At 47.9% G+C, this 143,763-nt stretch overlaps 2 protein-coding genes, 1 long non-coding RNA gene, 1 other non-coding gene and 1 pseudogene across 4 annotated transcripts; 3 read left to right on the top strand and 2 right to left on the bottom strand.

Moving 5' to 3' along the window:
- Positions 1-19,032: 19,032 nt before the first annotated feature.
- On the top strand, positions 19,033-25,600 carry LOC116898780. The gene is made up of 2 exons (XR_004387663.1): positions 19,033-19,158; positions 24,753-25,600. It is a non-coding gene; the product is annotated as an uncharacterized LOC116898780 (long non-coding RNA).
- Positions 25,601-27,933: 2,333 nt separating this feature from the next.
- On the bottom strand, positions 27,934-48,020 carry Tnk2 (tyrosine kinase non receptor 2). Its single transcript, XM_032900117.1, is given in 20 exon segments — positions 27,934-28,065; positions 28,219-28,308; positions 28,405-28,569; positions 28,571-28,703; positions 28,705-28,921; positions 28,924-28,978; positions 28,980-29,065; positions 29,068-29,083; positions 29,086-29,729; positions 31,056-31,147; positions 33,268-33,462; positions 37,282-37,376; positions 37,473-37,619; positions 38,023-38,149; positions 38,625-38,902; positions 39,348-39,500; positions 40,476-40,697; positions 43,057-43,127; positions 45,189-45,369; positions 47,657-48,020. Coding segments are annotated over 20 exon segments (3,177 nt in total). The 5' UTR covers positions 47,735-48,020.
- A 26,119-nt stretch (positions 48,021-74,139) lies between these two features.
- Positions 74,140-94,842, bottom strand: Tfrc (transferrin receptor). Its single transcript, XM_032900116.1, has 19 exons — positions 94,727-94,842; positions 90,425-90,482; positions 89,288-89,489; positions 88,677-88,878; positions 87,391-87,540; positions 87,101-87,200; positions 86,184-86,297; positions 85,771-85,869; positions 85,376-85,515; positions 84,107-84,264; positions 83,237-83,356; positions 82,156-82,241; positions 81,881-81,944; positions 80,999-81,066; positions 80,216-80,274; positions 79,985-80,066; positions 79,024-79,245; positions 77,742-77,882; positions 74,140-76,134 (listed from the first exon to the last, which is right to left on the bottom strand). Exons 2-19 carry the CDS (start codon positions 90,458-90,460, stop codon positions 75,892-75,894), a joined length of 2,286 nt encoding a protein of 761 aa, XP_032756007.1. The 5' UTR covers positions 90,461-90,482; positions 94,727-94,842; the 3' UTR covers positions 74,140-75,891.
- An 8,151-nt stretch (positions 94,843-102,993) lies between these two features.
- On the top strand, positions 102,994-104,099 carry LOC116897909 (annotated as a pseudogene).
- Positions 104,100-109,488: 5,389 nt separating this feature from the next.
- LOC116899740 lies at positions 109,489-109,595 on the top strand. Its single transcript, XR_004387756.1, has one exon. It is a non-coding gene; the product is annotated as a U6 spliceosomal RNA (small nuclear RNA).
- Positions 109,596-143,763: the final 34,168 nt, after the last annotated feature.

Genomic DNA, 143,763 nt, shown 5'->3' with positions numbered 1-143,763 from the left:
TTTTCAGTAAGCCTTCTCAGCCACAGGAAGGGGAACCTTGTCTGGCTGTAAGGCCAGATGGGTAGAAGGAGCCAGGAGCGGGTGACAATGCTACTCTGTGACAGGCAGCTGCTTGCTGTGCAGCGTGGCCGTGGCTGGGAGCCTGTCGTCAATGTCCCACCACGGCTGAGTGCTCTGTGGATGGGGTGCAGAGACCGAGGCCCAGAAGACAAAGGACAGGTCTCATATTTAGCTTGACACAGGGCCTTGGGGCAGAGCAGGGCCTGCGTAGTGTGGAACCTAAGAAGCTCTGAGGCAGGATGCTGGCCCGACCACCAGAGCGGCAGCGTCTGTTGTGTTGAGGAGATGGGACCTAATCAGTCTTTTCACTAGACCTCCAGGAAATGGCTCCAAGTGACTTTACTTCTCGTTTGTGTCTGTACCCACACATGCATGGGTCTGCCCAACATCTCCTCCTCATAGGTTGCTTTTCCTTAGAGGCACCATTGTTCCCTTTGTAGCTAGCATAAGGGGACATCTTTAGGTCACCAGTGGCGGACACCTTTAATCTCAGTGTTTGGGAGGCAGAAGCAGGTGGAACTCTGGGAGTCTGAGGACAGCCTGGTCCACAGAGCTAGTTCTAGACCAACCAGAGCTACACAGAGAAACTCCGTCTCCAAAAAAAAAAAAGGTATTATTCTGAGGCCTCATTATTGAAGTGGTAAAACTGTGGTCCAGGGGACTGAAGAAGGCTCCTCACAGTCACATCTAGAACCTTCTATGGTGAGCGCAACACACCCTACACTCAGGTTTCACCGTCTCTGTGTTTGGCTTCCCATATATGAAACGCAGTATAGGATTAACTGAAAGGCCAGTGACTGCAGTGTCTTCTTACCTGGCCGTTCTGTAATATTAGCAGGGATTATTATTATTATTATTATTATTATTATTATGCGTGTGCATATGTGTGTGTGAGTGTGAGTGTACAGGTCACGGTGAATGGGTGGGGATCAAAGAGTAACGCACAGGATGGTTGTCTCTCCCACCATGTACTTGAGGGACTGAACTCAAATCTTCAGGCTTTCGTGGAAAGTGTTTTACCCACCGAGCCATCTCTGGCCCAGGATCTGCTTTTGTTTGTTTGGTTTTGTTTGTTTGAGACAGGGTTTCCCTGTGTAGCCCTGGCTGTCCTGAAATTCACTCTGTAGACCAGGCTGGCCTCAAGCTCACAGAGATCCCCCTGCCTCTGACTCCCAAACTCTGGGATTAAAGGTGTGCACCACCACTGCCGGGCGCAGGATTGGGTGATTTTATGTTTGCTTCTAATCGTGTCAGTTCAATGGAAAGAAGTCGCCACCATGACAGGACCAAGTTTGCCAAAGATTGGTTGGAGGGAATAATGCTAAAAGGAGGAGAAGAATGATAGATTAGCACGACAGTAACTCCTAGAGTCAGGCAGGGACTTGGAGATGAGCAGGGGGCTGTGGCTTGGGACGTTTCATGAGCTTGGAGTAGGTGTTGGCAAGAACTACAGCCAGCTATGGGCTCCCAGGTTTACTGGGGTCTTAGCTGAAGGCACGATCCTCCGTCACATGATCCTGACAACATAGCAGCTGTGGAGGAAGGGGGGAGGGAGGAGAGGAGAGGAGAGAGGGGGAGAGAGAGAGAGAGGGACAGGGGGACAGGGACAGGGGGGGGACGGGGGGGAAGGAGGAGGGGGAAGGAGAGGAGAGGGAGAGGGACAGAGGACAGGGAGAGGACAGAGGACAGAGGAGAGAGAATATCAAGGCAGAGGCTTGATATACCCTAATCCTGAAGTGCCATTCTTCCATTCTGACAGCCACAGAGACCTTGTTCCCTATAGGGCTCTTCTGAGCCTCCCACAGACTGGGAGACAGAGACTGTGGGACGATCTTCATCCCGTGACCCATCTGTGAGGGAAGGGGAAAAACGGGGACTGTGGGACAGCCAGACCCTAACTCTAGCTCAGTTCTAAGGACATCTCCATCAGTACAGTATCTGAACACTTGTCCGCAGATGCTGCTGGAGGTGTCATGTAGACAGGTGCCTACATTGTATACTCGCTGTGCCCAGGCCTGGCTTAGAGTGGCCACAGGAGGCACTGTATTGGGAAAGAGGTGGTAATCAGCATTATTCCCTCCAACCAATCTTTGGCAAACTTGGTCCTGTCATGGTGGCAACTTCTTTCCATTGAACTGACACGATAAGAAGCAAACATAAAATTACCTAATCCTGTGCCCAGCAGTGGTGGTGCACACCTTTAATCCCAGAGTTTGGGAGTCAGAGGCAGGTGAATCTCTGTGAGTCCCAGGTCAGCCTGGTCTACAGAGTGAGTTCCAGGGCAGCCAGCGCTACACAGAAAAACCGTCTCAAACAAACAAAACCTGGGGTGCCGTGCTCCTGCTATGGGAACTGTTAAACGGACACTTTCATGATGGCTACTATACCAAAGTGCCTTACCCAGCCACGTGGCTCATAAATCAAGCAAAGATATTGCTTATCAAAAGGCAGCACATGAGGGCTAGAGAGACAGCTCAGAGGCTAAGAGCACTGACCACCCTTCCAGAGGACCCATGTTCAAGTCCCAGAAACCACATAGCAGTCACGACCATCTGTAATTCCAGCCCCAGGGGATGCCACACGGGCACTGCACACAGACATGCATACAAGCAAAACACTCATACACATAAAATAATTAAAAATGTAAGATAACACAGCTGAGGACTAAACGTGGTGACTTATACCTGTAATCTCCACTCTCTAAAGGCTGATCCAACAGGGGGATCATGAGTTTGAAGTGAGCTCATAAGATCCTGCCTCAAAAGATACCAACAACATAAGACAGAAGACATTTGTATTGTGGAGAAGATTGAAGTCAGGAGTCCTGCGAATCACAGGCCCATGCTTAGCTGCTCCAGCCACACGTTTTCTAGGGATCAGCTCTGCATAAACCTGGGGGCACCCGCCAGGTCTTCCCAGCATCCCCAGCCTGAGTAACCCAGAGGGCAGGAAGGTTTCTTTAGCAAATGGGACTCTTCAGCTGCTCTTCAAAACCAGCTTAGCCAAGCAAAGAATGGGGCATGCTCTCTGGCAAAGGGTACTGCTTAGCAAATATGCCGGTCTCCTGCCTCCCCACCCTTGAGAGGTGAGGCAGGGGCATCCATGTAGCCCAAGGAGGCAAGTTGTTGGTCACCCCCAGTTACCCACTCTGGAAGCTCTCTGGACCCAGCGTTGCCCCTCCACTGTGCTGGATTCCCATCTGGAGGGCACTGGGGAGAGAAGTTGGGTAGTCTGTCAGCATGATCAGGTCTGGAACAGGTGGAAGAAGAATCCAGTGGCAGGAAGAAGGATGGACGGCAAGGGAAGCCTAGGCCACAACTCTCGCTTCCCATCTTAGTCTGGTTTCTGTTACTATAGAAAACACCTGAGACCAGGTAATTTATAAAGAACAGAAAGTTACTTGGCTCACAGCTCTAGAGACTGGGAAACTCAAGACCCCAGTGTCCAACATCTGCTTGGCATCTGGTAAGGTCTGTCTGTCTGTGCAACATGAGGTTGTTCTCAATATGAGAACTTTGCAGGGAACACATTCAAAATAGCACTTCCTCTCTTTTTCTTGCTGTTTCAAAAGCTTTATTTTTACTTGATCCAAGACTTGGGAGAGGCCCCAGGGCGGTTCCAAAGCTGCATGGTAGCTTGAGAGGTTCACTCAGGTGGAAGTCCTGAGGCAGCCGGCCGGCCGGTGCGTAGCAGAGGAGGGGCGGCCGGCCGGCCGGTGCAGAGCAGAGGAGGGAGCCCCTTGGAAGGCTCAGAGGCCTCATAGCTGTGCTTGAGACTGAGGCACTCAACGAGGCACTCGCCCAGAGATGCCTAGGCCACGCCAGTCTGTGTTGACAACCCACTTTTCTACAAATAACTTTAATATATTTCTGCTTCTGGTTTTTACTGTTCTTGTGTATGTTATCAGCCCGTTCTATCGGTGAGCTAGGTGCCATTTATATTCTGTTGTTTTATTTACTGTATTAAGCATGTATTAGCACATGTCTTTAAAATTAAAGATGTACGTGGGTGTGAGTGTGTGTGTTTTGAGAGTGTGAGTGTGTGTGTCTTTGTGTGTGAATGTGAGTGTGTGAGTGTGTGTTTGAGAGTGTGAGTGTGTGTGTGAGTGCGTGAGTGTGTGAGTGTGTATGTGTGAGTCTCTGTGTGTGTGAGTGTGAGTGTATGAGTGTATGTGTGTGAGTGTGTATGTGTGAGTCTCTGTGTGTGTGAGTGTGAGTGTATGAGTGTGTGTGTTTGAGAGTGTGAGTGTGTATTGTGAGTTTCTGCGTGTGTGAATGTGAGTGTGTGTGTTTGAGAGTGTGTGAGTTAAGTGTGAGTGTGTGTGAGTGTGTGTGTGTGAGAGTGTGTGTGTGAGTGTGTGTGTGAGTGTGTGTGTGTGTGTGTGTGTGTGTGTGTGTGTGTGCGTGTGTGTGTGTGTGTGTGTGTGTGTGTGAGTGTGTGAGTGTATGTGAGGGTGTGTGTGTGAGTGTGAGAATCTCTGTGTGTGAGTGTGTGTGTGTGTTTGAGAGTATGAGTGTGTGTGTTTCTGTGTGTGTGAATGTGAGTGTGTGTTTGAGAGAGAGAGTGTGTATGTGTGTGTGAATGTGTGTGTGAATGTGAGTGTGTGTTTGAGAGAGAGAGAGAGAGAGAGAGAGAGAGAGAGAGAGAGAGTGAGTGATATGCATGTGAGGTCCACAGAAACCAGCAGAGGGCGTCAGATCCCCCTGGAGTTGGAGTTGTGGGTAGTTATGAGCTACAATAGCTTGATCAAACCTTGTTTGATCTCAGAAGGGAAGCAGGGCCAAGCTCAGTAATATTTGAATGAGAGAATAAGTTCACCTTCCTAAACAAACAAACAAAACAAAGAAAAAAAATCAAAATCCACACCTGCTTAACTCCCGTTCTCTGCCTCCTTCTTGCAGCCACAATACCTTTTTTGCTACTATGAGAAATTTGTCTTCTGAAGAAGATGTATGTTTTATAAAATATTAATCTTTGCTGGATTAAAAACAAAACTTGGCTGGGCACGATGGCAAATGTGGGTGGGGGGAGGGGAAGGGGCTGGAGAATCAAGGTCACCTTCAGCTACACCTGCTGTTGGAGGCCAGCTTGGACTATAATAGAGCCTTTCTCAAACAAACAACAAACAAACAAAACAGGAAAGAAGTGGGGTGTCTGGGTGAATGCCTTTAATCTCAGCAGCCCGCAGTGGAGGATCTCACAGCCAGGTCTCTAGAGAAAGTTCCAGGCCGGCAGGGGCTGTATAGTGAGCCCCTGTCTCAAGACAAAAGCAAAAATGAGGAAAGCCCAAGCCCACCCTGGCTGGGGACCTGCACACAGGACACAGAGGACACTGGCCCTGCACAGTGCCTGGCCTGCCAGGCGGTGATCAATATACTGCCTGATAAATTATAACACAGAACATCAATATTTGTTCTTTTAAGATGATTGAGGGTAAGGTTCGCAGGAGGAAATGACCCACTGGATTTCTTACCCACTCAACCGAAAAAAGATCAAATGTTTGCGCTGGTGCTTTCTAAGGCAGGGTGATTAATTTAATGGTCGCATAAACCTTTCATCCTGTGTGATAAAGGGATGAATTGTTTTCCTTTCTTCTGTGGTACTGGGTACTAAGCCCGGGACTTACGTGTACTAAACACTCTGCTACTGAACTACACCCCAACAGGGGAATTCTAAATGGAGATGTGAAATGGGGGACAGGTGACTCTGTCCATAACTATCAAAGAAATAAAATTATATTGTTTTCTCTGAAGTTTTTTTTTTTTCTTTTTTTCGGAGCTGGGGACCGAACCCAGGGCCTCGTGCTCACTAGGCAAGCGCTCTACTGCTGAGCTAAATCCCCAACCCTTCTCTGAAGTTTTAATGGAAGCTGTGGACTGCAATCTTCGAAAAAGAGTTTTAATGTTTTCTGGAGTTTTTAACTTTATGTGTGAGTTGTTCCCCTGCATGTATGTAAGTGCCCAAGGAAGCCAGAAGGATGCCAAGTCACCTGAAGCTAACGTAAATTGTAAGCGGCATTGTCGGTGCTGGGAACTAAACCTGGGTCCCCTGCAAGAGAAGCCAGGATGATTAACCACTGAGCTATCCCTCCCATCCTGTGTTTGGTTTTTGATTGACTGATTGGTTGGGTTTGGATTTTTTTGTTTTGTTGGTTGGTTTGTTTGAGACAAGGTTTTGTTATATATTCCAAGCTGGCCTTGAGCTTGCAACAAATCCTCCTGCCTCTGCCTTTGGAGTGTTGAGATTAAAGTATGTGCCACTACAACCAGCTAAAAACAGTCTTTAAAAAAAAGGTAAATTTTTAATATTTTTTATTTGCCTGCCTGCCTGTGTGTGTGTGTGTGTTTACAAATATAACCTGTGAGTCTATATGTTACTTGTATGTCAGGCATGACCATTTGGCATTGGATAACCAATTGGCATGCTCTTCCCAGGTGGGCAGTTTCCTCTCCTGCCCCCTCCAACCCAGCTCATGTCGGGGAGTCATGTTGGGGAGTCATGTTGGTGAGACTTTATGGGTTTAGTTTCTGATATTACTAGCAGACACCATCTCACAGCAAAGATTTATTAATATTTATTTATTGTATGTATGTGAGTACACTGTCGCTGCCTTCAGACACATGTCAGATCCCATTACAGATGGTTGTGAGCCACCATGTGCTTGCTGGGAATTGAACTCAGGACCTCTGGAAGAGCAGTCAGTGCTCTTAACCACTGAGCCATCTCTTAAGCCCTGCAAAGATACTTTTTTTTTTTTTTTTGGTTGTTCTTTTTTTCAGAGCTGGGGACCGAACCCAGGGCCTTGCGCTTCCTAGGTAAGGGCTCTGAGCTAAATCCCCAGCCCCGCAAAGATACTTCTTAACAGCCATATTCACTATGAGGCTCCCTTATCTCCTTCAGCATCCTAGACATGGAGCATATATTTTGCTCGGCTAGGTAATAAGGTAACACACAAGATACCAAACACCAGCTCCATATCCAAGCAGACTCTGTCACTGGTCCTACGTTGCCAAAGCTGTAGCCATGACCCCTAGGGTAGGGCAAGGATAGAGCATAGCAGGGAACTCAGAGCTATAGTTTCCCACAGGCTTCTAGGCTCTTGGGAGGATAAAAAGGCTTTTCAATGTAGCTGCTTCAGCAGAAACATTCTTGCAGTGAGTGAGAGAGGGTCTATTTGCTTTCACTTTCCTGTCCTGCGCTCGTCCACAGTTCTATAGAAAAGAGAGCTCAAACAGCAACAGTAACAGCAGCAAAATCCACCCTGGAGACTATTTGACTTCCTTGAAGAATCACTGTCTTCCCCTGCCAGCTGACGTCAGTTAAATGACTCCACAGTCAGGACTACCCTGACCCTGTGTAGCCTGAGACACTACGGTAAAAAAATGAAATGAAATGAAATGAAATGAAATGAAATAAAATAAAATGAACAGCTCAAACCTTGCCTAACATTCAAACCCTTTAACCTAGCCACTTCCCCTTATTCTAATGTCCATTCTTCTGCCCGATGGGTTAGTTCACCTGGTCGACACCAATACCACCCAGCCCCTGAGATGTACCAATGGTTTGACTAAATGCTCCTAGGTAGATTAGAATCTAGGGGTATTAAGACAACAATTCAATTCCTCTGCAGAACTGGTTCTACAGAATTGGAGAGGCTTAGATTTACTTCTTGTGAGATAAAGGAAACTATGTCTGGCTTTGGGGAAAAAAAAACTGTCATTTCTACACTAATTGATCAGGAGTAACTAGAAAATAATCTTATCTTGGTTTAAAAAAAAAACTCAAAAAGAGAAAAGGAGACAAAGACATTAATCAGATAATTAGTCCCAGCCTCTGTCCTCTTGGTCCCCTGGCTAACTCCCCTGCTATCAACTCTGCCTGGGTCTCTAATTCACGTTCTGATTGAATTACTGCATCTTAAGCTATATGGTCAATTGTGTATCAATTCAGTAAAACTAATGGTCCTTAGGACCAACCACACCGCTTTAGAATGTGATGAGTCCACAATTAGACTCACTCACTAGGACTGCAGGAGAATGTAACAGGCCACACGCTTTAGCATGTCCCCAGACCTTAGCACAACTAACTCCATAAAACGCATCTGCCAAAACAGAAACAAAGGCCCAATCCATCAAATCCCATAGCTCTGAAAAGTCTCTAGATTTACTAACCTTGCTTGTGGCTTCTGTAGTTCCACTTCTGGCTAACTGTTCTTGTTTACCGAAGTATGTCAACCCAGGACGTGGGTTTTGTGCTTAAAAGCTTGCCCTGAGAAAGGTTCATGCTACACAGGGAGACCAAACACCCGTGGTAGTCGCCAGCTGGCTGTTAAAACTTCTACTCGCTTAACCCACGTCCAAGCAGTCTTCTCTCATGGATACCCCACAACAAACCATCAGGAGAAGCTTCCAGGAGCATCTCCACACCGATCTACCCCAGGCCGAAGAGAGGGAGGAGGCATGATTCAAGTCATACTTTTTACATTGATTTCTTCATTCAAACATAAAATTAAGCATTTTAAGCTTACAATAGCAAGATTTGAGTAGGACTGAGATATCCAATGCCATTACTACTAATTCCACAATGTTTTTTTTATCCACACCACCACCCCAGCATCCTGTACCCATCTGTTGGTCGCCCTACCCCTTGGCAGCTACTAGTTTGCAAATGTCTCTTGTCTACTCTGGACATTTCTCTAAATGGAAGCATGCAGAATTTGGTCTTTCAGATCTGATTTCACTCCCTTGGTTGAATATACCCAAAGTTTATCCATGCTGTGATCCCTTGACCGAATATGGCCAAGGTCGTCCATGCTGTAGCCAACTTAAGTACCCTGTCTTTGTTAGGGTTTCCATTGCTGTGAACAGATACTGCTGTGACCAAGGCAACTCTTAAGAAGGACAGCATTTAATTGGGGCTGGCTTACAGGTTCAGAGGTTCAGTCCGTTATCATCATGGTGGGAACATAGCAGCATCTGTGCAAGCATGGTGCAGTAGGGGTTGAGACTTCTACGACTTGACCAGAAGGCAGTCAGGAGAAGACTAGCTTCCTGGCAGCTAGGAGGAGGGTCTCCAAGTCGACCCCCACTGTGACACACTTCCTCCAACAAGGCCACACCTATTCCAACAAGGCCCCACCTCCTAGTAGTGCCTCTCCCTGGGCCAAGCACATTCAAACCACCAGATATGCCAACCCTTTTTTTTTTTTTTTTTTTTTTTTTCTTGGGATCTGGGGACCAGACCCAGGACCTGCGCTTCCCTAGGTTGAAATACTACCACTGAGCTAAATCCCCAACCCCATGCCAACCCTTTTTATGGCAAAGACCTCTTTATGTGGGTTTATCACAGCTGGTTCAAACCTGTTCTCACGGCCTCCTTCTGCATCCACAGAGCATCAAGCACCTTACCTGGTGATCTAAACCCGCCCTTTGGATGTCTTCCTTGATGTTTTTTTTTCCTCCCGCTAGCCATCAGAACCCTCAGACAATGCAGAAGTCTGACCTCTACCCCATGTTCTGTCCTTTCTGTCCTTCCTTCTGTCGGCCATTATCTTGAACCCCACCCTACTTCAGAATGCCCTTCTTTCTCACCTGGATGACTTTGCCAGTCCCCTGAAATGTGGCCCTGGCTCTTCTGTCTACTCAGTACATAGTGGTAGAAGTGGCCTTCATTTTCATAGCTAATGGAGTTTCTATCTTATTTAAATCCCTTCAGTGATCCACGGCCTTCAGGATAATGTACACATTTGTCATCGAGGCTCCTAGGTCCGTGTAGGGACATGTGGCCTCTTTACTCTCAGCCTCACTTTACATGGTCCCTCATCCAGTCCACGGAGTCACCAGGCTCCGGCCCTGACCAAGATCTCACCTCAGAGATCATCTCATTCTGCAAGGCTTCCCCTATCACTTCCTATCCACCTAGCCAGACTGGACCCCACATAGCATAGCTGCTATCCCAAGTCACTCCTCTCAGTGGTGGCTTCTTCGTGTTCAAATCTCCACTCTGATGTTAATGCTACTCCCAGAGAAGGGATGGATGGCACTGCCCAGCCCAGACACTGTCACACTTCATTCTTGGCATTCACAGTCACCTTAAAAATCTCACTGGTTTATTTGCTTGTTTATGATATGTTCATCTGCACAGTAAGGCTCCTGGGATTGGAACTATTGCCTCTTACCCAAGGCAGGACTCGGCAGTGGCCAAATGAACAATACAGGCTAATGTGGAATGGCTCACCTTTTCAGTAATCAGGGCCCCCGGTTGAAGGTCTCCTCCTGGTCTAAGTCCTCTTCACCTCTTGACCTCACCAGGCTGAGCCACTCTGGCTCTGAAATCACTCTCTGACTAGTCTGTTCACTTCCTGTTTCCTCTCCCGCTTCCTTCTCCTCCCAGATGAGGGTTTTCCTCAACATCCAAGTCTAGGCTCTCTCTGTCAATACACAGTGAGTCCCCTGCCTCTGCGGCATCTGGGCCACTCTATGTGACTAAAGTATCCCGATCTCTGACTACATGGAAGGTGACCCTTGGAGCTCCCTTGTGCCTTGAGTCTGAGGACCCGGAGTTCTTAGGGCAGGATTCCTGAGGATCCTGTAGTCCCAGCAAGCTTGCCAAGGGTGAGATCTCAGTGGGGCAACTTCATGTGACAGCTTCCATGTGGTCACTGAGGACCAACTGCTCCATACAGGCAGAGCGGCCACAACATTTCCCACCACAGATCCTGTGGGAAAAGGAAGCACGAACTCCAGTGCAGGGCAGTGCTGTGCAGCAGAAATAGAATGGAAATATAATTTTAAACGTCCTATTCACCACATTAGATGTAAAAAAAAATAGATAAAATCAATCTGAATAATTCTTTTTTTTTTTTCTTCTCTTTTCTTTTTTTTTTTTGATAAAATCAATCTTAATAATTCTTACTTAACACAGTCTATTTAAAATATTATTATCTTAACGCAGTGGCATAAAAATTATTGAGACAGCTCACACTTTTCTCACAGGGTGACTTTGAAATCCATGTGCCTTTTAGGACACTACTCTGGCCTAACCATATCCAAGTGACAAAGGCAGTTGTCAGGCAGGGGGACTGCAGGAGACCTTAGCGGTGACGGAAGAGCAGACCCACAGCTGGAAACACCTGGACATGGTGCCCCGAGACTTGCGTGGCCTCGGTTCCCTGGATATCCTCCCCCCAGCTGCCCTGGATCAGCTGGAGGCTCCTCCCTGAGAGGCTCGGTATAGTCCCCTCCCTTAGTCCTGCTGGGACTTCTCAAAGAGAGGGACAAAAGTTCTGGAGCACAAAGAGGCTCTGCTGCTTTTACCCAGTGCCTGTGTCCCCTGCGGAGTAAACTCCTCTCAGTCCCAGGCCATTCGCACTGTCTTCATCCCACGTGGATTTGTTCAGAGTAAATTGTTCAACCAAGTGCTTCCTTTCAGAGTTTACTGTACGGGAGACGCTTGCAAGGCCCTAGGTATAGGGAAGTATGGTTCCTGTCCCTGTGACCCTCTGGTCTCAAGGGAGCTCCTCCCCACACCTGCCCCTTCACCCTGTCTTTTTATTTGTCCTGACTGCTTTGGGATTAGTTCCTATTTTCAGAGTTGGCCTGGTCCTGCCTCATCCTGGGGAGGTTTCTGTGAACGCATCACTGGCCTCAAAGAGCACCGAGTGTCAGGGATGATAGGGTGACCATGAGGATACAGAGGAAGTCTGGACAGCACAGCAAGGTCCAGGGCCCTGTAGCCTCTAGATCATTCTGGAAGGACTCACGCCGAGCTTGTTCCAGGATGATACTCACCTTGGAGAAGGGCAGGCGTGTCTGAGGAAAGCAGAAACACGTACACACCCCATCTCCCATCAGCCTTCTGACCGAGATCCAGGGTCCTGAGCTTATATCAGTTCAACATCTAAGTACTGTGCCCAAGGGTGGGGTAGCCGATGGAGGATGGAGCAGGGGCAAGAAGCAAGGGCCCACTCCAGGCACTTTATCTACAGTGCTGTGATGCCTCCAGATGCCCCAGTGCTTCCAGCCCAGAGCAGGGGTGAGGACTCCCCATGAGCCAGTGGGCAATGACGGCCTCCACAGCTGTCTGCTGCTTTATAAGGAGAGGGCCCTTCTGAATTAGTCTGAATCTTTACACTTCCCCAAGTGCTTGGCATGGCCAATGGTTAAAAGGACATCAGCTGAAGATGTTGGAGGAGGGAGTGGGGACCTGAACCAGGGCCTGGCACACCGCAAGCCCAGGCCAATGTCCTGAGTCTTCTCTGCATGGTAAGCACTCGTCTTAAGAGACTTCACTGAGCAAACTATCTTGCTGAGTCTATGATGTATATGTGAAGGAGGGCTGGGGGGCTGGGGGGTGGGTGTGCCAGCAGTCACAGCTCAAAGACCTAATGTTCCTGGCCGTGACTCTGGTGAGATGGCTGTGGGAAAGGAGTTTAGATTATCAGGCCCTCTGCAACACCATGAACCCCATTGCATGTTTGTAAAGTGGGGTCCACCTAGTGCCTCCCAGGCAGTTACAGGGAGGAGAAGCAAGCACAGTCATCCTTAAATGACAGAGCCAGCAGACACTCCTCTCTGCCTTCTCTTCCTCAGTCCCTCAGGTTCAGACTCTCGTGGTGTCTCAAACCTCTCTCCTCTTCCTCCTTGTTTTCTCTCAAGCACTCACTTCCCCTGGGGCATTGAATTCCAACTTTATGACTGCTTCCTGAAGCCTCTGGGCCCACGGGACAGGGCCATGCACTGTCACACACACTCAGGCCAGGCCAGACAAACCTAAAGCCTGGAGGAAGCATGTGATTCTGCAGCAGGAAACAGAGCCCACTGGGCACCTCAGCCAGAAAGCAGGGCACCCCCAGGCAAGGCCTCCCCAGCAGGGCACCCTCAGCAGGGCACCCCCAGGCAAGGCCTCCCCAGCAGGGCACCCTCAGCAGGGCACCCCCAGGCAAGGCCTCCCCAGCAGGGCACCCTCAGCAGGGCACCCTCAGCAGGGCACCCCCAACCCAGCCAGGCCTCCCCAGCAGGGCACCCTCAGCAGGGCACCAGTTCCTCAGGCATAGGCTCCAGCTCTCTGGCTCAGTCTGGGAGACCCTGCAGCGGGGAATGTGCTTCCTTAGCCTCCCTTCTCCACCTCATCCATGTCTTGATGGTTCTCGTAGTCACCTGACAAACATCTGGTTCAAGATCAGGCTAATTCAAAGCCCCAGCCCTGGTCTAATCCTGGCTGCTGTCAGAACAGCATGGACTGCTTTTGGAAAAGGTCTCACCAAGACCCTCACTGTGGTCACCAAGCCCTGACAGGAGTTCAGTCCCTGACAGGAGAGAACAGACTCCCACAAAAATCTGACCTTTACACACACACACACACACACACACACACACACACACACACACACACACACACACACACACACACTATCAAACTTAATATAGGGCTGGAGAGATGGCTTGGTGGTTAAGAGCCACTCTCGCTCTTGCATAGGACAGTTTCAAGTCCCAGAAACTCCAACAGCTAACTCCAATCTCTAGAGCTCTGGCACCTTCTTCTGGCCACCAAAGGTACTGCATGCATTTGGTGTCGAGACATGCAAGCATGCAGGCAAAACACCATGCATATTAAAATAAATACATCTTTAAAAACAACCTTAAAAAATAGAATAGATCTGACTGTCTCCAAACAGAGCAGCATCTCTGAGATGTGAGGACCAGGCAGTGGACTGTTGATCCTCAGGGTCAGGAACCACACTGAAGCATTCGGGGCAAGCAGGATAAATCCCATTGCTGCCAGTGCGATATCTGTAAAGGCATCTTCAGAGAGGATACACGGAACAGGGAAGACACCCCCCAAAATACGGGTAGCACCACCCTGTGGGTTGGGATTCTGGATTGAATCCAAAGGAAAAGGTGAGCTGAGGTCTAGTATCCATCTCTTTCAGATCCGCCTGCCCCTGCCTCCCGAGTGCTGCGATCAAAGGCGTGCACCAGCGCTGCCTGGCCTCTCTTTCTGTTTCTTGGCTGCAGATGCTGTGTGACCAGGCACCTCGTGCTCTGTACACCATAATCTCTCCATCATGAGCCAATGAAGATCCTCGCTTAAGTTGCTTTTGCTAGGCATTTGTGGCAGCACCCCTCAGGCTGCCCGCGGCTCAGCAGCTCTCAGCCTCAAGGGGGCCAGGCTCCCTTATGCACACAGGAGTGAATGAGCCCAGCACATAGCTACTCTTTACTGTTATCCGTAACCTGGAGGGGCTGGAGAGATGGCTCAGCGGTTAAGAGCACTGACTGCTCTTCCGGAGTTCCTGAGTTAAATTCTCAGCAACCACATGGTGGCTCACAACCATCTGTTATGGGATCTGATGCCCTCTTCTGGTGTGTCTGAAGACAGCTAGTAGTGTACTCATATACATAAAATCTTTTTTTCAAAAAAGCACAAAGTAACCTGGAGCGGAAAATAGGGGTTTGGATGTAGGTCATCCCGGATCGAGACCCATGCTTACCAGCTGTGTGACCTCCCTGGCTGTCCTGGAACTCGCTCTATAGACCAGGCTGGACTCAAAATCAGAGATTTGCCTGCCTCTGCCTCTCCAGTGCTGGGATTAAGGGCGCCACCACCGCCTCGCTGAATTTTCATTTTCTTAACCAAGGCAAGAGAAGAGCACTGACATCTAAAGTTGAGCGCAGACGGTCATCAGAAAGAACACGCGTCCTAAGGGAGGACAGTAGCTCCCCCTAGGGGACAAGTTGAGAAGTTCCAGAGGCTACAAGGGCAGAGATGCCTGAGAAATGTCCTGTGGTAAACGGGACAGAAGAAGGTTTGTACAGCGTTTAGACAAACCGAATTTTCCAGGAACTCAACCACTGTGCAATACCGAGGGAGTTGCGTGTTTTGTCTGGCACCTCGCCAAGAGCTGTTAGCTTCTTGGAAACTCTCACCGCCCTCTGCCCCTGTGGTGCCAGAGAGGTGGTGCCAGTCCCAGGCGTCCTCACTGAACAGAGACATCGAACCTTCTAGCTGTTTTTGACCTGTGTTTCTCACACTCTAAGGTGCATACAACTCTCCAGGGCCTGTGCGTGCGTGCGTGCGTGTGTGTGTGTATGCATGAGCCTGTGCCCACACAGAGGCCAGAGGAGCGTTAGGGGCCTCTCTCCTCTCTCACACTCCTCTCTTTACTCCCTGAAGACAGAGCCTCTCCAACCTGGAGCTGGACCCTGGCCAGCTCCCCATCCCATAGCTGGGGTTACAAGCACATGTGTGAACATACCCATCTTATTATGTGGGTGCTGGGCCCCACATTTTCACGAGCACAGCACGCGCCCTTACCTACTGAGGATCCTTACCCATCCCCACTCTGCCTCCCTTCAGCCTCAGCTGCGTGCTGTCCACAGGGAGCGCTTGGGAAACTGAGGGAAAGTGGGTCAGGTGAGAGCTGGGAGCGGGAGGGGCACACCTGGCAGTCACACGTGGGGACAGATTACATCATCTATGATATCCCATTACAGCATAGTAAAGATCATCCCAAACATGGGACAGGAACCATGTGAAGCTTAAAAACTGAGGGTCTCTGGGCAACCCTGGCAGTGGTTTGTAGTAACAGAAGTGGGAGTTCACTAAACTCAGTATGAGTCACATCCGGGCACTGGGTTAGACATCTGAACAGTCGAGCGTCCGCAGGGGTGTTTGGGCCCTGACCTCAGTTCTTGATTTTTAGGTCTGCATCTCCCTGTGGATGATCCACAGCACCTACCCATGCTGGTCTATGTTTCAGAGCACGGGGATCCCCTCTGGCTTTTTCTCTCTATCTTCCCTTTGCTTGGCCCCAGATGCAGACACTGACAAAGAAGAGTGCGACAGAGCAGAGGCAGAAGCCACCACTTCCTAGCCAGACCAGTGGGAGTGCGAGCTGGGACTAGCGCAAGAAATGTGGAAGAGCTGCCCACACGCACACACACTGCACGCGCACGCACGCACGACGGACCTAAGCTGTGCTTGTCCTGGGCCATGGCTCTAACCTGTTCATCAGCAGGCCTGAGAAGGGAACCATCGTCCCTACTGGCCACTGGGTGGCGCACGTGTGAGACAGCTCCAGAGAGACTAAACAGAACCTGGAATAAAGTGACTTTGGAACCACAGTTCACAGACAAAAACATTTGTCCAGGAGCTATGGTGCTCGTCATCCGGTAAAGACCGGAGAATGGACTCCAGGTCTCACGTAAGACGCTGAGTGTGGGTCTTAGAGATGCTCTGAGGTAACTCAACTGCATTTGCTTCATGCCATGACCTAAGCAAGCTCCATTCTGGGGACACACATGGTACAGCAAGACAGCTGACTTCCATCCTCCACACTCGTGCCACAGCGTGTACACACACACACACACACACACACACACACACACACACACACACACACACACACAAACACAGATACATATAAATATAAAAAACGATAAACGCAATAGGAGAGTCCCTGGAATTGAGTCACACACAACCTAACCTAGCCAAATGGGTGAGCTCTGCTCTAGGCTCAGTGAAAGACCCTGGTTTTTGTTGTCCTTTTGTTTAATTTTTTTGTTCGTTTGTTTCAAAAGCGGAGAGCCACTGAAGAAGGTGGTGAACATTGACCTTTGACATCCACCCACACATGCACGCATACACACCTGTACACACACACACACACACACACACACACACACGAACACATTCCTACACAGAAATGTGTGCCCTAAGTTACAATCACCTACTAAAACCAATGAACACACAAACACTTCTCTTTTGGTGTTAGGCATGACCGTGTTTACAACAGGTACAGTGTCTGTGTCCCAACCCAAAACTACCCTGTGCACATTAATCCGGAGAAATCTGGCTTCTCACAAGGAAAACATTTGACAGGTAACTACTGTGTGTGAGTCAGTTACCCAACAGCCATAATGACCATGAGAAACACTCTTGAAGTGAACTTAAAGAGAAAATCGTAGCAGATAAATAAATATTAAAAGAAGTAAAATTAAATGGGAAGTGACTCATTGCTGTGGGGCAGCTGTGAACTGGAACTTCCCAGAAAACAGCCATACCTGTGTTGACAATTCTAAATAGTGAGTGTGAGAGTTGGGATATTGCAGATCTGGAGCTGAATTATCTTGGGCTGTCTTTAGCTCCTTCCTAGGCAGTCATTGGCTGGCTAACATCTGTGCAACTGTGTGGCCATCATGTGAACTTATGGTGATGTAGTAATAGACCGCTATCCTCCACCCACCCAAAAGCTAAGCACGAACGACAGCTGATAGCATCTGAAGTCTTCAGAGGCCTCCTCACTTTGCAGTAAGCCGCCTACCTGACGTTCCTGCTAATGAGCCTGGAAAGTGCCTTGATTTATCACTCTTTATATTCTGTGACTATTTAAAAAAATGTGTGTGTGTGTATGTGTGTTTGTGTGTGTGTGTGTGTGTGTGTGTGTGTGTATGTGTGTGTGTGTGTGTGTGTGTGTGTGTGTGGGTGTGCGTGTGTGTGTGTGTGCCGGTGTGTGTGTTGTGTGTGTGTGTGTGGTGTGTGTGTGTGTGGTGTGTGGTTTGGGTATGTGTGTGTGTGTGTGTGTGTGTGGTGTGTGTGTGTGGTGTATGTGTGTGTGTTGTGGTGTTTGTGTGTGTATGTTGTGGTGTGTGTGTGTGTGGTGTGTGTGGTGTGTGTGTGTGTGGTGTGTGTGGTGTGTGGTGTGTGGTGTGGTGTGTGTGTGTGTGTGGTGTGTGTGTGTGTGTGTGTGTGTGTGGTGTGTGTGTGTGTGTGTGTGTGTGTGTGTGTGGTGTGTGTGTGTGTGTGTGTGTGTGTGTGTGTGTGTGTGTGTGTGTGTGTGTGTGTGTGTGTGTGGTTTCTGTTCTTCTAGTGGGCAGCTCACAAGCATGTATAATTCTAGTTCCAAGGGAGCTGAATTCCTCTCCTGGCCTCCCCAGGCACACATAGGATACCCATGCTGCACAAAAACCAGCAAAACACTCACTCAGGCACATAAAATAAAATAGATAAATCTTAAAATGCTAACAGTAATAAGGCAAACCCTGACTTTCAATGTCTTCACTGTCCTTCCTCAGTAGATAGGGATCCTTTGCTGTGTCTTTACTGGGTCTGATTTTTGGCACTGATGTTCAAATTATTCGCTTGCGTTTCATTTTATTAAAAATTGTTCAGGTTAGGCTGGAGAGCTGGTCCAGTGGTTAAAAAATTGTTCAGGGCTGGAGAGATGGCTTAGCAGTTAAGAGCACTGACTGCTGTTCTAAAGGTCCTGAGTTCAATTCCCAGCAACCACATGGTGGCTCACAACCATCTGTAATGGGATCCAATGCCCTCTTCTGGTGTGTCTGAAGACAGCTACTTATATACATAAAGTAAATCTTTAAAAAGATTATTCAATTAATCATGTCTGTGGATTAGGACGGAAGTCCCAAAACCTTCTGAAACAGCCTTAAACACACCTGTTTCTTTGTGCTACACGCTTATGAGGAACAGCGCTCACCGCACGGACGATTACAAACTCCAAGCAGCCGATGATCACTGAGAAACAGCGAAGACGCTGCGTTCTGTGGTCTCAAAGTAGCGGAGTGTGTGTGGCTGGTGCAATGTCTGATACTGCCTGAAAAACAGACCAGAGCATCCATCCCAGTGGAAAATTAACAACTACTGGGTGGTGGCACACGCCTTTAATCCCAGCGCTTGGGAGGCAGAGTGAGTTCCAGGATAGCCAAAACTACCCAGAGAAACCCTGTATCCAAACAAAAACAAAACCCACAAATGGACAATTTAGAAGTGGAAAAAAAATAAAACAGTCAAAATGACGATTTCACTGGCAAGGGGTGTGTAGGTTTGAAGGCCTGGGTGGGGGCTTTGTCCTGGCACTACAGTCTCTGAGCCTGGCTCTCCCTCTCTTACATCATACCCTCTGCTTGTAGAGCAGCACAAAAGGCCTCTGACTGGGAGAGGGAGAAACAGAAGTTAGCCACTGGCAGCACACCAGCCCTTCTTACCACCCCACCCCTTCAGGCTGAGGGATTAATGGTCCCATGACTTTAAAGACCAGAAGAGCTAGCACCCAAGGAGCAAAGATGGGACCCTGGCTCTGTAAGTCATCTATCTGTAAGTCAAGGCCTTTAGTGGGGGAAAGGGACGTGGGGCAACATGACAAGAGATGGGGAGCTGCCCCGAGAGCCTTCTCCCACCAGTTGATTTTAGACATGCACGCCAGATAACATACTAACCTCGGAGAGATGCTGGTTAAAGAGCAGCTGATTTAACACAGTTATGTTTGGCACTGAAAATAAAACAAGGAAAACAAGAACTATCTACAAATGACCAATAGCACAGGCTGTTTATGAGCACACGAGTGTACGCACACACACACACACACACACACACACACACAAAGATAGAAACAGCAGTTCAATAAACAATGGTTTGTATTCAAGGGTCAGAACTAGCAATAAGCTGAAGAACCTATTTTTCTGTTCTAGAAGCTTCTTAACGAAGGAAATGTTTTATTTGGGGAAGGAGCCATCTTTTATTTCGGGGGAGTGGGGGTGGGCAGTAATCATCTTACTTTAATCCACCTTGGTGTCTGGTCGCCGCCCCAACTCCTAGCACAGTGCCAAGTGACAGCCGGAGCAGGGAGCTCACTTGGTGGGGTTCATTTTTAGTGAGTTTATCAATGAATGCGTGGATAATAACATATTTGCATTTTAAAACTTCTAATAGAGGAAGGAAGTAGAAATGAGAAGTGTTCCAAACGGGAGCGATGTGCTTGAGACAAGAAAAATAGACGCACACTCTCTGCTATAGGCTGTGGTTAGACCGAACCTAATTATCAGACCGCCCACTCTGGGAGATCCAGGACCGCCCAGCTCTAACTTTCCCAAAGCTCAGGTTCGCCCCGTTCTGCCTGACAATGCTTTTCTACCTCCTCTAGGGGGCGCACCTCGGCAGTCCTCTGGCACTCCCCCACCGGCTTGGCCAGATTGAAGTTTGAGGTTCGCTGAGGTGAGGGAGGTGTGCAGTGGAGTCAGGAGGCCTGGACCCCCCTGGTGAGGGGATGCTCAGTGCTCCTAGATTTGCCACCATAGGCTGTATCCCTTACATATGATGACTTATTCTAGGCCATAGAGGAAAGAGGAAGAAAGTTACAGCGGAGGACATGGGGACTGAGGAGGGATGAAATCAAATAGAGAAAATCTCCAGTCTACACCCTTCACAGCACCTAGGATTAAGATCCAGATCTTCTCTCTAGAACTGCAAGGGTGCTTCTGCATGTCCCCGTGTCCCCGTGTCTCGGCTGGCTGTTCTCCTAACACCCTCATCTCTGAGGATCCGTTCATTCCGAGATTATGGTGTCCATTTCTGTTCTTACAGACCTCATCGGAGCTCTCAACTAGGCATAACTCAAGATTCGCGTGCATGGAGATTTCCCCTCATTTGCCATGAGCCGGGAAGAGCTGGGTAACCCCCACCACCCCGGAGGAAGGTCACAGCTAGACAAGACCACCACGAAGGGAATGGTGCCTGTGTGGGACAGGCAGCGGAAGCTTAGAGGAGCAGTGAGGAAGACGACAGGGAAGGTAGCATTTTTAGAGAACGAAAAGCAGACACTGCCAAAGCCCTGCTGGAGGGCGAGGAGGAGGGGCAGACAATGGGTAGGTTGGTAACACGCCACTCGGAAGGGAAAATGTGGACAGAAAGTGCTGGTGTGGGAGAGAGCTGGGCCCGCCACTCACACTGGACAGAAGGAGAGAGATGAGAGTCCTGGCCAGAAGGTCCACAAGGCTTACAAGGACAGCAAACGGTCTGAGGAAAAGAACAGGCGGCCCTGGGTTCGGTCCCCAGCTCCGAAAAAAAAAAAAAAAAAAAAAAAAAAAAAAAAAAAGAACAGGCAAAGAGTTTAGTCAATGTTTCTGTGGGGATATGACTAATAGCTGCTTCCTGGGGAGCCAGAGCCACAGTGTGATGCCACTCACCTGCAGACAGTAATCCGCCTGGCAGGGGGGGAGGAGGAGGAGGAGGAGGAGGAGGGATGCTTGTGTACTGCAGGCACGTGTGTGAAATTATCCTGTGGCCCAGCAATCCTGCGACTAGGCACATACCCCATGGAGTTGAAAGAAGAAGCCTTGAAACTAGTACCCTCGTGCCCACGGCAGCATTGCACTCGCCAGCCACAGAGATATGGCAGAGAAATATAGCATATACGTTTGTGGGGGGGGTATAATTCAGCCTTTAAAGGAAGGGAATTCTGACCCAAGCTATTACGTAGGTTTTTGCTTCCTTGGGGCGGAGTGGGGAGGAGCAGGGGGAGGAGTCGTTGAGAAGGGTGGTCTCACTGTGCAGCCCTGGCTGTCCCGGTACTCTCTATGTAGACCAGGCTGGCCTCAAACTCAAGAGTTCGAACTCACCTGCCTCTGCCTTCTGAGTGCTGGGATTAAAGGCATGCCAGCCCGCCTGGCTTGTGCTAGCTAGTTTTTTATGACAATTTGACACATCTTAGAGTCATTTGGGAAGAGAGAGCCTCAGTTGAGAAAATGCCCCTACGCAATTGGCTGGTAGGCAAGCCTGTCTGGCCTTTTCTTTACTAATGAATGACATAAGTGGGCCCAGTTCACTGTGAGTGCTGCCTCCCCCGGGCTGCTGAGCCTGGGGTGTGTAAAAAAGCAGCTGGGCAAGTCAGGAAATAGTGTCTCTCCATGGCTTCTGCATCTTCCCTTCATGGGGTACTGGGATTGGAACTGTAAACTGAGATTAACCCTTTCCTCCACAGATCCCTTTTAGTGCTGGTGTTTTATAGTAGCAATAGAAACACTAAGACAGCCTTTAAGGAGACACTAACCCAAAGGAGGATGGATACGCCATGACTCTACTTATAACAACGTGCTTAATAGAAAAAAAATCCTAGGTACAGAAAGCAAATCAGGGTCCATCAGGGCCTGAGGACATTGGGAGCTAATGGTAGAGCTGGAGTTTTGCATTGAACTGAACAAATTCAAATGATAACAATGGTAAGTCCTTACCTACATGTCCCTAATCTCGGCCCTTGGGAGGCTGATGCAGGAGGATAGAGTCATCAGGGATACACATAGGACATTTAAACAACTCTCCTTGCCTCAGCAACCTGAGTCAGTGGGGCTGCAGGCTTTATTTATTTATTATCTATGAGTAAGTACACTGTAGCTGTTCTCAGACACACCAGAAGAGGGCACCAGATCCCATTACAGATTATTGTGAGCCACCATGTGGCTGCTGGGATTTGAACTCATGACCTCTGAGGGAGCAGTCAGTGCTCTCAACCATTGAGCCAACTCTCCAGCCTGGGTTTAGATTCTTAAATGGTTTGCAGGAAATGACTTCATACTTAGCCCTCCTCCGCTCTCAAATTTAACTCAAATGTGTAGTGTCTCAATTTACCGATAGGTGGCGCTGTTGACACAAAAGTGCAAGTGCTCGGGTTCTGAAGGTCGGCTTCAAGTATCATTCAAGTAATCCTTGATGTATCCAAATATAAGGCCCTGGGAGCAAAGACACTACCTAATACTACCACTACTTACGAAAGCAGGCAGACCTGCTTCAGAGACGTTTTAGAAGCGGAATACATTTAAGGAAAAACCTCACCATTTGAGCCTGCGGCAGCTAGCAACCCCCGGACAGCTTTTGAGAATTGCTGTATCCAGGAGCCAGAGGAGCCTTTCTCCAAGCTCAAAGTTCCGTAAAAGCTAAACTGCTTCAGATTAAAAACACCCTTTGCGGGGTTGGGGATTTAGCTCAGTGGTAGAGCGCTTGCCTAGCAAGCGCAAGGCCCTGGGTTTGGTCCCCAGCTCCGAAAAAAAAAAAAAAAAAACAAAACAAAAAAAAAAACCACCCTTTGCGGGGTTGGGGATTTAGCTCAGTGGTAGAGCGCCTGCCTAGCAAGCGCAAGGCCCAGGGTTCGGTCCCCAGCTCCGAAAAAAAGAAAAGAACAAAAACAAAAACACCCTTTGCCTCCAAAGTGCAAGGGAAGGAGAGCTTCCTCCACCTCCATCTACAGAACGAAAGGAACCCAGCATTCAGAATGCAGGCCTGTTAGTCACTTTCCTGGCATTTTTCTTATCTAGCAAGGCAGCAGAGTCCTTCTGGGGAGCCACCGCCCTGGGTACACAGTGACACAGAGCATTTGCCATTTTGCCATGATGGTGATGTCACTCTTTCCCAGGGGCACAGACTGTCTCTTCAGCTTGTGTTCTGTCAACAGGGCTGACAGATTGCCCAACAAATCCTGAGTTTATTCCCAGCTTGGTAAACCCGAATCAGCTTCTGCTATGCACAGTGACATCGCAAGAGCTGGCAGGCTGAGCCGGCAAAAACCAGCAGGAAGGCCTGGAGTCTAGGAAACACAAGCAAGAACAGTGCACTGCATTCCTGATTCCAACACACACACACACAAACACACACACACACACACACAACAGACACACACACCACACAACAGACACACACACATACACACCACACACACACCACACACACACACACAACAGACACACACACACACACACACACACACACACACTCACACACACACACACACACACACACACACACACACACACCCACACACACACACACACACTCTCACACACACACACATACACACCCCATCATATACAGACACACTCATGCATACACACACCACACATGTACACTGTATACACAGACAATCACACACAGACACACTCACACATCCCCCCACCCCCGTGCACGGGCACTGTCCACTTGCCACCATTTCCTCTCTTCAGAGGGTGAAGAACAGTCAGTCAGCCTGGGAAGACATCCGCCCGAAGTGTGCAGCTGCTGTTTCAGGACTGTGCAGGACCATGCCGGCTGGGCACAGGCCTCCAGAACCTTTAACTGCAGCTTGGTTGGCTCTGAAGGCTTCATCCCTCAGAGCTTCTGTGCTTCTAGCCCACTGGAGCACCTGAGTGACCCAGCACGCCCTGGGTGTTTCTGCGGGGTTGTTTTTAAATAGTGTCTAGTCGTGTAAGCGGTCCTTGAATTCGGCCTTCACTGGCGGCACCACGCCTCCCTCCAACAGCTTTAAGGATCCCAGCTGTCTGCGTTCCGTGATTTATCTCTCTTTCTAAAGCTTATAACATCTGTGGGATTCAAAAGGGCTTCCTGAGGGGTTGGGGATTTAGCTCAGCTGGTAGAGCTTGCCTAGGAAGCGCAAGGCCCTGGGTTCGTCCCCAGCTCCGGGAGGCTTCCTGGATCTAGAAGCTTCCTAAAACTTCCAAGAAACTGATTAATAATCTTACATTTAAAAAGAACCAAGGGGGTTGGGGATTTAGCTCAGTGGTAGAGCGCTTACCTAGCAAGCACAAGGCCCTGGGGCCTGGGTTCGGTCCCCAGCTCCAAAAAAGAGAAAAGAAAAAATAAAAAAAAAGAACCAAGGATATTAATAAGTAATTCATACAGAAAGGGAACATGAGTGACTTGACTGGTTTTCTGGTGTGTGTGTGTGTGTGTGTGTGTGTGTGTGTGTGTGTGTGTGTGTGTGTCTAGGCACATGTGAAGTCAGAGGACAATTTTGGGAGTCAGTTCTCTCCTTCCACTGTGGATTCCAGGACTCGAACTCAGGTTATCAGGCCTGCACAGTAAACGCTGTAACTACTGAGTCATCTAACTGGCCCCTTTTGTTTGTCTTTCAGACAGGCTGTCATGATGAAGCCCAGCCCAGGCTGATGTGGGACCTCCTGCCTCCGCTCCCTGAGTGCTGAGATTAGACAGGCATGGGCACCTCTGCCTTTAGCCTGCTTCTTATTCACTTACTTTACACTGGTGCCGAGGGTTCGAATCCAGGTTCCATGCTTGTGCAGAGGGCATTGCTACCACTGCAATGTCTCATCCAGCTCAAATTACTTAAAAAAAAAAATACGATTATGCGTATGGATATTTTGCTTGCACATATGTATGGGCACTGCATGTGTGTGGCGGTCACAGAAGTCAGGTGTCAGAACAAATGGAATTACAGATGGTCGTGAGCTGCTACGTAGGTGTCAAGAGCAGTAAATAGTTTCAACCACTGAGCCCCACAACTTTCCCTTTGGCAGTCTACGTACTCACGAGAGACATGCAAACGAAAAACTCCCACCATGAGTTGCCACCAGGAAAGTCTGGGAGGGGCCAGGGCACTGCTTACCACATGCTGACCAACTCTCACAGTCTCCATTACGGCCCCGGAGCTCAATACCCACAATGCCTCACCAGTCTTGCCAGGGAGAACAGCCACACCCAGATTACTGCCACAGTGGCTGTAACTGCTAAGGACGGCAAAGAGCCAAACCAAAATTCTATGAAAGTTTCCAAAAATGCTTTAGTTTTTTTTTTTTTTTTTTTTTAAAAGGGGACACACAGGAACAAAAGGCAGAGAGGATGAGGGAGGGGGCAGGCAGCTGAGGTGGATGCCATGCTGTGTACTCTCCTGTACCTTCTGAATTCACAACCATGTAAATACATTATTCAGAGAAACAAAATACAAATGACTGTAGCTACTGAAGTCTTGGGTGAGATCTGCTTCTGGTCTAGCTCCAACTGACTGAGCTACTAGGCGGTCTCCTGAAGTGTGTCCTACTCTACAGAAGCTGGCAGAGACTGTGACAGTCCCAGACCAGATGAAGCAAGTTGAGCCAGCTCTGTAAGGGTACAGGCATAGGCTGTCCCGGTCTGCACTTCCTTACTCTGCATATAGGTGGTGACAGACGGCTGCTCTCTCTGAGCGGTGGTACCCTGAGAGTGGAGGGCACAGCCAAGGATCAGGCAGGCACAGGAAGTGACGTAAAATAGAAACAGACTTTATTTCTCTGGAAGAAGCAGATATCCATGGCTGGGACAGCAGCTTTGGCAACAGAGGCGATGGGAACACATCAAATAGACACAGGGGAAGAACAGGCATCAAACAGGAAAAGTACTGGTGCCACTGGGGTCTCCCTCCACACCCGGGGCCTGGGGCCCTGGTCCCTGCCAGAGAAGATCCTGGCGCCTCTTCTGTTTCTGAACCACTTCAGGCTGTTTACAGCTACAAGATCTAAGACCAGCCAAGCCCGAGTTCACAGTGATGCCACAGGTCACATTCTGTCCAACACTCCACATTCCTACAGGGGTTCCCTGGAAAGGGGCCTGGTCCTGAGGAGGGCCTGTTGGGTGCTGGCCCACCCTTCTGTGTGGCCAACACATCCTTCTTGTCCAAGTCAAGCCTGGCTTCCTCTCAGTCTAATCCCCCAGGGAAAGCCTGGGGCACACTCTAGCCACCAGCCCAGCCTTGGTCTGGGGCCAAGGGCAGGTCACACACAGGGCCTGCCAGGCAGCTTCCTGTCTTGCCTTCACAAGGCTTGGAACTTCCCACCTCTTGGTTGGGGCACTGAGGGCTGAACCAAGGTGTGCAGAACAGCGCTGGGTGGGTGAGCGAGGTGGGCAAGGTGAGGCTCCCAGCCTCCTGCTGCCTGGGTCTCACTGTCCACTGGGAGCCGCAGGCAGTTGTGGGTCCTCCAGGCCTGAGGCAGGGCATCTCCCCACCCTTGTCCCACAGACAGGTTCAAGAGGTTCTCTTAGGGCAGACCATTGCTCTCCAGTCAACCATCAGCGTCTGAAAGACAGGAAATAACCAAAAAGTTCATCCATCAACATCCATCAACAGTCGCCAATGGGAAATCCAAGGTCACCATAGGGAGGTACTGCCTTTAGGCACCATGCGATGTATTAAAAAAAAGTTTTAGGCAATAATTTTAGAACCTATTCTAAAGTATCTTTTTTGATTAACTATGACTTAATAGTACTACCGTGTGCTGGAGTATCTAAGGTCAACAGGAAGCTTCTCAGGATACAGATTAGGGACAGCCACCAGCAGACACTAGAGCTAAGTCAGCGTGTGAAGGCCACGGCCCTCTCCCACTGTGTCTCTCATTGCTGCTGACCAGTGCACAAGTGTGTACCACAAGAGCAGCACAGACTGGCAGACCCTGGGGTGCCCACCACCCAGCGCCCAGTCACACTGCTTCCTGAGAGGATACTGACCTCACCCCTAACCTGATTCGCCACCTTTGGGCTTGGTAAATGTTTCAATTAATATTAATCTGTATGCTTTATTTTGTAAGTGTGTACATACATAAACCTTTAGTAAAAATGTAATGAGATTTTCTTCTTCGGCTGTTTACTCCTTTGAAAAGCATGAGAACTAACACGTAAGCAAAGGTGTGGGGTGAGCGTGAGCATCTGTGTTAGATGCAGGCATGCATGTGCCACACAAGTGTGTAGGAATCAGGGGGACCTCGCCTTTCTTCTTGAGACCAGGTCTGTTTTTTTCTCAACCGGACGCCAGGCTAGCTGCCCTAAACCCGTCCTGCCTCGCACCTCGCCCGTGAGGGCAGTGGATTACAAAGGTGCAAGCCACATGCATCCAGCTTCTACGTGGGTTCCGGGGACTCAAACTCAGGCTCCATGCTCACATCCCATTGGCTGAGCCACCACCCTCCTCCCCAGCACCAACTGGCACTTTAAACGGAAATGTGACAACAGAGGTATATATATTTTTTTGTGTAAATGGCTGCTCCGTGACCACCACCTGGGCAGCTGGAGAGGAGCTAAGGATGCTGGCCTCCTTTACCCAAGGGCCCCAGTTGCCTCTTTGGTTCATCAATTCCTGAGAAAAACCAAGTGTCTACAGGAGGGTTCTTTTCCAGCCGAACCACCTGCCTCTGGGGCCCTGTACCTGCCCTCTCTCCTCCCAGCTGGGGACTCCCTGGCTACATGTGGCCTTTCAGAGATAAGTAGGCGTTTCCCACAGTGGTGACAGCTCTCCTGGGAGAGGGAGGTGGGCCACAGTGTGTAACTTGCTCACTTGTGGTGGGCAGGGCCACAGGACCCCAGAAGGTGACAGCCGGCTTGCTCTAGGTTCCAGTCGAACATCTCTAGTACTTTGTGGCACTCCACCCGTGGCCGAAGACCCAGCCCAAAGAGCTGCTCCACCTGAGGGGCAGAGGGTGATGTTGCCATGAGACACACTGGAGCCAAGGGTATCAGAATAGATGGGGACAGGGTCCAGAGCCAGAGGAGAGGGTCGGGGACAGCAGAACCAGTTTTCAGGCCCCGAATGCCAGGGCAGGCAGGAAGTGGTGGTACCTTCAGATACTGGGCAGCCCTCTGAATACTCCAGCTGTGGCTCCTCAGGGCCGCCTGGCACTCCTCTGTGGTCACCCCATGCACCATGGCCTGCAGCTGGGCACACCCACCCATCAGCACCACTGGGGCCCATTCCTCTGGGTCCCTCAGAACCTGCCCTCACCTCGAGGAGGGTCTGGCACTCACCATCTGGACTTTGTCTGCTGGCCGGGCAGCCTCTTGCCCATCCCCTGGGCAGCCCCTCTGCGGCAGCCGTGCACTGGCCCTCAGGGATGGTGGCTGCGCTCCTGGGTTGCACAGGTGGAGAAAGTTGGCCTTTGCCTGTGCAGCCCTGAGGAAGGGCATAGGTCGAGACGGTGGCAGTGCAGCAGGGCGCTGGAGTGCTAAGCCGCAGCAGTGAGCAGGCAGGGGCGGCAGGCTCCTCCTAGCTCCTGGGCCTCTTCAAGAAGCGCCAGTGGCCTTCGAGGTAGGGAGGGTCATCAGCAGGCTGGGGTGCTACTGACCTTCCTGCCATCGCGGACAATGGGCAGGATGCAGGGGCCAGCCCGTGGGCCAGGAGCCTGGATCACTTGTGGAGTGGCGTACTTAGGGTCTGAGGCAAAGCTCTGGGTGGTGGGCATGGTCTTTCCAGGTGAGCTCGAGAGCCGATGCGGTAGTGGGGAGCTGCCAGGTGGTACTAGGGGGCTTGGGGGTCCTCGACCCTTGGAGATAGGGGTTCCCCGGGAGGCACTCGGGGGAGGGGAGGCGGTCCAGGCCACCCCACTTGCCTCTTCCCTCACCTAAGGAGTTGGAGATAGTCCCACACGTGGGCGTGGGGAAATAGGCACCGGGGGTGGCACCTGGGGCTGTCATCACCTCCTGGGAGTAGGGGGACGGGGTCAGCTGGCCAGTGGGGACCTGTAGCTGCCGCATACACTCCTGCTGCAGTGCCTGGAAAATCTCTGCAGTCTGGGCTGAGCTGGGTGGCTGGCCTCCACCCTGCGGTGGCAGGAACAGGTTATCCTCCAGGGCAGGGGGCAGCTGGGCCTGCTCAGGTACAAAGGCATAATTGGTCTCGCCTTGGCTAGGCCCGGTAGGGAGGCCTGCACTCACTAGGGTGCTGTTGATAGAGCACACCTCGAAGTCATCCTCATCTTGGGCCACATCATCGTAGGCAGGGGGCGGGGGCAGCGGGCGAGCGTCCCAGTCCACCACAGGTGTAGGATGTAAAGGTCGTGGTAGTGCCCGTGTGGGGCTCTGTGGTGGTGTCTTGTCCAGCAGGGAGCAGGCATCCATGGCCAACTGTGCCAAGGAAGGTGCACAGGGCCGTGGGGTTGGGGCTACAGGGTCCTCGCCGAAGTCGATGAGTGTGACCTCACCCCCACTGCTGCGGCCTGCCTTGGTGCCTGGCACCCGGGCTGAGGGCTTTGCCAGCCAGAGCCCTCGGGGCAGGGCTGGCTTCCTCAGGCCAAGTCTCTTGAAGTCGCTGGACAGGGGGTCTGGGTCCTCACTCACGGGGTCGTATGTTGGCTCTGTGGTAAAAAGGGAGATCCCAACAGAGAGATGGCGTCAGATATGAATGGGGAACAGGGAGGTAAATGTGTGAGAGAAAGAAAGCCAAGTGTCCCCACCAACTATGCCCTGCCAAGTCCCCTCTAGGTGAGCCTGCTGCCAAGAGCATGTACCTGACCTTACTTAAATAGGACAGAACCTCTTGCCTTCAGACCCTTTAATGGGCCGGAGAGATCTCCAATCCTGCCTCTGGGCTAGTTAAGAGCACCCACTTGCTAACTCCGTCTGTGAGGTCCATTCCAACAACAAGAGCCCTGCCTCTGCTCCTGGTTAGCTCACCTCCCTCCCTCTACTGTGGGCACACCTCCACACAGGACACGGGCAACAGTAGTGCCTCAGAGGACAGAGCCCTGATAGCTGCCAACAGCATCCCCAGACACGACCTCTCCAGTGAGGCTGGCCCAGGCACAGCAGAGCAAGGTCAAGCCAGGCCTGAGGGGGAGAGCTGAGGAGAGGTGCCAGCTGGGTTACAGAAGAGCAAGCCCACAGCACACCCGCTTCCCCCTTCCACACAGCCAGCCTCCGGGGGCCTGTACCTTCCCAGGAGAGGAGAGAGGAGAGAGAGGCGGGGGCCACAGCATCCTGGGAGCAGCCCCACTCTACCAGGAGAGAAGATGGCAGGTTGAGGTGGGCGAGGCTCCCTCCCCCAAGAAAGGGCTGCGCGGACAGGGGGAGGTGAGAAGGACGGTTGCTGCTACAGGGCGAGGTGGGAGGTAAGAGCAGACAGAAGGAAGGGGTCTCCCCCATGGAGAAAGGAGGGAGGAAGAGGGAGAAGGGAGAGGGAAGGAGAGAGATGAACAGGAGTGAGCAAATGCACAACCCAACGGAAGATGGGAGGAACGGGGAGGCGGGACGGAACAACTGTGTTCCAAAATGACAGTACAGGATCTGGGGTGGGGACCTGTGGCACTACTGGCTGAGATGGAGCTCCAACGTGGGGGTACGAGGTGTTGGCTTGGGGAGAGAGAAGAGGCATGACTGGGGGGAAGTAAAGGGAAGCCAGGATCTGAAGAGCCTGGTGAAGAGGGGGGAGGGGAGGAGGAGGAGGGGAGGGAGGGAGGAGGGAGGGGGGGGAGGGGAAGCTGAGGCTTCTGGGCCAGGGCAAGACCAACCCAAGGATCCCTCCTGGTGGATACAGCCGCCTCTCTCTGTTTCCTAAGCCTAGCCAGGAGCCAGGACTCAGCTGTCCCACCTGCTGCCCTGACCCGGGACTGTCCCCAGAGCAAACAGCAGGCCTAAAATTTGGCCAGTGTGTTGGAAACACCGAGGAACAGAGGGGCTCTTACTTTTCATCCGTCCTAAATGCTGGGTGGGTCGGGAGGTGCTCAGTTCCACACTCAGCAGGTCAGGGGGGTCCATGGGGTTTCCCAGGTACAGTCTGTGAGAGAGAACCAGGAGAGAACCAGGTCAGGAGGTGAAGCAGAGAGAGAGGACGTCTATCGCAGACACACACACACACACACACACACACACACACACACACACACACACACACACCCCTACAATGAAAAGACCTACGATGTTTCACTCAGAGGGAGGCTGGAGTGGCAACCTGGAGTCAAAGGCTCCCCCAGATCCCTGGGTCTACATGAATCAGATCCCTACCATGGGGAAAGTGTCCGACAAACAGAAGCCCTCTGCCTTCCCGGAGCTCTAGTACACATACAAGGACAAGCTGGTCGCCCGATGACAGCACCCAATGCCGAGACAGGCGCCTGCCTGTGGCATACTCTTCTGCCAGACCCTCCTGGAGACTGGACATCTGCTGTTAGCCCCTAGAAGGGTAGGCAGGAGGCGGCTTCACGCTGAGGCACAGGAATGGAGGGCGATGAGCTGTGCAGCACGCCCCCTGACCCACCCCAGCTCCTGTGCTGTCAGGGTACCTGGGATCTGGGACGTAAGTCACCAAGGCTGATTAAAGCCTGGAAGAATGAGGTTGGGCTGGCTCAGGCACAGCAGAGGTGGGATAGAGGGTGCAGGCCTAGCTGCAAGGGCCTCCCCTGCCCTCCACCTACTTTCACAGGCCCTTACCTGGTTCCTGGGAGGCAGAGGCCTGATGTTCTGGATGTGGGGCATAGGAGAACAAAGGCCTGTTCTACTATAGTCTCAGGAGGAGGCAGCTGGAGAAGGGGCCACCGAGTATGGAGGGCTAGCAGGAGAGCTGACAGGCTAACTAGGATGGACAGAGTGCCGAGAAGAGGCCTGGCTCTAGCCCAGATCCTCAGTGGTCTGTCTTCACCAAAGGAGGCCAGGAATCCCTCCCCAGACAGCATGCACTGGTGGGGCACAGGCAGGGGCAGCTGCTCTCTAGTTCTCTCCAGGTCTGCCCCAGTAAGCTCACCCTGCCTGGACCTGCTCACAAGATGAGAGCTGACCTCATGCTCAGGGCTCTAAACTCTGGAACCCCCTGAAGAAGATGCAGCTGTCCAGAGAGAGCTGCTACCCAAGTGTCTCCTCTGGAGGGCGGGAAGGGGGGCACTTTTTAGCAAGCAAGAGTGAGTTGTTCATCCTTGGGTTTCCTCAGCAAGGTTTTACTTCAGTGGAAACTGCATAGATGTGCAGGGCTGTACTGGGGAGAAGACAATGCCGTGGGCCCAGCACGGACTGCCCTGGCCTCCCCACGCCCAGGGCATCCTCAGCAATTAAGACAGTTAGGGCCTTTCTCTGGCACCTACACTCTGTCCCAAGCCACATCCATGCCCTGCTCTTGTTTAGTATGTGAGTTTCTGGAACAAAAGCAGCTGAGAGAGACAAGGCTCAGGCGTAGGCACAGGAGCCTGGTGAGACCAGAGAAGGCCGGGGAGGCGACAGAGGGAGAGAGAGAGACCAGATCTCCTGCACCCACACCTCCCAGACACCCCGTGTCTATGCTAAAGGTGAAAGCTGCCACACACTGTAGGGAGGCAGAGGCGTACACAGTGAAAAGAGTAAGAATATCGTCTGTGGCTTGGGTGCCACACCAAGGAAGGATCCTGAGGACAAATGAGAAGCCCAGGGATGGGAAAAGTTCGTATCTATGTCTGTTACTGGCACCCTGACTCTAGAGAGAAGCAGCTATGGCAGGAAGAACCGTGTGCATGTGCAGGGACGGAGGACTGGCATCTGCAGAGGCGAGGGTTAGGAGACCGGAGTTTGTGTAAGCTTTAAGATGCGGTATGGTGACTGCAGGTGTCCCCAGCCAAGGGACAAAGGTTACCTCACTGCCCAACAGCTTCCCACTTTAGGAAAACTGAGACCCAAAGCTTCCATGATGGACCCACTCGATGGAAAAGCCAGTAAGACAAGGCCTTAACTGTTCCTGGCACCCCAGCTTGGGAAGTGACTTGGGGGTGGCTTTTGGCAGCTGCTCCTGGTGCTGCCTGCTTTGAGAGCACTTTAAATCAGAGTACGCTTACAGCCTTGACCCCATCAGTAACAGACAGCCCCATCTTTGCAGCCTATGAGAGCTTGTGTGCAGTGTGCAGAGCGGCTATCAGTCCCAGGACTCTAGATACTCACTCATCGATCCTGTCAGGGAACCCCCAGCAGTGGCGGGGGTCACTGTCGCCATGCCCTGTGTGAATGAAGCTATTCTGTAGAGGCTGGCTGATGTCCTGGGCTGACAGGCCAGCCACAGAGGTCACCACATTTCGAGGGAAGGGTCCCACACACAGCGTCCGTGTGTTCTGACCACGCCACCAGTAGTTCTCAGCCCTGTGTGACAGAGATATCATGGTGAATACCAGGTGTGGGGAATGGAAGTGACCCCAGAACCTTCTCATACTAAGGTCCCTGCTCATGGCACCTGACTACCTTGGCAGGTGAAGCACTGGAGATAAGATCTCAAGACCAGTCTATTCCCCCAACAGCAGCACCATAACCTGCCACTCCCTGAAGAGGGCCGGGCTGTTTGCTCAGCCTAAGCTCCTCTGGGTAAGTCAGCAGCTTTCCCTACAGTCTACAAATAAGGAAACAAGGGGCCAGAACGATCTCAGCCGGCCCAGTACTCAGATCAACTAAGCCTGCAAAACCAGGGCTCTCACAAAGCACCTGTTTCCTTCCAGCCACTAGATTTACTCCTCAGCAGGATTCTAGGAATTTTAAGGGATACAGTAGCAGCCAAAGGGAGTCCTGAGGTTAGGACCAGGCCTCCAGTTACTACCCAGCCCTCGGATGAAGATCTTCAACATGTAGGAACACACAGAAACCTTTTCTTCTGTGGGGCTTTGCACCACCTGAGGGCAGAGCTGTGGTGATGCAGGCCCACCATCCTCCCCATCTTCTCAGGAGGAGGCCAATTCTTGCCTTACGGTAAGGGGTCCAGAGGGAAACTCAGAATTCCCAGCAGGGTGGACCATGAAGACCTCAGTCTGCACTCTGCAGGCCTGGACCTGACCCAGAGTAAGCCCGAGCTGAAGCAAGTGGGAAAGAATACAGCTCTCTGGACACTCCGCACGCCCCTGCATCTGCTGCTCATACCTGACGACGTGGGCAGACTCTAGGACAGCCATGATGCTGGGAACACAGCCACGCACCCCACACTGCCTGTCTCCTCCTCACCTTCACACCGTCTGTCCCAGAGACAGAGACCTCCTGGGAAACACAGCCACACCAGAGGAGCTGGGGAGGTGCTGTGTACTGCCACAGCTGCCTTCTGGTCCCCAGGGCTGCCTGCCGGTCCACCACAGACATAGCCACCCTGTGATTACTCCCTGCCTTAGGGTAGGAAGGGCAGGGAAGGAAGGAAGGAGAAAGGACAACACCCTGAGAAGGGAAAGTCTCATCTGAAAATAGCTGATCCACTCCAAGGAGAGACAGAGGGACCTCAGCACACAGACAGAGCTGTCCATGAAAAGCACAGGGCAGTAACGCCTGCCCCACGCCCCAGGCTGTCCTCCCAGCACCAGCAGCTCCTCAGCAAGGCAGCCTCACCTCCCTGGGCGATGGCCTGGACTCTACTCTGCCCACCTCCTGAGGTACTCATTTACTCCAAGATGCAGAGAGGTTACCCAAACATTCTGCTCACCACACATAACCCTACCTTGTCCCTTCGAGGGCACTGACTCAATGCCTTCCACCCCTCCTACCACAGGAAGTGCAGGCGCCAGGCCAGGCCAAGAACCTGCCAATGGATTTCAAAACCTCTGCCCCCACTCAATACCACTCTGGAAAACCACACGAAGGGGCTGTCGGTCACCTTGCCCTCCACATAAGGCCCTCAGGAGGCCAGTCATCCTTGGATCTTCAAGTTTTTTTTTTTAGGTTTTGTTTTTCTGTGGACAGGGTCTCTCTATGTAATCCTAGCTGTCCTGGAATTCATTTTGTTTATCAGGCTGGCTTCAAACTCACAGAAGTCTTGCTGTTTCTGCCTTCCAAGGGCTGGAATTAAAGGCATTGTGCCACCTATGTCTTGGCATACCTCCCAATCTAGACAGAGCCCCTTAGACCCAGTTCATGGAAAACCTAGGGGTCCTCTATCTGCCCTTAACCCTAGGACTGAGCTTGTAGACTAAGCCTTCAGAGTCCGGGACTACCGAGCCATAGAGTTGGGACCAGGGAATATACTAAAGACAGTTTCGAAAAGAGAAACACAAGGCCCTGAGATGAGAGATAAGGAAGCCAAGAGCCAGAGAAGAGAGTCCCACACAAACCCAGTCCAACAAGACGCTCACTGCCTTTGCACCTGGAGACATGGAGACAGGCAGGCAAACAAACATAGCAATCCGGGGTGAGAAGGCGGAGGAAGCTCCAGGAACCGCAGACACACAGGCCCACTCCCAAGGGCTCAGAGGCCGCTGGGGCTCGTGTCTCTCACCTCCCACCTCCTGAGCAGCTCTAGGGACCAAGTAAGAGCTGGCACCTCAGAGGAAGGCGTTCTAGAAGCTGAACCATCCGCTGTGGCAGTATTAGCTGCTGAAGCCAACAGGAGCCTGGGCGGAAGGGCAGGACAGGGTGCACCCGGACAACCTCCCAGGAAGAGCCACTCCCCTGGCTCCTCCTGCAGCTGGCTTTGCACTCAGTGACCCAGGGCACCACTTCTAGAGACACACAGGAAGTCTCTGAGTTGCCCCCAGGGAACATAGGCTCCAAGTGGAGCAGGAAATGGGACTGGTAAAGACTTGGGGCCAGAGGAGCACAGGACGGAATTGGATCCAGGGCTTTCTGGCTCCTGTATGTAGGAATGGCTACAGGTCAGCTTCTGGCTTTAAGTCTCTGCTAGGAACCTCCAAGGAGGTCTCCCACCCACCCCACTCTTCTATCTCAGGCTGTTTCCAGAGTATGGTGTCTGTGTCCCACACCCCTTCCTCCCCGCTCAGGTCCAGACCCACATGTCGCTCCTTCCTGCTCCCATGTCTTACCTAACAATTCTCTTCTTTCTCCTATCTCCTCCAACTCCCATTCTCTGTGACCTGCTAGAACATCACTCTTGTTCCAAGAATGGAAGTGAGCCCAACAGGAGAGCAAGCCCTGGCCTGCGGCAATGGGACAGGAGCCACCATGGGTACAGGTAAATCCAAGACTCCCAGGGCCCATTCCACTGACTCAGGCAGAGACTCGCCCCACTCCCCAACCTCAGCAACGCACGGATATACTGAGGGCCCCTGTGGGCTTCCTGACCCTGTTCTGAGTCAGAGGAGGGGAGTACAGGGAATCCCCCTCTGCCTAACTTTTCTTCCTGGTCCACTCGTCCACCGTCCCAAAGCAGAGATGCCCTGGCCTGAGCCAGTTCCTCAGACACTCTGGGGATCGGAAGACTGAAGGGAAGGACAGCAGAGGGTGAGGCCAGGGCAAGTGCTGGGTCTAGAAATGGGGGATGCAGGTAGGAAACTGATTCAAGGGATGCTGCTGGGAAGCTAAGAGTTTCAGGCTGGCCACGCACACAGCAGTCCTTACCAGAAAAGGCTGGGAAAGGAGTGGGGTGGGAGGTCTGGGAGTGGGTGGAGGGGGTCCCATGACTAGGAAGCCCTGGGAGGTTCAACAGGAGGGATGGAAAGTTGCTGGAAGGATGAAGCAGAGCAGGGTGAGGGTGGCAGGGGTCTGAACGGCACCAAGGGACGCGGTCAGACTCCTTCCTACGCATGGGGCGAGGCAGCTCACACTCGCAGCCCCAGTACTTGAGAGATAAAGGCAGGAGGTAAGGAGTTTAAGCCTCCTGAGCCAGAAGAACTCTCAAGAACTTGGGGTGAGTGGTGCTGGGGAATCCTACAGGGACTCAGAGGATGAGAATCGGAAAACACTGAGCAATTCTCGCTGGTCTCCAATTCTGAGCCAAGCTGGGCCAGCCTCATCTTCAGCTTTGGGCTGGGAGCCCCAATATGCCACAGGCGGGCCAGAGCCCAGGAGCAAGGGCAGTGAGGCTGAGGCTGAGCAAGGGCTATCCACCAAAAGCAGCCTCAACAGTGTGAGGCCTGTCGCCTCCGACACTGCCCACTCCTGCCTGCATGCTGCCATGGGACTCCTGGAGGCAGAAGAGGTCTGCGTACCTCTCCGATCCCTGTCCTTGACAGGATCCCAGTGTAGCCCACAGCCTACCTTCCCTCAATGACAGTAATGACGTCGTTCATCTGGATGTGCAGCTTGTCCGGCTCCTCAAAGTCCTGAAGGGCCCGCATGTCAGTAGGCTGGGCCTGGGGGCAGAAACAGATCATGCTCAGCCAGGACTAAGCCTCGGGCTGCCCCACCTGCTGCACTCCCCCACCACTGTGGGCAGATCTGCCCCTCACCTCCAGCAGGAAGTCCCGAAGGGCCACAAATGTGGGTCTGTCCTCTGGCTTGTGGGCCCAGCACTGGACCATGACATTGTAGATGTCCTGGGGGCAGTCCTCAGGCCGGGGCAGGCGCTCCCCTTCCTTGTCAATCTTATGCAGGATCTGCCAGCCAGGGCGGTGCAGAGGTTAGGGGGGCAGAGCATCTGCCTCTCACTCCTTACTTTCCCTCTGACCTGTCCTGCAGCTAAAGACGCTGCCTGCCATGCCTGCCCACCATGAAGAAGTGCTGCTCCTACAAAAGGCTCCGGCCCCAGAGCCCCAGACCTTTACTCCAGCCCTAGCCCTGCCCGGGACTCGTCTCTCACCCATATGCTCCACCCCCATGCTGTCCTGGGACATCCTGGGTTTCCCTTCTCTTTTGTTAAGCTCTCAGAGATCCCATGTCAACATGCGAGATGGGAGTCTACCAGAAAAGAACCAGTACCAACAGGGTCAGTTTGGGAACCAGGAACGGATTACTCCCGCCCACCCTATGGGGAAGAACCTACCCCTTAGACCCTCTTACCTGGCTGCCATTGAGGCCAATCCAGGGCTCCTGGCCATACGTAAACATCTCCCACAGTGTGACCCCAAACATCCAGGTGTCACTGGCATGGGAGAAAGTCCGTGTCTTCAGGCTCTCAGGGGCACACCTGGCAGAAGATGAGGGTCAAAGGGAAGGCTTCTTTGGGGCCTCTCCTCGTTAACCCTTTAGCTACCTCTAGCACTAGGAGACTCCATGATCTCAGCAAAGGATCAGCCCAACCAGGACCCAAGGCAGGCCAGGTACCACCATGGATATCACCAGTCACTGCCTACAAGATATGGCACAATCTATTCCAGCCTGCCACCATCTCTACACAGAAGAGCCTACTGACCATTCTTGCCTGGCTACTTGCCATACATTTTAAACTTAACAGCAGGTCTTCTAGGAAGCCTTTTAATGCCCCACCACATACATGCCCTTTGGATTCCTGTGCCTTCCAGTAACCCTAGAGAATTCCTTGGGTGGATGTGCAAACATGTAAGTCCTTATGAAAGGCACCCAGGCCCAGAAATGGTAAGGACAGGCCGAGGCAGACAGTCCTGTGGTGGGTAACAGAGCCCCAAGCAACACTTGCCCCTCACCAGGCAAAGGGCACCTTGCGATGTTCTTGCATGACATAGTGGTCATCATTCTGGGGCAGAGCTCGCATCAGTCCAAAGTCCCCAATCTTGACCAGGTCACGGGTGGCCAAAAGCAGATTTCGAGCAGCCAGGTCTCGGTGAATAAAGCGCTTGGACTCCAGGTAGCCCATGCCCTCAGCCACCTGCACGGCATAGCGACTCAGCGTCCCCAAGAGGAAATGACCTTGGTGTTTGCGTAGCCGGTCCAACAAGGATCCCAGAGGGGCCAGCTCTGTCACCTGAGGCAAACAGAAGGCAGAGAGGATAAATCGGGTAGATCTCTGCCATTCTCGGAGATGCGAAGTTTCCAGTGTCTTCCTGCAGGTTTGCCATAGCTATATTCAATGCTCGTCTCTGGCCTTCCTGTTGAGCGCTACCATGAACATTCAAGGCCTATCCTGTCCCTTCAGCCACCTCACAAACCTAAGCCTCAGAATAAAGCTCTCCAAAGGGGCCCAGGCAAGGAACTCCAAAGATCAACTCAAGTCAAGGGCCAGCCACTCCTGGGCACATCTCCTTGCCAACGAGCAGTAGAAAATCTAGAGATGACAGTACCAGGCAGCACCCTAGTAACAAACCCCTCTGTCACATGTGGCAGGAGACTAGAGCAGGCAGGAGGAAGAGCGTCTGGGGGCCCAGCCCTGCAGGGTGCTCTCTGACCCTCCCTCTTACCCAGGCACTCACCATCTTCATGGGTGGTGTGAGCACCACACCGTACAAGCGAATGAGGTTTCGGTGGTCTAGCGAATGCATGGCATTGACCTCCCGGATGAAGTCGTCCATGGCCTCGGGCTGGCTCAGCACATCAGGTTTCAGGCACTTCACGGCCACACTCACCTGCCCAGCGCAGTATTTTCAGGGAGTTAGACCTTTCATGGTCCCCAACACTGAGCTAACTGCTCCTTCCAACTCTGCAAAGACCCTTGTCTCAGACCTGTCCCTCTGAGTGGGTAAGCAGTCATCAGTTTACATACTGCGCCCCTTGCCCTGCGTATGGATGGCAACTGACTGACTAAAGGTGGGTGCCTCCTCTTCCTGGGAAAATTCCTGAATTAGCAGTGGCAATAAGTTAAGAGAGGAGCAATATAAAGACAGAACAGTAATACAGTTTCACTCTAAGGCCATAACCTATGGAACTGCAGGTTCCAACAGCAGCCCCCCTTGGAGAAGGGGGTGCTGAGTGGTCAGGGCTTGACAAATGCTTTTGAGTACTAGCATCATTAATGTAATGTCTGGGAAGAGCTTCTGGCCCATAAATGTAGTTAAGATAATCTGTATCCCCCACCTCTGACCTGTGTGTTTGTGTGTGGCTATCCACTAGGGAATTATAATATAATTAAGAGAAAAAAGGCTATGACTTAAAATGTAAATCAAATTTATATCTTTAGCAATGGAGACACACAGCTCAGTGGTACAGCACCTGCTTCAAGGCTAATCCAATACCACAGAGGAAGGAAAGGACAAAGGAACAGAAAATACTTTGTCATTGCAGGTTCAAAGCCACTCTGGTCTACCCAGTAAGATGCTGTCCCAGCACAAAATTATATCTCAACAAAACACCTGCAGGGCTGGGGTGGAGGGGAGGCAACTGCAGCTCTCCCTACCTCAGCCAGGCAGCAGGAACTGCAGGCCTTGGCTTTTCCTTCTTTCACGGTAAGCAAACTATTTTTAGACTTGAAAAAAAAAAAAAAAAAAAAAACCACTGTGCTCAGTTAAACCTGAACATGGCTCAAAAGGTGAGTGCTTTTTACAACCTGCCCCTAGTCACTTGTCTACTGACAAAAGGGGAGAGGTGCCCACCCCAGAGCTCACCGTCTTCCCTGCAGGGGCATCCCATTCACCCCTGCGCACCACGCCAAAGGAGCCATCTCCCAGCTTCTCCAGCAGGCGCAGGTCTTTCTCCCCAATGAGGCAGGTGAGGCTCTGCAGGGTCCCCTCCCCTGCCAGGCCCCCTGGGGTGGGGGAGGGCTTCCGGAAGGTGCTCTGAGAGTGATGGGAAGGGAACTCAGCCTCCTGCCGCTTTCCACTGAACACCTGTTTGAAAGCAGCCAGGAGCCAGATGGAACCCAGGGCCCCAGAGTCACTCAGTCCCACCCTCTGGTAAGCCTCAGACAGCTCCTGGCTTTGCTGAGCTGCCTGTTAAAGGAACACACTTTCAGAATATACCCTAACTGGGAACCCACTGCCGAAGCCTCAGGGTAGGCGGCAAAAACAGATGAATATGCAGCCTGTGGCTGAAGCTGAAGTTAGCCCAAAATGGTCTGTGAAGACAGAGATAGCCCAAAGCCCTCCAGGTACACCCCAAGCCCCAGCCCTGGTCTTCAGCTCCTCCCCATCCTACCCTTCCCTTCCTGAACCTTCTAAACAGCACACTCTCTTGCCCCTAGCATACAAAGAGAGGGTAGGAGCCTGAGGGGCCCTCCAAACACCTCCCTGTCCATTTTTAGCCCTGGCCCCTTCTCTGGGTTAACCATTTGGCGCTGTCTGTCTCTATCCTCCCTGGGGAGTCGGCTGCCCTTCATCCTGCCCAGGGGAGAAGATAATTTTAGTCTGAGGTTGAACCATGAGTATGTGTTGTGTGTGTGTGTGTGTGTGTGTGTGTGTGTGTGTGTGTGTGTGTGTGTTGCAGATAAAGCCAGTCTTCGCTGGAGAAGGGCCTGGGGAAGACAGCTGGATTATTTGGGGGGGGCGCTAGAGCTAAAGGCTGGGAAGAAAGGAAGGAAGGAAGGAAGGAAGGAAGGAAGGAAGGAAGGAAGGAAGGAAGGAAGGGAGGAAGGAAGGAAGGCAGGCAGGCTAAAGGGGTCTCCAAGGTCGACTTCGGAGAAAGAAGGGCCAAAGGTCAAGAGACAGGAAGAGAAGGACTATGAGTGAATACACCTGGCCATGCAATCGGACTTGGCCCCTCCACTGGGGCATCCAAAGCTCTAAGAGCTACAGGCTCTTCTCAGCCCCCTAAGAGTTGGCCAGCCTTACCTGCCCGGCATGTGCTAAGTGTAGGTTACTTCTCCCAGCTTGTGAAATGAGCCACCTTAAACCAGATCAGATTACACTAAAGGCAGGTTTATTGGGACGCTGCTTCGGGTGGGCGAGTTCACTGGCCCCGAGGATTGAGGGCAGAGGAGGGAAAGAGGAAGAGAGAAAGGGTGTGCAGAGAGAAGGAAGGAGAAAGGACGGGAGGGAGAGAGACCGAGGTGTTTGGATTACATAGGGAAGAGCTTCTGAGCTTCTGAGGGGAACAGCAGTCCCTGGGCTGGAACGTTCTGAGTTGGGGGCAGGGTATGCCAGTTAGGGACTGAGGGATGCTGGGAGAACCTAGAGGCCAGGTCTGCTTTGGTTTGTAAAATATGCACCTCTGTCCCTAAGGGGCAGCTCAAATCTGAGGACCTTTTTGGATTCTGCTCCCTCCTCCCAGAAATAGAATTCCTAATATTTGCCAGTAACATCCAACTTACAAAATCTGCCCCAGTCACGGCGGCAGAGGGGCCTTCCCACAGCCCTGCACGGTAAGCTGGGTAATGGAGCCACTGCTGCTTTACTGGAGTCATGACAACTTCAGAGAGGGCCACTGATCACCCAGAGACCTACTATGAGCTGGGGCAAGATCCAAAATCCCACACTGCTTCTCTCTTCTACTGTCAATAGGTCTCAACGCATTCATCCTCTGCTAAAACCTGGGCAATGGACCAGGACTGTGTCCCCAGAAAAGGCCACAGGCTCTCAAGAGACAGCCCCTTTGCCAGACTGCAGCCAGAAAATCTCTACTGCCCAATCCCTGTCCAGCTGTTCTGCCCTGCTCACCCCTCACCCCAGTTCTGAGGCCAGAAGTAGGGAGGGGGGCCCTGGCTGGCTCACTTCCTCTCTCATTGTCTTCTAGACAATGGGCAAAGTTCCACTGAGTCAGATCAGGGACTCACAACACCACAGACCCAAATTAGGATGGGTGAGGGGAACTGTGGGGAAGGAAACTGTCAGCGGAGCCAGATGACCAAGGAGCCTGAAGACCTGAAGATGGGAGAGCATGGGGGAAGTGTGTGGGGGGCAGGCAGACCAGGCAAAGATGTCCAGACAGCACCCCGCCCCCACGCTACCCCTTTCTGGACACCAGCCGACACTCAAAGGAAGCAGCACTTGTCAACAAGTCCTGCACATAGAGAGGCGGTGAAACCCTTACTGCACACAGGCCATTCACGTGTCTGTCTGTGGCAGAGACAGACACTTAGCCAGGCAGCACCACAAGTGCCCTGCCAGATAAGAGCCCAGAGGGAGGAGGTTTGTACAAAGTGTGAGGGAAATCGGTGAGATTATACCTCTGGGCAACAGGAGAAGGCTCCTAGGCTGCCAGTCGTGTGAGGCCCTTGGGGTGCCCTCCACCCCTCACAGCCTACCCACATACCTTGCTCATCCATGACTTGCGTTTGCACATGGCCTTCCTCCTCTTCACAGCCTCCCATAGCCGCCTCTGGCCTGCAAGGAGGCAAAATGAACCGAGGTCTGTCAGACAGCTCACACACCCTCCCAAAGAGGCTGCTGTCAGCCGACCGGCTGCCTCAGTTCCTGGGATAGGCCCACCACTAGATACCTACTGCTCGACTCAATGCCTCCAACCGAATCAGTGGCCAGCCAGGAATTTCATTCACCCAATCTCTACCTTCTACCTCGGATGAGTCTCAAACTGGCTGAAGGCGTTTACGCATCAAAACTGAACAGTTGTAGTTTGGCCAATTACCTTGCCAACTCTCCAGACAACTCAGGCAAGAAAATACACAGTTTTCTCCACTCTAAGGTTTACATCCCATAAAATTCTCTTGTGCTACTGACATCAGACACTGTGCTGACGGTTTTATGTCAATATGACGTAAGCTAGAGTAATCAAAGGAGTCTCAATTGAGAAAATGCCTCCATAAGGCTGGGCTATACACAAACCTGTAGGGGATTTTCTTAGTGATTGATGGGGAGGGCCCAGCCCACTGTGGGAGGTGCCATCCCTGGGCTGGTGATCCTGGGTTCTATCAGAAAGCAGGCTGAACAAATCATGAGCAAGCCAGTAAGCCGCACCCCTCCATGGCTTCTGCATCGGCTCCTGCCTCTAGGTTCCTGTCCTACTGACAGCTCCTGTCCTGACTTCCTTCAAGAACAGTGATGTGAAAATTAAATAAACCCTTTCCTCAACAGGCTGCTTTCTCATGGTGTTTCACACAGCAATGGTGTCCCTACCTAGGACAGACATCAACTATCTAAGCCAAAAGCAGAGTATGTTATTGTCTTTTTTCTTTTTAGCTTGTAAAACATTTGGCTATTTTGAGTTGGACACAGTAAAGTTTCTGATTGTGGTTTTTCTTGAAACAGCCTATTGTAGCCTGGGTTAGATGAATTTGCCATGTAGCTGATGACTTTGAATTTACTGATCCTTTGGCCTCCACCTCTTAAGAGGAATTAAACCCAGAACTTCTCGGATGTTAAGCAAGCAACTCTTAACAAGAGAGCTCTACCCACAGTCCCTGATAAAGTTCTCAATAGTAACTGCTAGTTTTAGTTTAGAAAGAAGCAAAAGATTTAAGTATCAGTGTGTTAGCAGACCAAGAGGTGTTCTTTAAAAGATTTTTTTATTTTTATGTATTGTGTGTGTGTGTGTCAGTGTATGTATACGCCTTATGTGTGAGGGTGCCCATGGAGACCAGAAGAGGTGTCAGACCCCTGGAGCTACAGGCAGTCACAAGCTACCTGACTTAGATGCAGGAAGCAAACCGGGGTCCTCTATAAGTGAACAGCATACACTTTTAACCACTGAGCCATCTCTCTAGTCCCACCTGAGTTTTTTGTCTTCTCTTCTCCTTGTAGATCGCTTGGCATTAACCCCACTGGTGTTCAGAATCAAACGAATGAGACACAGGAAATACATCCCACAAAGATCTGATCAAACACCAAGGGGGAAGACTAGAGAGAGATCTGGTAGCACAGGCCTGCAACCCCAGCTATCAGGGAGGCCAAGACAGGAGGAGGTTGCGGCCATGGTCTGCCAGAGCAATAGTTGAAGGTTCAAGGCTACCCTGGATAACTTGCTGACATTCTGTCTCAAAACCAAAGTGCAGAACTGACGGGCCAGGGCTAAAGTCATGGGGCCCGTTGCTTAGCGCATGAAAGGTCCTAGGTTCAGTATCTCTTGAAAAGGGGGTGGGGGCAGGGAGGCTGGGGTGTGCTCACTGGCAGAGCACCCAGGCAGCACTGGTAAAGCCTAAATTCAATACCCAGCACCTGGAGAGAAGGCCAAAAAAGTTGTATGCAATTAGCTCTGAGTGGCCACAGCTCTACAACTCCATCTCCTCAAAGTCCAACTCACATTTACAACCAAACCATTCCCTGGGCACCCTGTGAACAGCACTCTCCTCAGGCCCCCCACTCATCTCAGGTCAGGGGAAGGCTGGCAAAGCTCTCAGCTGCCACGATGAAGATTCCTCTTGTGCTGGGCCACGCTGAATACAAACGAGGGGAATGGTAGAAAAGAAGCAAGGCCTGTGGGCTACCTACCAGGCCGGCCCATGCCAATCTTTTCCAGGTCTTCATTTTTGACATACTCAAAATGAGACAGGCGGGTAATGTTGAGGTCATCTCGGAGCCTCAGGAAATACTGTTGTAGCTGCACCTCAGACAGCAGCTCCAGCAGCCAGCCTGTTCCCTCCTCCGGCTGCATGCTGCTGCTCCCCAGCCTCTGTAGAAATGAAAGAATAGCTGAGGGCCGAAGGATGTGAGCAGATGGCAGACTTGCCCATCGTGCCCTTGGCTCGCCCACATCCTACAGAACTCAAAGCACTCTCTTGCTACCTAAAACAGCTGAGTTGGAGCAGCTCAGAGGAGCCCCAGACCAGTTGTGTGGTTAGGGCCCAGGAGACCCTCTCCTGAACACAGTGCGCTCTCAACACAGATGCAGTAAGAACACGCACACGCCACCGCAGGCCCAGCATCAGCCTCCTGCTCCCACAATTCCCAACGCAGTGCCAGGAGCTCAGACTTTCCCGGCAGCATAGAGTGACAAATGAGAATGGCAAACCCTTGGTTCAAACCCTGGCTCTTCAACCAAGGACTGAGGGAGGCAGCTGGGCTGGTCGGTGGCTTCCAAACAGTAAGCTGTAGCCCTTTGTTTGAATGGCTCTCCTAAGGACTGTGCAACCGTCCAGAGAGAGGGTCATCGTGCATGTGTAAGGGGGAGGCTTAGCAACATTTAGCAGGTGGTAGGGGGATAAGAACATTAGTTATTCTGGAGCGCACAGGACAGAACTGAACATACAAATTCCACACAACTTAGTTCACGCACATAAAAACTTTTAGAATGATCAGAAACCAAGGACTTAGATTCCATTTCACATTTAAACATGAAAATACTTTTGTAGTTTCAGCGGGACCCGATTTCCCTTGAAATGTTAAACTGTCTGCCATGTAAACTGAGGGAAATTCTACTTTATTTGGGACATGGCAGAGTTCACTATCTGGATGAGAAACAGAGAAGAATGTGCCATTATTATCTTGACACTTCCATTGTCAGTGGCTCTACTGAGGTCTGAGCATCCCTGCTCTCCTACTTCAGCAGTAAATGACAAAACACACAAATGCTACAACTACTTCCCTTTATCTCTCCAAATATTATTAGTTGAGACCATGTTTATTGACTCTACAGAAACTTAGTATGTAGCACTCTTAGTAATTTTGTGAAGGGCAGCAAACATATTAATACTTCACAACTATAGTTATGGGGCTAGAGAGATGGCTCAGCGGTTAAGAACACTCTTCCAGAAGACCCAGATTCAATTCCCAGCACCTACATGGCAGCTCAAAGTCACCTGGAGTTACAGGTGACCTGATTCCCTCTTCTGGCTTCTTCAGGTACTGTACACAATGCGCAAAGACATACTTGCAGGCAACACCCATACGCATTAAGTAGTAAAGTAAGATAAAATTGAAAGAACTATAGTTACCATGCCGGTTCTAAGCACTAGCTGTACTCACTCTCTCCCCTCAATACCACTGTCTGTCTGCAAACCAAGTTGTGTCAGGTACCACTGGCTCCGGAGTAAAGCCCACAGATGATAGTGAGGAATCACCAGGCCAGGCTCCACCATTCACTGTCTTGGCCCTGGAGCAAAGTGGTCTGCTGGCTATGTGTGTGTGTGTGGGGGGGGGTTCCAGATAAGGGGCTACTGACCCCTGTCAGGACAAGCCACCAGGTTTCCCTCTCCCCACCTCCTCAAGCTCTAGGTTCCAGGCTCCCCATTCCCATCTTCTGACTCCAGGTAACAGCTCAGAGTCCTTTCCTGGACAGGCAGGGAGAGCTCAATGAGACCCAGAGGCCCCTCTCCTGAAGCTGCTTAGAAAGCATAGTGCAGCCTGTTTCCTTTCCCTGACTGACCAGCTAAGAAACCTCTCTGCTTGGCTCCCCTCCCTGCTCCCCAACCCAGAAACAGGGCTGATGAGGAAAGGAGAGATATGAAGCCTAGGAGGAACTCTGGGGTCCAGCAATGAAAAAGGGGTGGGGTGGGGTCTCGTCCCGTTCCTACTGCTAAGGCTGGAGTGACCTCCCTATGTTTCCCTCTGGCCCGAGCGTCTTTGTCTGTGAAGCACAGGGCACTAGAGCAGTGACCTCTAGCTCAGGCCGTCTCCAGTTCTGTGTGTGGCCCATATCCTGCTGTGGAATCTACACCAGCTGTGTGTGACACACACGGCTCAATGGCCTGCATGCGAGCACACCCTAGACCGATCACCCAGACCCCGCCCTGACACACACACACACACACACACACACACACACACACACACACACACACACACACACACACACACACGATGAATGCAGGGGACAGAAAGGAAAAGCACCCCAACCCACACACCTCAGGAAGGTGTCCCTCACGCCTACTCCCTGCTCCTCTGTACACAGCCGCTACTGGTTACCGAGGGCCAACCCTGTCCAGAGCCAGTCCGTGTCCCGCCCTGAGGCCCCCACTCACTGTATACAGTCGTCGCCGCAGTCTGGCCAGGAGAGGGAAGGAGAGCTCAAGGCCAGGAAATCGACGGGCTGCTGGCATCTCCACGAGCTGAAGCCCCTAAGTCCCAGGAGCTATGGCCTCGTTCTAAAGTGGGCAGGCAAGGACCCCAGCTTCTGAGTTCTATGGTCTGCCCAGAGAGTAGGGGGAACAGGTCCTAGAAATCCCTCAGATCCCACACAGGAGTAGGAAACAGGGAAGAATGGAGTGGTGGCTTGGCTCCCCTGCAAGCCTGGCTGGGTTTCCACAGCTGGTCACAGGCTGGGTCCTCTGTCCTGTCTCCAGTGCAGTGCTCACAGCTCTGGTCCTACTCCCGGGCTTCCCCCACCGCCTGCTTGCCCGCCTGTCCTCCTTCCCTCCCTCCCTCCGCCTGTCCCTCCCTCCCCAGCTGAGCGGCTCTGACACTGGCTGAAAAAAAGACCTTTCTGAATCTCAGCCAAGAGGACAGCAGGAATGGGGGGGCACTCTTCTTCCCAGCACTGGCCCCGCTGACTCCCTCCACACAAGGCTCCCTGTCTCTAGCTTCCACTGCAGCCCTCACGGGTGCAGAGGACTCCTGGGATTTCAGTGGGGGCTGTGAATCAAACAGCACGTAGAAAAAGGGGCTCCAAGCCCCTTAAGGATCTGTGGGAGTCTTCCAGGATTCTATAGACAGATCCCTCAGAGACCCTCCCCCCACACACGTCCCAACCTTGGCTGGGTGTCTCCTGGCTCAGACGACGTTAATGTGTCCCTGTTACCCTGGTGCCCGACGGAAATAGGAGGCAGGCAGCCTGCCAGAGTGGGACAGTCCAGCCAAGAACTGGGGTGGGGGGAGAATCTCCACCCCTCCCCTGGGATTGCCTTGTGTACTGCCCACAACAACCAGGGTGCTTACTCCCCAGATTAGCTGGCAAAGATCCAACAATCCATCTAAATACGCAAACATGTCCTAAGCCCTCTGGTGAGATGCTGCTAGCGCAAGGCTATAGGAGCTCAGGCTGTTGGATGTGTGCTTGTACAGCACCGACACATGTAACAGCCTCAGCTTACGGGGTCTGCAGACACTCCATGGAGCTCCTTTGTGCCCCATGTTCTTACAGCTGACAAACGGTCCCTCTGCCCCTCAAAAGTGCCAGCTGCTCGACACCCCCTGGTTATAGCCCGCAGATACACCTGACAGCTGCAGGAAGTCTTCTGCTCCCCAGATCCCAGCTCCCCACCCCCAGCCATGCCTAAGGAGCCCCTGTTTCTTGTATACTGCTCTCTTGTCTCTCTATCCAGCTGTCCGCCAGCTCAGGGAGCCACAGCTGGCTCCTGAGGGAGGCAGCTGAGGTCAAGAGTTTGGGGACTCAGCATCCCAGACTCTCTCTCCAGGATCTCTTCAGAGTTTGAACTCCCTACAGCCATTTCCCATTTTGACTGGGGGTGGGAGAGGGGGGGTCCCAGCCCATCCCCACTGACATTATTCATACAAAGATTGTGGACTGTCACGTTACAGACTCTCTTCACATCTCAGCAAACAATCAGTGTGAGGACTGAGGTCAAAGCTAAGGTCAGACTCAGGATTCATGGACACTGCCTTTCTCCACAGGTTAGCTGACCACACCCTCAAACTGGAGAAGGTTACAGCCTATTCTTCAGACCTAGGAGCCTGGGGTTACTGGTAAGTTAATAAGTTTACTACCTCTACTGCAAGCTGAGGCTGATTTGGTTGGCCAATTTAAAAACTCTAGGCACCCCAAATCCACCAGAACCCCATGTCTGATCCTTCGTGTGTCTAAATAAGACAACCTGGCAGCTTACCCCAACTCAGGCAACACCTGCTGCAGCAGGGTTGGAAGCCAGGTCAGCTCCTGGACCTCGTGCTCCCCAGGGAAAACAGCCTTGACCTTTCTGCCTGTCAACTCCCAGGCACATTCCCCCTTCTCCTTCCAGCTACTGCCCTCTCGAGGCTAGGAGAGAAAGTGCTAGGTCTCCAAGGGGAAGGAAGCAGCCCCGTAAATACTGTGCCTTTTTCAAAAGCCCACGGAGATCTTTAGATTGATACACATACTCAACAGGCTAATAAGTGGGCCTCCCCAAGACACAGCTTCTTCCCACGACAGAGTGAGCCTGAATACCAGTTGGGTGTCCTAGGCTCCTAACCTGCTGCCCAAAGCCTAAAGGGCAGCTTATTTGCACCCCTAGGGACCCATGCTTACTGAGCCAGACACCAGCATCAATAATTCACCACCACCATCACCTCAGACATACCCAGCACACACACACACACACACACACACACACACACACACACACACACACACACACACACACACACACCTCCTCGATCAGGGGTGGAACGGGGAGGGGAAAAAAAGCACAGGCACCCTGGACTCTTAAGCTCCTGCTGCAGAGGGCAGAGCTGGGCCCACAGAGCACCAGCAGATGACGAGGCCTGAGCCCCACGTATCTCGCTATCCCCATTACCTGCTGTCCCTCCTCGCCCCTAGCCAGGCGCTGGTAAGCAGATCTCTCCCCCATTGGGCCCGAAGTCCCACCACTGGGGCAGGGAGGAAAGCAGTGCTGCCCGCAGCCCCCGCCCCTCCACCCGCACCGGCAGCAGCAGCAGCACTCGCCGCGTCACTGCCCTGCGTCCAGGGGGGGCGGGCCTCGAGCATCCTTCAGGAGGGGAGGGGCTGCTAATGCGCCTAGGCTGGAAAGGCTCCAGTCCTGGCACCTGCCTGGACTCTAAGGGCTCAGGTCCACTACCAGCAGATTATCAGTCTCTCCTCTGGTTGAGCTTACGGCTACCCACTCCCCACCCTCAGCACCCTCCCTAGCTTCTATTCACTTCCATGTAGAGGTGTCCTTCAGGCAGTGCCAGACCAACCCTTAGGGAGACAGAGCAGAGGCTCCGCCCACTCCGACTTCAGAACCACTGCTTCTCCGAACCTCAGGTGGCCTCCAGAACTGAAGCTCCAGGGTCACCAAACAGGACCACTGGGGTCCAAACACTCTGATGCTCACTAATACAATATGGGGTCAACTAGCCACAGAAGCGTGTCTCCTACTTCACGGAGCCCCTTCTAGAAATCTTGGGGACTCAAGCATCGTCTTCCATTAGCCTCAGCATCCACCCCTCAACTCCAAGAACACTTGGCCCAAACCTGCTGGGCATGCCTACAAGTTCTTTCTTTTTTTTTTAAAGATTTATTTTATTTATGTGAGTACACTGTCGCTGTCTTCAGACACACCAGAAAAGGGCATCCGATCCCATTAAGGATGGTTGTGAGCTACCAAGTGGTTTCTGGGAAATTGAACTCAAGACCTCTGGAAGAGCAGTCAGTGCTCTTAACTGCTGAGCCATCTCTCCAGCCCACACCTACAAGTTCTAACTGGCAGCTCCCTAACCCACTCCTTATGAAAGTCACACCACCTCTCCCACCCATCCTACCCTCAAAGGTAGGCTGACAGACCCAGCCCAGCCCACTGCCCTCATCTATCCAGACCTGGACCTCTCCTTCCTCTCAAGACAGCACTGGGCCTGGGACTGAGAGAGGCAGGCAGACCAGTGTACTGGGGCCAGACCGTGACTTCAGAATTGGAGAAGTCACTTCAACACATGCTGGGAAAGGTGCATCTCTGAGCCCTGGGGTGAGGTTATGGCCAGCCAACGAGAGCCACCACTGCAGAGGCTTTTCTCTCCCTCCAATCCCCAGGGCCCTAAGGTAACACACACTCACATACACACACCCCGCAGAGCCCTAAGGTCACACACACACACACACACACACACACACACACACACACACACACATCCCTCAGAGCTCTAAGTCTCAAACACACACACACACACACACACACACACACACACACACACACCCTACCTCAGAGCTCTAAGGTCTCACACACACACACACACACACACACACACACACACACACACACACACACACACACACACACACCACCTCCTCAGGGCCCCTAAGCTAACACACAACCCCACGCACCAGGCACCCTCTCATTCCTATGGCATCTGAGGCATCCTCTGACTCCTTCCAACCAGTATTTAGAGCTCAGCTGAGCTCTGAGCACCCCTCCTTCCTGGGCCAGGGCAGAGAAAGATGTCTACAAACTCCTGCCATTATCCAAGGCAAAGAAAAGGGCACTGAGGGGCCTTTGAGTTCCCAGCAGGCTTCCTCTTCACACAGCCCATCTTGGAGCAGCTATGGCAGGGAGAGGGCTCTGCCAGGTCCAGGGTTCTAGTATGTACGGAAGCCTTGGCATCTTACCACAGAGACGACTGAAACTAGTAGTCTCAGGAACAGCTACAAGGATCCAAAGCCCGCAGGTTGATGAGGAGCAGGCTGGGTGTGACCTGCCCGTCCCGTTTTGCCCTGGCAGGCTGAATGAAGGTCCAAAACCATTCCCCACTCCTGCTTTCTCCAGCTCGCCTCCACACCATACTGCCACGACATCCAAGAACCAAACCTCCTTTGAGACGGGGACCCAGTCCATATAAACACCCGCACTGCGAGGCACAGTCCCCCTTTATCTCTCCATACCACGTAACTAACAGGTGCCAGCCCACCTGCCCTCTCCAACAGCAACAATGAAGTCACAAATTCCCACAGAAAAGTAGATGTGACAAGCAACTTCCGGCCAAAAGATTTCCCCTCCAAAACAATCTACCATACCCTTGGGGACACACTGCAACCTAACGAGCAAGCTTCCCTTCTCTGGTAAGCAGAGGGAATGACATCCTGGCAAAGTGGCGGTCACAGCTCCTCCCCAAACCACAGCCACAGGATCATCTTACCTCTCACGAACCCCACCAAGTCGGGCCTGCTCGACTCACCTCTATGTATCCCGGGCCCAAGATTCTGAACCAAGGCCAGGCTAGGTCCCCTCCAGACCTCGTCCCACAGGGAACTGTACCAAGCAGCCCCACACCTTCAGGTCAGCGTGGTATGACATCACTGGTCTGAGGAGGCACCTGGCCAGAGGCCAAGGACGAGAATGCAATGATTCAGACGCACACCATGGCTGCCCACACCCTCTCCCTCTTCAGGACAAGGGGCCCACTCACTCGAAAGGAGCTGGCTAGCCGAGGTCTTGCGGTTGGGCCAGGCTGAGCTGTTTTCCCTAGGGACACTGGGCCCACAGACCAAGGTTAGCCTGAAACCTCGTCATCATCATTCTTGTGCTTAAAAAAAGTTTTACTGAAATCATGCCTAGAGGACTAGAGACTATTTTAAAGCATACACAGTATTCGAATGTAAACAGCACTCCTAGCTTTAGGCTGGTCTGTCATAATTCTGACATCCTTTCTTGAGTGCCATTCATTCTCAGAGCTGCTGTATTGCTTTTATTTCTGAAATTTACTTTTTTAATAGCCTACTGAATTCAACGCTGCTCATGTGTTCATGGGTCTGAGGCCATCCACTGGGACACTCGGGCCACCTACCAGTGGCCACACCCCAAAGGAAAATGGCACTCCCTTCCCTATCCACTGTTACTTCTAAAGACTTCAGACCTCACCCTTCCTTCTATTCTATTCTATTCTATTCTATTCTATTCTATTCTATTCTATTCTATTCTATTCTCAAAGAATGATGAACTCCCTGGGGGTCTGCTTGCTCATTCTTAAGTCTCCTACTACCACCCTATGTAGTCTCCACTCCTGGGTCAGAATTTGCAGGCAGTTCCAGCAGGACGCTGCACTGGAACCGTAATCTGTACGCCCCAACATAGTGCAGCACCCTCTGTTAGCTCCTGCTGTGGATGGCTACTCCTGATTGGTAGCTACTCCAGTACCTGCCCAGCATACTGGGGCAAATAGCACAGACCAGCCAGAGCCACACCCTCAACAGCAGCCATGACTCCTCCTTCCCCCAGGCCACCACCCAATCACCAGTCAAGGTCTTCAGCACTCCTCCCACCTACACTGAACAGTCTTTGTGATACTTGTTTCCTGACCTTCAAGATGAATTCCTATATATCTTTAAGACTCCAATCAAATGCTATCATTTCTCTAAGCTCCCATTTTCTATACTCAAACAGTTACTTCTACCAATGCCCTTGGGTTGTTAAAAAATGCATATAAATAAAAGAAGAAAAACTTGGAACTCTCATGGAAGAGCCAAAAATATTTTTAAAAATTATCCGTCGGGGTTGGGGATTTAGCTCAGTGGTAGAGCGCTTGCCTAGGAAGCGCAAGGCCCTGGGTTCGGTCCCCAGCTCCAGGAAAAAAAAAAAATTATCCGTCATGGGGTAGGAAAGATGGCTCAGTGGTTAAGTACTGGCTGTTCTTCCAAAACCAAGGTTCAATTCCCAGTGCCTATACGGCAGCTTACAGCATTGCCTGTTACCCCAGTTCAGGGGTTATGACTCCCTCTTCTGGTCTCTGTGGGCACTGCACTCATGCGGTACACTGCATAGAAACACAATCCGGTAAAATTGCTCACAACATCAAAAACTTTTTTTTTTTTTAAAGATTTATTCCTTTATTATATATAAGTACACTGTAGCTGTCTTCAGATGCACCAGAAGAGGGCATCGGATCTCTTTACAGATGGTTGTGAGCCACCATGTGGTTGCTGGGAATTGAACTCAGGACCTCTGGAAGAGTAGTCGGGTGCTCTTAACTGCTGAGTCATCTCTCTAGCCCCATCAAAAACTAATAAATTCCAGTTGTTAAGGAGTTATTATTTGTGTAACTCTTTGGGTAAGTTCGTAATTCTACTGTGCTAACCATTAGCACAGGCTTCCAGTGTGGTTAGTGCCTTGTAAAACAGCCAAAATCCGGCACGAGACATAATCAAGAGAGCTAAGAAGGACTTGAGCTTTTGTGACAGACAATGGAGAAAGGTAGCCTCTTTCCCCATGAGCTGCTGCCACTTGGCTGCCCAGTGGACACCAGGAACAAGTCAGATCACCCTGTCCCTGCCTTGGCTTTCCCTACCTTCCCCCTACCACGATTCAGCCCTGGCTGGCCTCGAACTCTGGCCTGTCTTGATCTTCCAACTCCTGGGATTAAAAGTGTGTCCCACCAGGCCCTACCGCTCCTCACTGTTTTCAATCCAGAGAAGACGGATCCTTCATGGAAAGAGGGGCTGCCAATCATTTCAATTACTTTTGCCCCAGACCCATTAAACTACCCAAGGACAACTCAGGTAGAGGAGAATGTGAACCAGCCTTCATAGACAAACCTTCTTACTGGACTACAGGGATGCCACACAGGTCGACCAGATGGATGTCTGTATCTATAAGGCATCCCAGACTTATTAGGGAACTGGGGTGCCAGGTGGGGAAGTGGGGTATAGAAGCAGGAACAGAAGCATCATGAGAATGGAAGCCGCCTCATGGTAAACCAACTTCAACTTCAGAAAGAGTGGAGGCGGGGGTTGGGGATTTAGCTCAGTGGTAGAGCGCTTGCCTAGGAAGCGCAAGGCCCTGGGTTTGGTCCCCAGCTCCGAAAAAAAGAAACCAAAAAAAAAAAAAAAAGAAAGAGTGGAGGCTCAGCCTTCCCTAAGCACCCACATGACGGTCTCGATGGGACCGTGGGTTGTTTTGTGCACCACCAGCTAACGAGAAGCACACTGATATCCACAGCATCCTATCACGCTCCTGGATCTCTGCCTTTCTCCTGTCAATTCCCCAGCAACGTGTGACCAAGGACAAATGCCTGTAGCTGTCCAGGTTTCCCACCCATGTGTGACACACACTTCTGCACCAGGGTTTGGACACCAACTTGCACGTCTCTCACCCACTGCCCTGCCCAGGGCACCCTCATAGCACCAAACCCACCTCTGGCTCCAGAGGAAAGGGCAGGGAGGGAGGATGAGGATAATGCAGTCGATCGCTGCCAGAGCTCTTCCAGGGCAGGGTAGAGCCACCCAGCTGGCCACCCTGCCTACTCCTGACTCCAGCTTTGCCCACCCCCACTGCTTCAGCAAGAGCCCCGGGCTGAAGTGGCCATTGTTGAGCCCTGGCAGAGGGGTGAGGAAAGCAGCAGCAGCAAAGCAGCAGCAGAGCTGTAACTGTAGAGCATTCCCCGTGCAGCGTGCACTGCCACGCCCTTCACGCCAAAGCCCAGCAACTGGAACACAGGCACCGCTGCAGGCTTGAGGTCCCAGGAGAGTCTGGGGACAGTAAAAGTGTCAGTGGACTTCAAATCCCTCTGCATCCTGCCTGTTTGATCACAGGCAAACTTTAGATTCTGAACGAGTAAGAGATGTGCCTGGCCCAAAAGCATGAAAGGAGGAGTCACCAAGATACCAAGAGTTGAGGAAGAACAGCAGCTACGGTTTGGGCCAGAAGAGGCAGTGCCAAAAAGAGGTGAGGTGTTAGAAGAGAAAGCTAAAATGCTCAAATACAAGAGCGGGACTAGTTAACTCTTTAAGAACTAATGATACCTCTTGTCTACCTTCCCAGCACAAACCCCAAGTGACTGGCGCTCCACCACCCTGCAGAGGTTGTTCTGTCTGCAGAGAGAAACACCAGGTCTCTGCGCAGTATCCCAGGAGGCATTGCTGACAACAGGGAGAGCCACACCTCAAACAAGGAGAACACACGATAGATGCCAAGATCACAGCTCCCTTCTCTACCTGCTCCAGAAGTCTGGGGGCTTCCTGCTATCAAGACAAGGGATGTCTCCTGGACTCCGACCAAGCCAAGAAGGATATAAAGACATTCAAACTAGAGGCTTCCAATAAGTGGCCTGTTCCAGTCTTCACATAAAATGGTCAACGAGCCACCCAGCACCACAGCCTCACAAGATTCTTACTTGGTTAGAGGTAGACAACAAAAATGTATCAAGTACCAAATAAAGCCTCTACCTTGGGAGAGAACAAAACACATACAAAAAAGCAACTGAGGAGGGGCAAAGAACAGGCTCTGGAGAAGAAAATTTCAGACAGAAAATTCTCAGCAATACGCTCAGACTGATAAAATGTATCCACAAAATAAGAACAGGGCCCGTTTTTGTTTTTAAACCAGGGAAACAAAGTATCAGAAACAACACCGTGTAGAGATGGTTCAGCCCTAAAGGAGCATGCCTGCCTCCACGCCTGCCACCTAAGTCTGATCCACAGGAAACACAGAGGAAGAAGAGTACCAACTTCCACAAGCTATCCTGACGGCCACACATGGGCCATCACAGCATGTGTGCAGTGTTTTAAGATCACACATAAGAAAGCAGACCACAGGCTAAGGAGATGGATGCAAAAGTGCAAGGACCTGAATCTAAAGAGAAGAGTATGAACCTACACAACCCCTCTTTAAGGCCAGGCAAGGTAGCACTGGCTCAAAATGGAGCAGAAGACTAGGTGTGCATATCCACACTCTCACACACACATCATATACACTACACCACACACACACACACACACACAGAGAGAGAGAGAGAGAGAGAGAGAGAGAGAGAGAGAAAGAGAAAGAGAAAGAGAGAGATACAGCAGACAGAGTGAACACCTATTCTCATCCCAACTAGCAGGCAGGATCACAGCACGCATTTCTAAGTATAGGCTACAATTTTGTTGTTTTTCGAGATAGGGTTTCTCTGTATAGCCCTGGCTGTCCTGGAACTCACTTTGTAGACCAGGTTGTTCTCGAACTCAGAGATTGCCTCTGCCTCTGCCTCCCAAGGACTGGGATTAAAGGCATGTACCAACATGCCCTGATGGCCACTGTCTTTTAGACCAAATGTACACACTAGCAACAAATGCAGGTTCTGAATTCAAAGATAAAGGTTAAGTCTAAGAGTTTGAATTTCTAACAAGCTCTTGAGAGATGCTGTCATCACCAGTCCATGAAATACCATCTGAAAGCAAGGATCTCTTAGCTCTGAGGGCTCTTAGTTCTCTGTCCAGCTGTGCACTGAAATCACCTGGGCGTTTCGAAAATGTCGACGCTGGGACTCCATTCCGTATGATTCTAATCAAATGGGTCCAAGAGGTTTTGAAGTCTCTTTAGATGGAACTGAACCGAGGCTGAGAACCACAGCTCAAGACAAACTAGAATTGTGCTAATCATTTGTCCTGGCCTAGCCCACCCATTTTCAAATACTGCATCCATTGTTGACATGGTAGCTTTTAAGAATACATACTCTCCACAGCATGAAAATCAACATAAGGTTACACAGCTACCCACTATTCAGATAGTTCTAAACACCAAGTCTCATTAACATCAGTGGAGAAGGAATCATAACAATATCCAGAGAAAGTTATCCTGAGAATTTTCACGTATTAGATTCCCATACTCATCCTGACCTTTCAGAAAGTATATATTTTTTTTAACCGTAGACCCAAGTTCTATCGAGTGGAGGTTTTCTGGGAAGAAGACATCTTTTAGGGATCTACGGACTATCTCATGGGACAGTGTGGTTTCAGCAGCTCTTCATGCACCAAAGGACTGGGATGACTTTAAATTCCAACACTCTTATTGTTTGGATAGAAGTGCTCTCAGAGGGCTGTGGAGATGGCGTAGTGGTTAAGAGCACTGACTGCTCTTCCAGAGGTCCTGAGTTCAATGCCCAGCAATCACACAGTGGCTCACAACCATCTGTAATGGGATCCGATGCCCTCTTCTGGTGTGTCTGAAGACAGCTACAGTGTACTCATAGATAATAAATAAATTTCTCAGAGTCTTTCTCTCAGAAAGGCTCATGGTCAAGGCTTGGTCACCAGCTTGTGGTACTACTGAGAGGCATCTGACCTAGTCAATGAATTAATCATTTGATTGAGTCATGACCTGAAGCCATTAGCAAAACATAGATCTGGTTAAAGGAAACAGGTCACTGAGGACACGCCCCTTCCTGTCTACCTTCCCACCTCCAGGAAGTTCGAAGCACTGCTCTGCCATTCCCTTCTGCCATGACAGACCGCCTCACCACAGGCCTAAAAGCCACAGAGCTATCCAAGCCCAGACCGAAGCCAACTCTCCAATCCCTTCCGCTGATTTCTTACATATTTATCACGATGATAAAATAAACTAATGTAAGTGCAAATTATGAATCCGGAAACACAATGGCTCGTACCCTCAAGTCTTGGAAGGGAAGCAGTTCTGACCTAGATCTCTATATTCACAGAACCACCGACCAAGCATAGGCTGCTGTGGCGCTATCAAGGGCTCCCTCTTCAGGACACGACACAGGATGTGTGCTACCAAAACCATCAAGGGGAGGAAGTATGGTTTGAACAGGAAATGGCCCCACAGGCTCAAGTGTTCTGGTACAGGGTCCCCAGCTACTGACACTGTTTTGGTTGGCTGTGGGACCTTTAGATGGGGCTGGAATGAGGGATGTACAGCCCAGACTCCAACCCGGGTGCTCTCTGCCTCCTGGCCTGAAATGAGTGAGCCATCCATACAGTCTTGCCTGTGCCATGCCTTCCCCAGCCCCATGATGAGCTGTATCTCCTGACCACTGCAATGTAGTGAGACCCCAGTCAAGAAAGAAAAGGGTCTGGCAGTAATGGTGCACACCCTTAATCCCAGCAGAGGCAGGCAGATCTCCAAGTTTGAGGCCAGCCTGGTCAACACAATGAGTTCCAGGACAGCCAGGGCTACACAAAGAAACCCTGATACAAAGAGTGGGGAGAGAGGGGAGAGGGGAGGGGGGAGAGGGAGATATGGGGAGGGGGAGGGGGAGAGGAGAGAGAGAGAGAGAGAGAGAGAGAGAGAGAGAGAGAGAGAGAGAAACAGAGGAATAAAGTCTGTTTAATAATGATCTGGTTTGGTTAGGAGCCTGAAACCTTTCTGTACAGGGTATTTTTGCATTGAATCCTAGAGCCCGCTCTACACTTCTCAGTTTTTAAGCCACTGCTGTGTGCTTAGTAATATGAGAGTGTAATGTTGTATACATTTTTCTTTGCATAACTGGCTGTGTCAAATGAGTTTTTTAATAAAAAAACAAGCTAAACGTCACTAATGATGCTGCACACCTTTAATCCCAGCACTTGGGAAGCAGGGTCAGGCGGATCTCTGTGAATTCAAGGCTAGCCTGGTCTACACAGTTAATATCAGGCCAACCAGGTATACATAGTAAGGCCCTATCTCAAAAATAAATTTAAAGAAAAATTAAATCCTCTTATAAAAGGGGGTGGGGTTAAAAAAAGAAAAAGGCTTAGTACTTAAGAGCACTGGCTGCTCTTCCGGAGGACCTAGGTCAGGTTCCCTCCGTCCACAGGGCAGCTCACAACTGTCTGTAATACCAGTTCCGGGGGACCAGGTGCCTCCTTCTGACCCGTGTTGGGCACCAGGCACATATGTGGCACATGTACATCCATGCAATGCACATAAGAATAGGTGAAATCTCGGAAGGGAGAAAACAGTGGGCAGCCAGCTTTATCAGGACGAAAGAGAAACCAATGCTGGGAAGATGGCGCTGAAACCCCAGGGGAGGAATGGTGCTTACTATTCAGAGGGCCAGAAGGGGGCAGCCCCAGAGATCTCTGCCAGGTCCCCTCAAACTCTGCAGGACATGGTTCTTATGCATGGGAAGAGGCTGGCAAGACCAGGCGACAGAATCAGGCAGAGATAAGAAGGCTGAGCATTCATGACTATTTAGAATAGCTTTATCATTATTCAAGGTAGCTTCAAAGTTAAGGTGCTGGTTTAAACAAGCCAGGATCAGTGTGGTATGGGTTTTTACAACGTAACTGTTTCATAAGAGGGGGAAAATGAAAGCATATCATTTAGGGTTCTTATACTGATATCACTTGACAGTAAACTATAGAAAGTAAAAGACATATGCTATGAATGCTGCAGTCATACAAAAAAGCTGTCTGAAACAAGGACACACGAGTTCTGCTTGTGTAGGTACTGCTCCACTCACAGCCAGGGCTGGCCCAGTCCTCTGGCCTCCATCCTGAGTGCTAGGGCTACCAGCATGCAGCACTGTACCTGACTCCACAAGAGAGCTTAGCAACCTAGGCCCGGAGTACACACCGACAATCCCAGCACTAAGGAAGCCGAGGCTGAGGCAGGAGAGCAATACAGATTTCAAGACCACCCTAAGCTAGTTAGCAAGTTCAAGGCCAGATGTCCAACCCAAAAAAAAAAAAAAAAAAAACCAAAAAAAAAACACTTACAAGTAGTACATATATATGCTACTGTGTAATGCATGTGAACGAATCAAAACAGAAATCCCACTGACTGACACAAAGCATCCGGCCTAAAGTCCAACCGTTCTAATTAACCCCAGCACTCAGGAGGGAGAGGTAGGTGATCTCTGCGTTGAGGCCAGCCTGCTCTACAAATCAACTTCCAGGACAGCAGGGCTACACAGAGAAACCCTGTCTCAAAACAAACGAACAAACGACTCTCACTAACAGGCACAGAAGGAGAGTTTTCAAGTCGATGCATTTGTGCATGAAAAGCCTGAAACCTCCAGCAGGTTAGATGGTGAAAGACTTAATGTTCTCCCCAGGATCAGCACTGAGGTATCCATTCTTCCATACCAGATAACATAGCTATGATGAACAGGTAAGAAAAGGAAACAGATCACAGGCACAGAGGTAAGAAAGGAAAAATAAAACTGTTTTTGCTAGTCAGTGACCAGGAGACTATCAAGAAGGTGGACCCTCTAAAAAAGCTAAAAGCTGCTGGAAAGTCAGTTTCAAGAGGTTTCAGGACTCAAGAACCAACTCCAAAGTCACTGTATGTGGAACGTCTGTAGTTTCAGCACCCAGGCAGGCCTGAGAACTGAGAGCCATCTGAGTTCAATTTCTAGATCCCACAGGTGGCCACTACCACAGACGCCTCTGACTGGTTCAAGGCCACTCTCAGCTACCTACATAGGGAGTTTGAAGTCAGTCTGGGATACGTAAGATCCTGTCTAAAACTATTAAAAAAAAAAAAAAAAAGTCTAGCAAGATGGCTCCCTCGTTACCATACCTGACCGCTTGAGTGTAGCGCACATGCACATGCACACACACACACACACACACACACACACACATATAAATAAATAAATATAAATAAAACTAAGTCAAAACAACAGCAGAGTACAATGAAGGGAGAAACTGAGAGAAAGAGAATGGCTAAAATGCAAGCCGCAAACTACGAAGAAACACACGCACACCATGCATTTGATAAGATTTATATTCTGAATATACTTTACAAATCATTTAAAATGATGTGGAAAAACATGCACAATGGGTAAACACTGTGAACAGATACCCCACCAAAAATTCCCATGAAAAAGCCAAAGTTAGTCACCCAGGGAATGTTAATTAAAGCCATAATCACACACTGTAGACCTCCTAGAATGTCTAGAGTTAAGAGGTACCACAAAACAATGCATGGTGGGTGTATAAAAGTGTTCAACCGTTTAGAAAAACAGCCTGTCTGGTAGGTTTGGGGAGGGGGTTAGGCTTTTAGGATGTGCTGTTTATTTGCTGAGCTGGGCTCCTGCCCCCAGACTCCAAGGAGCTGGGCCTACACCAAAGCCAGTTACTTATTTTTAATTATTTTCTCATTTAAAAAAAATCACTTTTACTTAAATGTATTTTTAGCTGGCTTATGAAAATGTAAGTAGGGGTTATGCGGTAAGTCTAGAAGTTCCTCAAAGGTTAAATTTGCTCACCTACAATATAATCGATCCACTCGAGCCCTAAGGATTTACCTGGGAGAAATAAAAGTCTATATCCGCACAAAGACAAACACAATCACTCAATGAAGCTGTACTTGTAATACCGAATCAGAAGCCTACCCATGACCAGGGAAATGGACAAAAAGACAAAGACACACGTGTAAGAGCCTACGGATACTGACGAAGACTGGGAATGAACCAATGATACACACGCAACCACACGGGTGTGATGTGAAACAGGGATGCTACTCCAAAGAAGCCAGACTCTAAAAGGCCACTAACTGATTTCCGTTTACACAAAACCCATAAGCACAGCAAGCTCAGGGAGTTCTGAAGAGCTAACCAGCCGCTCTCCTGTTCATCCAAAAGTTCAGGAAAGGCAACCTACAGTAAGTGCGAAGGTGTATGCTTACATATGTGCTGACAGCAGAATTCTCTCCACTGAAACCAGTGAGGCAGAACCACTCTGGTCATTCCAGGAGAGCTTGGCACCCTGGACACAGCAGCTTCCGGTGTCTGAATGTTTGAGAGACAATGTGACTGGCACGGGATGAAGCTGACAGACGGGTTGGGTTTGCCAGAGTAGGCAAACCGGCTCCTCCAGCCACCACTACCCCTTCTTCTGCCCCCACACGAGAACCCTATCTCCACCCAGGCCAGTTCAGAACCAGGGTATGCGAGTCATACTAGGCACAGTAATGGTGGACTAGGACAGAGATATTCCCAGTGAAGGCGCTAGACAGAAACTCTGGATCCATCACACTAGTGGGCTAGAGGTGCAAGAACTCTTGACAGGGCTAGGGAAACAGAGACGGAGGCTGTAAGCCATCAACCGAGCCCACCTGGACCAGGAAAGGGGCGGGGGGGGGGGTATGTCATGTGTCAACAAGAAATCAAATCTAGCCATTGGTCTGAAGGCTCCACCTCCAGGCGGCGCCAAGAACAAGCCACGCATCTGGGGTAAGGGTGTGAGGAGGTCTTAACAGAATATCACAGGCTTCTAGCTGCCAGCATCCAGAGTGAGGTCGAGGAAGGCCTTGCAGCAGCCGCTGGTAAATCCTTTCTCATTCCACTCAGAAACGAAGACCTCAACACTCGCTCTCTGCTCTTCTACCCATCCTTGGCTTTGGGCCCACAGCATAATCAACCATGACAAAAACCGTGTGGCAAGGCGCAGGCCGGGCTCGTGCCCAAGTTACTACTGGCTGCCACACTCATGTGACCAACAGGACAAGATAAGGCTCGACTAATGCAACACTACCCATTTCCCCTTTCCGGAGGACCTGAGGCTAGCGATGCAGGTTGCACAACTGCTTGCACAGAGGCACACCTACCTTCACCAGCAGACAGGTGGAGGGGATGACTGTGTCCCCGCAACCATAGCCCTGGGGCTATCCTACCTTCCCTTCCCTCAGCCTAAACCAGGCAGGCACTCAAATGGTTTCACATCCAGTCTAGACTTGAAAGAGGGAGTTGCTAGATACAATTGTATGTGCTGGGGGGAGGGGGGCGGGGGGCGGGGCGGGGAGGGTGCTCCCCAGGTTGGTCAACCTGAGAGGAAAAGGGATATTTGGAACCCATACTCCGGTGCTTCGAATCACATCAACTCCAGCTAATAACAAAATCGGCCTTCCTTACCTGAGTTTTCAGCTCTCCCCAGGCAGACACTGCTTCGAGGATGCTCAGACTTGAGGTAGCAGAGAGGATCTTGCAGGCCACTGCCTACCCTCCAGCAATGGCTTCCAAAGGTCAGGTTCACAGCGCTCTTCTGCTCCCCAAGCCCCTACATCTTCCTGCATTCCTCTTGGCACTAGAGCAACCCCGATGCCAGTAAGGCAGCTTGCAGATTTACCACCTCCTTCGTCGTCTGCGCCTGCGGGTTCTGTGTCCCTCTTGGAATCCTTCTCCCGCTGGGGACCCTTTACCGTTCAGATACGTTTCCTGAACAGCCCACACTACCTGGCCCTCTTGCACCCCAGGCAGCCAATTTGCTTCTTGCACCCCCAGGCGCCCCTCTCCTTCAGGCCCCCGGGGCCCTACAGGCCTGGCCCTCCCTAGCAGCTCGTGTCTGTCCCCACTCGGCAGGGATGCTCCTAGGACCACTGCCTCCCCGCCCGGGTGCCTGCAGCTCTCCCAGCTACGCTCTTCCGAACTTTCGAGCTCCTCCGTGTGCGGGCAGGAGCCGTCCAACTCCGGCAGCTCCTCCGGCTGCCGCAGAAGCCTGCGTGGGCTGCCCTCCCCGCGCTCCTGCACCCCGGTACGGGCCTCGCCGCGCTCCTGCACTGCGGGGCCGCCTCCCCCCTTCTCCTGCTGCTGCCTGCGGGGCCCCAGGCCCTCCTCCTGCGCCACCGGCCCGCCGGCCGAGCCCGTCCACGGCGCCGGGCGCCTCCAGTCCGCGGCGTCGGGCGGCCCCCACACCACCCCCAGGCTGGGCTCGTGGCCGCGGCCGCCCCGCTCCTGCACCCCCAGCCCCACGCCGCCCTCCTCCTGCACGGCCGGACCCACCCCGCCCTGCTCCTCCACGCCGAGCTTCAGCCCGCGAAGAAGCTGCGGGCCCCAGCTGAGCCGCCCGACGCGCGCCGGCTGTTGCTCCGGCAGCGCAGGGCTCAGCCCGCCACGCTCCTCCTGCGCCCCCCGCCGGCGACCCCCAGCGCCCGCCGCGCCGCGCGCACGCGCCTGCCCCCCAGAGGCCGCGCGCTCCCGCCCCTCCAGATGGTGCTGTCCTGCGCGCCCTCGCCCCGCGGCTTCCGCCTCGGCCCCGAGCGGGCCCGGCGTCCCGCCCTCGCCGCCCACAATCGACCTCGGCCACCCCGGCGCCGCGCCGCAGGTGCTGCGGCCCCGCGAGCCGGCGGCCCTCCAGCCGGGTTCTCAGAGCCCGCGCGCGCCTGCGCCGCCCCAGGGGGTGGGGCCCACTGGGGTCGCTCCGCCCTCTTAAAGGGTCCTGGCACTTTGAAATAAGAGTCTGAATTTAGGGGAAGGGATGTCGGTGGAGAGGGTGGGTAAGGGGTGGTGTGACACATTGAGACAGGAAGGGTCTCACTAGCAGCCCAAGCCAGCTTCGAACTTGAGACACTCCTTGCTGCTGTCTCCTGAATGTTTGAAACTCAAAGAGGCATTTCAGCTGCACAGGTTTACCCTGTGGGAGTGAAAACTCACTTCTACCGGTTCTCAATTGCTTCTGGTTCCATTTAGCCACCGGGCAGAAGAAACTGGACCTTCATGCTCTCCCTGGGACCAACTGAGGCTCTTCCAGAACAGGGGAGTTTGTCTCCAGCCAGTTCTCTTCTGATGGGAGTTTTGGTTAGAAACTGTCCCCAGGCAGAGCCGTCATCCTCCCTCCCTGCTCTCCCCACCCCACCCCACTCCCGTGCCCTCTCTATTCTAGCAGCCACCGGAGAGACCCATGAGCACCTCCACTTCATCTATAAAGTGGGCAGAATAAACTAAGGATGAGGGATCGGCCATCAGGGTAGGAGTAAGTGGCCATCTGTTTGTGTGTGGGTTGATCCTGGACTTGCCATACTTTTACAGCATTCTAAATTCTCAAGAAAAGCTGACCCTAAATAACTGAGGTGTTGACAAATACTCATACTTTAGATTTTCAAACTCCACATTTGCTAACCCTCAGGTAACGTCAGAATGTGTAAGGCCATTCCTTATTCTAGTCCTGTGTTTCACCTAACAAAAAAACATGCGGAACACTGTGAGTTTGCAGAAAAGTAGTATGTATGTCTGCAGAGTTAAAGGAACTCACCCCAAGCAGTCAAGGTCAACTGTAACATAGCTTAGCTAGAGAAAGGAAAGGAAGGAAGGAAGGAAGGAAGGAAGGAAGGAAGGAAGGAAGGAAGGAAGGGAAGGAAGGAAAAGAGTCAGGCTCTGAATGAGGAAGACTTCTTTCTGCTCATTACTAGACCAGGACCGTCCCTTTTTTCTTCACTTATAAAAGCTCATTTTTGTCAGGTGGAGGCACACATCTTTAATCCCAGCACTCAGGAGGCAGAGGAAGGCAGATCTCTGAGTTCAAGGCCAGCCTGATCTACAGAGTGAGTTTCAGGACAGACAGGGCTACACAGAGAAACCCGGTCTCTAATTAATTAATTAAGAGTGCTTTTGTGTTTTGTGTACTCAATCATCTTGGAGAGGGGGACAGAAGCTCCACTCATCTCCTGGGGGGTAAATATTTTAATAAGCTTGATTTTCCTCCCCTTCAACCCTTGACCTCTGAGTGTCCTTGGCTTTTAAGCAGTGGGCAAGCCGTCTCTGGACTGCTCTGGATTGATTTGTCCAGTATTGGGATCAAAGGCTGTGGCCAAGGGGGTGAGAGGATAGGACAGCCATGTAAGCCACACAGAGCCTAATCTGGGTGGATTTGGGTCACCGTGGCTTGCTCTGCGAGGTGAGCAGAGAAACCGGCTGAATCATTTCATACAGCCCATCCTCTTGCCTGGGAGCCAAGAAATGCGTGTTCTTATCTCAGCCCGGGTCTTTTTTCCCCGTGTGAGGAGCACAGGGGGACAAAAGAGTTCAATGCACCAACCTCTCTTGTACTGTTTGCCTCAGCAGTGACAGTGGCTAAGATTTACAGAGCCATGAGCTATATTCTCCTTGTTCCCCTGTCACCCGCAGCAATGAGTGCATATGAGCAGCCTCCGTGTGCAGCGATAGGGCTGAAGCCTTGTGCGACTAAACGGCTTTTTTCAGAATCTGGAAGTTGACGGTGATGAAGCCAGAAATCACATCCAATTGTCTAACTGTATAATCTGTCCTCGGAACCACTCGAGCAATAAAACAGTGCCAACGCAGGAGCTGGGCTGCAGGAAAACATCAGTACTAATGAGATTTTAGCGGCCAGTAGACGCAAACAACAGATTTGGCCAAGATGGCTCTACCAGTAAATCAAGCTCCAAATCAAACAGAACAAGGGGTCAAAGCAAGTCCATTCCGAAGGTCTTGGTAGGTGATTCTCTTAGAGAAGCTTTTCCTCCCCTCCTTCCGTCTCTCATCCAATTGCCCTCAAGAGCAAGATCTGTGGCCCTCAGCCATTCCTAGCGCGCAGCTATCTGGAGGGAGCCGGAAGTCTGTGTTCCATCATGCCTTGCTCTCCACAGGGGCATTTAGTGCAGGAACGGCAGTGGGAGATTTCTCTAAGGCCGTCTTTGTCTCCATATCATCCAAGGATGGCAGTTCGAGTGGCTAGAGACTGCTCTGCCACCCAGGAGCTGATAGCATATGGAAGAAAGGAGCTTTAGATTAGAAACTGAAGGTTCGGGGATTCACAAGGAGCCTGAGGCAGACTCTTTCCAGACCTGGAACTTTAAGAGCGCTGCCTACGTCGGAGTGACTCTGCAGGAAGAAGGGCCTGTCGGGTCTCGTTGGAAACGGAGTGTGCCAACCTGCTCGAGGGTGGTGCTGGTGGCTCCCTGAAGAATCTCCACTGTGAGACAGTTGCCCTGCGGGGTGAGCAAGAAGCCAAAGCAGGGGTGTCGGGCACCCTGCTTCACGCCTGCAGACAGATGTTCAGCCCGGACTAGGAGGATGCTATGGAATCATTGCAACAGGATTTGAGCGTTTTGTCCCTCCCCAACCCCCCACCACCACCATCACGGCCTCTGCTGCCACCACTATCAGTCCCCACCCTCCCCACTGCCCCCGCCCCCAACTCCCGTTTGCTCTTTTGACTAGAGCAAAGTTGTACAACCACTATTGTAGTCTACCACTTGGAGACTAATTCAATCCAGTGTCTATTAGTGTGGCTTTTTTCTTTTAAATCAAAGGACAATAAAACACCCAAACAGAACTTGTTTCTACTTTTGGTTTAAAATACAAAATGTGCGGTGGTAGCACGGGGTTTTTTTTATCCCAGCACTCCAGAGGCAGAGTCAGGCAGATCTCTGAGTTTGAGGCTAGAGTGAGGACAACCAAGGCTACACACAGAGAAATCCTGTCTCGAAAAACCAAAATGGCAGTAATAAAAAAATTAACAATAAATGTAAATAACTCAAAATGTACAAAAATGGATCCGGAGAAGTTCAAAAGCTTGCATTTTCCTAAAGGATACTCACATCTGAGTCCTGGAATGTATCTAGCTCCCAAGGCGCCTTCCTCAAGAAGTTATTTAATAAAGGAACGTTTACTAATCTCCCAGCATGCCTTTCACATTCGTGGCTTATTTTTGACTTCCTGATGCTTTCCTTTCCCCACCCCAGGAGACAATAAACTCCACCACAACAGGAATTTTTGTTCAATGCACATGCAGTTGGAACAATGCCTAACACAACACAAATGCCAAGAATGTCTGTGGAATGCATGAGTGTGTCAGAGGTAGTGAGCACACCGTTTTTATGACATTTTAATCCGTTTATGTGTGTGGGCACGCCGGTTGAAAGGCCTGACATTTTCACCAAACCCTCAGGAAAAATGCGTTTTTATGTTTAATTACCTTAGATTTCTTTATTTTATGTGCACGAGGGTTTTGCCTCTGTGTAAGTAGATGCGCCATATTTGTGTCTGGTGTCCAAGGAGGTCAAAAGAGGGTGTTGGATCCCTTTAAACTGAACTTGTGGATGGTTGTGGATGGCCATGTTGGTGCTGGGAACTGAACACGAGTCCTCTAGTCTCTCTCTCTCTGTGTGTGTGTGTGTGTGTGTGTGTGTGTGTGTGTGTGTGTGTACAATTTTACACACACGGAGGTCAAAGGACATGTGGACTTGGTTCCCTCACTTTAAATCCAGGCAGTTGTTTTTCCTCAAGCTTTGCCACCTATGCCTCTATTCCCAGGACTGTCTTGCTGTCCTTCCCAAAGCTCCCAGGTGATTCCAGCATGCCACCAGAAATGGACGGTGCTCGGTGAAATTGGCAAGGGAGGTGGAGAGATCAGATATTTTGGTCTTCACACCTGGGCCTGGAACTAGTATTAACTGAGGTCACTGGGAAATGAGGTGCTAGGATCAGAGCGAACGATTGTATTGGACAGAAGCAAAGTTCTGGAGTCAGGAAGGGGATTGGAAGAAGGTGAAGGGAGGAATTCTGAAGGTTCCATAGGCGTGGAAATGTCTACTAACCCATTTCACATCCTCCCAGAACCAAGAACAGCCTGTGTCTTCAACTATCACTAGGTCAGGGCTCCTGAGGGAGCTGCTCAGCAGGCCGTGTTCACACACCCCCGGGGCAATTCAGTTTTCAAAACCTTACTAGGGCATAGGGAGGATCGGTTTTCTGCCAGCGACTCCCACATGCCTGCCTCCTCTGCCCAGCGGGAGAAAGAGCTAGAAGAGCCTTCCAACCCTGAGGTCAGCAGGGGCTACACTACTGAAGAAGTACCACGGAGTCCTGAGTTCTGGCGCCCCCTGGTGGGCATCTAGAATAAAGAGCGTGTTCTTCCAGCTGTGCATCGAGTTCCAGCAGGAGGTCGGGATGTCGTTTAGCCTAACATACAGTCTCCAGCACTGAGAAAACAGGATGTGATGAGCCCTGCCTGTAATTCCAGCACTTGGGAGGTAGAGGCAGGAGGATAAATTTAAGGTCATCCTCTGCTACACAGGGGGATTGAGGTCAGCGAAACTACAGGAGATAATTGTTCAAATAAGGACCACATCATCAGAAACAAAACAGACCTCTGGAAAATCAAGACTAATAATCATATCAAAAGCTTTCCTTACGGCTTCATCTACTCTCAAGTCCTGCGAACCCCATTTACCTAGTGGTGAGGTTTTAAGTTTTTGGTTGTTTTGTGTTTTGTTTTGTTTTTTCCTACTTGTGTACATGCAGCTCCTCTCTTTCCTCAACTTCCCTCAATTATAATGAAAACACCATGCAACCCTTTGCTGCGTTTCTCCTTCTGCCCCAATGATGCCTATCCCAGGCTAGACCACTCTTGCAGTCTCTTTTGGCTCCTCTGGATAGTTTAGTAAACTCTACTCTGACACGCTACTACATCTGAGCTAGTTAGGCTCACACATGTTACTCTTCCTGCACCCCTGGATCCCCTCCTCGTGCCAACATTCAGCTGACTGCCGGGCATTTCCACTTGGTCACGTGGACATGAGGAGTTAACAACATCCCAGACGCAAATCCAGCATCTCACCCCACCCCTGACTCTGTCACCGAACCAGAAACCAAAAATCAGACCCTGGTTCTTATTTATTTGGTTGTTTGAGATAGGGTCTCACTATATAGCTCTGACTGTCCTGGAACTTGCTCTGTAGACCAGGCTGGCCTTGAACTCACAGAGATCCTCCAGCCTCTCAATCCGAGTGCTGGGATTAAAGGCCTGCACCACCACTCCGGTTCTCGGGCAGCTTCTTTTACCCATTTCCTCCTTAGGCACGACAACAGTGCCTCAGTTCCCCAGGGATCCAACCTCTTACTTCATTTCATTGGCCCACTTAGAGAGAACTTGTGCCCCAAGCCCTAGCTTCCTCCCAGGCAGTTTTCATTCAAATGGTAACCACACACCTTTGAGATGCCAAATGTGGCTTGGAAAAGCTTTCACCAGCTCAGCCAGCCTGTTCCTCAGATCCTCTCTCAGAGGGATGTAAGGATTATGAGAGACAACACTGCCTTAGCTGCACCCCTGAATGATGTGACCCTGTTGACTTTGGGCCTCCCTGTTAATTGCTGGTTAATCGTCCTAAACCCAATTTCATCACTTCCCTCTCTTATGTCTTACTTATGACTGCTCCCTGGTAATCCCATGTGTTTGGGAAAATCACAGCAGGCTAAGACCCGTGGGATTGACTCACCACAGTAACAGAGTGGGAAATCTGGTACCCAGGGGGTCAACAGTGTGAAAATAGAAGCCAAGACAGGTCTGTGAGTTAACCTCTAGGATATACCACAGCAATCATCGTGTCAGAAACCAGGGAGGTGAACTCAAGAGTGAGGGTGCTGACCTATGTATGGCTTCTGTGAGAACAAGCATATCCCTAACAAGACAGCAAGTTCCTGGAATGCTACTTTATCTGCTGTGGTTTGAGTAAAAATGGCCCCCATAGGCTCCCATAGGGAATGGCACCATTAGGAGGTATGCCCTTGTTGGATGGAGTAGGTGTGGTCTTGTTGGAGGAAGTGTCACTGAGGATGGGTTTTGAGGTTCCAAGACAGACCTAGTGGCTCACTCTCTCTTCCTGCTGCCTGCCAATCCATATGTAGAACCCTCAACTTCTTTTCCAGCACCATGTCTGCCTGCATCCTCCCTCCATGATGATAATGGACTAAACCTCTGAAACTGTAAGCCAGCTCCCATTAAATGCTTTCCCTTCCAAGAGCTGCCTTGGTCACGGTATCTCCTCACAGCAATAACTAAGCCATCATTCAAGACACCTTAGTAGCAGTAGAGACCAACAGGAGCAGCAGCTGGGGCCATCAGGACATGCACTCGGGTTAGGAAGGCCGTCTGTAGGGTAAACTGAGGCAGGTCACCCACAGCACCTCTGATGAAAAGATTACGAAGATGCCCGGTGTTTTGTCTGCTTATTGGTTGGTTACTAATTATTCATCGAAAACAGTGGAAGAAGAGTCCACACCACCAAGAAAGCCAGTTCTGAGGTCTCACCAATAAAAGTAACAGCACCAACTTCTTTGGTGCTTTTCATATACAAAAGAAAAAGTAGAGGTCATCCTAGGCTGGTAAATCAGTCTCTTTCAGGCTGAGGGAAGAAGCTACTTCCCAGGTAGAGGTAGCATACCATACCTAGCATAGAGATGTGGTTCAGAGTAGACAACCCCCCCCCCTCACAGGTTCTGCTGGTGAGGCCCAGGCCTACTGACAGCATGTCCTAGTGGGTTCAAGAGCAAGCTGGGAATTCAGTGCTGCCCAACCATTCAGCCAATCTTACCGAGGGCTCCGGTTTGGCTTTATGAGCTCTTGTGGCTGCTGAAGAAAAGATTCTCCTCCAGGGCACACTTAGAAAACTCTAGACTGTGTATGTGCATCTGGAGTGGGTCAGTCTTATCGGGGTTAATTGTTGTCCCTCCTCACCATTTGCTAGAAGTTGGTCACTTTTATCATGGAGTTCATGAGTTTCCATTATCAATTTATCCAGAGATACAAGAAGCACTCAGCCAGCATCATCTTCCCACAAATTGCCAAAAGTGACTGTTTCCTTGCTTCTCACAATAGAGGATTCAGGACAATCAAATGCATTTCTCTTGCTAAGATTATTCTAAATGTTTCTAGGACAGGCTTCAGTAAGTCTAGGCATCAGCCTCCAGGAAGCTTACCAGGAAGCTCAGGTGGAGTACCAGAATCGGAAGAAACAAGAAAGGCTCTGCTTCAACAAGGCAGAACTCCCAAGAGCTGTCCCCTGACCTCCATGTAAGCATCCTCCTCCATCACTAATGGGACCAGAGGCAGCAAAGTAACTGAACAACGGCTAAACTGTCTCCTTGACAGGAATGACACAGAAGATACCCCTCCTGCATGTTATCCATGAAGCAGCTTCTTGAGGTCATCTAGGGAAAAGACCAATCATGAGTGTAGGTAGTGTTATCTACCTTACGGACACTGCCTAAAACTAAGGAGAAAGTGAACTGTTGCTAAAACCCTTTCCTGGGAGAGATGTAAGCACACGTATCCCTCCTAAAGTCCCAATCACAAACTGGAACAACTTTACCAGGTCACTTACGCACACAGTGTATGAACGGCGTTTACTAAACTGCAGATGCACCCGTTCCCTCCCCCGAAATGAGCATTCACTTCTGCCTTCTTTGTCTGGAGACAATGATAGGTCACCTCATACTCCTACCATGCCTCTCTTCCCTGCCATGATGGATTGCCAGTGATAGAGTAAGAAAGACATGAAAGAAAAACACTCGATTGGAATGAGACTCCAATTAATGGAATGGGCATTTTCCTGTGTGTGTATTTTGCCTGCAATATGCACCTCATGCATTCAGTACCTGTGGATCCCAGAAGAGGGCGACGGATCCTGTAGCTGGAGTTATAAGCACTTGAAAACCAGATAGGTGCTGGGGAGAGGCTGGGCCCTCTGAAGGGCCCTTAACACCGTCTTTCCAGGCCCAATGTTTATAACCCATAAGACTAATTTTTGTTGCTGTAGAATCTAAATACTAAGGACAAGGACCTAAATCAGAATCTATCAACAGAGATTTCAGTATGTATCTGTGTAACTACTACTCTGGTGAGGTAGATAGTGGGGGAGGATACAGCAGAGACAAGTCCATAGGAACTCTATGTCCAGTTTTGTTATGAAATGAGTCCGACAACTCAGTATATCGAAGTATTTTATTAAGTCAGGTAAGGAATCTTCACATTGTTAAACACCAGCTGTATACATCTATAAGGGCATGTCAGCAAAGATGGCTGAGTATAGGTTAGCAAGTCCCAAAGATATTCAAAAGCTAACATAGTAAAGGTCATGCGAATTCTAGCAGTGAATCATGACAAAAGTGCACTCTATTCTTATGTTCAAGATCTACATTTTACCCGATAATAACCTTATGAGTAACAGAAGCTGTTATTTCAGACACACATTTTACCCAAGACTAAACCTTAGCAACTCACTGCTTTGATTAGAAACCCTTATAGCAAAGGTTATTTTAGAGACTGATATGGCAAAACGCACGCCCTTTATTCATGACTGAAAATCCCACTATGCATGGTGATACTTGTGAAGACTGAAGGGACTGAGTAGCAAAACAATTCAGTGAGGCTGAAAATAATCTGGTGGATGTAACTTGGGTGAGTGGTGCCAAGAACCCTGAGAGCCTAGTGATGTTCTCAGGTGGCAGCTTTGAACTGCCCCATGGCAAAACTGACTAGATGCGGAATGCTGGGTAACTAGTCTTTGTTAATTTGATCTTGCTCATTATTTACATAACTTATAGCCACCATAGTGATGGGCAGGTACATAAAGATCCTTTTGCAAGCTTCGTTTCCCAACACCCGTTATTCTCTCCTCTCTACCCTTCCAAAACCAAAAATGAATTCAGACTAAGAACTACATTTAAGAAATAACATGCAAATAAAGGGAGACAGTTAAATCCCTTTGTCACCAGCAAATATTCTAAACGTATGCTTCCATCCCATAAACCAGATAACAGAACACCCACGTTTTAAAACAGGATATTGGAAGTAATGATTTTATTGTACAGCGGTTGCATTTACTCACCAAATGCTCAACGACCACAAATGTTTTTGCAACTAAAACTAAGGCGCTACGGGAAGTTGGGAATTCATGTTAGATACTAACGATCTTCAAGCTTTGAAGATGTCATCGCATGAAGAAAATTATGGGAAACACTGTTCCCGATAATTACGTACACCCTTAGTGTAACATATGGAGATCACTGTCTCCGATATAGACACTGTGGTAGGCAAAAACTACCTTGTTCTTTATACATTATGGAAGACACTGCTCCCGATAATGTGAGTTAAGTTTGTGACAAAGGTACTGGAAATTTTGCAAAATTGGATTTGAGTTACATCTTGAATAAACTGAGCTATAGAATTTTGTTGATGTACTATCATAGCCTTTAAATGACATTTAACTTGGCCACAACTCACTGGACTTAGAATTATCATTTTTTTCCAACTCAACTAGGAATCTCTTATTTAACCCAATCCTCTTCTAGCTCATCGGATATTGTTTGGCTTGTGGCTTTCTCCTTTCTAAAGCCCGCAAGTGCTGACCATAAGTGCAAAACTTCCAGTATCTGTGGGTCTCATTAGCAGATGCTGCTTTTATTAAAAGAAAACGACAGTATAACTGTCATAATTATGGAAGGCACTGCTTCCGATAATTATCTTCTATAAAAAAAACACTATTTATAGTGAACTCTGTCACTGATAAATAAACAATAAATATCTCAGTGCCAAAACGACAGAGCTTCCCTGAAGACCAGCACTTTGGCCAGAGCTCGGCAGTGTGTTCTGCTGACAGACTGAGTCTAAACCTGTTCTTTTTCAGAAAGTGTTGGAAAAGAAAAACAAAACAAAAACAAAACAACCCAAAGAACTAAAGACTACTGGGTAGATGCCAGTGGAGAGAAAACTTGAAGTCTTTGGCTTCTGGTCTCATCCTAAATAACACAAAGGTTAAACCAATAAGGCCTTATTCCTGTAAACAGACAAACTTCCTTTCTTTTAGCCAGCAGAAGGACCTAGTTCAACCTTGCTGGCAAGAAAACAAGTTGCACCTCTTCTGAAAGTAACTGTCTACTTTAGGGGAATGGAAGCCAGCTAATCCTTCAGGGCATACAGCTCAATTGGAGAATCCCAGTGAGGGTCAGATGGAGATGGGGAATCACACCCAGCGACCACTCTGCCCCTCACATACACCCTCTTCCTCCCACCTCAAGATACTAGTAGTGCCCTCAGGACTTATAGCAATGTTCTTACAACTGGTTCTGACATTTTCATGACCATGAAGCAAAGAGCAAGTTATTACAAAAGACTCAAAATTCTAAAGATAATCTAAGAAGGTATCGTGAACATGGAAAGTGTTGTCCACTGTAACTTGAAGTGTGGGTCCAACCCTGCACTAAAAGCTGCTGCCTAAACACATTAGATGATTGGGTAGAATTTTTAACATTAGGTTTTAGAGCTCTAATGAAAATTTAGCACAACCAGCTCAAGTCTAGAAACAGACTACCCTCTCTCACTTAATTATGCACGTTACATTTAAAACTCATTGTCAATATTCCAAATGTCACCAGAGAGGGCATTTGCAACTCCCTGAATAGTCCACGTAGCCAGGGCCAACTGGTTTCTGAAGAGCGTTTCATTGAAAGCAGTGATATTTTTCTGACGAAGTCTCAGGTTCTCCACTAAAGCTGAGAGGGTGTGAGAGCCAGAGCCCCAGAAGATGTGTCGGAAAGGAGACTCTCTTGGAGATACATAGGGTGACAGGAAGTGATACTCCACCTATATATAAAATGAAGACAAGACAGCTCAAACAGTGCTATGACTTACAAATGCTTCTTTCAAATGTTAAAACCTCTGAAGTAGACTATGGAGAACTCAGTTACAGTACTATCTTCTAAGTGTGAGGCAAAATTTTAATCCCATTATTTAAAAAAGCATATTAAATGGCATAGGGATTTTTAAATTAAAAAGTATAGCCTTGGGAGGGCGGTATTGGGGGGAGGATGGGGAGGGGAACACCCATATAGAAGAGGAGGGGGAGGGGCTAGGGGGATGTTGGCCTGGAAACCGGGAAAGGTAATAATAATTGAAATGTAAATAAGAAATACTCAATTTAATAAAGATGGAGAAAAAAAAAGTATAGCCTTATCTTTAATCCCAGCACTGGAGGCACAGGCGGGCAGATCTGTGAGCTCAGTGTGATCGTACTGGGACGAGAACTGCAGCGGTGGGGTGGGGGGTGCACTAATGTATGCTGTGTGAGGACACATGCCACTTAGTGCAGCCAGTTCTCTCCACTTTTACAATGCTTCCTGGGAACTAATTTAGGCATCTGAGAGTATACAGTTTCTTTACCTCCTCAGTTGTCTTTAGTTTTTGGTGTGGTTGGTTGTTTGAGACAAAAGTCTCACTTTAAAGCCCCAGCAGATCTGAAATTTGCTGTGTATGCCTCTGACTCAGACCTCCTTGCCTCTGCCTCCAGTGCTGGGATTAAAGGTGCACACCCTACACCCAGCCTAAATAGCATATGGCAGTCTTAAATTTCTCCCAAATTGACTATGATAGCAGGGCTTCACTCATGAACAAAACTCCTTAAAGATTTTTTTCTAGGGCTCAGCAGTTAAGAGCACTCACTGATCTTCCAGAGTTCAATTCCCAGCAACCACATGGTGGTGCACAACCATCTGTAATGGGATCTGATGCCCTCTTCTGGAGTGTCTGAAGACAGCTACAGTGTACTCACGTATATACAATAAATTTAAGAAAAAAAAATTTCTTCTAAAAAAGTTGCTAGGGTTGGTCTGGAGAAATGGCTCAGTGGTTACAGACAAAGAAAATTTGCTGCTCTTGCAGAAGACCTGCGCTTAGATGCCAGAACCCACATGGCAGCTTAAAAATGCTTTAACTTCAGTTCCTTGGAGACCAAAGACCTCTTCAGGCTTTCTCCATATCAGGTACAAACTGGTGCACATATGTACATGTAGAAAAGCACACATACACATAAGTATCCTAGGCATTACCACTTAACTACTCCTAAATGTTTTTAAAGGTATAAAACAATTAATTATCATAAAATTAATGTCTTGGGGTTGGGGATTTAGCTCAGTGGTAGAGCGCTTGCCTAGGAAGCGCAAGGCCCTGGGTTCGGTCCCCAGCTCCGAAAAAAGAACCAAAAAAAAAAAAAAAAAAAAAAAAATTAATGTCTTTTCTATTTCTAGATTAGATAGTACACTGAGATTGTGATACAAACCAGTATCTGTATTCAATTCTGAAGTAGCAAAGGACTCTAGGCGCCTGGTACTGTCCACTTTTCTTTTATATAAATAGAAGCACTGCTAACTAAAGTTTATATACATTAGTTCCTTCTTTCCTAAGAGCACACTTACTTTCATAATACGATCATTGATTTCCCTCATGACGAATCTGTTTGTTTTCTCAGCATTATGAAAATCAGTTGTTAGTCTAGAAGTAGCACGGAAGTAGTCTCCACGAGCAGAATACAGCCATTGTAGACTTAGACCCATATCCTGTCAAAGATGAGCATTAAATTGTTCATTAGATGTAATACTTTTTTTAAATAGAGTTTGGGGGTTGTCACATATGCTGCCCAGGGTTAGCTAGCTAGCAGTCACTGAAGTCACTAAGGTGGCCCAGGCTGGCCAAACTCATTTTCTAATCTCAAAAAGCCAGATGAGAAGAACTTACTAATGTGAATTAAAAAACAAACAAACAAACACCCACTTAGCAAGCGATTAGTGGTGGGTAGCATGGTAGCTGGGCACAGGAAACTGCTCACTAGGGAAAGGTGTTTGCCCACTCTGCCTGAAGAATGCATTCCAACCGCCAGAGCCAACATAGAAGGGAGACAACCCCGCTCCAAGCTGTCCTGGCTCTCACATTTGCCCTAGGATACTTATCCCTAATAAAAACGTAACAATAACCAAAAAACCCCAAACACATGAAACCCAGTAGGTACGAGCTGTGCATGCCTGCTCTTAGCTATGGCCCTGGATCACAAATGACAGAAAACACGCTCAGTGCTGGGATCAGGAGAGCGTGTCCTACACTTGAAAGCCTCGATGACCAACAACTTTTTCAAATAAAGTCTGGGGTCTATGTCAAATTTCCTCCTGGAAAAGAAATCATATGCTGACAGGTCAGCAACGAGCCTCTTAGATAGTGTGACACAGTGACCCCACACTTGGGCCCCCACTCTTTTTTTTTTTTTTTCTATTTTTTCGAGCTGGGGACCAACTGGGGCCTTGCGCTTGCTAGGCAAGCGCTCTACCACTGAGCTAAATCCCCAACCCCAGGGCCCCCACTCTTAATGAGCTTGTAAAAGGCTGCTCTAGCCAAGTGCTGTAATACCATGTACATGAGAGGGAAGAAAGCAGAAGAGCTGCTGGATCTGGTGGCAGACAACTGTGATCCCAAGGTTATTGTTCCAAGTTCAAATTCAAAGCCAGTCTGATTAACAGTAAGTCTCTGCCTCAGAATACAACACACACACACACACACACACACACACACACACACACACACACACACACACACACACACACACACACACACGTTGTGAGTAGAAATGAGTTACCAGAATAACGAGGCGGGTTAAAAAGTAGAAGAGATCTAGATATAAGCTAAACAAGAGAAAATGTAGGTGCTTACTTTGATATCTGCTTTGAACTGGTTCAGATCCTTCATAAATGACAGTAGTTTGCTGTTGTACATCTCATAGTCCAGGGTCAACTCAATGTCATGGGTAAGTTTAATAATGAACTGACCGGCCACCTCTGCTGCTGTACGAACCATTTGGTTGAGCTGAGGAACTTTCTGAATTAATATCTCATAGGTATCCAGTTTAGTGCCCAAGTAAGGATAGTCCTCATCCTAGAAGACAAGGAGAGGTCGTTAGACTGTGTGATTTACAGCAGGGGCCCCACCTTCTAGGTTTACCATCAAGGAAACAAGCATGGTGGAAGGAACTCACTGCCAGTTATCCTCAACCCCCCACATATTCCAGGCCAAGCATGTACCACCTACATGCAGTTTAAAAAATCTATGACGTCCTTCAACCCACAGCCCTGACACCTAGTTCTTCATATGAAATTCATCCTATGGTTTTAGCAGCCTATCAAGTGATTCCAGTCTCCAAATCCAGATGTTTCTTAATTCCCCTGACTTTCCAAATTGACTCAGTAATTTCCATCCCAGCTGCCCAGTACTGATAATGTCAGAATCTCTCATTTAACTCCGCTCTTCTTGGCCTTTAGGGCCTTCTCACTGGTTCTTCTAACAATGTGATCAATTAAGTGTTCTGTTTCAATCATTTTATACTTGTATTCCTGCTGCTTACGAGATCATTTCTGAACACCTAGGATACTTTCAATGGGTATGTAGAAGAGTACTGTTCAGCAGATCTTAAATAAAAATATCATATCTCTGAACTACAAGAAATTATTTTACTGACATTTAAGCAAAAACTCACATGCTAATTAGGCTGACATGGCTAGTCTGCTTTATAATAAGAATAATCTTTTAAAATCTATTAAAATTTTAATAGTGAGAAATTTGACTTCAAAGTTAATACAAGATCTTATGAAAATGCTTCAGAGTCCTTAAGGCTTACCTCACAAAAACAGAAAGAAACTGCTGGGATTCCTGAATATGCAAGAAAAGGGAATGCAGCATTGTCCAAGGAAAGTTCCTCACTGCAAAGGAACAACCATCTTTACCAAGAATTCTAAAATGCAGTCCTGCTCTGCCTCCCCCTTCCCTGATAACCAGATCCTGCAGGCAGAGCTCGGCACATGCAGGGTAGGAGCACATCTATTATGTCTACTACTATATGCCAACTTACACTTTGCTAATCCAATTACTGTCTCGATATAGATATTTTCCATCAATCGGATGCTTTACCTGTGAAAGGAGAAATACATCATAAAAACTTGTTTAGGCTAGCTTCTCTGCAAATACTCAAGAGGTGCGTACAGCCACATGGTCAGTCCCTTAGGAAGGTTGCTTGGGTCTTTATGGGCAGTGACACTAGAATTCTCCCCAGCAATCTATTCCAGTCTTCTTTCTCCCTTGTGAGAAAGGCTTCCTTCTTAAATGACATCTTACATAATTTTTAAATCCTCAATAACCTACATAAATGTGCCTGTCTCCTTTCTGCTCACTTATTTGTAGACTGCCAGCAAGCACACAACTAGACTGAGACCTAATGTGACCGACCTGTAAGTTCCCAGTGGACTTCCCATCTAGTTTATAGTTTCCCTCCATCTTTAGTGACTCTAACACACCGAAGGATTCAATATTCTCTTCAATACAGACCTTCCTCGTTCAAAACCGATGTTTGCCTTTTCTAGTATGTATTTCTTCTGGGGTTATTCAAGTCCTCCTAAACCTTCCTTCATTGTTTGACTTACAATCTCCCCTAAGTTCAGGTCCCAGGGCAATAATCCTAATGATGTATTTCTAAGAATCTTTCAAATATTCTCACGTTCAGCAGAACGAGGACCAGTTAAGTCAAGAACAAGAAATTCTATAAAACTTACTTTCAATTCCTATTACTGGTTACTGTTAAGTGTGTCTTATCTTTGACCACAAAAAGGAATACAATTTTGTAAGTAGGTATACTCACGTCCTGCATTATCTTCCCCATAAGTGTGTATAAGAGGGGGCTGGCAGAAACCTTGAAGTTGCTAGTACCTGTAAAATGATTTTTAACATTTTCCCTTGAGACAACAATATTCATAAACAATTCTATAATTAAAACTTCCTAACAAAGACTATCATATCAATCCCAGCACGAGAGGCAGAAGAAGCAGGAGGGTTGTTTTTTTGTTTCTTTTTTTTTTTCCGGGGTTGGGGACTGAACCCAGGGCCTTGCGCTTCCTAGGCAAGCGCTCTACCACTGAGCTAAATCCCCAACCCCAGGAGGGTTGTTTTTAACAAAAGCTCAATAGTTCAATTTTACCAAGGACTGGGACGCCAGATGTTGGGCTGGAAGCCCTACTACCTCAGAGAGGCAGAGGAAGCACCTGTCTGACCTTCCTCCACAGCCAAGGAATGTCAAATAATATCTCCTTCTCCACACTATCCCAAAACCCCCTCAAACTCAATGTCCCTCCCTTCTTTTTTTTTTTTTGTTTTGGGGCTGAGGACCGAACCCAGGACCTTGCGCTTCCTAGGCAAGCGCTCTACCACTGAGCCAAATCCCCAACCCCAATGTCCCTCCCTTCTATTCCCTGTGTACCTCTCCGTTCTGACTTCCCTTTAATTCCAGCAGTCTGGAGCAAAAGGTGTATCTTTGTACTGTGGTCTAGAAAGCAAGTTCCAGGACAATACAAAGCTACACAAGAGAAGCCTGTCTTGGTTTGTAGTCTCACAGCAGTGTCAATGTTGATAGTATTTAGGAATAAACTCTATAACTTGATGCATTAGGCTTGGCTATGGCCAATGTTCACTATGAAACCTAGCAAGAGCTGCTTTAGAGCCTGCTGCTCCTGTACATTATGCTTACCCAGGACGACTTTATCCAGATTAATGTAAGTGAAAGCCTTTAGATGCAAAGATGAAAGGTACCCCTGGAAGAGAGGACACATTATTAACATACTGACGTATATTTATTAATAAGCACGAACCTATCATATCATGTAGAAAGCTACTGTTTGTTGGAAGGATCCACTTTGAAATCTGGATTCCATTGAGACATATTACACAAAGGCAAAAATGGTATAGAGATGAGAGATAGCCTAACTTTGAGGACAGAGACTAACATCCTAGACTATGTAATACCTCCAGCCACTCAGTGGCACCAACAGCTCCATAGTCTCCTGCAGTCCAGCTGGCAAAGATAATACTCCTGCTGGGTCTAAATCCATCTGGAAGACAAGAAATTAGTTTCATCTTGGGAGAGGTTACAGGCAGGTTGGTAACTAAGATGTTCAGATTTATTTGATTTCAAACACCTTTCCTTTTGAAGTCCTCGGTGAAATATTAAGAGTAAAAATAATATTTTAAAAATAATCTTTGTAGGACAGTACCTGTATATAACACTGAGTAAAGGGCAGGGCGCCTTACTGTGGTAACTCCCTTACGACTTTACTTTCAGCCCCTTCATCTCCACAGTTGCTATTACACTGTTATAAGAGCAATCTGCTTGAAGTCTTTTAGGCACCCAAGTAGCTAGGCCTACAAATGCCACTATGCTAGGCTATCCTTCAATTTTAAGAAGTTTCTGGGGTACTGGTACTGTGTGACAACTCCTTTAAGCAGTCCATGCACCACAGCCTACCAACTGCCCTGATTACATTTTTCTACAACATATTTTGCATAAAAGCAACACTTTAGACCTCAACTAAAAGAATACACAACATACTGGGTTTACAGTGTGTGTGCCAAGTACCATGAGAAAAGTCTTAGAAGTAGAATTATGATAGTTGTTAGGTCTTGGAACATTATCGTTCTGTACACGTTAAAACTAAGAATAGGGTTTAGCTTAACATTAATAAATACTTCTCAGGTTTTCAAAGACATGGGTTAGTGAAGATGGTCTTGTTTTGTATTAAAGAATCTGCCACAGGAGAATGTGACATAGCAGGCAGTGGAGGCTCACACTTTCCCAGAGCTTGGGAAGCAGAGGCAGGCAGATCTGACTGAGTTTCAGGACAGCCAAGACTGCCTAAAACAAAACAAAACAAAACAAAACAACTGGAAGAGAGAAGTTAAGATTTCTGTGGCTATACCACCCCAAATGTGCCTGATCTTGTCTGATCAGAATTTAAGATTACAGGTAAAATTGCACAAGCAGAATATAACTGACAGAATGAAATGGAGTTCACAAATGTTTTTAAGGTCAAAACTTTTTCTACTGTACCTTTTGAAATCATATCTGAGAATACTTGGGCAAGTTTCAACAGAAGACCTGTTCCCACACTGGACTTCGCAACACCAGGGCCCCAAGCGTCTCTCTGGGCTCCTACTACAATGTAGCGGTCTAAAAGAAGAAAAGGGGCGACAAACCATCCCAGGCATCAGCGAGCAGCAGACCCACCCCACCACAGGGTCTCCCACCTGGGCTTCCAGCACTGGGGTTACAGGTAGGCTCCATGCCAAGTCTAGTTTTCTGTCCTATTAGTAAATGTGACTGTCACCAATCTATTGCATGGTAGTTATGCTTTTTTTTTTTTTTTCCGGAGCTGGGGACCGAACCCAGGGCCTTGCGCTTCCTAGGCAAGTGCTCTACCACTGAGCCAAATCCCCAACCCCGGTAGTTATGCTTTTTAAACTAATGCTATGGATGGAACTGGTATGTGAGCCTGTGAGGAAACAACTTATCTAAGCAACAGAACGCTCTCACAGGCCGGTATCCCATGACCTTGTTACCTTCCAATATATTCAATTCTCATTAATTCACTTGATACGGGGAGAAAGCTCAGTGCATAAAGATGTTTGCTGCCAGGCCTTGCAAAAAATTTAGATCCAACCCCCACTTGGACAAAATCCTTGAAATCTGTTTACTGACCTTCACATGTAAAATTTTAAATGATTATAAGAAGACATTTAATGCTGAACTCTGGCCTCTCCGTATACTTACATGGTCAGTCACATGAATGTGTTGCATACACACACACTAAGTTCACCCTAGGGCAAACAAGACAGCAGCCCATTCCAAGCCAGCACCCTTCCCCTTCCTGCGCCCGACCTACCTACGGTAAGCAGCAAACAGCAAAAGCAGGGTCTTTACCTGGTTCCTCAAAGCCTTTAATAACGCCAAAGATGTTAAGTATTCTTGTTTCTTTCAGTACATTGTTCACAGTGAGCTTCACATTTTGATTCTGTGAAAGTTCCAGCTTACATGAGGAATCTATATTCCAACTAGAAGGACAGTTTCCTTCCATGTTTCTAGAAATAGAAAAAATAAGTATTAGCATTTTGGGCTAGTATTTTTTCCCTCTGGTTTATAAATTCAGAGACAGGTGCTAGGCAGCACAAGTTAGTGAGAATCACCTGCTACTGACTGATGCTTCTCAGGTCAGAGCCACCCAGTGCTTCACAAAATCCTCACATAGATGTTCTTTGTGACTACTCTATTCATTTACATTCTAGTTTTCCAACTAAATCAAAGAAATAAGAGCAGAGTACTTAGATAACTCCTGTTACAGAAGTTGTTTTTCAAGACAGGGCTTCTCTGTGGAGCCATAGTTGCCCTGAACTCACTCTGTAGAACAGGCTGGCTCCAGGAGATCCAGCCTCCTCTGCCTCCCAAGTGCTGGAATTGAAGTTCTAAATTAGATAATCTTATAATGAGGGAGAAAGAAGATACGATTTAATGATACACTTTGAGAACGGGCCTCAAGCTCTGGCTGCCGGGAACTTGCTATTTGGCTGGTCTTGAGCTCAGTTATCCACTTGCTTTGGCATCCTGAGTGCTGTGACTAAAAGTACTCACCGCCATGTCCAGCTCAGACTTGTACAGGACAAACAACAACCAGAATAATTACCACAAAGCAACTGTTACTAGAATAATTTTGTGCTGCCAAAAATCAAAATTTGGAACTAATAGTTATTATACCATTAGATGTCAGTTCAATAAGAATCCCAACGTAGTATTTCTTACAGTAACTGAAAGGACTGTCAAAGGGAATCAAGTGTTTCAACACAGTTTTCAAAGCAAAAGGCACCACAGTAGGAGTGCACTGAGTGATCAGGGTTACAAGTCCCTTATCAAGATCACTTTAAGGGGTTGGGGATTTAGCTCAGTGGTAGAGCACTTGCCTAGCAAGCGCAAGGCCCTGGGTTCGGTCCCCAGCTCCGAAAAAAAGAAAAAAAAAATCACTTTATTATTTACAGAAGAAAATCTTACTAAAAAAACTATACAAGTTAGCAGTTAACTACACCCAGATTTCCAAATATGAACATTATAGCCAACTGTTATTTTTATTAAATAAACTTGGTTTTTCCCCCTTGCATAGTCACCCCCTCACCATGTAAGAGCTTTCAGACACTGACTTACTTGAATAGCTTTTCTGCAGCAGCTCTTGAGATAGTCTGCACAGGTATAGAAGGCAATCCGGATGACTGAGATGGCGGAAACTGAGTATGGTTGAAAGAAGGAAAGCCAGGTGTGTATGGATCCCCAGTTCCTAGATGAGCCTAGTAAACAGATATATTAATAATTAGTTCTATCCAGCACTTACTCAAGAAGTTGCCTATAAGATATGGTTTGAGGCTATAACCCAAACACTTAAAGTCTAACCATTTCTATAAAATGAACTTTAAAATAAAATTAGTGCCTCTAAAAAACTTCAATTCAAGGTCCTATTAATAAAGCATTCTCAGCAGCTACCTTCCTACTTCCTGCAACACGAACATCTAGAGAAATCACTGACTCCAGAAATAAGAACTCACATGTCCAAAGAATTGAAGGTCTGCCTCAACAACGGGGAACGTATTCCTGTCCATATAGATGAGGACACCAATTGCATTAAAGCTTTGGGCATTTGCAACCTAAAATTAAAAAAAAGACCACAAAAATGTAGGATATGAAAATCAGTTCACAAAAAATGAAAATAACACACACTACAGAGAAATCTTCCCCAGGGAAGAGCACACCAATTAATTAAATAATACCAAATAGTCAGCCCTAAAAATATACGGGCAACATACTGACTAAGCAGCTTATAATTATATGTTTAGGCACACACACAACAATGAAGTTATAAATAAATAGTAAAGAAAGGCATACAGGTAGGACAGGAAGAAGGGAGGTAGTTACAGTATAATCTACAAAAACAAGATAAAGTTCAATAATCCATACTCACCTTTTCTGCAAAAGTAATTTTCCCTGCTCTAACAATCACTAAAGATCCATTCACAGAATAATTTAATTCTTCAAAGTCCTTTTTAGTGCCAAAATTAGCATGGACCAGTTTACCCTAGAATAAAGACATAAGGTTTAATGAGGATCACTGTATCAAAACTGCTATAGAATCTGAAAGATAAGACCATTCATAAGAAAAAAACTTGAGGCCTGGTGGCACAGGTCTCTAATCCTAGCACTTGGGAAGCAAAGGCATTCAGATCTCCTTGAGTTTTGAGGCCAGCCTGTTCAACAGAGGGAGTTAGAGAAAAGAAAGGGACAGGGAGGGGGAGGGGCAAAATCAAATTCCAAACTTCGACAGTTCTAAAGCAGTGTTACCAAAAAAAAAAAAAAAAAATCTAAGAGTTCTGGCCTCAGGAGTTCTACATCTCATTCTGCCTTTACATTGCCTCAACAGTATCTAGGGAAAGGATAACAGGATAAACAGAAACATAAATCAGGCATGTAAGCACTTATTGCATGTTTCCACATCTGAATCTAAAGCAGTTGAAAACACAGACTGTGATTGTGCATGCTTGTGGCTTATATGGAGGTCAGAGGACAACAGAAGTATCTCAGGTGCTTGCTCTCCAGTGTGTCAACCTGACAGAAGCCAGAGTCATCTGAAAGAGACTTAAATTGAGGAAATGTCCCTTGCTGGCATGGCTGTAGGACATTCTCTTGATCTGACTGATAGAGAAACGTAAAGGCTTACAAAACAAAACCAGGAACCTTAAGATTCATTCTAAAAATGTAACGGGGGGTGGGGTGGTGGGTGTGGTCCAAGAACAAGAACCTTATAGCCAGTTAATTTATACCCAGATCTAATTCCCTTAGTTGAAGACACATTGGAAAAGTCAATTCACTATTTTTACTTACAGTAACTTCTCCAGCTTTACTAAATGCCACATAACCCTCAGGAGCCTCCACTGGGTCAATGTTACTACCTGAATTTATGGTCACCAAGTTTTGAGAAACACTGAAAAATAAAAAATAAAGTTAAAACCATTCTTGAAGAAAAATCCTTGTTAGTATACACAGCATTTGATTTGCATTGATTAGCTTAAAAGTGGTTTCTAAGTTTTAACCTTGATTTCATTTTGAAAGTCTCATCCACTGAGAGATCAAAGCAGTTAACCTCTATAAAACAAGTTATGATTTCAACATACCTATTTTTCACTTGAATCTTCACATAATGTTCATCTCGCCAAACTTTGTCGAATTTAAAGTCATGGAACAGATTTTCAATATAATAGGCCAGATTCTCGTCTTTCTGAGATCCAGCCTCACGAGGAGTGTATGTATTCTGGCTCAGCTGCCTGAAAGAGTAAGTTTTTTGTTTGAGATAAGGTTCCTGTGTAGTCCTGGAACTTCCTGTACATAGACCAGGCTGGTCTAGTCAGAGATCCTCCTGCCTCTGCCTCCCACTGAGTGCTTGGATTGAAGGTGTGCACCGCCACCAGCCAACTAAGAAAGGTCTGCATTAAAATGTCTATTTTAAATAAATATTTACTTCAAGGATCAAGCAAATTGTTTTAAATACATTACCCTTCAAAGTCAAGATAAGGGGTTAGGGATTTAGCTCAGTGGTAGAGCGCTTGCCTAGCAAGCGCAAGGCCCTGGGTTCGGTCCCCAGCTCCGAAAAAAAAGAAAAGGTAAAAAAAAAAAGTCAAGATAAATGATGAGGCAGGACTTAAAATTGCTGAATTAATCAGTCACAGAGAGGGAAATAAAATGCACCACCACCTTAAGTAACTTCAAAGTTATGTTTTTGTTTTGTTTTGTTTTTTAAGATTTATTTATTTATTTTGTGTATATGAGTACACTGTAGCTGTCTTCAGACACACCAGAAGAGGGCATCAGATCTCATTACAGATGGTTGTGAGCCACCATGTGGTTGCTGAGAATTGAACTCAGGACCTCTGGAAGAGCAGCTAGTGCTCTTTATCTATCTACCATGAATGTTCCTGTAAAAGCCTCAGCCTTACATATCTGCATGGGAATTTTAGGGAATGATGAGCAGCAGCATCCAGGAGGTCTGGAGAAGCAAACACTAATGCTATTGGTGAACCCAAGAGGTACTGCTCTGGCACACAAATACAAATCAAGAAAGTCTTTAAAGAGAGCTGGAGGGTTACAATGGCTCTGTGGGTTGTAACACTTAGCTTGAAGAAGAACCACTTCGGATTCCAGCACCCACATGTTGGCTTTTGTAGGCACCAGGCATAAGTGTAATGCACATTCATGCATATATGTAGGCTATATTCATAATACATAAAGCTTAAACCTAAGTTTTAATTTAAAGAAATTTTAAAAGGAGGCTCTCCAGATAAGTCCTACTGTCCTGTCAGCATAATTTCACATTGTCAGGAGGACCCTCTGAAAGTCTTTCAGGTCTCCCTATCCCCAACAAAAACTGTTCACATCAGGATTGAACTTGGGAACTTGAGCTTACTTGATGATGTCAGTGAACTCTATGGAATTCAATCTCTCTGACAACAGTGTTTTGAGGTCTGCCCAAAATAGGCGAGAAGATTTAGGAACATATTCTGTTTCGTCGTTTTCTGACTTGTCCGCCTCTTCCGTTTCAGCCAGTCTCACACACTCTTCTTTTTGTTCTACGCGCTTACAATAGCCCAGGTAGCCGATCATAAATCCTAAAGACAGGAAGTTTAGAGGTAAACCCACAGACTTCATCCAACTTAGCCCTGAAAACTTTAAATTCTAAGCATCTAAAAGAAAATCATGAATCTCAGTTTAATGGAATTTAAATTACCACAATAAGTCATATTTTACAGTAACCTATTCAAGACAAAGGTGCACACCTTGCCCTAATGGGAGGCCTTCCTTAGGACTGCTCCAAATGTCCTGTGTATATTTCTAATAAAACATCCACAATTTAAATGTTTCCTTTCTTGCAGGACTCAAATTTGATGGCAGGTAAAGAATCCTAGTGCCTATCATAGCTCCATTTAAAAGTACAAAGTATCTCTTCACCTGAATGAAGTAAGAGTCTAAGAACTAGTTAGTTATAAGAAATCCTTTTGAATGACCATTCCTTCTTACCAATCAAAAAAAAGATGACTACTGCAATAGTCGCAAAGCAGAGTCTTCCATTAAACCTTTTGGGTTTTCTGACACTAGCCTTCATGTTACTGTCAGCATTTTCTTCCTCATCTGCAGCCAGTTTCATCTCCACATGACTGTTATCTCCATCTACTTGCCGAGCAAGGCTAAACCGGGTGTATGACAATGGCTCCCCTCCAAACTGACATTTTAAAGAGAAAAAAGAGATACAATTATTAATACATTACAGTAGGTTGGTCATTATACTATATGCACAATACTATGACATAATCATATGGGAAGTTACCTTTCTAACTGATACGCTTCTCTGTGCCCAGTTCTGTCAATGGCAGGCTAATAGTCTTTCACTTACCCTTTCTAGGGTTTCTACTTCCTGTTTCCTAGAACATTTCTTATTTAAAAAAATAAATAAATAAATGAGATGGGTTTATCTCACCACATTGCTCAGACTGGCCCTGACTCCTGGCTCGGCCTCTAGTGTAGCTGGGGCCACTGGCACACATTTTAGTTTACCTTGCTATATAACCTCTTCAAAACACCTAAAGCTACCCTATTCTTAAGTATTTCCCAAAATTAATTTTTTTAAAGATTTATTTTTTTAACGTATATGTACACTATACATTTTCTTTTTTAAAAAGCACTATTTATTTATTTCATCTATGAGTACACTGTAGCTGTCTTCAGACACACCAGAAGAGGGCACCAGATCTCATTACAGATGGTTGTGAACCATCATGTGGTTGCTGGGAATTGAACTCAGGATCTCTGGAAGAACAGGCAACACTCTTAACCTCTAAGCTATCCCTTTAGCCCCATAATTAATCTTAATTGAAACTGAACATATTTGTTTTTGGGTATTATAATATCTGCCTACAATCTCCAGCACTTGGGAGAAAAGAGATAGAGTTCAAGGTTAACTTTATCTCAAAGAAAAACCTAGTACATCTTTTATGGGACCTGTTTTGCCTTAATATCATTAGTTCAGATGTTTAAAAAACAATAAAAAGAAGGCTGGTAAATTTGGGGTATCATCTTGAACTCACTGGGTAAGTCATGTTTTCAGTTTGTTTTTTTTTTTTTACTGTACATTTTTTCAGATAGATGAAAGTACCTTACCAAGTTAGAGAATGCTGATCTGGCTTGGTCCATCATTCTCAGTTGTACAAGGGAGCACCTGATAATATTAGAACAGAGAATATAATGAAATAGAGATCACTGTATCAGATTACTGTTCATTATATCAAACTTACTCCTAAAAATACAGTCACCTTTCTAGAAAAGCTCTGTGTTCCTTGAGCTAGAATCTACTAGGAAGTTCTGGCTGGCCATAAACTGAGATCCCATCGCATCAACTTCCCAGCACTGAGAACTATACCATAACCTGTCCCCCAGACAGCCACTAAAATGTTTAATTTACTGATAACCAATTCAGTGTGACCCTTGACTGGACGCTGAATTGAAATGGGATAGCAGGGGAGAAAACTACAGAAGATAAACCTGAGCCTTGAGACAAAGATAACTGAACATGGATAATGCTATGCTAGATTCAGAGTGTGATGATTTGCTCTTGATTAAAAGCTGAATTAAGAATCATGATATCAACTGAGCAGTGACGGTGAGGCCTACTATAATTTTAGCACCCGGGAGGCAGGCAATTCTGAAGCCAGCCAGTCAGAGCTACAAAACAAACAAAAACCAAAGCAAAACAAAACCCAAAGTATAGAGAAAACTTGTTAGGATACCATCTCTATCAAGTGTGTTTAATGAAATGAAAGACTACGGGGTGGCAAGCCCTTTCAGTGTTCTTAAGTTGCCCAAGCTGGTCGGTCATGTTCACTCTGCCTCTTTCCTCCCAAGCACTAGAACGGAACTGCAAGTGGGCAGGTACCACTCTGCTCAAATAAATGCTTAAACTTAGTATCCAGAGGGACTAATTCAAAGACAACACTATGCAGAAACTAGGAGAATAAGAGTTTTTCTACAACAGTTAGGTCTGGTGACACAGCACTTGGCAGGATGGAGGATGTTAGTTCTAAGTCTATTCACTAACATCTTTGAACCCCCCTGTTTTAATGATTAAAGTCACATGTCAGATCATACATGTTCTCGGAAGCACAATCTCTTGTCCCTTCTGCTAGTTTATCACCACCACTGCACCAGAAACAGACCAATCGCCAGAGCCAGAATGCCCCACCCTGAGGCAATTTTAATCAAATTCTAGGAAAAAAAAACAGCTTACACTTTTAATGCTTGTCTGAGATAGCTATTCCTAAAATATTTTAGTTTGATAATGATTAATAATAAATATTAATAAAAAATGATTGAACAATTGAGCCTAAACAGGCTGCTGGTACTAATGTCCAAATTTGGCTTTATAATCCAATTACACCTTATTTTTTCTGAGAAACAAGTTATTTCTATTTTAATTCACTGAACCAAAATTAAGAATAACAACAACAAAACAAAACAACAAAAAAAAACAACAATTCAGAGCTGGGCAGTGGTGGCACATGCCTTTAATCCCAGCACTTAGGCAGATGATCTGAGTTTGAATTCAACCTGGTCTAGGGCTAGTTCAGAGAACCCTGTACAGAGGGCAAAGTCAATAAAAAATTATGAGTTATGAAATTTCCATTTAATCCCAATACTGCATTTGTGAACACCATAGTAGTTCCAAAATAGGCAAAGCGCCAGACCTACTGACACATGCCTTTAATCCCAGCACTTGGGAAGCAGAGGAAGGATTTGTGTTCAAGGTCAACCTGGTCTACACAGTGATAACCAGTCAAGATAGTTAAATTGTCAAATCTATACTCTGCAAGCATATACTGAGACAAACTGATAAAACAGACTAGCTAGTAGCTGACAATGGACCACATCTAAAAGTAAAGCAATCCTCATTTGGCTTATTATTCCCAAGATGTCACCAGTGCCAACGTCTGTGACAAGAGAAAGTTAATCTTGATCTCTCACATTTACTTATACATCTTTGATGTTACCAAACATTAGGAAAATGCTTCAATTCTAATAAAGATTAAGATAAATAAAACTAAGATAAAAAGACAGGCATGGTTCTTGTGATATAGGACCTTAACTTTGAGCTGTAAACTAGAAGATAACCAATGATACTACCCAGACTTGTCATTAGAAAGTAAGCCATGGTTCTTCTGACAAGCACATGGCTACTTTCAAATCCTGTGTTCACACAGAAGGAAGCTCCTCTGACTGAGGACTCCATCTAGAGCTTCAAAATTAGACAGTATTTAGCCCTGACTTTTACAAGTCTTCCTGTTCTAAGTCCTACTTCTTTACTACTGCAGTCTTAGCTCACAGACCACCTATGAGATCTTTGACTTCTCTCCCAATCTTAGTACAGAATATTAAGTGGCAGTTATACAGCTCAAAGTTACTGTATTCCAATGAGCCGCTATGCAGTAAGTGCACAGGCCTTTAGTCCTAGCTCTCAGGAGGCAGAGACAGACAGAGCTCTCTGAGTTCAAGGGCAAACTGGTCTACAGAGGGAGTTACAGGATACACCAGGCTGTACAGAGAAGCTACATCTTGAAAATAGACACCTGCCCACTTCCCCACCCTCACAAGTGTTCCAATATGCTTAATGATCATGAGTTTGGACAAAAACAAAAGCCCAACCCACTTTAGCTAAAACTTATGACTATATATACTTAGAATGACTTGTTGAGATGTTTTAAAGACAGGTTCTTACACTTAATTCAGTCATCTACCTGCCTCTGCCTTGCCCCAGTGCTGGGATCAAAGGTGTGTGGCACCATGCCACTATCCAAGCAGAAGCAGATGGATCTGAGTTCAAGGCTACCCATGGATTCATAGTGGGACCTTCTTTGGGAAATTGAAAAAGCAAGAGGAAATAAAAGGTACAGGTTTTCATTTCCATACAGTTCTCTGAAAAGCAACCAAAGGTCGGAACCACTTGAGGTCACAGAAGTTTACTTTGCATAGCCTTCATCTGAGAGAGAAGGAAATCACCTACACACAATAGACCCAAGGCCAGAGGTTCTTTTAAGTAACTTTCATTGTTGTCTAATTCAAATTTAGCCCAGAACCTTGCCCCAGTACAGATAAACACCTTGCCACTGCACATAACTACTTAGCCTTAGGGTGGAGTTAGGCAGACAGATCTATCCAGTCAACACAGGTTAGGTTCTCAGCCACCATTCCTTGACAACATCCCCTCTCAAAGTAAAAAGTGTGTGTATGTATATATATATATATATATATGTATATGTGTGTATGTATATATATATATATATATATATATATATCTCCCTTTGAGAAAAACGGCTGATATTGGATTCCTGTATAACGCAGTTTATTATAATCCTTACAGAAAACAAATGCAGGAGGACCCACACAAGCTAAATCCCATTTTTTTTGGTAGATAAGGTCCTGAATCAGCTTAAATGTCTTTGTCAAGGAGGTCATATTTCACAGCTCAGAGCCAACTGCACTAGCCAGCTACTGTTCCAAACTCATCTAATCTTAGAATAAAGGTATCAGGTAGCCGAGAATTCCTGTAACACAACTATTCCCCATTTCAATCCTATTTAAAAAAAAAAAAAAAAAAAAAAAGCAAAGGAACTGAACTGCAATCCAGCCCAGTCCTCTGCGTTAAGTACAACGAGATCATTTCATTTTAAGCACGGGACAAAAAATGTTAACTGAAAGTTTGCAAATACAGATTTCTTACCCTCAAACACCATTTTAGAGAGCTGTCCAACACCATGAGCACGTTGGTTCCCTACAGCTAGCTCTAAATAGCTCTTACAAAGAGGTCATATTTCTATTTAAGTGCTCCCATCTTGGGGATGCTAGCAACATTCTTAGTATTACCTGCAGCGTTCAGATCTATTCTGCCCTGAAAAAATGAAATTTCACACGCTGGGCCAAGAGGCAGAGCCTGGCAAACAAAAAATAAAAAAGGACCAGGTGGTGCCGAAGTTCCAACGTGCGGTTCTTGGAAAGTCCCCCTAAATGTCCATGACACTAGAAGCCGAATTAAAACAGCTTTGTCCTTTTCGGCTGTGACGCCCTCCTGCGAGGGGCCCCAAGGTCACCCACGTACCCCGACAGCCGTTCCCTGGGGCGACTTCCTCCAGCCGCCACCACGTGTTCCCAGCGGAACAAGCCTGCGCCTCAGCGTGGTGACTCTCGAACCCGCGGCCTAGGACCGGCTTGCGAAGGCCCGGAGGACCCGAGGGGCGCAGGGTACAGCGGCTCCCCACCCACCCCGCTGCACCTGCAACCGGCGCTCCGCAGCCCCGGCTCCGCAACAGCCCGCCGCCTCGCCGCCCGCCCCACGCCGGCCCTGGCCTCTCGTTCTAGTCCGTCCGCCACGCGATGAACACGATGGGCCGTGCCACTGACAGGAGAGTCACTCACTCTGAAGCACCTCCTCAGTCCGCAATGCAGCAGCCCGCGCTCCACACGCCTTCTGAAAGGAGCGCTGCCTCCTACCCAAGCATATAGGCCGGCCCCGCCCCCGGGCCGGCCCTCTTGGCTTACGTCACTTCCTGCCGCACGTACACCTACCGAGGTGCTCAGGCAAGACCGCTGGAGGCGAGATGCGCGCGCAGCTCGTGCGTGCGCGGAGTGGGAGAGAAAAGGCGCCAAGGCGGCAGGTGTCAGGAGTGCGAGCGCGATTGGCTATGGCTTTCTTTCTCTCAGCGCACCCCTCCCCCGCGGTGTCTTTGTAGTTGGCCCGTCGCCCTCCACCTAACCTTGACCGACACCCAACCCTGTGGTGCAAGTTCAAAAGTATTAGCCTTCACTCTAAAATACTGCTGCTTGCAAGCTTAGGTCTCCGCTAAAAACATATCGTAAAGACGAGTTTGTGCAGCCGCGGACATGCTTTAAAAAAGGGAAAACTTTAAAAGCAAAGCTGCAAATCTTTTTTTAGATTTTAACAAGCAGCGCTTGAGCCAAGCAAAGAGCTAACAGTGCTTACTAAGTTCAGCCTGTGGAAGGGAAAATAAAAACCAATGGCTTACTAGGGTGATAAAGTTGTAGATTAACTTGCATGTTTATCGCCATTATTGCTTTTAGAGGGTTGGTGCAATGCATAGCAAATAAAAGGAGTTCTGTTAAAACTGCAAACATTCACACTCTTCTCTTCCTATCTGTACTTTACTGTTCAGCCTGAGGTAGGTTTACAAATAATTACGGAGAGTGATCTTAGACCGCAAAAGGACTATAGTTAGATAGTGGAGCCCTTAGGGACCCTGGAAATGTCTTTTAAAGTACTAATCTACTACCCAGCCACCAATTCAGCTTTTGGCTTATCTGCTCTAAAATTCAGCAAGTACTTGGGGTTTACTAACCTTTACACCCTACTGTGTCTGAATTGTACTACTCCAGAAAATATATAAAAAGCCAGAGCACACTGCAAATTGGCAGAAGATAGACACGGGGAGCCATTTCAAAACTAGGTCTTTCATGTAGCCTTAGCTATCTTGGAATTCACTATGTGGACCAGGCTGGCATTGAACTCAGAGATCTTCATACCTCTGTTCTGAGTGGTAGGAGTAAAGGCCACCAAGCCTGGCGTTCCATTATACACACCTGTCACTTATTTGTTCTTTAAGTACATATTCTGCTGTTTGTCTTTCCAGTGCTAAAAACTCTCCCCGACCCCACACCATTCTTTACATGTCTTTTCCCATCATACAGCTTTACTCAATACATAATAACTTTGTTGACTTGGTCAACACAAAATGCAGCTCTGGGAGTCCCTAATTGTCCCAAACAACACATTCCTAGGAAAACAATTCAGTGAGGAATTTTGTTTGCTTGTTTGTCTTCTATTTGGTTCTCAAGACAGGGTTTTCTTTTTTGTAACCCTGGCTGTCTTGGAACTCAGTCTGGAACTCTGCTGTGTAGGAGCAGTGGGGTTGTGATAAACATTCCTTTTCCCTTTTTTTTTTTTCTTTTTCTTTTTTCTGGTTTTTTGAGACAGGATTTCTCTCTGTAGCCCTGGCTGTCCTGGAACATGCTCTATTGACTAGGCTAATATCAAACTCAGAGACCTGCCTCCCTCTGCCTCCCGAATGCTGCCCAGCTTTTAAAAATTATTTATTATTTATTATTATTGTTGCATAGACATTTTGCCTGCATGTGGGTCTGGGTACCACTTACATGCCTGGTACCCAAGAAGGCTAGAGGAGGGCATCTGAAATTATCACATGGTTGTTAGCCTTCCTGTGGGTGCTGAGAATCTCTTGAACTGTCAGTGTTCTTTACCCCTGAACCATCTCTCTGGCGCTCCCCCCCCCTTTTTTTTTTAAGTTTTGGAGGTCCTGTTCCTCTTTTTTCCCCTTCTAACGCTGACTTGGAACAGTTCTTGGAACTCTACTGATAACTACATTATATGGTTTTGTTTCCCCAGGGCAAAACAAAACTCATGCAAGAAGATAGAACAGAAGCAATATCCAGGCTAGGCTGACAGGAAGGAGTTTGCCCCACTTTATAGCAAATGGCCAAGGTTACTTAGATGGAGGAAAGGGAGGTAATAAATTTTTAATTAATTTCGAGGATATTTATACCAACTAATATAATGATGTGAAAATATAGGGCATGAGATTTAGTTGGGCTTGGGCAAGGTAGAACTAACGTCACCACAGAATTTTCAGTTTGGAAGCAACTTTATCCCATGTGTACACTCTAGCCTCATAAGTACTCAATAAACGAAGGCTGGATTATTAAAATATTATTAAAAATTATTAAAACTTCATTCAAGTAAGTGGCCAGTTTCTCTCTTTCCTTTTCCCATGAGAGTAAATCTGTAATTTCTTATGAGACAATTCCTCTCAGAGTCTGGGGTAGCTTGGACTGCAGTGCTTAGATATGAAGTAACATGTCATTGTTTTAGGGGGACTACGAAGCCCCCCACAAAGGGGCTCCTGTGTTGGAGGCTTGGTCCCGGCTGACAGTACTATCGACGGAGGCCTAGATAGTAAGTGTGTGACCCTGTTAACCTGTTCAAGGCTGAACCGACTATTAGGAAGTGAGGCTAATTAGAGGAAGGGCAGGAGGAGTGACTGCTTTCTGACCACCGTATGGTGAGCAAAACTAGGATTTTGCCAAGTACTCCCTAATTTCAATAGTATTTCACATTTCCTCTTTTCCATGCCCAGTACAATCCCTAGGCCCTGCTGATGCTAAATACACTGCATGTGTGTAGAATATTTGCTTTAATTCATCTGCAGTCCATTCCAGCCAAAACTGGAGAAGGAGAAGCAGGACCAAGGCATGATAGTATAAGCCTGCAATCCTAGCATCAGAAAAGAGTCAAGTTAGGGCCTGCCTGGCCTACATCCTGAGATCAAGGTCAGTGTGGGACTGTACGGCAAGAGCCTATCTCAAGTAAAAATAAAGATAAAATAAATTTTTGCTGGGCAAGGTTTAATCCCAGAGGGAGGAGACAGAGGCAGACAGAGCTCTGTAGTTGGAGGCCAGCCTGGTTACCAAGGGAGACCGTTTCTCAAGTGACAACAAATACACAATAACAATTTTTAAAGTGATAGAGGGTGGACGGTGGGTAGGAGCACGTGCTGCTTTTCTAGAGAGCCTCCATTTGATTCCCAGTGCTCCATCAGGTGGCTCAGAGGTGCCTGTGGCTTCAGCTCCAGGTGTCCCGCATCCTCTTATACTTCTGATGGCACTGTAATCACATGCATACACACGCACACACACACACATGTACACACATGTACACACATGTACACACGTGCACATACATGTGCACACACGTGCACACACATGTGCACACACGTGCACACGCACACATACACATGCATGCATACATACACAAGCACACACATGCATGCATGCAAACATACACAAGCACACACAAGCACACACACGCACACACACAATTTAAAGTAGTAATGATGACGATGAAAAATAGTCTAATCTATTGGCTGAGAACACGCTCATCGTTAGCAACTAAGGACAGTAGCCGAGATTCACTAAGCGTATATTATGTGCTGGTGTCATAAGTCTTTAAACCTACCAGTTCGTGTAGCCCTCATCACAAGCCTCAGAAATTAAAACTGATATTGTGGTGGGGTATTCATTGGAGAAAACTGCTCAGACGTGGGTTTGAGGCAATAGACCGTCTTTATTAGCTTGCCAGCTAATGTTCAGGATCCCAGTGTAACAGTGTACCTTTATCATGGCAAGCCTTGAAGCACAAGAACTACGTTCTGGGTTGACACACTTCAGTTAACAAGAACAGTTAGCAAGAAGCAGAACTGCAGAGGCTAAAAAGCAAGGTTAGTCCATTTGGAGACTTTCCCTGAACCATGGAGACTTTGATGGATTAGGCTTTTGTTTCAGCGTTGGCACATGGTGCTGTCTGTGTACTTTGTTTTACAGCCTGAATGGTACTTCTGTCATGGAGTCAGTTGTGCTAAGGCCTGGGGACCTACTTAGGTCTGGTGCCATTTCCCACATGTGGCAACTGCCGTTAGACAGGCGTTGAACATTTCACCCAAGCCGGCCACGTAGCTCCTGAAACGCCTCAGCCAGCAGTCACGGTCCAGACTTCTGCACCACATACCTTGCCCCCCAGACTCCTCAATTAACAGAGCTGCAGAGACCACTTGAGTGGGACAATTTGAGAGGATTCAGCACCTACGAGATCCATTTTTATTAAACCCCAGATTCAGTTTCAAAATCTGCATTCATATTTATAACGAGGGGCAACCCCAGACAGTTGTAGAAAGTTCAAAGCGGAACTTTGAGACAGTCCCACTCAGCGTTCTTGGTGCGAGCCTATTCCTGCTTCCTGACGGCTTGGCCTTCACAGGATCTGTACACCTGCCCTTGCTGAGATCAGAGTTCAAAGAATTATGTTAATTTTGTTTTCACATTCTCACCTTCCTTCTTCTGACATCCAGGCCTTCCTCTCTCTGAATTCCCCTTCCTCCATAATGGAAATCTGATGTCCTAATACTTTAGATGAACTATGTATCATATGCTCAAACGTTGACTAAACAGAAAGCTTTTTGTTTGTTTGTTGTAGATTAAGGAGAGTCCTTTGAAAACTGGTTGGCGATTGCTTATGTCTCAAATCCCAGCACTTGGGAGGCAGAGGCAGCTTGGTCCCTGCATCTCTGTATGAGGCCAGCCTGGTCTACAAGCAAGTTCCAGGACAGCCAGATCTCTGTGCAACAAAACCCTGTTTCAAAAACAAAACAAAACAAAAACAAAAACACCCAAAACCAAAAAAACAAACACACAACAAAACAACAAAAAAAGAGGCCTTTGAAAAGAAATTGCAGCTGTTGCTATGTAATTGGGGAAAGTGAACAACTGTGAAAGAGGCTCCTTGGTTCAGCAGGGTAGCTCAGAGGATAAAGGAGCCAGCTGTCAGTTCTGATGATCTGAGTTCAATTAAAATTATTATACTAAAAGGAAAAAGAAGAAGAAGAATATAAGAAGACAAGAAATAAAAAGCTCAAGTAAGCAAATTCAATATGCAGGGAAAATACTGAATCATCAGAAAATTTTTGGTTTCCTTGGCCTAATACACATAGTAGACAAAAATTTCCCTCTGTTTGGTAACCGGTTCTGCCCAAAGTTTCATTTCCACATGGAAATGTGGTCAAGGAGGCAAATTTTTTGGTGGTCACTTCTGGGAGGGCTGGCCTGGCTTCCTTTGGTTCATGTCAAGGGCGTCCTAAATGTCAGAAGAATTGTATTCCACGGCTGGGGTTCCCAGGCCTCAGAGTCACCTCATGTTAACAGAGTCCCTAAACTCTCCTCGTTCAGAGCTGGGACTTATGTGTCTGTCATCTTTTTGGCCTCAGAAATTGTACCCATTTTATAGATAACAAAATAACTGGCTACAAGTGGCACCGCTTTTAATGGCAGAGCCCAGCAGATCCTTTCATGTCTCACACCCTCACCCAGGTGTAAATGCAGGCAAAACACCAGTACACAAAAATAAGAAGTAAGTCATTCTTAAAAATAAACAAATAAAAAACAGATTAAATAAGTCAATGGTTACTGCTTCAGAGCCCAGTGAAGTGGCACAAACCTTTAATCCCCAGTTCAAGGCTGGCCTGGCCTACCACTTAGCTCAGGACAGGCTAAGAGGAAGCACTTGTCTTAAAAACACACACACACACACACACACACACACACACACACACACACACACACACACAGACATACACCGGTTTCAGCGAGGAACTGGAGCATTTGAAGAGGGGGAATTCTGGGAAAGGACCCCATCCTACTGAGCCCTACACCTTCCTCTTATCAGGTGAGTTACAGCCACTGTGGCTTAGATGGAGATCTCACCTAGACATCACAGCGGCAGACAGACTTCCCTGCTGTAGTTAGGGTGAAAGTGCCTTTCTATAGGGAGCCTCATAGTTCAGAGCTTCTTAAACTTAGATGTGCATTTTAAAATGCTGACTCTGCTTTAGAAGGTCAAGGGAGTGGGGAATGACTTTGCATTTCTGATGAGGGAGCAAGTTGGCCTTGTTGGGGTGAGTTGCTGAGCTGTAGGGACTGCAGGAGAGGAAATCACATTAGCCAGGTCTCTGCCCTCCTCACAGACTGGGCAAGCTGTGTGGTCAGCTAGCAAGACATCTGCCTGGTAGCTTTTTTTGTTGTTGTTCCAGCTATGTGCCTATTAGTCTAAAATTCTTTCGATGACACTGACAATTCTTGGGCTATCCTACCCAAAGTTAAATAAAACAGCCTTAAGACCATTCCGTAGCACCTTTGCTGGGAGTTGAAAATTACCCAGCAACCCACCTGTCCTAATTCTTGTGAGGATTTCCCCTCCCGAGGAGACACTAGAGCCCATTCTGAAGAGCACACTGGTTCTCCTGCTTGGTGCAAACCAATAAAGTGTCCTTGTAAATCAGTGTTCTGTGCCCTTGGGTAGCAGATTACGTGATAACCTTGAATGAACTAATAAAACGGAGTTTCTGAAACTATAAACCAGAAGAACGGCCCGTGAACTCCACCAAGTGTCCCCAAAAGGGCTGCTGACTTAGCTCTGCTCTGGAACCTCTCTGGTAGACAGGCCATGAGCAGGCTAGGGCGAGGGTAGGATTTTTCTAAAGCAAATACCATCAATGTCACAATTGCGAACAAACAAACAAATCCAACAAGGAAACAAACATAAGAATTACTGTCTTCCACAGCTCCCTTCCCACTGCCCGCTTCCTTTGTGTCACAAGACACAAAGGGAACAGGTCTTGAAGTGTTTAGGGAACCTTGAAAGGGAGTCAGGTTAAAGTTCTGTTGAGTGTGGCAATAGACTGGGCCCACTTCCCCCTTTCCACTTGTCTGATCCCAAGCAAGCTCACGCAGGCAGGAAGGGTGGGCGCCGGAGTTTATCAACAACCAATTCTGGCCTAGAACAGACTCTAAGATTATCCTGTCACAGGCAGCTCTAATCAGGATGTTTCTGACCCACCCAGAACTTTCTCAAAAAATGTACATGTAGATACCACTCCAGCCTATCTTGATATCTCTGGGCAGTCAGTTTCTGGGGGTGCAGCCTTGGCCCTGGCCAGGTTTTCTCTAGATGTTAGGCACAGTCCCTGGGCTGGGTCCAAACCTATATTGAGGCCTGAGCAGCAGAGGGCACCTACCCAGTGCCAGAGTCTTTGGTGCCTCATCATGAACCTCAGTCTGAACTTGCTGTGGGACCACCTGTCTGCGCCTGTTTCCTGTCTAAGAGATGCCTCTGATTTCCCACTTGCTCACAGACTAGACTTTACGACTAAGATTGGCCACACCTCTGTAGCCCCGTATTCCCGTTCTCCTCCTCTTGTTCACTGGTGTTTTGATAAAATATCAGGTATTTGCTGTGTAGCAGGCCGTGTGGAGCCTAAGTAATAAAGAGTTTCTCGGGGGTTGGGGATTTAGCTCAGTGGTAGCACGCTTGCCTAGGAAGCGCAAGGCCCTGGGTTCGGTCCCCAGCTCCTAAAAAAAAAAGAGTTTCTCCAGAGTAACCCTGGAGCTCTCTCTAATGACGTGTATCCATCAAGTGACTCCAGGGGAGAGGTCTTTCCAAAGTGCGCCGTTCTTATCCAGCAACAGAAGCATTTGGAATATTAAAAGAAGCATTCTTGTTTCGTGATCGGTCGTCATAGACAAAGGGACAGCATAGAAGGCCCACTAAAATCTTCTGTAATTACCTGCTCCCAAGAGCTTTTGTAGAAACAAACTAGCTCTGAGGCATACAAATACCAAGCATTACCTCAGAGAAGGCACGTGATGAGCTGAAGGTCAGTTGCCGTACATTCCCATTCGGATCTCTGTGAGAGTCATAGGATTTTCTCAGACACACACACACCCCTTAAAGTACGTATTTATGAGCTTTATTCTCAGGTGCCTGGGTGACCCACTCAAATTCGACCTGCCAAAAGACAGCCCAGCATCTGTTAATCCCACAGGGCAAGAATAAGACCACTACCACAAATTCAAGATAAATTCGAAGTAGGCTTTAATAAAATACTGGCTAGGAAGATGGATGGGTTCTGGCCAGGACCATTCTGGGGTTCTCAGAAAATGGCCATGAGTTTTGCTGAGACTTAAAAAGGCAAAACCCGCTCTCCCCAAGCGTCCTCATTAGAGTGACATCATTTTAAACCCAGAGTGGCAATCCCTGAGGCACCGCCATGATGCCCAGAGAAGACAGGGCGACCTGGACGTCCAACCGCTTCCTTAAGATCATCCAACTTGGGGCTGGACAGATGGTTCAGTGGTTAAGAGCACTGACTGCTCTTCCAGAGGTCCTGAGTTCAATTCCCAGCAACCACATGGTGGCTCACAACCATCTGTAATGGGATCTAATACCCTCTTCTGATGTGTCTGAAGACTCATATACGTAAAGTAAATAAGTTTTAAAAAGGAGAAACATGCCTAAAAAAAAAAAAGATCATCCAACTTTTGGATGATTACCCAAAATGCCTCATTGTGGGAGCAGACAATGTGGGCTCCAAGCAGATGTAGCAGATCCGCATGTCCCTCCGAGGGAAGGCTGTGGTACTGATGGGCAAGAACGCCATGATGCGCAAGGCCATCAGGGGCCACCTGGAGAACAACCCAGCTCTGGAGAAACTCACATCCGGGGGAACGTGGGCTTCGTGTTCACCAAGGAGGACTTCACTGAGATTAGGGACATGCTGCTGGCCAATAAGGTGCCAGCTGCCACTGGAGCTGATGCCCTGGCGCCATGTGAGGTCACTGCGCATGCTCAGAACACTGGTCTGGGGCCTGAAAAGCGCTCTTTCTCATAGTGGAGACGTTAGGCATCGCCACTAACATCTCCAGAGATACCATTGAAATTCTGAGCGATGTGCAGCTGATAAAAACTGGAGACAAGGTAGGAGCCAGTGAAGCCACACTGCTGAACACGCCGCACATCTCCCCCTGCTCCGTTAGGCTGATCATCCGGCAGGTTTTCGACAATGGCAGCATTTACAACCCTGAAGTGCTGGACATCACAGAGCAGACCCTACACTCTCGAGGATGAACGCAATGTGGCCGCCGTCTGTCTGCAGATTGGCTACCCGACTGCTGCCCCAGTGCCTCACTCCATCATCAATGGGTACAAACGGGACCTGGCTTTGTCTGTGGAGACTGATTACACACCTTCCCACTGGCTGAAAAGGTCAAGGCCTTCCTGGCGGATCTATCAACACTTGAGGCTGCGGCCCCTGTTGCTACTGCCGCAAACCTAGACAAGGCTGAAGCCAAGGAAGAGTCGGAGGAATTGAAATAGCATACGGGATTCGGTCTCTTTGACTAATCCCCCCCAAAGCTACCAAAGTAGCCTGCTCCATTTGAGAAAGGTGGAAATAAAGGCTTCTTAAAAAAAGGCAAAGCCTATTTTATTGCATTTCGTCAGGTCCAGTCAGGGGCAAGCATACATCCTGACGTATTTCCTGTACACGTACCTCCCGCCCACATGTGCGCAAGCATATCCAGAGCGGCCGGGTCGAACAAGCACAGGACAGATGAACGTATTCCTAACTGCCTTAACTGCAAACAGAACCCTTAGCCAGCAAAGTATATGGTTCCTGTTTTGGTCTCCCATTAACCTGCAAGGTGTGTTGCAAGGTCCTTCCTGCTACTACTCAAGCGGTTGCTTCTGCAGTCTGTGCCCTCTGCTTTCGTGCTCTGCAAATGCAGGGAACAACCTGTGCAGTCATGGGGCCTCTCCCCATGGCCACCTCTAGGTTTTCAATAAAATGGAGCTCCTCTGGGCCTGAGCTCAAGCCAAACAACTCTCTGGGAGATCACCTCTTCAGACCAGAAGCTCTGAGGGAAGAGGAAAGTTTGGGGACTGCTAGTGTTTAACATCCAACAGAGTCCTGTATCTTCACTCTCTCGGGAAGACCTCCAACTTTCCACAGGGAAATGAAACATTCGCACATCCTGTTTTGATACTTCAGCCACTTCTTGAGAAGGGTGAGGACATTGGTTGGGGCCTGGCTTGTGTCGTGTGATGGATTTACTCTGTAGGACACCAGGCTAGGGGCTGAGGAGGAGGCTGAGGCAGGCTGTGAGGACTTTAGCACCCACCCCCAACTCCCACCCCTGCAGTCATGAAGGTATTCAAGGCAGCTGTGAGACCAAAGGAGCCCAGCTCGGGAGCTCATTTAAATTGTCTAATTGCCTTAGAGATACTCATCTGGGTATCTTGAGCCCTGACGTCTTGCTTAACTCTACTGGTAAAATGGAAAGAATCCCATCTCCTGCAAGTTTGAGCAGGGCCGTCTAGTCAGATGATAGTGTGGTTTGTTATATATGCAGCTCTGGAACTTAGAAGACCTCAAACATGTCCGAGAGCACTGTTGCGGGGGCTGTCAAAATGTGAGGTCAGAGTGACTTTGAAGCCAACCATGCTGTTTTCTGCTCAAACCTCCTGTTCCCAGCTCCCATCCCAGTCACACTGCATGTGCCCTCCACTCCTGACTTCCCGGCCTCACTCCTCCTGTCCACCTTCTTTATCCAACTCATGGCGAAGAAGAGACATGGCCACCATGTATTCCTCCCTTCTCCAATGCTTCCGTCAGACTCTACCCTTCACTGACCGTGGCTCTCCAAACACCCCTCTTCATCTTGTCTTGACACCTGTCAGTCGCTGGGACCCCCTTAATGCCAGAAACCGCAGTGCCACATTTACTTGCTCCCATCACAGTCTATCCTGTTCTAGCTTAAGAGTCATCTCCAAGGGAAAAATCCGAAATTAGTGGGCCAGACGGTGGTGATGCATGCCTTTAGTCCCAGTACTAAGGCAGGAAGATCTCTGAGTTCAAGGCCAACCTGGTCTACAGAGTGACCTCTAGGATATCCAGAGCTACACAGAGAAACCCTGTCTTGAAAAGAGCAAACAAAAACTAAAACAAAATGGAAAGAAATTCGAAATGAGGAAGAGATCATCGTATCTTGTGTCACCTTGAAATGTCTGCTTTACTAGAAGCGGCGGTGTCAGGATAACTCTAATTCTCTCTTTTTGCTTTAATTTTTCTCTTGAGACGGGGTCTCTCTGTGTAGTCCTGAAACTTGCTCTGTAGACCAGGTTGGCCTCAGAACAAACTCAGAGATCTGCCTGCCTCTGCTTCCTGAGCGCCAGGATTAAAGGCCTGCCTGGCAATAACTTATTATCTTCTATGAAATGCATCTGCATGCCCATCTGGACGTTACTACGTCTGGACTTTGGGAAGGGGTACATTTGCATGGGCTGGGAGAACATACTAATGAAAAGTTATTATTATGGATTTTTTTTACTATTATGGAGAGATTCCTTCCTCCACACAACAGCAGTCCTGAACAGTGGTTAGCAGAACGGAATGAGTGTCCTTGGATTTAATTTCAATGCTGCTGTTTATAAAATTAAAGGGTTCGTGTCTCTTGTTCATGCCTCTACTTTCCTATAGCTTCCCATAAGAGTAAGATTCGCAGAGGGCCATAAATTTAGATCTGGGAATTAGCTGAAAAGTTGTGCTAGTTTGCAACATGGGGGAAGAAAAGTGTTTATTTCACCTTAGACCTCTCGAGAGGCAATCAAGTTAAAATACTAATGGAGGTTTTGTTTTTTTGTTTTTAAAATGATTTGTTTTTGTGTAAGTACACTGCAGCTGTCTTCAGACACACCAGAAGAGGGCATCAGATCCCATTACAGATGGTTGTGAACCACCATGCGGTTGCTGGGAATTGAACTCAGGACCTCTGGAAGGGCAGTCAGTGCTCTTAACCACTGAGCCATCTCTCCAGCCCAATATTAGTAGAGTTAATCGAATTAAAGATGGCGTGTACAGCCAGAGAAATGGCTTAGTGGTTAAGAGTCTTTGCTGCCCTTCCAGAGGACTCAAGCTCAGTCTGTGGCACCCACATCAGGCAGCTCACACCTCCCCTGTAATTCCAGCTCTAGAGGATCTGACCCCCTCTCCTGGCCTCCAGAAGTTCCTGCACACACCCTGCTGTGCCGTGTCTTCCTGTGGCAAACGGACTGGAGGGAGGGACTTTACCCGGTGCACTGAGGTGCAGTGCAGGATGTGATGAACGCACGGGCAGTGAGCACACGGGTTCATTTATTGGGAGGAAGGGGACATTTATGTCCCTGGGAAGGGGGCCGGGGTCTCTGGGAAAAGGTTTGTGTGGCTTTGTACCACTAGCTGGGGCAGACATATTGGAAGATGCTTCACCTACAGACTCAGGGGCTATAGGGGTGGGGAAACTTAGTAAGGTTGAACTGGGAGTGCAGCCAGATCACTGTCAGGGTAATAAATTCTTCATAGGGTTGATAGTGGGGGGCTCGACTTTATGGTGCCAGGTTGGGAGGGGGGATAGCCAACTCCTGCTGTCCTCATGTTTGAGGTCATTAGTATTAAAGCTCCCTCAACCCTTCCTCCTCCATAACCCTGGGCCATTATAGTCCCCAAATATCCCACACCCCCATACACATACATAAAAATTAAAATATGTTTTTGAGACAGGGTTTCTCTTTGTAGCCCTGGCTGTCCTGGAACTCACTCTGTAGACTAGGCTGTCCTGGAACTCAGAGATCCTCTGCCTCCTGAGTACTGGGATTACATGTATGTGCCGTCTTCCCACTAGCCTACAGTTGAATTTGAACTTGTTGGTTGTTATTTCAAAAAGAGACAACAGCTCTTTCTTCACGGTTACCTTTAAAGGGGAGGAAAGCCTTCTGGTTACTAGAAACAACAGTTTCTATGAGTATGAGAAATAATAATAATAATAATAATAATAATAATAATAATAATAATTTTTAAAATCTCAACTCACAGGGTGTGGTGGCCACAGATACCTGCAGCATGTGTCTATGTGTGTTAGGCTGTATAGCTAACTGCTTGAAGCAGTTAAGAAAGTGTGGACACTCCTGTTCCCTCCCTTTTCCTACTCTTTTAGACTCTGGGGTGATAGAGCGCCTTGGTTGTTAAAATAGGATTCCAATGTGCAGCTGACCTGCCCAATTGTTTTAACCAACCCAGAAAGGAATGACCATTGAGAAAGTGTCTCCCAAGATAATCTGCCTTCACCTTAGGCAAAGAATCTCATGAAGGAAAGACTGCAGACCTCCACATAACCCCCTATGGCTACAATTTCCTCATTCCCAAGCCCCTCACCCATATCTCATAAAGGATATGTGCTATCATATATCAGTCAGTCTCGGTCCCTCGGCAGACCCCTCTGTTACCTCCCCGTGAGAGAGGCTGCCCCCTTTACTGCTTGCTAATAAACACGGTCTCACCTGTTGAGGTCATACTATGGTCTCTTTCCCCATACTGTGTCTTTAAGATGCCTTAGAAATTTCAGCCATGCACTTTTGGAATGCTCCTCCATTTTGGTTAAACAATGACAATCTCCCAAACTAAAAATAATTTGGTTCCAAGTTATTTTTCTAGACTCTTGCCTCTCTGTCCCATCAATCCCAGTAATAGCCACCACACAGATATTTATCAGTCATATGACATTCCTTAACCCATGACATAGCCTACCTCCTGAGCTACCCCTAGCAGTGGCTGACCTCAGGCCAAAATATGAAAAAGACAAAAAACAAAACAAAACCCCAAACCAGTTCCCATCCCTCTCCTTGTCTGCCTTATAGCTAACTACCCTGGCCCATAAGGAGATGACAAGCTATAGTTTTCACACTAGAGACTCCTTGTCAGGCCTTTTCCCATGTCATAGTTGAGTCACTTACCTCTTCCTAAGTTATACATGGCAGTCATGTGGTGAGGGTATGTGTGGTCCCACTGTTGTAGGATATTTGATCACACTCCGATCTGCGAGATTGTATTATTGTATTGTAAAAACCTGTTTTTAGTTGTGTGGCTTAGCCTTAGCACACACCTTTAATCCAAGAGCTTTCTGCACGAATATTGCAAACAGGATTAAATTCAGTCAACTGTAGGTAAAGAGGCAGAGCAAGCAACCACTTGACAGAAAGTGAACATAGAATTAAGGAAAAAACAAAACAAAACAGAGTAAGAGGGAGTCAGAGGTCAGATGGAGAGATGCACAGGAAGTAGAAGGGAGGAGCATTCAGCTTGAAGGAGGGTTTTTGAGATGGCATGAGAGAGGGCATTCCTTCTTGAACATTGGCTGAGGAGGAAGGTCAGCTGGGTACTTACACCGCCTCTCTGAACTAGCAGGCTTTCACCCCAGCACCTGGCTCCCAGGACTTCATGGGTAAAATAGAATGACTGAGATTTTGTTAAAAACAACAACAACAACAACAACAACAACAACAGTATTTGGCACCTAATGTTGGGCACAACCACACAGATGCAGAACTCTGGCTGGCTGCAGACAAACTCAAAAGTCATCAGATTTTGTAAGACACCTTGGAAGACCTCAAGGAGAGTTAAATAATATTAAAAGAAAATATCTTTTCCACATTAAGGATGGGAAATACATCATAATGCAGGATGTGAGGACACTGTATAGTGCTACTTTAGATGTCCTGAAAATAGAAGCAAAAAATGAAAAGATAAATGACTTAATAATCAGAATAATATTATTAGTCTGGTAATTCATATTTTATCCTTACTAGCCATAGTAGGTTTTTGGCGCCAAATATGAAAAGTGGACTGATAAGATACGAGTCTTAGAGAGACCTATAGATGAAAATAAGAAAATATGTGCTCGCTTCGGCAGCACATATACTAAAATTGGAACGATACAGAGAAGATTAGCATGGCCCCTGCGCAAGGATGACACACAAATTCGTGAAGCGGTCCATATTTTTTAGCCCAAATGCTTGAATTACCCTAGATGCACAGAACACATGAAACTCAAGATGGATGACCAAAATGCGAACACTTCACTCCTTCCTTAAAAGGGGAACAAGAATACTCTTGGCAGGGAATAGGGAGGCAAAGTTTAGAGCAGAGGCAGAAGGAACACCCATTCAGAGCCTGCCCCACATGTGACCCATACATATACAGCCACCGAACTAGATAAGATGGATGAAGCAAAAAAGTGCAGGCAGACAGGAACCAGATGTAGATTTCTCCTGAGAGACACAGCCAGAATACAGCAAATACATAGGTGAATGCCAGCAGCAACTACTGAACTGAGAACGGGACCCCTGTTGAAGGAATCAGAGAAAGGACTGGAAGAGCTTGAAGGGTCTCTAGACCCCATATGAACAACAATGCCAAGCAACCAGAGCTTCCAGGGACTAAGCCACTACCCAAAGACTATACATGGACTGACCCTGGGCTCCAACCTCATAGGTAGCAATGAATAGCCTAGTAAGAGCACTAGTGGAAGGGGAAGACCTTGGTCCTGCCAAGACTGAACCCCCAGTGAACGTGATTGTTGGGGGGAGGGTGGTAATGGGGGCAGGATGGGGAGGGAAAGCCCATATAATAGGGGGGGAGGGGTTAGGGGGATGTTGGCCCGGGAAGGGGAACAATCGAAATGTAAATAAGAAATACTCAAGTTAATAAAGAAAAAAAAAGAAAATAAGAAATTACTTAGACACAGAAATTTAGACAAGAACATATCATGCCACCGCATGATGAAACTGAAGAGGGTTGTTAGAAACCTTTCTAACAAGGTTGTTAGAAAACCAAGCTTAGTTTACCCAGTTACTATACAAGAACTACCAGCATATGTTAGGTACCCTCAAGGTTACAAAGAAGTTAAGTGGAATCCTATATACGTATTAGATTTGAGAAGATTCAAGGAAGTAATCATTTCATATGGTGTGCATTTACCCTATGTGAAGCATATATTAAATTCATGGGCAACTCAGAACAGAATCATCCCCCAAGACCAGAAAGATTTGGCAACAGCAATACTGGAAGCTGGTCCTCCATTACAAAGCCGAACCTGGTAGAAAGAGTAAGGTAGGACCACAGAACAACGACATGGGGCCTAGATTCCCTATTCCCAGGATCAGTTGCCAGGTGAAGGTCAATACGCTGGGTTACAAAGGCAGCTTGAATTTAATGATCACACCAGGTCCTGTGTTGTTTGCCAGCTTTAAGTGCTTGGGACAAGGTGGAAGAATCAGGGAAGAGGTCTGAATCATTTACTAAAATTATACATGTCCCAAAAGAAGCCTTCACTGATTTCTCGCAAAGATTGACTTCAGCTGTAAGTGGAATCATATCGGATTCAGAAGTCAAATAATAATGGAATCTTTGGCTTTTGAAAATGCTAGTTCAGAATGCATAGGGTGATTAGAATAGGTTAGAAATATGGCTGATATTAGATCTCATGTCTATGATGCTACTGATAGAAGTGATTTCCAAAAGTTTTAAGAAAAAAAAAATCAAAATGTGAGATGTTTTAGTTGTGGTAAGCAAGATCATTTGAAAAGGGATTGTAGGCAAAGCCTACCTAGAAACAATGTTTTCTAGACCCTGCCTATGGGAACTTTGATCTATTTCTTCCCCTCTCTATCCTCCTAGCTCCTGGTACCCCTTCCCTATCCAGTGACTCTAGCAGGTCCAGTGCCCAGTGCTTTCACAGCATCCCCTGCTGGCCTATTTGACCTTGGGTGCATTTTGAGATTTTACTTCCTTTCTGAAGCTGATCCTTTTTGATCATCCATGAGATTGATTCCTCAGAAACCCTGAAGCAGGGTGAAAAGATTCCCACTATGTCCTCTGGACCCTTTCCTGACTGTTCCCCTTGGAGGGACCAATGTCCTTATTTAAGTCTCCAGCAGAAGGTGTGGCCCAGATTAAAGGTGTGTACCACCTTTCCTGGATCTGGGACTTGCTTTGTCCCAGACTGACCTTGAACTCAGAGATCTCCTTGCCTTAGTTTCCTGGGATTCAAAGTCACTTTGCCTCAAGATCTCCATGCCAAGATCCAGGTCAGAAACTTGTATCTCCCAGCCTTAAGATTAGGGTTAAAGGTGAGCCTTCCAATTCTGGATTGTCATTCATTCCAAATATAGTTAACCTGATTACCAGTCATAGCCATAACAGAGGGGCTGGGGAAGGACTGTGGGAGAGGGTGACTGGGAGGGGGCAGTGATTGGGATGTAAAGTGAATAAGTAAGAAGCTTAAATAAAAAATCAGTTCTCTCTTGTAATGCTGTAATGCCTAAAGACCTAGGAAAGTTCATATAGGAAGTGTTCTGAGCACCCTTGCATTTGGGCTTGCTTCTATTTCAAAACCATCAGTCCTCCTTCCCATACTGTGCAGCAGGGGATGCAACCTTGGCAGACTTTCCCCCTCCCATTCAGTTCTTTCCTGGGCTCCTCGTATATCAACAACTTGTAAAACCAAGAACCTGGAAGCTGAGGCTGACAATGTGACACTTTTTGGTGTTTCCAGTTACGAGTGGATTTCCTTTCTCTTCATCCAATGGTAAGGAATTAGGATACATCCTCCTTGGACTGAAACCATGGAATTTCTTCTTACATACCACTGGCCACTTTCTCCTGCTTCATGGATACTGTCTTTTCCTATGTCTGGGCTGTCCTGACTCAAATGCCTCTTTTCAAGAAGTGGTATGCTTCGTAGTGTGTTCTGGGAGCCCATATTGCCATGTGACAAGGTCAATGTGTTTCCTATGTCAGTGTTGTGGTTGGCTTTAATGTCACGGTGACACAGATTAGAATCACTGAGTAGGGAGCCTCACCTGAAGAAGAGTTCTGATTGCGTTGACTGGTGTGGGAAAAACCCTTCCAAATTGTGGGCAACATTATCTGTTATCAGCCCAGATCAAAAAGGGCAATTTGAGAAGGGCTGCTCGGTCATGGAGAGGTTGAGCTCCAGCCACTGTGCCCTTGGCAAAGAGGAGACTCAAGAGAAAATGCCCTTGGTGTTTTCAAAGGAAGTCAGGAAGACATTACCTCAAAGGATGGAACTACTAGTAAAGAAAGACTGAAGGAGCCAGGGTCTCCTCCCAAGCCCAGGTGACCCCTGAGCACTAGATGCTCAGCTTGCCTCAACAATTTAAAATATGTTAATTTCTGGCCAGCCGAATAGTCTTAAACAACCAGTAGGAAAGTGTAGTGTGCAGTTTCTACTACCTCGCTTTAGGCTCTGGGCAGACCACGCTACCAGCCACCACCCAGGAGCCACCTCGGATCCACAGATGAAACACACACACACACACACACACACACACACACACACACACACACACACACCACACGCTTATTTTTAATATGTTTTTTAGCTCAATGGCTGTGCACATCTAAGCCTCCCATGGCTAATGTGCCCTTCTTTTCATTCCCAGCTCAACACCTCTAGATCTGCCCTCAATTTAGTTACCCAGTTACCTTCTCTTTTCTCAGCACCCTAAATCTGCCCTCAAGCTTGGTTGCGTTTCTAATCTCCTGCCTGCTACCCCAGGCCCAGCCGGAGAAGCAGCCAAAGGCCAAAGGCCATTCTACCTGTGATCTTACATGGCTGGTATCTCTCTCTCTCTCTCTCTCTCTCTCTCTCTCTCTCTCTCTCTCTCTCTCTCTCTCTCTCTCTCTCTCCCCCCAAAGCATGGTGAAGCCTCTTTCCTCATCTCGTGTCTCTTACTCTGCCTGCAGGAGCCTGGAAGTCCTGCCTCTTCTGTCTGGCCATTGTCCACTGGCATGTTTATTGATCAATCAAGAACCGATTGGGGAATGGGACCTTTAGCATTCACAGGCAGACTCCCAATCAAAGCATCAGAATTACCCACTACAGGGAAGTGTAACCAGAGGTTACTGTCTGTTCTTGGTTTTTTGAGACAGCGTTTCTCTGGGTAGCCCCAGCTGTTCTGGAACTCTATCTGTAGACCAGGCTGGCCTCAAACTCAGAGATCTGTCTGCCTCTCCTTCCCAAGTGCTGGGATTAAAGGCATGCACCACCACTGCCTGGCTGCTTACATGTTTTTAACAATCCAAGGGCTCTTACCTCTGAGACACTCTGTTTAAGTCCATATTTCTCACTCGTGATTTTCTTCCAGATAAGGAAAGTGCTAGCTAGATGTGGAGAGTCACAGCCTTAACTAGGTTTCAACACTGCAGCCAAGGGAGCAGTGAAAGTCATTAAATCTCTTCTTCATTGTAACCTAGCCTGGCCTAGACCTAAGTCTGTAGAGCAGGGTGGTTTTGAACTCCCAGAGGTCTGCCTGCCTCTACATTCTGAGTCCTGGGGTCCAAGGTATAGGGTTTGACTTTTAGTCTATAAAATAGTAATGTATTTTAAGAAACTACTAGTGTACGTTTAAACATGTTTGCTTGTCTGAGACAGTCTTGCCTTTTAGCCTTAAGACTCATACATACTAGGCTGTCTTGATCTTGCAGTTATCCTCCTGCCTCTGCTTCCTGAGCGCTGGGTTTATAGGCATGAACTAGCCACATCTTATCACTCTGTACAAAGAGAAGATCCCAAAGTGGTAATACCCAGGGAGCAATGAACCAGTGAGCATGTGAGCATGTGGGCCATGTGAGCATGTGAGTGTGTGAGCATGTGAGCATGTGGGCCATGTGAGCATGTGAGCATGTAAGCATGTGGGCCATGTGAGCATGTGAGCCATGTGAGTGTGTGAGCATGTTTACTGTCCAGCTTTTGGATTCTTTAATTTAATGTATGTATGTGTGTGTGTGTGTGTGTGTTTGTGTGTGTGTGTGTGTGCACTCATGGCACAACACATGTGTGAGGTCACAGAACAACTTTTGGGTGTCAGTTCTGTCCTTTCTACCATGTGGGCCCCAGGGATCAGACTCAAGTCATAAGGCTTGGTGGCAAGGGTCTTTTCCTTACGTGCTAAGCCATTTCACTGGCCCTACCTCTTTGTTTCTAGAGTTATTCTCCAATTAAAAAAAAAACAAGTATCATTCTTGGAATTTCAACCATTGGCTGATTCTCAAGCTAGGTCAGAAGGTATACACGTGAACTTAGAGAATCTTTTAGTGCCAGAAATGAAGAGTTGGGAGGTGGTGGTGGTACAGACCTTCAATCCCAGGTACAAACCCTCAGGAAGCAGAGACAGGGAGATCTCTGAATTTGAAGCCAGTCTGGTCTACAGAGTGACAGAGTGAGTTCCAGAACAGCCAAAGACAGCGACACAAAGAAACCCTACCTCCGAAACAAAGCAACAACAATAACAACAACAACAGCAACAACAACAAAGGAAAGAAAGAAGAAGGAAAGTCAGACACAGAGAGAACATTCTTCAAGCGGTATCCAAGTGTGGTGATGGAATCTCTCGTCTGCATTACACTTCCAGGCCAGCCAGAGTTAGGAGAGAGACTCTGTCTCAAAAAACAAACAACAAGTGAGACCTTACAGGTATAAAGAAATCGTTGGCTAAATAAATAAATGAGGGAGACACATCTTTGATGAAGAAGGTTTCCAAGCAGGGCCTCTCTGGATGGAGCCAAACCTGGGTCACCTTTGCAAAGCGTAAGGATAGGGTTTTAGACTGTTTAACTGTGCAGAGATGACATTCACGATTCTTCCTGGACTGGATGTGATGGGTGTCTGTCTACTCAGCCCTGGAATGCCTGTCGCATATGCCCACAAGTTCACTAACGGAGCAAGGAAGAGAGAAATGCCTGACTTTCCCTTGATGGAACGAGATAGGCAGGTCTGGAGACAATTGCTATTATGTGTTGGAAGCTTGGAGAATATTAAGGGGAACATTTTCTAGACTAAGGGAAATATACCTCAGTTCTGGCCATGCACTTATACTAGGAGGCTATGCCTTACTTTATACTGTATTATACCATACCATATGATATTATATTATATGTTATGTGTTATGTATTATATACGTGTTATGAAATGCATGATAAAAAACAAGATGTGACCAAGTAACGCTTTACCCCTGTGGTTTTCCTCTCTCCGGCTCCAAACCCAGGGTAATGAGAGGAGCATCAGACAGATACCAACTGGAAAACATTCTATTAAACAGGAATTCTCAACCTGCCAACCACGACCCCTCTGGCAAACTTCTACCTCCAAAAATATTTATATTACGACTCATAACGGGAGCAAAATTCAGTTATGGAGTAGCAACAAAAATAATTTTATCATTGGGGGGTCACCATAACATGAGGAAGTATATTAAAGGGTCATAGCATCAGGAAGGGTCAGAGCCACTGCTATAAATAAACTCCTTGCTCTCTGGCTGCAGAGATGGTCCCACAGTCAAGAGCACATACTGCTCCTGTCCAGGCCCCAGGCTTGCTTTCCAGTGCTCACATCAGGCTTCTCACAACTGCTTGTATGTCACTCCAGCTTCAGGGAACCTTTGCTCTCTGGGCTCTCAGCTGCTCACATACCTTGCATGTGCTCATGTACCTGCCACACACACACACACACACACACACACACACACACACACACACACACACACACACACACACACACACACACATACACACACACACACACACACACACACACACACATACACACACACACACATACACACACACACACACACACACACACACACACACACACACACACACACACACACACACACACACACACACATACACACACACACAAAAATTTAAAAACTAAATAAAGGAACCTGAAATACATTTGCTCGTGGAGTCTCTGTCCTTGTTCTTAGACACAGCTCTCTGTATCTGCGCTAACATGGAGGGCCATTGTGCAAGCTTGAGAAAGTTTCATAGAGCATATAAACTCTGCGGTGAAGGGCGAATAAGATGAAAACGGGAGGCCAGGGTTCAGCTTAGCATGGGGTGAGAAAGGTCTCCACTCTCAGTTCTACGGAAGTAAGTCTAGGAATTCCCCACAGCCCACAGAACGCTCGTAACATCTTACATGAGAAAGCAGTGAATGCAGAAGCTTCAACCTAAGTAGTGGCCTCTTCCACAGAAACACTCTTCACTCCTGACTCAGAATCTCAGCAAAACATTATTTTCTCTCTTCTCCTCTGTCTTGTTTTTTTCTCTTGTTTTCTTTTTCTTTTTTCTGTTTTTCTTTTCTTTCTTTTCAAAAATTTTTTATTTTTTTTATTTTTTTCGGAGCTGAGGACCGAACCCAGGGCCTTGCGCTTGCTAGGAAAATTTTTTATTTTTAAAATTTCTTTTATGGATATGAGCACACTGTAGCTGTCTTCAGACACACCAGAAGAGGGCATCAGATCCTATTACACATGGTTGTGAGCCACCATGTGGTTGCTGGGAATTGAACTCAGGACCTCTGGAAGAGCAGTCAGTGCTCTTAACCACTGAACCGTCTCTAACAGCCCCTTCCTTCCTTCCTTCCTTCCTTCCTTCCTTCCTTCCTTCCTTCCTTCCTTCCTTCTTCCTTCCTTCCTTCCTCCTCCCCCTTCCTTCTCTCTCTCTCTCTCTCTCTCTCTCTCTCTCTCTCTCTCTCTCTCTTTCTTCCTTTCTTTCTTTCTTTTGAAACAGTGGCTTGCTGTGTAGCCCAGGCTGTCCTGAAACTACCAGGTAGTCCAGGCTGGCCTGAAACCCATCATCCTCTTGGTCTGCCTTCCCTGACCCCTTATACCGAGTTTACTTCTAGATAGATCCAGAGTAGGTAGTAAATGAAGCCTTGTAACTTGAAATTGAAAGAAGAAAGTTGGATGGGAAAAAGAGGCAGAAGCAGGAGGATCTCTGTGAGTTCAAGGCCAGGCTGGTCTACGTATCAAATCACCAGATGGTCAGAACCATGTAGAGAGACTTAAAGAGACTCTATCTCGATAAGCAAACAAACAAACGAATAAATAAATAAGTGGAGAAAAGAAAGCAGCAAGCTTTGTTTTTTTGTTTGTGTACTGTGTGTATATTTAGCTAGCACAGACATAACTAATAGAGTACAGAAATGTTACTCTTATGCCATGACATCTCAAAACTAAGCAAAACGTAACTACAGGTAGCTTATGGGTACAAATGTGAAAGACCAGACTGTTAATCAATTGAGGAAAACAATAGAGAGAAGATGTTGCTGAGTCTGATGGTGTAGGCTTGGAATTCCAATTACTTGGGAGTCACAGTCAGAAGGATCACAAGTTCAAGGCCAGCTCAGGCAATTCAGTGAAACACTCTCTCAAAATTAAAAGTAAAAGAGAGGGAAGAAAGGGACAGAGACCAGTAGACCAGCTTCTAGGAATTTGGCAGGAATTTGACATTGGGCTAGGACTAGGAAGTAGGCTCAAGATACAGCCTGAGGAATGTGTTACTTCCTCCTCAGCCTTGGCAGCCTCCAGGAAAAGAGGAAGCAGGAGAGGCAGTCCCAACACCACCAACAGCAGAGTTCCAGAAGGGAAATTCCCTAGCACCAAGCCCTCTACCCACCACCCGAGTTCAATCGCATTGCATGTAGATCAGTTTCTTTATCCGTATAACTCTGAGCAGAGCCTAGCCCTGGAGAGGTGTCCTCTGATCCAAAGGGAGTTTTCTGTTTTACTGTGCTTTGTATTTGTCTGTCTTTGGGCCATCACAAAAGAGAAGATGCATTCGTCAAAGGCAGTCCATTGCAGAGGGAGGTGTGGCAGGTCCCCAGAGAGAAGGGGGAACTTTGTAGTTCTGTTGCTTCGGTTGTTTGAGACAGGGTCTCCTTAGGTAGCCCAGGCTGTCCTGGAACTTGCTGTGTAAACCAGGCTGTGAACTCCTCAGAGGTCTGCCTGCCTCTGCCTCCCAGTACTGGGATTCAAAAGCATCACACTTTGCACCTCACGGGATTTTATGGGAATTATTTTATATAGTATTTGCAAATCATAATTCATGGGGTTTTTCTCTACTCATATGAAGGGTAAATATTTGGGTCCATTGAGCTTCTATGAAATGTGATTAATTAAAAAAGAGTACCAGGGGCAGGAGAGATGGCCCAGTGGTTAGGAGCCCTGACTGCTCTTCCGGAAGCCTGGGTTCACTTCCCAGCAGCTCACAACTGTCTGAAACTCCAAGAACTGACACCTTCAGACAGAAATACATGCAGGCCGAATAACAATGCAGATATAAAACAAAAAGTAAATAAAAATAAAAATAAACAAATAAGCAGGGGCTGGGGATTTAGCTCAGCGGTAGAGCGCTTACTTAGGAAGCGCAAAGCCCTGGGGTCGGGCCCCAAAAAACAGAAAAAAAAAAACAAAAAAAAAAAAACAAAAAAAAAAGAAAAAAGCACAAAACCGGGGTGCACGGGTGGCCGGGAGTTGCCCCAAAGGGATTCGGGGGACTGAATTTGGGTCCACTGCAAGGAAAAAAAAAAACAAATAAGCAAACAGATTTTTTTTTTTTTCGGAGCTGAGGACCAAACCCAGGGCCTTGCGCTTTCTAGGAAAGCACTCTACCACTGAGCTAAATCCCCAACCCCACAAATTTATTTATTTATTTATTTATTTATTTTATTTTATTTTTTTTTGGTTCTTTTTTTCGGAGCTGGGGACCGAACCCAGGGCCTTGCGCTTCCTAGGTAAGCGCTCTACCACTGAGCTAAATCCCCAACCCCCAAATTTATTTTTTAAATTAAAAAAATAATACTAGATATGGTAGTGGGTCTATAGAGCTAAGAAAATGGATATGGGGAAGACTCTAGAACTCAATTTTTAAGCCAGTGAGAGACTCTATGGTGTAGTGGGACACTCCCAGCACCCAGGAGGCAGAGGCAGGTGGATTTCTGTGAGTTCAAGCCAGTCTTGTCTACACAGGAGTTCCAGGCCAGTCAGGCATACACGGTGAGACCCTTAATTCCAAGCTGTGTTCTTAGACATGTCCTCTTTTGCAATTACTTACCTTAAAAAAAAAATAATTGAAAGTAAGGAATTATCCCCACCCTCACCACCCCCCCCCCCCCCAAAAAAAAAAAAACCAAGGAAACCCAAGCAACCAGACAGAAAGAATGGAGATAAGGAGGCTGAAATCAATCCAAAATACACTCGGTCCGGACCAGGCGAGAAAGCCAGTGATTGTGGGTAGAGGATCCTTCCCAGGGAAGAGATGAACAGATCCACCTGCCTATTGGAACCAAGGGGCTTCTGTTAAAGGGCTTAGTGAGCCTTACCACAGCACAAATAAGTCTGTTCTCAACTGATCGAGTGCCTTAACTTTTTTTTAAAAAATATTTATTTATTTTATGTATGTAAGTACACTGTAGCTGTCTTCAGACACACCAGAAGAGGCATCAGATCTCATTACAGATGGTTGTGAGCCACCATGTGGTTGCTGGGATTTGAACTCAGGACCTTTGGAAGAGCATTCAGTGCTCTTAACCACTGAGCCATCTCTCCAGCCCTTAACTTTCTATTCCAAAAGTACAGTCTCCATCACCACCACCTGTTGTAAGACCCCATGGTGGCCTTACCTCAGGACGCAACCCACAGAGCACAGACTGACAAAGCGACCGATGCAATAGCATGAGGGTTTTAATCCACCTACGTGGGGTTGCTCATCCATGCAGGGAGAGGCAACCCCGACCTCAAAAAGCACCCAACTTTTATTCATTACAGAGGGTGGACTTCAGCAACAGGGTTAGCTGGCTCATTCTCATTGGTGGTTCACAGGACAAAGGATCTGGTCAGGTATTGGCTGGCCTGCTCAAGGTGCTGTTCTTGGCTCAGTTGGTCACTTTCCTCACCCAGCCCTACACCTAGCTTTGGAGAATCACTGGGAAAGGGCTAAGTTGGCATGTCCCTTAGATGGGGGGGGTGGTGAACTGGTGGTCGGACAGGGTCAGGATGACATCTTGCGGTTGTTCTCAGAATTTACCACAGGGAGGGGTAGGGGGTCTTTCCAAGAACAGTTGTTTTTTGTTTTGTCTTAATTAGCTTAGTCAGAATCTTGATCACCAAAACTTTATCATATCACTGGGCATCATAATGTCTGATGTATCTCTCAGAAAGGTCACAAGTTTGTCATGGGCATCCTGACCACCAGATGTATTTCTCAAACTCTTGTTTTTATAACTTTGCTTTCCACATCTATGAAACTTTATTTCTTCACACTATCATCATCATCATATTATATTTACCACTACCACAGCAACAGCAACTGCTACCACCACCACCACCACTACCACCACCACCACCATTTTATGTAGATGGGTGTTTTGCCTGCATGTATGTGCACCATGTGTGTGCAGTACCCACAGAGGCCAGAAGAGGATGTCAGATGCCCCGGGACTGAACTCAGATGCTCATTGGCTGCCATGTGGTTGCTGGAACAGCTGTATTCATAGGCACTGAGCCATGTTTCCAGCTTCTTCATGTCCCTTAAATGCTAGGGCTTTGGGGGCATTCATTTGCTTGTGTCATGAGAGTTTGTGGGAAGGAGGTTTGCCTGTCTCCAAAACAATATGCACTCTTGCTCCTCTCTTGCTCTTGTCTTCCTGCTCCTGCTCTGTCCCTTCTCTCCACGGGCTCCTCCCCTCTCTCTCTCTCTCTCCCCTTCTCTCTCTCCCTCTCCCCTCGCCCCGCTCCCCTCTTCTTCTCCCCCCTACTCTCTCTCTCTCTCTCTCTCTCTCTCTCTCTCTCTCTCTCTCTCTCTCTCTCTCTGCCTTTCTCTCCCTTTACTACTACCCTCTTGACTCTCCACCCCATACTCTCCCTAATACACCCTCTATTCTATACTAAATAAAATAAAATAAATAAAACAATATGCAGAGTGGATTGTTTAGAAAGGTCAGGCAACACGAAGGACATGGGCCCTACAGTCTTGGTGCCCCATCCCCATGGGCATGGCTAGGATTATGGTACTTGGGGATCAAAGCATACTGTTCCACTCTCACAGTCTAAATAGAGAATTGGGCAGCAAATCCTGGGGTAAAAGACTCTTTGGAGCTGCTGAACCATGGGTGGGCTTGGGGCTGCAGCTGGGACCATGGGAGCCCAGAGCTTAAGCTCATACGAGTCATTCCCTGCCTTGTGATTTTTTCCCACTTTGACTGCCGTCTTGGTTCTCTGCCTAAACAGACACCTTGTCAGGGCAAGGGCAGGACACAGACAAGGGAGACAGCGTCAGAGCTGGATTCCCTCAGGCTGACAGCTCACAGAAGTCAGCCTGGCAATCAAACCAGGAACACTCCCATTCCCCACATCCACAAGGTTTGTGGCTGCAGGCTTCTGTGAGAGGAAGTCAATGCATGGGAGCCTGGACTGGGAACTTCTTTTCCTCTCTGCCATTGCTAACATTCTCTTCAGTGTCCAGCCTTTAAGCTACAGAAACAATGCTTTTTGTGCCATGGGGAAAATTCACTGAGTCAGGAAAACATATTACGAAATCCTCTCGGGATTACCGTGTCTCTTTACTTTGGGTCTCTATTTATCTTTCTGTCATGTGACTTAAGTAGGACTCGAGAAGTAATTCTTACCCCACAAATACCTGGGCTCGGGGCTTAAAACAAACACCAGGTCATGCCTCTGACACCTATTGTTCCATAGGGGATCCACTCAAATGCTGGCATTTGTTGGCAGAACCTGGAACTTAGATGTAAATATTTAAAGAGCCAGATCTGGTGGTACACATGTCTGAGGCAGGAGGATTTCTCAAGTCTGGAAATCTTAGGTCAGCTTTGAAAACTGCAGAGATCTCTAAAAAGGAAAAGAGGAAGGAAGAGTGACAGAAGAAAGGGGGGGGACCCCTCTGAGAACCAGGCATGGCGCACACCTTTAATCCCAGCACTTGGGAGGGAGAGGCAGGCAGATCTCTAAGTTCAAGGCCAGCCTGGTCTAAAGAGTGGGTTCTCTGACAGCCAGGGCTGCACAGAAAACCTCTGTCTCAAAAAACCAAAACCAAACAAAAAGAAACCAACGAATAAATAAGTTAGGACATAGAGAGAAGGCTCAGTGATTAAAAGCACTGGCTGCTCTTCCAGAGGACCCAAGTTTGATCCCAGCATCCACATGGTGGCTCATAACTTTCTGTAACTCCAGTTCCAGGGAGGCTCTTACGCCCAATTCTGGACACCAAGGGCACAAGACACACATATAGTGCATGCAACCAAAACACCCCATAAATATAAAAGTATAATAAAAATACTGTTTTCTTGTGAAAAAAAAAGTGAGATTCATTTTAATGAAGTGTGTTATTTCACCCAGCATACCCAGAATTCACTATTCTGACAGACAATTAACATACCATTAATGGGGTATTTATGTTCCTTTCTTCCCTATGAAGTCTTTACAACATGCTGTGTATTTTATACTCAGAGAACAACTCAAATATTTGCTAGCACATTTCAAGGGTTCACAGGGCCATTGGTTTAGCAGAAGCTTAGAGCACCAAGTCTGACTTTCCCTGCTCGGCCTTCCAGATCTTTCTTTCCAACCGACTCAGGCATGCCTTACTCCTAAGCAGAGAGAAGAGGCCCTAGAGAGCCTCTCTCATGTTCCATATAATCCCATGAGAGATGGCCAGGAACTTGCTCAAGTCATAAGACTATTAGTGGCAACAGGGAAACTTCCCCGATTTCTGGGGTGGGGGGGCACCTAAGCCGGTATGTCCTGTCACTTAGGAAAACATCAGTGGAGAGAATTATCGGGAACAAATGGACGGTTCCTCCCCTGGTTCACTTAGGGTTTAGCACATCTCAGCGTCTCAGAACTGGGTACTGAGAGTTAGTCACCGACAGCTAGCCTCATGACCGGCTCTGGTGGGGGGAGCTGGCCTTCTGGGGGAAGCTGCTGCTGCCTGTAAACCACAGGGATTTGGGGAGGTTCACATGGATGGAGGGCAAAGCCAAGGCTCCACAGATTACCACAGCTCCCTGCTGTCGGTCACCCTAGGATAAAGCCAGGGTCTCCCAAGCGGAATGTCACCATCCTGTGGAAAGCAGGGGACAGAGAAGATGAGATACGGGAAGACAGAGGGCTCCTGGCTGCCAAGGTGCTAAAGCACTCTCCTTGTGGAAATAAAGAGCAAAGTTTGCTCTTTCAATGGCCTGTTCCAGAGTCTCCTAAACTTTTACACTGACCAGAATTCCCTCCAAGGATCTTGCTAGAATAAGGACTCTGCTTCAGTAGGTTTCAGTGGCCTCGATTCAGCTTCCTAACCATTTCCCACATGACAGCTACTGTGGGACCATATCTGTGAGCAAGAGTGTATCTTCCAATAGGAGAATAGCCTAAAAGAGGCCCACTCAGACTGGGTAGGGCTCCTCCCACCCAAGATGGCGGGGGCAGTGAAAGTGGCCCCATTGTTCTGTGCCTGGGACATCCACTTGTTTCATTCTATGACTGGTGTGTGTGTGTGTGTGTGTGTGTGTGTGTGTGTGTGTGTGGGTGTGTGTGTGTGTGTGTGTGTGTTGGAAGTGGAAGCAATCAAGTTGGACTTTGAACCCAGGGCATCCCACAAGGCTGAGGCTGGAGTGTGCGGTCTTGGCTCAGAGGCAACAAGTCTGTAAAATTCTGATTCCTCTCACACTGTGTTGAGCTCCCTTACCTCTGTGGCCCAAGAAAATATCCCTTACCTCCAACAACTTCAAAGCTGTATTTATTTATTCTAAACAAGAGTTTAGTTTCCTGGGAATTTTGGAAGAGTGCTACAAGGTATTAAGTATTTAAGGAATTTTATCTCTAACTTCCTCTCTCTGGGGGACAGGTCCTATTGATGAGCTTCAAATGCTGCCCCTCCCCCCCAGGCTGAATTAGCCAGCTAGGCCCGGGGATTTTTGTTTTGTTCTGTTTGTTGTAGCATCTGTGCTTCTGAAAGGAGCTTCCGGTTGAGTCCCTGACTGCTTCTCCAGGTTCAACCTATCCGGTCTCCAGTTCATTCTGGGGCCTGACTTCAGACCTCCGGGGCCTCAGCTCCATCGTAAGTGTAACAGAAAGGTGAGCTTTCTGCCTTTTCCGTACAACCAGAGGCTTCCTCTGTTCAGCTGTGCAGAAAGAGAAGCCTGGTCCTGCTACACAAGGAGGCCCAAGAGAAGGCTCAACCATGCTAGGGTTTGCTTGTTTTTTTTTTTTTTTTTTTTTTTTTTTTTTTTTTTTTTTTTTTTGTTCTTTTTTTCACACACACACACCACACACACCACATCAGGCCTTGGCACACACACACACACCTAGGCAAGCACACACACTACACACACTGAGCTAAACCCCACACACCCCTAGGGTTACACTTGTACATCACACATATGTGCATGTGTTTACATGTACACACACACACACACATGTGCTCATGTGTGTGGAGGTCACCCAGAACAACCACACTGTCTCGACACTCAGATTGTCATACACACAAAGATCCCAATGACCAGTTGACAAAACCAGAGTCCAAATCTAAGAGTCTTTATGAAGCAAAACTTGTCCTATTCCTGGGGCATTTTCCCTCAAGTCCCTTTTTGACAAAGTTGGGTAAAATTTCTAAGAGACTTTCTCTCCTCTCTCTCTGGGAGGAGGTGTCTGTATATGGAATGGGGTTGGGGAGGGTCTTTCTGAGTCAGCCTAGGATGGCTGAAGGAGACAAAGACAGAGGACCAGTTGACAAACCCCCAGAGTCTCCACTGGTCTAGGGAAAAAAGTCAAATTAGCTCAGACTCATCCTCCCTTAACAAAGTGAAGTTGGGCAAATACAGTTTAAGATACAGGTTGGGGATTTAGCTCAGTGGTAGGATGGCTGCCTAGCAAGACAAGACAAGGCCCCTGTTCAGTCCCCACTGGTCTGGGAAAAAAAAAAATCCTGAAAGGTGAAAATATATATATTTAAGATACAAGGTCCTACCTTAATCCAATGAGAATGAGGATGAGAGGCCCAGCCAGGGCTGTTAGCTGAGCAGTTAGCCAGAGGGACCAAGAGAACTGAGCTGGTTCCAATGATCTGATTTATGTCTGTCTTTTTCTCTCATTGAGACTTTTCCCAACCATGGCAAGGTTTCATTAATTATTCTTGATCAGTTGGCATAGAAATGGCAGGTTTTTCCTGAGGCCATCCATGGCACCCCCATTCATAAGGAGTAAATCATGAGAGAAAACAGTGGGAAGTGAGACTTTAGCTGCAAGAGTTTTAAGTGAAGTCGGTTTTACAGATGGGAGAATTGGTCATGGTCTTGGCCCATGCACGAGATCCTTGTCAGGGTCCAAAAGTCTGAGGACGGGGGGTGGGGTAGGGTGTTGGTTAGAGAAATGGGGGTCTGGGATTTCCAATTATACAAGTCACTAGTTGAGAAAGGAGTGTATACTATAAGAAGGAGTGAATCTGAGGGCTTGCTCAGTGCGAGGACAGGGACTGACTGCCTGACACTGAGTTGAGTCAGGGGAGTTCAATGAATTGAGGATGTTTACTGAGATGTTATCTGGGTTCAGGTATGGAGCACATGTGGAACCAATTAGGATATTCTGGGGGGACATGAACTACAGCAAGTCTTAGAAGAAGGGGCCTTCAGGGTGGAGGTCTAAGATAGGATCACTTTAAATCCAGGCCAATCAGTAAAATCCTTGATATCCTCACCTTCTGGGATGTGGCTAACCAGAATCTTAATACCAACCTTAAGAGAACAGGTCCTGGGCCACGGACGGGGCTTAATAAAAGTCTAAGCCAAGCAGCAATGCATGGGAACTGGTCAGGGTTAATGGGGACTCCCGTGACCGTTAAACAGACTATGCCAGCCATTTGGTGATCTAACATGTCCAAGGTGTACATTCAAAGTGGAAAGAAGGCCATTCTAATTCACAGAGTCTGGAATTGAACCCCATATCTACCTCCATGTCTTTATGTCTCCTGGAAATGAGGGAGAAACATCCCAGCAGAGTAACTTGTTTTGCAGCAACTTTTATACTTTATCGATTCTGACTTACAGTTTCAGGACAGACCGACAGACAGCAAATGCATAAACAACAATAAATGATCATAAAAACTAGACTGTTGACCGCCACAGTCTGTAAATACAGAACAGAAGTATCTGTGACATCTCACTCTGGGTGTGGAGAGAGCAACTGTGTCTAGCCTCTCCCTATGCCCCAGACAAGTACCCAGAGCAAAACCAGATTTAAACTCATTTCCAGAGCTCAGAACCAGGTGACTCTTGAAAATTTAGCTGGTGGTGTCAGAGGGACCAGGACTGCCTCAAACACTGAAAGTGTTTCTTCCAGAGCCCTAGAACATCCCGGGTTGGGGACTCACTAAAAGGGCTCCAGTGCCTGCTAGAGCCCACAGCCCTTACCTATGCCAGGGGGTCTCACTGGGGCCTCTAAGTGTCATTGAGACAAAGATCCCAAGGACCACACAACAAACCCGGAGATGGAAATTGAGTCTTTATTAAGCCTGAAGATGATTGCAAGAAACCTTTCATCCAGAGCAGCCCTGACTGTTTCGTTGTGGTTGTTTTGTTTTATTTTTCTGACAGGGTCTCTGTGTAACCCTAATTATCACTTACTCTGTAGCCTAGGCTGGCTTTGCACCCACAGAGATTTGCCTGCCTTTGCCTCCTGAGTACTGGTGTTAAAGGCATGCACCACCATGCCCACTGCCCCAACTATTTCCTCAAGAAATCTTTTTTTTTTTTTTTTCTTTTTTCTTTTTTCGAGGGACCGAACCCAGGGCCTTTTTAAAGGTTTCCCCAACCCCCCCCTTTTTTTAAAAAAGGTTTATTTTATTTATGTACACTGTAGCTATCTTTTAGATGCACCAGAAGAGGGCATCAATCCCATTACAGATGGTTGTGAGCCACCATGTGGTTGCTGGGAATTGAACTCAGGACCTCTGGAAGAGCAGTCAGTGCTCTTAACCACTGAGCCATCTCTCCAGACCTCAAGAAATCTTTTAAAGGTAAACGCCATATCCTGATTGGCAGTTGACGAGGGAAGTAGAACAAACAAACGGTTTCACAAAATCAAAATTGGCAGTTACCTGGGGCAATTTTTTAATGAACATTTTCATAGGCGGGAAGTGGGGGACAGCATCTTTGAGTCATGCCTTAGATGGCTATAGCCAAGATTTTTTATCTTGTCCCCATTACAAGATATTATCTACCTTGTTTTAAAAAAAACTTCATTTACATTTATTTGATCGTGTGTTACAAGGACAGGGTGAATCACGCGTCACACTTGGGGAGTAGAGGTCAGAGAACATCTTGCAGGAGTTGGTTCTCTCATCTGCCATGTGGGTCTCAGGGATCAAACTCAAAAAGTACAGTGTGGCCTCAGTGCCTTCACCACCTCAGTCATCTAACTCCTCTCCACCCTCCCACATACCTAGTTTCTTAGACAGGGCTCTCATTGGCCTGAAACTCACAAAATTGTCCAGATGGCAGGTTTGTTTTCGTATCTCCCTCTGGAGGACTCCAAGTGCTGCCTGCTTTATGTGGGATCCAGGGTTCTAATGTATATCCCAATTGTACAGCAAGCATTTTGTCGGCTGATATCCCCCTGCACGATATATGTGACTTACCTTTAGTGTTTGCAGCCTTGAGCATGATAGACAAGTGCTTTACCACTGAGCCCATCCCTTCGCCTGGAACGTTGTAACCTGTTTGACTTCATCCAGTCTGGCCTCTCTCCACTTGCTTCAACCTCCTCGTGGGCTCCCTACTTCCCACTCAACCCATAAGACTTCCTTGCTCGTTCCAAGCCCTTCTGATCTGCTCAGTTCCCCCAAATCTGTCTCCTCTCAGTTCTAACCCCATCTTCCCTCTGCTCTCCACACCTTTTCACTTCCCCTGCTACTGCTGGGGTTGCCTTTCCCCTTTGCCCGCCTAGCAAGTTCCAAGGAGATGTTAATGACCCATAGGGTAAAATAGGCCATGTTTTGTGCTGTCACAGCCTCTGGTGCTTCTTGGCATGTTCTGCTGCTGTCATCCTGTCACCTGGAGGCTTTCAGGAACAAGTGACCTGTAACAGAGGCTTAAACCATTGGATCATCGCATCGGCAAGCAATTGGCAGTAAACCTTCAGTGTTAGTTTAACAGCTCTGCTGTGCCACCAAAGACTAGGTTCTTCCTCCTTAATGGAGTAGGTATTATGTCATGACCACAAGGCAGTGTTTCTCTCTCTCTCTCTCTCTCTCTCTCTCTCTCTCTCTCTCTCTCTCTCTCTGTGTGTGTGTGTGTGTGTGTGTGTGTGTGTGTGTGTGCGAGTGTTGGGTGCCTTGCTGGTGCCTGTGAGTATTTTTCTTCATTGGTTTCTGTCTTAGTGATTTTTTGGTTGTGTGAGGAGGCACCATAACCAAGACGACTCTTATAAAAGGAAACATTTAATTGGGCGCTTGCTTACAGTTTCAGAGGCTTGGTCCATTACAGTTATAACAGAGACCATGGCAACATCCAGGCACTGGAGCAGTAGTTGAGACTTATATCCTAATCTGTAGGCAAGGAGTCAGAGAAAGCAAGTCTGGGCTTGGCATGGGCTTTTGAAACCTCAAAGCTCACCCCTACCAACAAGACCACACCTCCTAATCCTTCTAATCCTTTCAAAGAGTTCTATTCCCTGGTACTAAGTATTCAAATATGTGAACCTATGGGGACCATTCTTATGCAAGCCACCATAGTCTTTATTATCATTATCATAATTAGTTAGTTTGTTAGTTTTGTTTTGTTTTTTGAGACAGGGTTCCTCTGTTGTCCTGGCTGTCCTCTATTCCCTTTGTTGAGCTCATAGAGATCCACCCGCCTTTGCCTCACAGGTGCTGGTATTTAGTGTGCACCAACACCACCCAGTGTATTACGTTTGTTTGTTTGTTGTTTGTTTGTCTCTGAGAACCCTCACTGAACTCCGAGCTAGCTGTTTTATGTAGCTGATCAGCGAGTCTCCGGGATACGGCTGTCTCCCCTACACTTCACTTTTTCAGCTGGGTTCTGGGGAACCGAGCTCAGGCCCTCATGCTTGCATTTCTGGCATATTACCCACTGTGGTTCTAGCTTTGAACAGTCCATCCTTTCCCTGCAGTATCCATGGAGGACAGGGAGTGGGGCCTTTACTCCAGAGATGTTAATAGATGTGAATCACCACCAGAGGCTGGGAATAATGCAGCAGTCAGGGTTCTGCCCAGAGATGAGATGGAATGAGCTTTATGAAGGCATCTTGGTTTGGTTTGCCTTGAACTCTACTGCCTTGCTGAACCAACAGCAGTAATATCAGTTGGAATTTGAGAGAATGCAGTATCAGGCTTTACCCTGTCCCTCAGGAAACAGGTCAGATCTCCAGGTAAATCATATGCAGTGAGAGTCTGAAAGGACTGTCTTTAGAAGGAAGCCAAACAGGGGACGGTGGTGCTCACCTTTAATTCCAGCACTTGGGAGACATAGGCTGGGGATCTCTGTGGAAGAAGCCTGGTCGCGACTTCCAGGTAGGTCTAGGTCGTCCAGGGATATGCGGTGATATCTTGTCTCAAAAGAAAAGGGGGAAAGAACTGGAGTCAAGTTGAGGGACCAGTACTTTTTCTGGGACTTAAAACATAGTTTAGGAAAGGAAGAGAAAAATGAGGGCATGACCACCAGCAGCATATAAAGAGACACAGCTGGCCGCTCCGTGGAATGGGGCATCTCTGCAGAGGCAAAACAGGAAAATCAGGCCTGTCTAATGGTTCTCACCCCTATCTCCCATTCATCAAAGATCAAGCCACCTGTCATTCTGTTCCCTGTGGGAAGCCAAATTGTATGCCCTGCTATAGGATACTTTATCACAGTGCCTGAAGGATCTGGAAGCCAGAGCCTGTAGACCTAGCAGCATCTGCTTCAGTAAACAGAAAGGAAGCCTGCAGAGACCGGTTCAACTGGGGCTGACAAGCAGCCAGGGTGGGTAGATGGAGAGGTTGATGTTCTGCCTCACAAATGCTCCAAGTACAGCTTGGGAAACAGGACAGCCCACATGCATCCTGCTCCTCGAAGGAGGAGGCTCTATATCTTTATTCTCTCTGTAGAGAGCTCATAGCAGACGCGTAGACTCTCAACGAGGCTTAAGCAGATAATGCTATAGGTTTGCCTTGCTTTATGTTGTTGGGAATCAGGTCCAGGGCCTCACCCATGCTACCAGGGTCTCTACCGGTGAAATGCATGCTGCTGTTTGATTGCTATTGTTGGGGGTGAGGCCTGGAAGAGGATTCACAGCCTTTTGGCAGCCTCATGTTCCCTGACTCCAGGGTGGAATCTCTAATCAGAAAGCCTGTGCCAGGGTCTTTCTTCCTCCACACACAAGTGCCTCCCCTCTGTTGTGCACCATGGTAGGACACCCTTGTTAGTGTCGTGCTCACCATTTTCCTATCTTGAATCACACTTTCTATCCTCCACTCCTCTACACACACTGCAGTGTTGTTGTTGTTGTATTGTGTTGTTGTTGTTGTTGTGTTGTTGTTGTTGCTGTTGTTGTTGTTAATGGTCTTGTTGAACTTCTGATTCTCCCACTTTAGTTTCTTAAGCACTGGAATTCCAGGCTGTACCCCTATCCCCTGCCAGATCTCTTTCCTTTATTAGCTACCCCATCTCAGATAATCTGTCACAGCAACAGAAGACGGGCTAAGGTGGTAAGCGAGTGGGTATAACTCAGACCCTTGGTCTTGGCTTTTCCTTTTCTTGCCTTTGGTACCCACGGCTCCACCCTGACGGCGCCCTCATTTCAGTTACTTCGAAAGCTTCAAGTGCTCTCAAACCCTTCAGTGCTCTCGAACACGCAAACTCTGACCTGTTTAAGTCCCTGAGGTCCGAGGCTTCTCTGAGCCAGTCGTGGTAGCTCAAGTCTGTAGATCCCAATGCTTAGAAGACTGAGTCAGGAGAATCTCAAGTTCGAGGTCAACCCAGGCTACATGTTGTCTCAAAACAAAGCCAAAAAAAACAAAAAAAAACAAAAAAAACAAAAAACAAACCATCCTTTTGTCTTGAACAACAAAATTCCCACTGGACTCTGTAATCATCAAAGTCCTGAGCGTTCTAGACAGTTAATCACTTTTGAATAGTTCTGCTGTTCCTGCTGCTATTTTGGTGAGCCACCTCAAACACTTTTTTTGGAAGTGGGTGTGGTATCAATAATAAATAAATGAGTGAATATCTGGAAGCGTGGTTGCTCTTGCTTGATCTTGGGAGGCCTTGATTGCCTCTGTGATAAGCCCCTCTGGTTCCCAATAAACAGGATGGCTTGGTCCTAGCTCAAATTCTGAAGCTGCAGCCGCTGGAGCGGGGAAGGGGGGGGGGAAGAGGCAGTTTGGGACTTGATATTGCTTTTTTTTTTTTTTTTTTAACCACAGCTTGGGTGCACAGAGTGAATTCTTTCGAGGAAGAAGGTCTGAGGTCTTACTACTGTCATGGCCACAGTCCATGTGATAGTCTGTGCCTCAGTTTCCCCAAGCCTATGGCAGCAGGTTTTGGTTCAACAGCTTCTACAGGTCTTTCAAATGTGGCTGGTGGCCCAGGCAATGGTGGCACAGGCCTTTAATCTCACCACTGAGGGACAGAGGCAGGGGGATCTCTGTGAGTTCCAGAGATAACGAATTCTTGGCCTACAGGGTCATCTCCAAGGCTACAGGGAGAAACCTTGTCTGGAAGAAAAAAAAAAAACAAAAAAACAAAATAAAACAAACAAAACCACCAAATAAACAAGCAAAGCCAAATGCGGCTGGTGTGTGCTTTGAGATTTATAATGTGCTTCCTCAGGGACGTGGAGCCGCGTGCTGCGGGTGGGGCACAAGTGAAGGCACCTGCCACTGAGCTTGTGTTTCACCTCAGAGGTGCAGCCCCAGTTGATCATTCCCACCCTCGGGGATAATCTTTCCTCAGCGGTTTGTTTGGCACAGCAGTCCCTGTCTCTTGTGTTCAGCTCAGGGGACTATACCCTCCAGGTTCCCTGTGAGTCCAACCAGGATAGAACAGAAAGACAAGAAGGAAGGGTAGAAAGAGGGGCCCCAGGAGTGCACAATGCATCTGAAAGGGGCCCTTCAGGACCCTTGTCTGAGAGAGACACTGGGTATCCCTGGGGCGTTCCTCTGCATCTGGATTCATCTAGGAGAGTCCGGCTCGCTGAGCTGCAGGGAAGAGCTGTCTAACATAAAGGATTCGTCTCCCCCCTCAGCCCCACTTCCCCCTTCTTGAGTGAAGCAGCAGTTGCATGACTTCTCAGAACGGAGAATGAAGGATTCTTCCTAGCATCTTGGTGTACACCAAGTGTTATCTCCTTTACCTCACTCTGGGAAGAGAGATAAGACTGATGGTTAAGGAGAGGAACACTCGGTCAGAGCAACTTTCACCCTCGCACCACAGTTTGCAAAAGAGTCTCAGGTTGCCTTTAATTACCTGCCGCTCCCCATCTGCAAGTGGATACTCACTTCCTCATTAGCTGAGAAAACAGGCTCAGGGCCCTCAATGGCCATTGCAGTGTGGTGATTCACACCTCTAATCCCAGCTTTCTGGAGGCAAGCAAGAGGATCTCTGCGAGTTGGAGGGCAGCTTGAATACATAATGAGTTCCAGACTAACCAGGGCTATATAGTAAGACCATGTCTCAAACAAACAATCACACAAACATATACACAGTGCATTTCAAAAGCATACAAATAAGCCAGGCGCGGTGGCATAAGCCTTTAATCCCAGCGTTTGGGAGGCAGAGGAAGGCATCTGTAAATTCGTGGTCAGCCTGGTCTAGAGTGAGTTCCAGGACAGACAAGGCTTTATAGAGACCATGTTCCACAAAACACAACGAAGACTCAGGCAACACTGCTGTGTCAGGCATTATAGCCCATGTCTTAGTAAGAGTTCCATTCCTGTGATAAAGACCATCGCCAAAAGCAACTTGAGGAAGGAAAGGTTTATTTTATCCAATAGCTTATAGACCACCAAGAAGGGAAGGCAGGGCAAGAGCTCAAAGCGGGAACCTGGAGGCAGAAACTGATGCGGAGACCATGATGGACACCGTTTATCGTCTTGCTCCTTGTGGTTTGCTCAGCCTGCTTTCTTATACCACAGTAGGCTGGGCACTCTCGAATCAATAATTAATCAATAAAATGTCTCCAAAACAGGCAAAGGAATGGAAACATTCTTTTCAATTGAAGTTCCCTCTTCCCAAATGAGCCTGGTTCACAGCTTGTGTCAAGTTTGAAAATACAAAATCTAACCAGCCCAACCCATCTAGGTACTAGGGATGAAGACAAAGGTTATCCTTAGGGACCATTTTTCTGACTACAACATAGTTTCAGACCTGTTGCCCTGTAAGAGAGGTGGAAAGCGACTATCACCTGGCTATGAAGCACCTATACTTCCTACCACATCCTGTGCTCAGGAACGTTTGTAATTGTTTGAATGGTTGGCTGATGGCCAGACACTACCCACTGAGTCCAGGGAGAGTACAGCTCTGTAGATCCTGTCACACATAGCCTTCTCTACCCCTTTGTCTTAGATGCTAAGAAGTGCTTTGCCCAGCACTTTCTGAAAGGATTCTAGCCAGCCCAAGCAGGGCAAACATTGCTTTGGCAGACCTTGTTCTTGTCCTCCACTCCCTCCACCTTATTAAAAACCACTCGATTACATTCCTAAAGCCAGCCCCCAAGGGCCAACCCCTTATTAGACCACCTCCTTCTCCTGTGGCTGACTATCAAGGCTCAGCTATCAAAGTATTGAAGTCCAGCGATCAACAGCCCCCTCTGAGTCACTGATTCAGCATGCCCAATTAAAATTAAATACCTCATCCTGACATTTACCTTTGTAAACCGCTGTTGGCCTGTGGACGGCATCTGTCTCCTCTCTCTCAGAGGCAGTTCTTTCGAACGCCTCACCACACACCCTTCCCCCACTCCTTTGCTCCTTTTCTCCCCTCTCCATTTTCCCTTCCCCATCTCCCATCTTTGTCTCTCATTCCTGCCCTTTGTCTTTCTGGGACAGATAAATCCCCTTCGTGCTGAGAACTTGGTCTTGGGGGCGTCTTGAGCCAACTTTAAGGTTCCTGCATTTCTCTCCTTTCCGTGGTGTACAGAGGAGAGCATATGTGCAGGTGGAGGGTTCTAAATCCTAGAAGTTCAGGTAGGGACATATGATCCATCTAATCTCTGTCTTTAGCCTCTAGTACACAAACACTTACTCTCCCCGCCCAGGAATTTTCTCCCACAAGCAGGTTCTAAGTCGTCAATACCTTTCCCTTGCTCTTCATTCCTTTGGTCACGTTGACTATTCACCTACTGTGTCAGGGCCATCTGAACCCTTGTTATAGATCAGAGAACAAACACCCAGGGTCCCTGCCCAACTGGAACGGGCACTCCTCAGGAAAGAAGGGATAGAGTGACGAATTAATTATGCAGTGTGTCAGACGTAGGGCAGGGTGAGCAACTCCGGAGCATTGATGGGGAACAGGTTGCACATCACATGTGAGGGCAAAGTGGACCTCATCAAGAAATTGAGGTTTGGGGGCTGGAGGACAGCTCGGTGGTTAAGAGCAGGTTCTGCTCTTCCAGAGGACCCAAGTTCCATTCCCAGCATTCACCTCAGTTGAGACTCACAACTGCCTGTAACTCCATCTCCAAGAGACCCGATATACTCTTCTGACCTCTGTGGACACCTGCACTGAGGTGTACACATGCATGCATTCGTGTGCACGAGCACACGTGCGCACACACACACACACACATACACACGCGCCTTGAAATAATAAAGCTTCAACACTTTTACAAAGCCATGGTGGTGTAAGCCTTTCATCCCAGCACTAGGGGAGCAGAGGCAAGAGGATCTCTGTAAGATCCAGGACAGACTGAGCTGTATAATAGAGCCTTCTGAAATAAGAACATCAAAAATAAACCTATACACACAAAACAGAAGGAAATAGCCACGCCCCAGCTCTCATTTCCAGGCTTTGCTCGATATTGTAGCTTGTACAAAGATCTTGGGTCTTCTCGAATGCTGGCGTAGGCCACAGTTGGAAAGGGGACGTTCAAGGGTTATGGCAAATGGTTGGACTGAAGGCCAGTCTTAGGCAGTGCAGCCTTGGGCAATACAGACAGTGAGGAAGCTGGCCCTGGCTTCAGAGCAGCTCTGTGGGATCAGAGGGTGGTTGAGAAGAGATCAGAGCCTGGGCCGGGGTGTCTTGACGTGTGCCTGTTTCACACTGCATGCCCTGGCAGCCCCAGAACAGGAGCAGAGATTGATCCTCCCTCCCTAGAGTCTCCCAAGGTTCAGCCTCTTAACACTGCCTGCTGGAACATCTATCCAGCGCCAAGGTTGGAAGAGCTTACTGATGCCAGCGCCAGAATGTCTAGGGTTTAGAATGAGACCAGGCACAAACCAAGTAAACTAACAAATACCAAATAGAAAACCTGTGTTTAGGGGAAAAAAATCTTTTGGTCCTCCTCCCTTCAACCTGGTAAGGCTTTCATGCAAATATTTGAATGCTCCCGACTTAGAAAAACCTTTCTTTACACAAAGGTCTGCTGCTCTATTCTAAGAATTTAAAGTCACCTTTTCTCCTCGATGTAGAGACCTCTTTCCCCTCCTCCCTTCACTTCCTGCTCTGATTGAATAAGATTCTGAGGCTCGACCTCAGCGGATGGGAAAAGACACAGTCAGCACCTGAGTTCCAGTGAAAGCCAATCAGTCCTTCCTGCAGTTGACTCTTACAGTGCACGGTCTCGATCAAAAGTAAAGTTTGCAGGGCTGGAGCGATGGCTCAGCCGTTAAGAGCAGGTACCGCTCTTACAAGAACCGAGTTCAGTTCCCAACCCCTTTGTCAGGTGTCTCGCAACCACTTGTCTCTCCAGCCTCCCCAACAGTTGCTGGCCTCCACAGACAACTACATTCATATGCACACACCCGCACACAGACACACAGCCATACACACAATTAAAAGTAAAAATTAATGGCCAGCTAGTAGAGGAGCATATCTTTAATCCCAGCACTCAGGAGGCAGAGGCAGGTGGATCTCTGCATTTGAGGCCAGCCTGGTCTACAGAGTTCCAGGACAGCTAAGGCTATGCACAGAGAAACTCTATCTTGAAAAATTTGATCGATCAATCGATCGATCGATTGATTAAAATGCTGCTGATGGTGGCACAACAACTGGGAGGCAGAGACAGGCAGATCTCCGTGAGTTCAAGGCCAGCCTGGTCTACATATGTTTCAGGACACCCAGGGCTAAGTACATAAAGTTCGACTTGTCCAGACACCTCTGTTGGAGTAGTGGTCTCTTTCTAACAATCTCAACAGTCTTCTTGGGACTTTAAGATATCCAGTGAGGGGTTGGGGATTTAGCTCAGTGGTAGAGCGCTTGCCTAGGAAGCGCAAGGCCCTGGGTTCGGTCCCAGCTCCGAAAAAAAAAAGAACCAAAAAAAAAAAAAAAAAAAAAAAAGATATCCAGTGAGGGAGATCCTGGCAAATTTACCTGGAGGCAATATAGAGCCTGCTGCACCCTGTGAAATATGACAAGGTGGTTGCTGTTACTATGGTATCAGAGGCTGTCTTGGTTACACATGACTGCAGGGGCTTTCCAAATGAGCCTTCACCCCAGGTCTCTGTCTTTCCCTGAAAAAGTTCCTCCTATGAGCACTTTCGTTCCACACACAAGGCCCTCTTATTCCCCAGGAGTTTCTGGCACAGCACACTGCCAGGAGGTGGGGAACCATGTCTCGTCTGAGTATGCGTCTAGTCAGAAGCAAGATGTTGTTCCCAGGACAAGCGTTGGAGCCTGTCGTCTGTAGGGACCCCGCAGCTGTGTTCTTCCTGGTAGACAGAGAGATCGGGACCTGGAGAGTAGAAACAGAACAGAGATCACACCTATAGTTAAGTAACCTGTAGAAGGAAAAAGCACAGGAGAAAGTATATGAAGCCAACCTCCTGCTGCAGAGGAAGCTGAGGCAGGAGGATTGAATTTCTAGGCCTGCCTAGTTTACAGAGTGGGCCAAGGCTGCTATGGGCAACTTATATGCATAGCCTTGGCTGTCTTAGATCTCACTGTGTAGACCAGGCTGCTTGAACTCACAGAGATCCACCTGCCCCTGCCCACAGAGTGCTAGGACTAAAGGTACCTACCTGCATTTTTTATCTTTCTAGTGTAATATAGTGAAAGGAAAACAACACTATTATTCTATTGTAAGCATCTTAGTTAGGTTTTCTTTTCCTGCTGTGAAGAGACATCACGACCAAGACAACTCTTATAAGGGCAACCTTTAATTAGGGCTGGCTTACGGGTTCAGAGAGAGGTTCAGTCCTTTATTATCATGGTGGGAACATGTCAGTGTCCAGGTAGGCATGGCACTGGAGGAGCTGAGAGTTTACAATCTTGTTCTGAAGGCAAACAGAAGACTGGCTTCCAGGCTGCTAGGAAGAGGGTCTTAAAAGCCTACGTCCCCTCTGGGGGTCTTTGAGTTACTGTAATAGGCCTGAGCCTACTTACTGTAACCATTAGATTGGGGGAGGGGATAATGAAGTCCAGCTGCAGGCGTGGTTTGGCTTTAACAGGCTGTCAGCAGGAACTGGCTATTAGCATAGGAAGGGTGTGGGCCTTGCCATCTCCCAGAAGCTGAGATTACAGACGTGCCAGTGCACGGTGTGTGCATTAACCCTAAAGGCTCATTTGCTTAGTCCCCAGTAAATTTGCCAGGATCTCACTCTTGAGGAACTTATAAAAACAAAGATACAGCAATTAAGTGTATAGAGCAACAAGGCAATAGGAGTGAATGAACGTGGAGAAATGCTTCAAATAGTGTGGTTCAGCATGTCCTGTTGAACTGTGAGGACATTACACGTCTCTGTTGATGTATGTATCACTCCTCTTTGCTTGACATGTCTTTAAAATAATATATATATATGTACATACATACATATACACATACACAATACATATATACAGACATACATATATTCATACACACATACCTTATATATACACATACATATACATATAAACATATATACATATACACACATATATACACACATATAAACAAAAATATACACACAAATACACACATATACACATGTACACATACATGTACACGTATACATATATGCATATACACATACATACCTACACATACACACATATACATGTATATACATATACATACATGCACATATATGAATTGCATATATATACATACACACATTATACACATATACATCTACACATATGCACATATATACATATACACATACACACATATTACGCACATACATATATACATATATACATGTTCATATATATACAAACACACATTCACATATACACATATGCATATGCACATATATATACATATATACAATATGTACACGTTTACATGCACACACATATATAAATATTAAAATTTTTCCCACCAAGTCCACTTTGTGTTGTTCATATATCCTAGGTGTGAGGCCAGCCACTGAGGCTGACCTGCCAGGGTCACACTCTTGAAGGAACTGAGTCTCCCTGCCTAGAAGCCATAACTGTCATTTGCTCTTCAGCTAGGGGTAGGGGCTCAGCTCGTAAGCCTCTCTCTTGTCTGTGTTGGAACGTGAACTGGTTTGCCACAGCTACTGTGAGTTCACGTATGCAGCGTCTAGCTGTGTCCAGAGAGCACTATTTCAGTCTGGTTCTCTCTGGCGTCTGGTACTTAGGATCTTCCTGCCCTCTCTTCCTCTATGGACCCAGAGCCTTGGGGAAGGGGGCACAGTGCAGACGTCCTCTCTGTGGCTGCACACTCCGCTGACATTTATTCTCTGCACTTTGACCCAGTTGTGAGTTTCTGGGTTAACTGCCAAAGGGCTTTGTTGTATTGTGCCTATCCTCAGAGATAGCGCAGAACTTGGCAGGCCGAGACAGCTTAGCAGGTTTGTACTGCCGCCGCGACAGAAAGGGCCGGGCTGGGCATGGTGGCACATGCCTACGATCCTAGCAATGAGCCACGACACTCTATTTGGAATAAAAAAATGAAAGAAAGAGAAGAGAAGAAAAGGGAGAGGCTAGATGGCTTAGCAGTTAAGAACATTGGCTGTTCTTCCAGAACAGAGTTCAGTTCCCAGTTCAGTGTTCAATTCCCGGCACCCACATGTCAGGTTAGAACCATCTGATCTATAATGGGATAGGATACCAATTCTGCTGTGTGCAGCCAAACATGGAGACGAAGCACTCGTATGCGTAAAATACATAAACAAATAACTCTTTAACTGGGTGTAGTGAGTGGCACACATCATCCCAGTGCTTCAGAGGCAGAAGCAGGCTGATCTCTGAGTTTGAGGCCAGCCTGGTTTGCATAGAGTTCCAGGGCAGCCAGGGCTACACAGAGAAACCCTGCCTTAAAAAGAGAGAAAAAAAAAATGTGACCACGACTAGGTGTGGTGGTGCATGCTCACAATTCCATCCATCAGAAGACTGAGGCAGGAGGATCAGTGAGAGCTCAAGGCCAGCTTGAGGAACACAGAGAATCCCTACAGCTAGGTGTGGGGTACGTGCCCGTAATTCCAGCACTTGTGAGGCCGAAGGAAGACCAGAGTTCAAGAGCAGCCTGAACTCCGTGAGAGAGGGAGAAAGGAGTGGGCAGGAGGTAGACGGAGAAGCAGATCAATAGAGGTGATGGCTCCATTAGAACATGAGTTCCAGGTACAGTTCCAGACAGCCGACCCCAACCTTGTCATCTAAGAATGAATGGGAGACCAGAGAGGCTAAGGAGGGGGCTCATCTAGAGAGCCCAGCACAGCAGTGGAGCATACACGGTTGGGAGGTGGGATAAGAAAAGGCTCCTTGGCCAGGCTGTTCCTCAGGTACCAGAGCTGTGTGGCTGACTGTGGTGCTGACCTCTCCCAGTTCCTCCTGGGTGTGGGCAGGGAGGGCCCAGCAGGGGTCCAGGGCACCTGACTGCAGAAGAAGAACGGAATGGTGAGAGGGTGTATTTCAGATATCGCTCAAGTTTCTACCCACTTCCTTTCTCCTTCAAAAAAATTTTGAATCCCAGCACTACAGAGGCAGAGGCAAGTGGATATCTGTGAGTTTCAGTTCAACCAGGTCAACATAGAGAGGTCTAGAGATCTACCACCGCCCCTGCCGCCGCCACCACCGCCGGGGCCACCACCATCACCGCCACCATCACCACCGCGCCGCCACCACCACCACCGAAGCTGGGCAGTAATGGTGAACTCGAGAGGCAGAGGCAGGGAAAGATTTTCGGGACAGCTAGGACTGTTACACAGACAAACTCTGTCTCGAAAGCGGGAAAACAAAAACAAAAAACAACGAAACAAATCAAAATAAAACGGCAGTCAGATGTGTACTTTTAAATTCTTACCCGTTAGGATGCTTAATGGAGGGCTACAGAGATTTGACTTGATCTCTCGAATTTGTTATTAAAACCCAAGCCCTTGAACAAAAACCATCGAACAGATTGGGGACCATTTGGGGAGGGGGTGACAAAACCAAACCTAAACGACTAAGACCATTTCTTGAGGCTGGGAATGGCTGCATGGGATCCGTGTTTTCACACAGTCCTATGGCGAAAGCTTCAGGGCAGGGGCCGCCGGGGGCCGCAGTCTCAGCTGCCTCCCTCACGCTCATTCCGTCCTGCACCCGCCCGATGAGCTCATTTTGTTGCAATTAGCCTACATAACACGGAATTTTATCTTAGAGTGCGGCGGGGGTATTTCAGGATCACCTGTGATGCCCAGCTCACTGACCTCATTAGCTGTTTCTGATTCTTAAGTAATTGTTTTGAGACAGGCTCTCATTATGTGGCCCTGGCTGGCCTGGAGCTCACAGAGAGCCACCTGCCTCAGCCTCCTGAGTGCTGGGAATAAAGGTGTGCGCCACCATGCCTAGCTTATTAAATAATAATAATATTTTTTTCTTTTTCTTGTTTCTTTTTTTCGGAGCTGGGGACCGAACCCAGGGCCTTGCGCTTGCTAGGCAAGCGCTCTACCACTGAGCTAAATCCCCAACCCATAATTTTTTTTAAAAAAGGTAAGGTTTTAGTTCTGCGTACCATATGAGTCACCGGATATGAGTGCCGAGAACTGAACTCGGATCCCAGGGAAGCACAGGATAACGACTTCTGCCTCCCCCTACAACCCGAGATAGAGTTTCTCAGGAGGCCCCTGGCTCTGTAGATCAGCCTAGCCTCGAACTCGGAGATCCACCTGCCCCCTGTCTCCCAAGTGCTGGGATCAAAGGTATGTGCCACCATGCCTAGCAGAGCAGGAATAACCTTTAACTACTGAGCCGTCTCTCTAGTCCTAAATGCAGACAAAAACCGCTTATACTCATTTTAGTTTTTTTAGTCACCAGAAGTGAAGTGAAAAGAATTGTTACCTGTCATCTTGTCATTCCTAAAAGACATTTTGGACTTTAGAAATTTGTACACAGGACCGGAGAGGTGGCTCAATGGTTTAGCGCACGGTGCTCTTGCAGAGGACCTGGGTTTGATTCCCAGCACCCATGTGGTAGCTCACGACCACCTGTTACTTCAGCTCCAGGGATCCAATCCCCTTCTCCAGCCTCTGAGAGCACAAGGTTTGTAGGTGATGCCTATATATGCAGGTAGGCAAAATACTCATGCATATAAAAGTTTCAGAATCTAAAAGCATTAATTATGTATGCAAAATCATCAGGGTGGAGGCATTAGGGTTTTAGTTTTAGCTTTGACTAGTCATTTTTTTTCCCTCCTGAAACAGGATTTCTCTGTGTAGTCCTGGCTACCCTGGAACTCACTATGTAGACCAGGCTGGCCTTGAACTCAGAGATTCGCCTGCCTCTGCCTACCGAGTGCTGGGATTAAAGGCAGGCGCCACCACCCACCAAGCTGACTAGTCATTTTTTTAACGAACATAACTTTAAATTTCCAGGCACGCCTGTCTAAACATCAGAACATCACACCACTACTTAAAGAAGTTGTGTACACGGGTGCTTATGCACCATGAACAAAACAGAAAACTTAGACCTGCTTTTAGGGATGCTGTGGACGGCCATCAGGGCAGGTGGGTGAGGAAGCTGCTATAAAATCCCTATTGAAGGGAGCTTGCTATGGTGGAGAAATGGGCGAAGCTACTGTATTCCTTTTTTATTATTGGCCAGCCTGGGAACAGCTGTGTGTGGGCAGAGCCAGGAAGAGTACAAACGCCTCCGGCCTCCACCCCGGTCCTCCAAACCTTCCCAGAGCTCCTTCCTCTCTCCCTCACACCGCACCACAGCTACAGAGAAGCCAGCCCTCCCCCCACTGTCTCAGATTCAACCCTGGTGGTCTGGGAGTTCCTCTGCTTTGAAGCCCACAAGAGTCTGCAGGAACCACTCTGCAAGCCTCTTTCTTCTGCTTTTGCTTTTTTGTCTTTTTTTTAAAGGGGAAGAAGGTGTGCTTGTGTGTATGCATATGTGTTTATGTGTACGCATGTATGTTCGTGTGTGTGTGTGCGTATGAGAGAAAGAGAGACAGACAGACAGGCAGAGACAGAGAGAGACAGAGATAGAGACACAGAAACACAGGGTTTTCTTGTTCACATTCTGCCTTATTTATTTTTAATTACATTTTTGTGTGTGTGTGTGTGTGTGTGTGTGTGTGTGTGTGTGTGTGTGTGTGTATGACCAAAATATGACTTGGTGCCCATGTCCCATCTTGCAGGACTTGATTCTTTCCTTCTGCTCCGTGAGTCCCAAGGATCAAATTCAGGTCTTCAGGCTTGAGAGCAAGTGCCCTTTCCTACTGAACTGTCTTTCCAGCCTTCTCTACTTTATTATATATTGAGGCAAGGTCTTTCTCTTGAACTCAGAGCTCAGGAATTCTACTAGTCTAGCTAGTAAGCTTGCTTCAAGAGCCTCATCTCCCCCTCCCAAGGCCTGGGATTGCAGCTGTGCCCATCCTGGCATTTATATGGGTATTGGAGTTCTGACATCAGCTCCTGGAGTTTCCATAGCAAGTGCTTTATGCACCAAACCACCCACCCATTCCCCATTCTTCTTTATAAGTCCTAGATCCGACCACAAAGGCCAGCAAGGTATTGTAAATAAGAGGAAAAATGGTGCTGGTGCATGTTATACAGTCCATATCTGTAGAAGAGGCAGGAGAATCTGTGAGTTTAAGGCATTCAGACTCTGTGATGAGCTTCAGACTGACCCTGCACGGGAGGAAGGAGAGAAAGAGAAGTCCATAGCTCCTGTTTCTGTGCACAGAAATATTTTACGAGGGACCAGGCACACGG

This window comes from Rattus rattus, chromosome 4 (genome assembly GCF_011064425.1).
Source record: "Rattus rattus isolate New Zealand chromosome 4, Rrattus_CSIRO_v1, whole genome shotgun sequence".
NCBI classification, from domain to species: Eukaryota; Metazoa; Chordata; class Mammalia; order Rodentia; family Muridae; genus Rattus; species Rattus rattus.
Note: the sequence above shows the minus strand (reverse complement) of the source record. Positions and strands in the feature narration are given on the sequence as shown.

Bases quoted from the DNA above. Each gene is read 5' to 3' on its own strand.
- Tfrc (XM_032900116.1), bottom strand. From the start codon at position 90,460: ATGATGGACCAAGCCAGATCAGCATTCTCTAACTTG. The intron at 85,870-86,183 runs GTGAGTATGGAT...TTTTAATTTTAG, and splicing joins AAATTACTTTTGCAGAAAAG to GTTGCAAATGCCCAAAGCTT. The intron at 81,067-81,880 runs GTAAGCATAATG...ATCATTTTACAG, and splicing joins TCTGGATAAAGTCGTCCTGG to GTACTAGCAACTTCAAGGTT.